The sequence below is a fragment of the Danio aesculapii genome, chromosome 3 (genome assembly GCF_903798145.1).
Source record: "Danio aesculapii chromosome 3, fDanAes4.1, whole genome shotgun sequence".
Taxonomy (NCBI): domain Eukaryota; kingdom Metazoa; phylum Chordata; class Actinopteri; order Cypriniformes; family Danionidae; genus Danio; species Danio aesculapii.
The window spans coordinates 52,696,963-52,840,587 of record NC_079437.1 but is presented as its reverse complement, the minus strand read 5'-3'; the positions used below and the strand labels follow the sequence as shown (position 1 = coordinate 52,840,587).

The window sequence follows — 143,625 nt, the reverse complement described above, 5'->3', positions numbered from 1 at the left end:
AGTCTTCAACTTATTCAATTGGCAACTGTTTTAATTTCTGGAAAATTAAAATGAGAATTGACTCAACGTTTACTCCCCCTTGTGTGGTTCTAAACCAAGTTCTTTTTGTAGAAGTGAACAGGAGATATCCTGAAGAAAGCTGACAACTGATAGCCAATGCCCACACAGCAAAATTTCTCTGGCCCACCCAATCAGGTTTTGCTTGGCCCACATGCCGCAGTGAATTACGGTACATGATTGGACCAAGTCTTCCAGACAAGGGCCAAACATGGACCATATCTGGGTTAAGTCTTAGCCAAGTTAATAACTCATAACTGGGTGTGAATTGGGCCAGATAGCTTAGTGTTTAACAATTGCAATGAAATTGATAAACCCACGAAGCATTGCGCTTTAAGCACACTATGGGTGCTTTTTCTCAAAACAACCTGATTGGTAATTGTTTTTTTTTTTTTTTTTCTTTACTCAAAAATAATTTTGTTTTTTAAATGTGGGTCAAGACAGGGCAAACTTACATAGCCCACATATAAATTTTTAACATCTGGCCCAAATCTTGTGTGCCACCTTAAAAACAGTGCCACCTCTGCATAACTTGGGTTATATTTGGCCCACATGTTATATGCCAGTGCCGGATGAATGGCTCCTGTGCCAGCTTTATACAAAATCCGGGCCAGACTTCTTTGCTACCTGGGTGGCATCCATGGTAGGAAAAACATAGCATCACAGCAAGAAGGTTGCTGGTTTGAGCCTCGGCTGGGTCAGTTGACATTTCTGTATGGAGTTTGCATGTTCTCCCCATGTTCACGTGGGTTTCCTCCTGGAGCTCCGGTTTCCCCCACAAGTCCAAAGACGTGCTGTAGGTGAATTGAGTAAGCTAAAATTGTGCATAGTGTATGTGTGTATGTCCTGGTCCTCCAGATTGGGGGTTAAGTGTTGGGCTAACAACTTACCTCATAAAAGACTAGATGTTATAAAACATCAATTTGGTGCGGCTAAATATCATCTTCGTTATAAATGGCCATTGGAGTAAGTAAGTGGAATTCCAAAATAAGAATAAGAACTGTTGAAGATAAGTTTCACTTAACAGCTTTACTAAAGTAAACTGCCATTAGTTTAAGATTAATAACTCAAGTCAGTCACCCTTATTGTGATACATGTGAGGGAACGGTCTGGGGCAGGTGTTAATATGTATTGGACTGGATTTACTAATTTTCTCAAATATGCTCGCTTAATTTACATTTCAACAGGAGGGGGATTAGTGATTTGGGGGCCCTAAGCAATTCCAGTATGGAACCCTGGCACTGAAATGTAAAACACTCTCTACAGATATTTTTTGTCTCTAGATTCAGGTATTTTTGTAAATAAACTACATGTTAAAAATATATTAAGTGGAACCTTCCTAATGTAAAATTAAATACAGTAAATTCACAAATAAAAAACAAGCTCACAAGCTATGTACCGTTAATAAGTGATTAGATTTTAATATTTGCATGTGCAGTAGGTAGGAACGTTCCATTATTTATGGGGGCCTCTGGTTTAGAAAAGAAGTAATAATGTTAAAATCTTAATGGTTATAATTAATATAGGCCTCATGGCATTGGTCGGGGTTCCCTATTTCCCTGTGGCCCTAAGCGGTTGCTTACCTCGCTTATTGGTTAAGTCTGCCCCCGCATTTGAACACAAAATAAGCCACCATTGTGTTTTAAGTTGTTTTTGTCTGTTATTTTAATAAATTTACAATTTGAGATGGCATAGTTTAATTCCTGCCAGGTTTGTGCATTTTAAAAACATGTCCCATATTGTTTAAGAACTGGGGCTGCGTCTAAAATCTCATACTTCCCTACTATTTAGTACATTAAAAATAGTATGCAAGTAGTGCAGTATGTTCGAATTCATAGCATCCGAAAAACAGTATTCGAGAAGTACCTGCTACTTCAGGCAATATTCCGAATTGCACATTTGATGGACGCTATGCTATCCCATGATACCCTGTGAGAATTTATAAATGGGAGTGAAGCAACGACTATAGAATACACAAGACATGTCACTTTTATAGTTTTGAATGGGGAAAAGTGTAACAGTAAATATGGCGAATTAAGCCCCGCCTTCTAGTACAAGAACCAATCAGCGATTGCTATAGACCAGAGGTGGGCAAACTCGGTCCTGGACGGCCGGTGTCCTGCAGAGTTTAGCTCCAACTCAAACCAAACACACCTGCTTTAGATTTCTAGTGATCTTGAAGACACTGATTAGCATGTTCAGGTGTGTTTGATTAGTGTTGGAGCTAAACTCTGCAGGACACCGGCCCTCCAGAACCAAGTTTGCCCACCACTGCTATAGACTGACATTACTCCAGGGGAGGGGCTGGCAGGGGCGTAGCAACCGGGGGGACAGGGGGATACGTCCCCCTCACTTTTAGAGACAGACCATTTAGAAAAGGGTGATTAATAATTATATGAATGTATGATCTCATACATCTCATACCCCCCCCCCACACACATGACAAAATCATGACAATCATGATCATGACAAAATGGCGGATGTAGTACGTCCGAGTTCCATTCATACTACTGTCATTCATACTGTATAGAATGTAAGAATAGAATTCAAAATCAATGTAGTACCTACTCGAGTAGGTCATTCCGGATGCAGCCTGGGTCAATATTACAAAAGCTGGTGTGGCTGTTTTTGCATTCAACAGCATGGAAGTCTACATTATGAAAGCAATCCAATCAAATACGTTTTCAACAACATCTAGAAGCAGTCAAAATTGGACAGCCTGTATAATAACTAGTCCCACGTGCAATCTGCGTGCAGAAATACATGGATTTCTGCAGATTTTAGCCCATCGTAGTTATTTACTTATGCAAATGTGTATACATTTTTATTTACCCAGTTTTTATATTAATTTCAGTAATATTATTGATAAATATGAAAATGTTGATTTATGTACAATACAGTTTGTAAAGTAGTATTTTCTATAGGTATATTATATGAGAGACTTGCTTTGTTTACCAACTAAGTGGTTCTAATTGGATTTGCATTGTACACATTCAATAAATGTTAAAGATGTATTATTTGTTGATTTTATAAGCACATTTTATACCAAGCACAATAAAGATATAGTAAAATCATTCTGAATGTAAAACAACAGCAGAGTTCAGACCACAACTACAACGATAAAGATGTAAGAAAACGTTGGGATCACTTTCACAATGATTTTTTTTCCAGCTAATAAACAATAAAACATCGTCAACCATTCAGAATCTATCATAATGCAAGGGGACGCCAGAAGATGCTGAGACTTTTATGGCTCGTTTCCACTGACTGGTATGGTATGGTATGGTTCGGTTTGGTACGGGTCACCTTTATCAAGCTTGCGTTTCCACTAACAAGGGTACCCTTTTGGTGGGCGTGGTGTATGACAGAAAGTTTCAGTCGACGTCATTCTAGCTCGAGGAAATGTCTACAATAAAGCTGTATGGGTCGTTCACATATCACATGAAAAGCACTTCTCACAAAAAAGATGCTTCATACACATAAATACTTGTGTAGAAATGTTTATTACTAACTTTTCAATAAACATGAGTTGATTATAACTGCAAATCAATGATAGTGCGAAACAGCCTACTGTAACGTCTGTAATTATATTAAATAACTAAATAAAGTAACATATATAAACACATACAGCCCCTTACAGTCTCTGATATGTTATTTGTTAACAGACATTTCATCGATATTTAGGTTCAAAAACAACACAATATATAGCCTACAGTCAGTGAAAACCTCTCATCTGTGTCTATAATCTTCAGCAGCACATGTAGCCTCTGTTAGAGAACAATTCCATCATTCTGAGTTCATATTAGTCCAAAAGGTGATAATAACAATAATAGTTAAACAAGGCAGTTTGTTCACGTTTGCTGAAAAAAGAATGTGCTCCTTTTTTCCCGGCTTCTTCTTTATTTTCTTCACGCTTCACTCTCGCGTTTGTCAGTATCTGACAGGACCGGGTTTCAAAAGCATGTCAATAATCAAGCGCACGTTATTATCATCAGCTCAAGAAGTTTGTTATTTCAGATATAATGATAGACGCGTGCGAGCGCAAGGAAGAAAGTGAAACCGCTCGCACTTCAGACTGCCTCGTAAAAAAACTACGCGGCACAGGGTAAATCTGCTCTACTCTATGGCTTTGTGGCTGTTTATCAAGATGACGACAAGGTTTGTTTGAGCCCAGGACGACCATGGCTCATTATTATATGTATAAATAATTCCGCTGTAATCTCTCGGCTGTGCGTGTATTTTAAATATGGCGGTTTTTTTGTTTTCATTCTGGCTTGTTGCGTAAGCGAATGATGTATCTCTGTAAACCAATAGCGTTCAGCTGCGCTTCTAGTTCCGCCTTTTGGTGCCCTTTCTCGTGTTTGGTACCCTTTCGAAAGGGTGCCGAAAAAGTGGTACGGTATGGTACGGTTAGGTACGCTTTTTGACAGTGGAAACGGCTATAAAAGCGTACCAAACCAAACCGTATCGTACCACTCAGTGGAAACGTGCCTTTACTTCAGGTCTGACCTCAGAAATTGCATCACCTGATTGCGTAAGACCATTAGAAAATCAAAACATGACCTCTCTGGACAGAAATGTAAAATATAGACCAATCGCTTGCTTTTTTAATGTCTAATCATTTGGTTTAATCCCGCCCCTTATCGCAGCGCCATACGAAACAATTTCGCAAGCATATTGCAAGCATAAGAGTGGCTTGTTTAAGAATACTGGGAGTCAAATTGATGATAACAGAGAAGCCTTTCCAAAAGTGGAAACAAATGCTTAGACTTTGATCGTGTTGAAGCACACTAATGATGCTAAGCCCGTTTTTAAAAGATTACTGAAAGATAATGTATGACTATTTAGAAAACAATTGGTTATTCCATGGGTAATGCTAAAAATACTTAGACGATATACAAACCAGGCTAGCAAACCATAAAGTTTGCTAGCCTGGTATAAAAAAAAAGTTTAAAAATAAAAGTACCTCAGGTTTTTGTGTTGGCTCCCTTAAAAATATTGAGGAAGATGGTTGCTTGATAAATAAAGCTGGATAAATAAAGATGACACAATTACATGGGCTAATAGCACACTGAGGACGTCTGGTTACAAGAGGGTAATACCGATTGCAAAGCATAGACTAAAAATAAGCAGATATTTGTCATTCGTCACTGTTAATGCAAATATATTTATCATATTTATCGTGCTTGGTGTGAATAGGGCTGTAAAAGAGAGAACAACAAGCTTCTTTCGTTTGCAATTTAAACAGAAATACACACATCCAAACTGCCTAAGTGTTTGTAGAGTAAATTGTAGAGTTCACTGTTGACCATTTCAAATAACCTTTACCAGGCATTTCTCGTAGCTGACCTAAGAGACTTCAGTGTTGACGCTAGCAGAATAAGAACTCACCTGGGTTTTGTTATATATATATATATATATATATATATATATATATATATATATATATATATATATATATATATATATATATATACTGACTGGGGCTCCTACAGTCAACAGAGTCAGCAATGTGTGTGTGTGCAGTGGGAGTACAGCAAGGGGCCCCGTTCAGCACCGTGTGGAGTCTCTCCGAAGTGCCTGTGGCCTGTGGTCCCCAAACCACGCCGCAAAACCTCTGTGAAAGGAGAACATTCTAGACATTCTGAGAATTGTTTCAGGCTTCTGAACACCCCCAGTGCAACATATCCGCCTGTCACAAAACAACAACAACATTGTGCCGTATGGAACAATGGATCCAGAGTGAGTAGCCGTGCGTTGGGCAAGAAAGCAAAAAGAAAACAAGAACAGCTCCATGTTGTTTGGTGTATTATTCCAGAACTTAGTTTTTTTATACAATTACTTTTTCTTTTTGTTGTATGAAGCACTATTTGGAAGTTCACCGTGGTTATTATACAGGTATGACAAATTAAAGCCATAAAAATCATATTTGGTGATATAAATGAAAAATATATTTAAAAACAATTGATAAACAAATAATCTAAAACAACTTAAATAGACTATTTAGACATAGAACGCAAATAAAAACAAAGCTAAATACTACAACTTTAAACTTCACATGAAAAAAAAAATTATCAAAACAAATACGAACTATTAAACAGTTTTTTATTATTATTAAAAAATCTAAAGTCAAACACTATATAAAAATGTAAAAATAATTAGTAAAGAAATGAATAAAAACTAATACAAATTCCTAATAATAATCGCACAAAACTGGAACTTAAATAATTAAAACTAAATAAAGTTAAAACACAGCATAATCATAAAGTCAAGTTAAATTTAAAATTAAAAATAAATAAACATGAATTCACAGCTTTTTTGTTATGAGGAGATTTGAATTTGTTTTATTGTTGTCCTAAAATTTGAAAAACCTTAAATAAAGAACATCTCAAATTATGAAAAGTATTCATACCATTTAAGCATTGTTTAGATAGTTTAATGCACATAAAAAGCTAGGTATGAAATTAGCATTAGCAAAAAAAAAAAAAATGAAAATGAAAACATCTTTAAACCAACACAGCCCCATTTAAAGCAATAATTCACCCAAAAATCATAGGGCTCTATTTTAACAATCTAGGTGCGATCTATAGGTTGTTTTCACATGACATTATTGATGACGCGCAGAATTCAGATTCATATCAGAACAAATCTACATATCATCTGTCAGAACATCAAAATATTTCTGTTTATGTTGTTTATAACTGTTTAAATCGGCCAAAATAAAAAAGCCAAACAGCTTTTATACAACTTCAAAAGTTTTTGCTCATAAAGGGAGGAAAGTTCAATAAACTGGCTAAAAAAACGTAAGAAAAGGCGGCGTGTAATAAACATTCGTAATACATCCATATGAACAAACTTTTTTGAACGCGATAATTAAACAGCACCAGTAAATATAATATACAAGCCTAGCAATGTGTATAAATATGTTGATGTGTAATATAAAATTCAGATACAAACACTGAACACAAAATCCAGGAGAATATAAATAACGTATCCTGCCATGAAATCGCTGCAATGAAATCTCCATCTTGTTTTGCAATAATCCATGTCTTTACTGGGGTTTCTGCAGAATAAACAACCGTAACATGAACACTGAGATGCACAGCAGCGGTGAATGTTTGTTGATGGTATGTTCATTGAGCGAACAAAAAATATGCAACCCGTGCAACAAAACTAGACTGTTATTATTGTGGTACATTTTTCCCATTACAAAAATAAATAAATAATAATGTAGAGTATGTGACACGCTTTTGAATGCTTTAATCTTATTTTGTGATGTACCTGCATGGAAAAAACTATAGTAATTTATAATAAACATGTTTTTGAATTATAAATCGCTAAAATACGGACTTTCCCATTCAGTTTTTTACTTCCTGCCCTACATCTGAATTTCACGCATCACCAGAACCATGTGATTGAAAACAACCCATTTTCTTATTGAGTTATGGGTGAGTCTCATCTCCCATTCCCTATAAGAGTCCGTTGCATCGCACCATGGTGCATTTGCTATTTACATGGCGGACTTTGGAAAAACTGAATGCTTCACTAGCGAGAAAACAGTTAAACAGACCATCTGCAGCACAAGGATAAGGAACGAGCCTCCACCATTCAGCCTCTTTACTTTTTCTTTACTTTTACTCCTTTACTTTCGTGGCTAAGGAATTGATGTTGTACACACTCCGCTGAAGACATTCATTATCCTACATATTTAATTTAGTTTGTTAAGCGCAAGGATTTGTTTCAAAACTATTTCTAAATTCAGTTCTTATTTCCAGCAAACTAATAATAATTAGTTTAATTATATAACTAATAATATATCAACTAATAATATATCCAAACACACGTCCTATTCTTATTCCCCATATGGTGATGCAGAAGTCAAAAGTTTAAAACCCGACAGGTGGACAAATAAAAACTAGTTTTAATTAAAACAAATAAAAATATGCATATAATAAATAATACTGCTAATAATAATATTAAACTAATGCAAATTGTCATGAATAAACTGAAAAAGCCCACCGACATGAAGAAGGGATGGAGGTATGGTTTTTATATTTATGTAGAAAATCTATATATTTTTAAACATATTTATCCTTTAATTTTTTATTATTTGTGTATTGCTGTCCATCCTGTGTGTATTAAGCAATGTGTAAGTGTTTGGGCCTGCATAGGCCCATAATAACTTACATGCTCTGCACTGGACTTTAGAAAAGCTTTCAGTTGGTCAATGGCACAGTCTATTTCAGTTTCTCAAAATAGCAAAATGCCTACAATGCGCCTTAACTCACCTCCTTTATGGAACTGAACACCCATGAGTCCACAAGGTGGCGCAAATAGATTTGCTATTTAAACAATGTGACGCAAAACCAACACAATCTCATGGCAATTCGTAACTTTTTGATTTAGTGGCTAATTCGTATGAATTCGCACAATCTAATTCGTACAATATAGTACGATTTGCTCATCCCCCAATGATGGTTGGGTTTAGGGGTGGGGTTAGGTGCCACGTCTCCTTTTTAAAATCGTACAATTTCATACAACTGAACTCGTACGAATTCATACGAATTAGCCACTAAACTGACAAAACGAATACTTACGTTTTCTCATGAAATCAGGCTGCGCAAAACTTAAGATTAGAGTTGCACTGGTCTGAAAATTGCAACAAATCACACCAAACACATTTTGTGTCTTACTGCATCAGGTGTATGATAGGGCCCATCATGTGCTTACTATTTACTCACCTTCAAGTGTTTCCAAAAAAACTTGATTAAGCTGAACAGAAAAGGTGTTTTGAAGAAAACTGAAACCTGTAACTATTGCTTTCCTAGCAGTAAAAACAAATATGATTACAGGTTTACAACATTTTTCAAATTAACTTATTTTGTGTTCAACAGAAGCAAGAAACTCAAGGAGTGAAAAAAATTACGACAGAATTTTCATCTTTAAGTCAACTAACTAACTAAAGCAGTATTAGCAAAATATATCATTGGATATAACCACTGCCGGTTCTTTTCTATATCTGAAAAATCCTAAAGCTTGTTTTCTACAGGTCTGGAGGGCTAAAGGTCAGATATAAAGGAACACCAACTTTCACCAGAAAGAGGCTGCACGGTGAACAGCTTTACAGACGTACATCCTGTGTTTGTAGCCGTTTCGTTTTCAATAGATCCGTCAGTCAAACTGTTCCTGACGGGCCACATTTGTAATTACTTTTAGAGGGGATGAAATTTGAGCTTAACCGAATGGAGGCACCACTGCATTAAGGACAGCCCTTTAATCTACTTTAAAGAGACCCATCATAATCATCCCTCTGCTTTCAGCTCACACACAAACGCTTAGAAACTCTTGTTGTTTTCTAAACAGTTTTCTAAATACTGTAAACGCAACTTAAACAAAACGCAGATCGGTTGAGTCTGCCAAAATCGAGAACTGTCAAAACACAAAGAGCTCAGCTGTTCCCTTTTTTTTTTTACATCTGCATAGCATAAACTACACATGGACTGAATAAAATAATGGATGCCATAGATGCCTTTCCCTATTAATAATTCATGAAGGGTAAATCAAAACCTTGCCGTTCACCTCACAAGCAAGAGCCAAAATCCATATGCCTTTCTCTTTCTGCATCGGTGGACTCGCTGCTTTGATTTTTTGCCTCTTTTTTTAATCACACTTCATCGATACTTCGGGTCGACATCCAGTGGTTAGAGGTTTCCTAATATTCGCATCTCTTGTATCTCAGAGACTCGCACTCTCTAGTTTCATATGAAAATATCTGACCCCATCTTGTGTCTCGGCTATTGATTGTGGTGAAAATAATCTCACTTTAATATTGTTGCAGCATATACCTTGGGTCAAGTAGTTCACTTTTTTCCTACAGTAAGCTTTGAAAATGAAAGTTTACTCATTGTTTACTTACCCTCAAGTGGTTCCAAATCTTTATAAATTTCTTTCTTTCTTTCTACACCAGAGTTGGGTGTAAAGTGTTCCACAGTAACGTGTTACTGTATTCTAATTACATTTTTGCGGAACGCAGTAATGTAACAATTACATTTTAAATTTGTGTAATTTGATTACAGTTACTAAAATCAATGTAATTATGCTACTTACATTACAAATATAGTTTTTAGAAGAAAGAAATGCTTTTAAATCACATTTTCTGCCACAATGTCAGTTAATAATGTGCTTTTAAATAGCTGTGGAATGCCAGCTGAAATGGTTGCTGATTGAGTGGTGGCTTCCTCAAGTGGAAATACAGACATTACTTGATTTCATTGAGCATATAAACAAAAATATTTCTGTGAAATGCAGTCTATGTCCAGTCTCTAATTAACTTTTGACTGCTTTTAACTCTGCCAGCAACTTGTTTGAGCACTTGACCAGAAGGCATTCTATGACAATACTCGTCACCAAGCAGGACACCGGCGCTCAAAAACACAGCGGCTCAAGGCTAAATTAGATTTTGGTGCAGAATTGGGAGTGCAGGTATCTTCTGAATGTGAAGAGAAGCGTAGCTGCTTATGGGGCTGTTCATATATCGCGTCTTTTGTGTGTGCAAGTTCGTTACTTCCAATGAAGGCACTCGGCTTGCATACGCTTGCATTTTCCAGGCATACACAGTTGAAAACCGTGTGTCAAGTGACAAGAATTGAATGCAGTATACACATTTAGGTAGACTAATTACTTCAGACAAACACAGAACACCCAAACACTGCAGTGCTTTTTCATACTATGTATGTCAATGGTTACAGTATCCAGTTTTCAGATTTCAGTCTTCTTTTGTGTTTAAAAAACTAAATAAAAAAACAAACAGGTTTGAAACAAGTGAATGATGAGAGAATTTTAAGTTTTAGGCAAACTATCTATTTAAGTCTTTTGAATATATCAAGCTGCTGTGATCAACCCATTGTACTGTTTTTCAGTGAATATTAAATTACTGAAAGAGCTGCAGATTTTTTGTATTTTTATAGGTATTTTTATATGTTAGAAAAGTAACTTTAAAGTCAAAGTCAATGTCAATTTTATTTATATAGCACTATTAAACACAACCAAAGGTTGACCAATGTGCTGAACAATACAAATCACAAAGAAAAGGGTATAAAATTATAGCTAAAACAAGCAATTCTCACTGATAAAATGCCAAATCTAAAAGTTAAGTAAGTTTTCAACCTACATTTAAAAACAGACAGAGATGATATAGACCTAATACAGAGGGGCAGAGCATTCCACAAGGTAGGACAAGCTACTGCGAACGCCCGGTCACCCCTGCATTTCAGCCTCGACTTTGGGATGCATAACAGTCTCTGGTTAGATGACCGAAGAGACCGACCAGGCTGATGTTCAGTCAACAGGTCTGACAGGTGTGAAGGAGCCAGGCCATTAAGTGATTTAAAAACCAGGAGAAGAATTTTAAGTGACATGATTATGCACAGGCGACCAGTGCAAACAGCTTAAGGCTGCTGGGATGTGGTCATATTTTTTGGTACCGGTTAAAAGTCTTGCAGCAGCATTTTAACTATCCCTGTAGAGTTGTCTGACTGATCCCAAAATATAGTGAATTGCAGTAGTCCAATCTGGAAGTAATGAAAGCATGAATTATTTTTTCACAGTTTTTTCTAGAAAAAAATTGGTTTGACAGTTTTTAAAAGTTGAAGCTGAAAAAAGCAGGATTTGACCACTGCGTTAATCTGTTTATTTAAAGTATTTAGTAATCTGATTACTTTTTACATTAAGTAATTAGTAATGTAATCAAATTACAATTTTCCAGTAGTCAGTAATTTGTAATCTATTACTTTTTTAAAGTAACTTACCCAAGACACAAAGAAAATTGTTTGAAGAAAACTGAAACAGTTACAGGTTTCCAGCTTTTTTCAAAATATCTTCTTTTGTATTCAACACATTTGGATTAACTTACGGGTGAGTAAATGATGACATTAGCCATTTTTGGTTGAACAATGTCTACGTCTGTGTGAACCGAATGTTCTTAAGACTTTTATTTCAGTATGTTGATGATATATTTCCAAGTGAAACTGAATTTGAGTAAAGGAAGGTAATTTCTTTTTGCACATCAATACTTTGCTGTAGACTAAAGCTAAGAGGGGTTAAGAATATTATGGCTGAAGTTGTCAAACTGACATCATCAGACAACCACCACTTCAAATGCAGAAGCAAATGGTTAGATTTTGATTAAGGATTACCAAAGCAACTTGTTTTTTTGTTTTTTTCTTCACTAGATTAATATGCTCGGATTAATTGGTCACTTTAAGAATAATGTAAGCTAGCAAAATAAAAATGGTATATTTTGATTTCACACAGATTTTAAGTTAATATTAGAGACTTAAATATACAAAGATAGCTCATGTTACTAACGGAAAAAGTGTAATGAAAAATATTGAACAATATAGTTCCGCCTACTAATTTAAAGAGCCAATCACGAACCAAATACTTTGTAACGGTCAAAACTATCGATTTTAGTTTTATGCCAAAAATTATTGGAAGATTAATTCAAGGTCATGTAGCATGAAGGTTTTTAGTAACTTTTCTACTCTAAATATAGCAAAACTCAATTTGTGATGAGTAAAATGCATTGCCAAGTACTTAATAGACAACACTGAAGGAAATTTTCTCAGTATTTAGATTTTTTGAAACCCTCAGATTCCAGATTTTCATATAGTTGTACCTTTGATAAATATAGTCCTATCCTAACAAACCACACATCAATGGAAACTTATTTAGTAAGCCGTTAAGTGATTTATACTTCTCAATTTTGAAATAATAAAGATCAGTCTTGTGATCCAGGATTACGTATGTCAAATGTTCAATTTACTTTGGCTTTACAAGTCAGATATAGGACCTGGAGCAATATTTTTTTTCAAAAAAAGAAGGAGGGGAACAAAGTTTGTCTGTAGGCAGTATCAGTTTGAAATGTGGAACAATGACATCAACAATGGCCGACAGCCAATGAAAGAGCAAGATACGATTCAAGGGAACTTTCAGACGGAGGAGTTATCGCTCAAACAATTCTGTCCTCTATAATCTTCTGTTTGTCTTTTCTTTTGATGGGAAATCAATGCACACACAATCTGGACTGCAAGGAATGGCAGTCTCACAAATGATGATCTTGCGTCATTTCCAGTATCAATTCTTGTGAAAGGCACTATAAATGTAACAAAGCTCTTTGGGAGTCTTACAAGTGAAATACTGTGTAATGTGTCCCAGTCAACAATCCATCATGAAACATCATGATACCGAAAAAAAAAAAAAAACTTGTCACGCAGTTATGAGTATCATAACTGTATATGATTTCCCAGTACTGGGTGATGGCTGGAAGGGCATCCGCTGTATAAAACATATGACGAAATAGTTGGCGATTCATTTCGCTGTGGTAATGCCTGAATAATAAGAGACTAAGGAAAATTAAGGTGAAATTAAATTGAGTTCATACAGTGAGTTATTTTTTGAGTGTAGGCAACATTATCAAGATATTTTAGAATAGACAAAAAAGGCAAAAAGGCAACTTCCATTTCATAAAATGCTTACCAGACAGGTTGAAGCATTTGATTCACCTCCTTCACTAAATTCTTAAGGATTTACTCCGCTCTCGGAAATCCACACCTGCAAAATAGTTCAACTTCCAGTCAGTATTTTCAGTCCAAAAAGAAAAAAAGGAAAAGGAACTGAAAGTGACCCCAGAATAATTCTGTCATGGATTGGTCAGGCTCTCACGACCCCCACTCACGAAGATCACCATCACCTGACTTCTAATGAGCACACAGCTGCATCACATTCACGAGCACCAGATAAAAGCACAGCACTCCAGTCGCTCATTGTCCGGGCTCGTCTCGACGAAAGCGGACAACTGAGCGACCACTCAGCGTAGTCATCCTCAGCTAAACAAACGATTTACTTACCTGTTCTCTTTGTATTCCTCCTAGTCTTCCTGGTCCTCCCGAATCGTCCTGTCTTCCAGTCCTTCCAAGTCTGTGTCATCCTCTGTCAGCTGTATCTGGTGTGTGCTGTCCATCCTCGTGTATTCCTGTTACCCAGCCACGGAGGAAAAGACCCCAACATCATTCCTGATCCTCCTGGCTATCCTTCATGTGCTCCTTGTTGTCATTCAATAAACACCCTAACGTTTCCTTACCTCTGTCTCCTGTCCGCTTCATAACAGAAGCCCGGACCCATAACGACGACAACATGAGCACCCTCGATCACTTTCAAGAGCTGGTGGACCAGTTGAAGCGGATTCTACAGCCACCAGCTCCACTTTCCAACGCACCACCAGCACCGAGCACTTCCGCCTCCACAGTTTCTTCTTCGGCCCTTCCTTCCAGTCCCATGGCCCGACCAGCGCCCTACTCAGGCGGAGCGGGGGAGTGCAATGGTTTTCTGTTACAATGTTCCCTCATATTCGAAATGCAACCTTCTCTATATCCCACAGATAAGTCAAAGATCGCCTACATCGTATCACTACTCTCTGGACCTGCACTTAAATGGGCTGAGACGATCTGGAACCAAGCCGGGCCGGTCATGAATTCCATCACTACCTTCACGGAGTATTTCAAAGAGGTGTTTGGACGTTCTGATGGGGAAGTAGCCGCTGGAGAGCAGCTGTATCATCTAAAGCAAGGTACTCTATCTACACAGGAATATGCTCTCCGGTTTCGCACTCTAGCAGCTGCAAGTGGATGGAATGAGAGATCGTTGTTGACCACGTACCGGCTCGGCTTGGAACCCACTCTCCGAATCCAGCTGGCCACATTAGATGATACAATGGGTCTGGAGAGATTCATCCAACATTCTCTCCGATGTTCCGATCGTCTCCGTTCCTATCAACAGGACACCATCACCCCCTCGTCTGCACTCCTCCAATCGCCTGAGTCAACAGCCTCTCCAGAACCAGAACCCATGATAATAGAGTCTGGAAGACTGACATCAGCGGAACGACAGAGGAGGCTGACCCGGGGTCTGTGTCTATACTGCGGTGTCAGTGGACACACCCGTATGGAGTGTCCCCTTCGTCCCATTCGGACTTCAGTGAGTGTATTCAGTACGAATATTGAACAATGTAAACCACTTACTACCACCGTACAAATAACTACTGCCTCTATTTCTCTCCTTGTCACAGCCCTCATCGACTCCGGGTCAGCAGGGAACTTCATCTCCCAATCCCTCTGTCGTCAACTCCACCTCCGTACTGAGGCGTCCTCGCATATATACCAGATACAACCGATAACCCAGTGCACTCGATCTTCGACCCGTATCCATCGACAATGCGAAGACATCCTTCTTCAAGTGGGGCTGTTACATCAAGAGAGGATTCAATTTCTGGTTCTGGAGGGTGCAAATATGGACATCATTCTAGGGCGCCCGTGGCTGGTGAAGCACGATCCCATCATCTCTTGGGGCACAGGAGAGATAAAGAAATGGGGATCTGGATGTACACCTACCTGTTTTCCAAATCTCCCTCTTCAAGGTCGGAACCCCATTTCTTTGTTTGCAACATCGGTCGAGAGCCCTCCTGAGAAGCAGTCTATCCACATTCCTAAGGAGTACAGCTCCTTTCATGATGTCTTCTGCCCCAAGAGAGCTTCCCAGCTACCGCCGCATCGGCCATGGGACTGCGCGATCGACCTAGTTCCAGATGCCCAGTTGCCAAGAGGTAGGATCTACCCGCTCTCGCTTCCAGAGAATCAGGCAATGGAAGATTACATAAGGGAGGCTCTGAGTCAGGGGTACATACGTCACTCAAAATCACCAGCCGCCTCAAGCTTCTTCTTTGTGGCCAAGAAGGACGGAGGGCTGCGTCCATGCATCGACTACAGGGTCCTAAATAACGGTACAGTAAAATACCGATATCCCCTTCCTCTGGTACCAGCCGCTTTGGAACAGCTCCGAGAAGCTAAAGTCTTCACTAAATTGGACCTCCGCAGCGCGTATAATCTGATAAGAATACGTGAGGGGGACCAATGGAAGACAGCATTCGTGACCCCTACTGGCCACTATGAATATGAGGTCATGCCTTACGGTCTGGTCAACGCCCCCTCCGTATTCCAAAACTTCATTCATGAAGTCCTCCGGGAGTTTCTTCACCACTTTGTAATAGTGTACATAGATGACATCCTCATTTACTCCCGGAGTGAGGCCGAACATCGCCAACACGTTGCGGAGGTCCTACACACATTGAGAGAACATCACCTCTACCTCAAAGCGGAGAAATGCTCATTCCACCAGAAGTCGATTCATTTCTTGGGATACATCATTGATCAAACCGGTATACGTATGGATGGGAAGAAAATTGAGGCTGTTCTATCCTGGTCAGAACCCACTTCCATTAAGGAGCTCCAGAGGTTTCTTGGGTTTGCTAACTTTTATAGACGGTTTATCAAGGACTACAGCAGGATTACATCACCTCTCACTAATCTCCTCAAGGGTAAACCCAAAGGACTGGAGTGGACCAAAGAAGCAGCCGCAGCCTTCCGCCTTCTTAAGAAGGAGTTCACAAGGGCCCCACTCCTGACTCATCCTGACCCAAATCTTCCTTTCGTGGTGGAAGTGGACGCATCCACCACCGGCGTCGGGGCAGTATTATCTCAACATCATGATACACCGCCCCGACTGCATCCCTGTGCCTATTTCTCTCGGAAGTTGAGCCCGGCGGAGCAGAATTACAGCATAGGAGACAGGGAGCTGCTAGCAATCAAGCTAGCCTTGGAGGAGTGGCGTCACTGGTTGGAGGGAGCCAAACATCCGTTCCAGGTGATCACAGATCACAAAAACCTCCAATATATCAAAGAGGCCAAGAGACTATGTCCACGTCAAGCCAGATGGTCACTTTTCTTCTCACGTTTTGATTTCTCCATTTCCTATCGTCCAGGACCCAAGAATCTAAGAGCAGACGCTCTCTCTCGTTTACACGAGCATCACGATCATGAAAAACTCCCAACGAAGATTCTTCCCGAACACATCTCCATTTGTCCGATCACCTGGAACGCTCCTCCAGTCGTTGCCACTCCGGAAGCCCCTGCTCCGCCGGGATGCCCTCCTCATCGGCAGTTCATACCACCTGAACACCGGGTAGATCTGATCCACTCCTTACATACCTCGCTAGGCACTGGACATCCAGGGATCAACAATACTCTCTCGCTAGTATCCCAACGATTCTGGTGGCCAAACATGGCAAGGGATGTGAGGCAATATGTTCAGGGCTGTAAGGACTGTGCCCAATCCAAGAGCCCACGTCATCTACCCGCTGGAAAGCTCCATCCCTTGCCGATTCCGAACCGTCCCTGGTCACACCTAGGAGTGGACTTTATCACTGATCTCCCTTCGTCAGAAGGTAATACCTGTATTCTAGTCATAGTAGATAGATTCTCAAAGTTTGTCAAACTAATCCCTCTGAAAGGTCTTCCCACAGCCTTTGAAACAGCCGACAATATCTTTAATCAAGTCTTCAGGTCATTTGGTATTCCAGAAGATATTGTGTCGGACAGAGGTCCACAGTTCATCTCACGTCTATGGAAAGCCTTCTTCAAGCTCCTAGGTGTGGCCGTCAGCCTCTCTTCTGGATATCATCCCCAAACCAACGGGCAGACAGAGAGGAAGATTCAGGAGGTGGGACGGTTCCTGAGGACCTTCTGCAGTGGTCACCAGAGCTCCTGGAGCCAGTATTTGGGCTGGGCAGAATATGCCCAAAATTCACTGCGGCAACCCTCCACCGGACTCACGCCATTCCAGTGCGTCCTGGGCTTCCAACCACCGCTCTTTCCCTGGGATGGCGAACCATCTGATGTCCCCGCAGTGGATCACTGGTTCCGGGAGAGCGAGAGAGTCTGGGACGAGGCTCATCAACATCTGCAGAGGGCAGTCCGTCGAAGCAAGGTAACCGCCGATAGAAGAAGGTCTGAAGAACCCAGATACACACCCGGACAAAAGGTGTGGCTATCCACCCGGGACATACGCATGCGACTGCCCTCTCGCAAGTTAAGTCCCCGATTTGTTGGTCCCTTCACCATCGTGGAACAGGTTAACCCCGTCACCTACAAACTACAATTACCCTCTCACTACCGTATTCACCCTACATTCCACGTATCACTCCTGAAACCCTATCACGATCCTGTTCTTCCCTCCACAGAGCCTGACCACGAAGAGGAACCCCCTCCTCCACTGCTCCTAGAAGAAGGAGCCGTCTACGCAGTGAAGGAGATCTTGCGTTCCCGACGTCGTGGTGGCCAGTTGGAGTACCTGGTGGACTGGGAAGGGTACGGCCCCGAAGAAAGGACATGGGTTCCCAGAGCTGATATTCTCGATCCTAGTCTCATGGTGGAGTTTCATGAGAGCCACCCTGAGTTCCCAGCGCCTAGAGGCAGAGGGAGACCACCACGGCGTCGGAGGTGTCGGCCCTCAGGAGCGGGCCCTGGGGAGGGGGGTACTGTCATGGATTGGTCAGGCTCTCACGACCCCCACTCACGAAGATCACCATCACCTGACTTCTAATGAGCACACAGCTGCATCACATTCACGAGCACCAGATAAAAGCACAGCACTCCAGTCGCTCATTGTCCGGGCTCGTCTCGACGAAAGCGGACAACTGAGCGACCACTCAGCGTAGTCATCCTCAGCTAAACAAACGATTTACTTACCTGTTCTCTTTGTATTCCTCCTAGTCTTCCTGGTCCTCCCGAATCGTCCTGTCTTCCAGTCCTTCCAAGTCTGTGTCATCCTCTGTCAGCTGTATCTGGTGTGTGCTGTCCATCCTCGTGTATTCCTGTTACCCAGCCACGGAGGAAAAGACCCCAACATCATTCCTGATCCTCCTGGCTATCCTTCATGTGCTCCTTGTTGTCATTCAATAAACACCCTAACGTTTCCTTACCTCTGTCTCCTGTCCGCTTCATAACAAATTCTGGCTGAAACATCCTATATTTATTCTCTTAATGGCACCTCTCATTACACCAGTGGCTTAAAAATTACTTCACAGCTTCCTTAATCTGAAAGACTCCGAACAAAAAAAGGCCTGCCAGAGGTTTGCACAACAGGTTTTAAATCCCACGTATTGGGTAACACGTCCCGAATATTCTTCTGACTCCGGACGTGAGCTCAGTTTACCCTTAAGAAGCCTGGGTCTCCAATGCGCTCTGGTCTTGTTTCAAAGTAAACTTGGGTTGGACTTAAAAAGTAATTGTTTCACAGATCCCAGTTTAAATCGGCCACACTAGACCACCAAGGTTGAACATTTGGTTTTTCTCTTAATTTTTTTTTTTTTTTTTGCTGTTTAACTTGGAGTCTGCCCAGATCTGTGGCGGGACTGCAATTCCTTGAAGAGGTTCAGACTCTACACCAGGCGATGCAACTGATTTCATTGATCCACGATAACAAACATCAGGGTAGAACAAGTGTTTACATATAAAAATACAGTCACACTTAGACTAGCAATCTCATTAACTGGACCATTGCTGTAACATTTTTGATTTAACAGAAAGCATATTGTCAGAGGATTATAGGTATATAATATAAATGTTATCATAGTAACACACAATACTCAACATTTAAGTACACCTCATTTTTAAAATGAATGTTTTCTCAGTGAATATAGTATTTAGTAATATTTTATATAGTAATATTTTGGTGCATTTGAACAAAACAAATTTATTAAACAAATCCATTTATTAAAATAATATTTAAGTCACTGAACATCTTTTGAAATAGAAAGATTGTACATTTAAATTCATGCAAAATATAGAGAAAAAAAATTACAAACTACATTTCAACTAAATGTTTTTTGTTTCTCTTTAATTTTGCAATGTTTTATTTTTTTTTTTTATATTTTTCATGTAAACATACATTTGGGTGTACTAATTTTGGACCGTTAACATAAGTTATTTTGTAAAACTAGCTCCATATTTGGCTTTTGTACAGACTAATCTAAAGTATATGCACAAATATACCATTGTAAAGCTTCCATTAAACTACCTGACAAAAGTCTTTTCGCCTATCCAAGTTTAAGGAACAAGAAATAATAACTTGACTTCTAGTTGATCATTTGGTATCAGAAGTGTCTAGACGTCAGGCCAACCCAACGTCAATGTCCAACGTCCAACCTAAAATCAACCTAAAATAAACCAAATATCAACATCTAATCATGTTACACCTTGACGTTATGTTGACGTTACCACTATGACATCTTTCAGACATTTGATTTTGGTCACTTTCCAACACAACCGAAAAGCAACCAAATATCAATGTAATTTGATGTCGGGATTGGACGTCAAATCAGCATTGTCCTTAGACACTGCAGCTAGACATTGAATTTTGGTCACCTGACGTAATGACCTAAATCTAACTTAATATTAACGTCTTACGATGTTGTGTGTTTGCTGAGAACGGCTGAGAAAAGAAAGATCTAGATGTGTCCTTTTTTATCTGTTCTTTTACACTGCCAAACATGTTGGAGGCCTAAAAAGTGCATGCTTTTGCAAAAGGCCAAATTTGATCCATTTTGACAACCAAAACAACAGTGGTTGACTGCAAATTACACTGTAAAAGTATCCACAAATGAGCGGTTTTTCATATTTTGTGATTCATGTTTTTATTTTCGCAATTTATTTATGCTTTTGGATTGCATTATGGGACCTTCATTTTTCTTCCAACAACTTTTAACCTATAAAAAAGTTATAAAAAGTGACTTTTATTGACATTTTAAATAGTTTAAAGTGATATATTGTCTTGGTTGGTTTTGTATATTGTGCTACAAAAAGCTTGTAATACACTGTCAGTACATTTTTTGTTATTTTACACACTTATTTCTCTGTATATTGATTCTTATATATTGTATTATTTCAAACTGTATTATTTCAAACTAAAATGTCAATAAAAGACACTTTGTTAAACTGTAGAGTTGAATTTTCAACATCGAAAGTAAACGAAGCAGAGATCAGCATCCTATAATGAAATTCGCAACCATTAAATAAACGAAAATCACACACAAAATACAGAAACTGTTAATTAATTGATATTTTTTTTACAGTGTACAAAGTGACATTGACTTCTACTGGCCTGGCCTGCATACAATCGCACTTGTAGTCATTTAGTGTTGTCTCAACACAAAACATTCAGTACAATAGATTTGACCTGGTTTAAAACTGTCAAATGCCTAAAAAGTTTGACCTCTTTTCCATCGGCATGGGGTTATAAAAATGGGTCAGGAGCTTTGTATTTACATGTCTGGTTTACCCAACCCACCTCTTTTCTAACCCCAATGAGCACGTTGAAATTGGATGGGGAAATTCAGTCATAGAGCACAGATTTACCACTCTTTAGATAATGTTATCATTTTTACCCCCACCAGAAATATCTATGATTGGCACATTGAATGCTTTAAGCGATTACACTCCCCCTTCCTTTTTTTTGCACCACCAGAATCATCTGACATGAACTGCTGGATGCTTTGATAAATCGGAGGCGAAGTGAAAAGGCAGTCTACCCTCACTAGAGAGGCCCAGACTACAGCAGATGGCTGAAACCCAATCCTCCACGATGCTAGCCAGACCGGCTCGGTATTTTTCCTCTTCGCAAATGTACCATAGATTTGGAAATACAACAACAATGAAATCCTGGTGTCAGCAAAACATCTGAGAACTGGAGCATTGGAAGCACACAGGAGAGAGGGGCCAGGTTGGCCTTGTTCGCCATGCTGTGGTTGTGTGGGTTGGAAAAAAGCATGTCTATTCAAGTGAGAATGTCCCTCGTGTCTTTTTACTCACTGAGACAAGTGTGTCTCCACCAGACCACAGGCATGAGCATGGGCATTGCTAAGCCTATTTTAAAAGCCTAAAACTTTTGCGATTAGCTCATAAACTGTACACTAAATTATTGCCTCATTATTGTCCCCTTTAAATTTGATATGAAAACGGCTTACTTGCAGTTCTTTGATATAAATAGCCTTGTATCACCTGTATCCCAATGTCATGGAGGAGCAGGCGGGTTTTCTCGGCGTTCACCTCATCATGCACACCTGTTTCCTCCAGCAAAAAATGTAACTCTTAACAAACATTTTGCTATTTTTATTTCAAAATGAACTACCAATATAAAACACTTTACAGTTTGTGTGGCATTAACTATACCATACAGTCTTGCACAGAAAGGATTAAACACAGTGACAGAACCACTTAGAGAATGTACTTGTTTTAACTGTCTCTGAGTCACTGACAGAGATAGAAACATCAAGTGTTGTTCAGTATTAAAAAAGAAACGTCTTATTTATTATTATCATTCAGATCGTGAAATATGTGAATTATCCTGGAAGTTTAAAAATATATATTTATATGTATGTCATTTAGTTAGAAAAGTGGTTTATTAATTTAATACATGGAAAAAAATGGCCTTGAATATAGAAAGTGGTTTTTACTACAGTAAACAGGTGGGTTGAGCTTATTTGGCTAATTTAGAACTCAAATGGCTATGCCTCTATGTAATACAGTGGAATATAGTATACAACCCATATTAAACAAACATTTTAAGTGTATTGCTATTAAATCACTACTTACAAATGTGATATTAGACTTATATATAAATAAATATATATATATATATATATATATATATATATATATATATATATATATATATATATATATATATATATATATATATATATTTATTTTATTTTATTTTTTACCTTATAAGGAGCTGAGCCCTCTAAAATGATATCCTAAAATCGCCCCTGGGCATGAGCCTTTACAAGACATCACCCTAAGGCAGGGGTGTCCAAAGTCGGTCCTGGAGGGCCGGTGTCCTGCTGACTTTTGCTCCAACTTGCTTCAACACACCTGCCTGGAAGTTTCTAGTATACCTAGTAAGAGCTTAATTAGCTGGTTCAGGTGTGTTTGATTAGGGTTGGAGCTAAACTCTCCAGGACACCGGCCCTCCAGGACCGAGTGTGGACACCCCTGCCCTAAGGGTTTATTTCTATTATGTGTCCTTTCCAAAATGCTAATAAAAGACAGAAAATACATCAGTCAGTAAATTACGACCTGAATATTTACATGTTTCGTAATAATTTTCCACTCATTCGAGCATTAAAATAGCCATATCGACTGGCGTACACATTGCATGGCTGGCGTTTGTCCTGAGTTTACATGTAATGCATTAACACTATCAGATTAGATGAAGTACTTTCTACTTTGAGGATCAATGTACACACGGTACAGTCTGAGGCCACATTCGAAATCTAATTTATTAACCAATTTGAGGATTTGTAAACAATTAAACAAAGAAAGGGAACGTGAAGCAAACAGGAGAGAATGCTTTTACATTCTGTACTATGTGTAGCGCGCTAATCTAATAAGTACACTCAAGCAAAAACTTTCATTCAGACATTGTGAACAAGTAACATTGAACTGATTTTTGAAGTTTTCTGGGGTAAAGATAGACATTGTGTTATCTTCTAAAACAGGAGTGTCCAAACTCAGTCCTGGAGGAACGGTGTCCAGCATATTTTAGCTTTAACTTGCCTCAGCACACCTGCAAGGATGTTTCTAGAAAGCCTAGTAAGAGCTTGATTAGGTAGCCCAAGTGTGTCTGATTGGGGTTGGAACTAAACTTTGCAGGACACCGGCCCTCCAGGATGGATTTGGACACCGCTGTGCTAAAACATACTTCAATAGTCTGTTTACACCTTTGAACAAACCTTTTTTTTTTGCAAAATACATAGTAACACACTGATCATGTGATGCTTAGAGACATGTTGATATGATTTAATTTTTCTTTTTGTCATGTCCACATGTTGACGTGTTGAGTTTGGTCTTGGTGGAATAAATCTGCTACACTGCTGCTGCTGCTGCTTTTATTATGGACCCTTTTCACAAGACTGTCATGACTCATTTAACGATCATCATAATCTTAAATCCTTTAAAGTTTTTAATATTTAGATTTTTTTAAAACGTATGAACATTTAAATGTAATTATGAATGTATTTTATCATCTTTGCATCAAATTACAATAAACAAATTACCGCTTAAGCAAGGTGCTTCTAATGCAGCGTCTATGGGGCTGAGAGTAAATTTTACGTTATTCTCTCCTCTGGCTGCCGTCATCAGTCTCACACTATTTAATTAATTTATTTATTTTCTGAGTCTTGATAACACCATCGTGGAGTTTTTATTTTATTTTACAACCCTATTTCAGCAATTAAGGTTGTAAAAAAATAATTTGTTGTACTCTCCCATTCATTGCACTCTCAGGGTGCTTTCACACCTGTGGATTGATCCTTATGTTTCCGAAACAGGGATTAAAATTGTTACAATGTTGCTCTTTGTTATTGGTGCGGTTCACTTTTACACGGCAGAGTTTCTAAACAGACCAAAAGAGCTAAAACATGTCACGTGCGAATAAACTCTCCTCACATTGGTCAGAGTTTCACTGTTTATTTTGCATATAGTCCCACTCAGCTGTCATATGTCCTTATTTTAATTTATGACGATGAGCAATAAGACATTATAAGCGAAAAGCTGCAATTTAATTTTGAGTGGTGACATACACAGACATCGTCACAAAATATATATCAGAGGTAAGACTTATACACTTATGGAAGGTTGGCTTATGCATTATAAGCTTTACATTATAGAGAGAAATAACAGATAAACCAAGACTGCTGTTCGGTCAATTTTCCTAATAGATAAATAGCTCTCGTTAATAGTTAACAGGCTTTCACTTTCCTATTTGACATGAAACGCACATTTCCCGGTAGGAATGACATCCCGCCCTACTCAAAATTCTCTCTTCATATAGCCGTATATATGCCTATTACATATCCATAATATACTGTGATATAGACTGGTTTCCATCGAGCCAAGACCACCTCATTCAGGTGATCTCAGACCTATTGTTTTGGCACAAATCTGAGTGCAATAGCTGGATTCACATATGCCAAATGAACCGTGCTAACTGGGGAAACGCACCAGGTTCCCAAACAAAAGTCTAGGTGTGAAAGCACCCTAAGTTTACCCAACCATGTCCGCTACTGGGAAACCTGGACATGTGAAAAGGGTCCATTGGTGCACATCAAGTGAAGAGACTTGATACTACCAGTATATTCACAGACATGCTGCCTGAGAATATAACACACTACTGCAAACATAACATGCATGAAACCACAATAGCAGATCTATACATAGGTGGAGCTGGGGTGGACGAGGGTCTGCTAGCGACAGCAATGGATCACCTGCACCATGAACATAATAATGTGATTGGAAGCAGATTGGATTGGATTCATGGTAGAACTTTGTGTTTATTCAGCTTTATTCTCAAACTGTCCATTACACATTTATTTAATTAAAAACATAATATGAATTATTATTATTATTATTTAATTAAAAAATATATTTTCATAAGTGGTTTTAAAATTTGAAGTCCAAATGAATGATATAAATTATAATTTAGATTTTATGCACAACTTATGATTCTCTGCCGGAAATTCTCATAACGTTTTTGTGTAGTTGCAATTGTTTAGTTAGTTTGTTTAATAAATAAAGTAATATGTATTTTCACTAGTGGTCTCAGAATTTTAGTCTTCACTACACTGTAACAAAAAGTTGACTCAACTTAATATTCAAAACATTTTTGAGTTTACTCAACTTAAATCAAGTCAATAGCAGTGCGTGGGTTAAAATTTGGGTTAAAAGTCAATTCAAAAATGTCCTGAAGCTGGTTGCCTTAAAATTTTGAGTCAACTTTGTTTTTACAGTGTACAGAATGCGTATTTAAGTGGATATATTAAAAAAAAAAAGTTTTTTTTTCATAACTTCATTTTCTGACTGCTTAATTTACTTTAATATACATAAATATTTGATTTGCTGTAAATCATATTACAGTGATATTTTGTTTGTTGGGTAAATGGAAAACAAGTATTTCCACTTATGGTCTCCGCCTGAGTTTTTAATTGCATTTATTTGATTTATAATTATTTTACTGACAGTAAAGCATTCAAATTGAAATGCTATTGGTATTGATACTGCATGTGCACACATAGGCTACTGGTCTGCTTCCTTTAATCAAGTAAAAGGAGTACAATTCTCAAGCTAGACACCAATGAAGTCTAAGCTTAGACTAAAAAGATATAGGCATATCATCTCAAATCTCAGCTTTTACATGAACAGTGGAGGAAGAGGTCACCAAAAAGGTGTTTACTTGTCACCCATGTCCCCGGGGTGGAGAAGGCAGCAGGGTGTCAGGCGCAGTGTTTTGCTGCTTGTTATTGAGAAGACAGCTGGAGTACAATGGCAGATTCACCCCTCGACTCCCACAGGTGCCCCAGTCTGTCACAACAATCCCTGCACTCATTCACTGAGGGCCAATGACCTCTAACGTTACTGTCTTTGAGAAACATTCATCTCCCTTGTCTTGACCACTCAAAATAGCATCTGACACAAAACTATTCAACAAAGCATTTGGACATTTGATGGCACCACATAACATGTTTCAGCATTCCCCATGAGAACTGCTTTTTTTTATTCCTTTCGCCAATATATATATTTTTTAAGAGAAACGTAGCCTATCTATAATTTACACTTTGACTCCACCCTGTGTTCAAAACGAATACTGCAACAGGGCGACCGTTCATCTAAAAATGTTTGTTCATTTTGATCAAACACACATTTGGTGAACATTATATTGTATTCTTGACTTAAAGGGAGAGTTCAGCAAAAAACTAACTTATTTTGATTTCCTTAATGTGGTCCTTTGGTGATAGCCTCAAAATAAAACCACTTCAGGAAGCAACCCTGTAGAAAAATCCAGCTTAAACCAGCCTAGGCTGGTTGGCTGGTTTTAGCTGGTTGACCAGCCTGGTTTTAGAGGGGTTTTGGCCACTTTCAGGCTGGAAAATGACCAGCTAAATCCAGCTAAAACCAGCTTGACCAGCCTGGTTTAAGCTGGACATAGCTGGTTTTGGCTGGGCTTCCAGCCTGGCAAGTTGGTCAAGCTGGTTTTAGCTGGTCATTTTCCAGCCTGACCAGCTAAGACCAGGCTGGAAATGGCTGGATACCAGCCTGAAAGTGGCCAAAACCCCTCTAAAACCAGGCTGGTCAATCAGCTAAAACCAGCCAACCAGCCTAGGCTGGTTTAAGCTGTTTTTTTTCAGTAGGGAAAAAAGAACAAATAATTTACACACCAAACAAAATGAATGGTAGCTTTAGATACAGACACAATACATGACGCGTTATTACAAAAAGGTACGATATGGTGTCCCGTGATCAGAAAACTATAGTCTGAGTCACGTATTTACAGTAAGCCTGTGTTGCTTGATTTCATTAGTGGGAAATGGGTAATTTCTGATAAAAATAGCTAGTTTATAGCCAAATATAATTTATTACGTGACCGGAAGCTCGTGCTCCATAAGGCATTAATACAACAATTGTTGTATCGTTAATAATTTCAGTTTGTTACACAGTCGTTTTACAATAATGAAGAGCCGAGTATTATTTTGTTGTACTTGTGTAGGTTTTTTAGTCTTTCAGTGCCTATTGTTAGATTGCCATTTTGTGACTTAAAGCGAGTTCAGCGAAAAAACTAACTTATTTTTATATATTACCCCAGGTCCTTGGTGATATCTCAAAGAGAAAGTTTTCATTTCAGGACAATTTACACACCAATCAAAATGAATGGTAGTTTTAGATGCACGTAGATAGACACAACCTTACTTGATGCGATATTAACAAACACGTGCGATATCCCGTGATCAGAGAAATATAGTCTGAGTCACGTATTTACATTGAGCCTGTGTTGCTTATTAATGATTTCATCAGAGGGAAATAGGTCATTTCTGATATGTAGACACAAAATCAGCATGATTGCTGCAACATATGTGTAAAAATAGCTAGTTTATAGCCAAATATAATTTATTACGTGACCGGAAGCTTGTGCTCCATGATGTTGTGAAGGCATTCAGGTAATAATGTTGTATCATTAATAATTTCAGTTTGTTGCACAATCGTTTTGCAATCATGAAGAGCCGAGTATTAATTTTGTTGTACTTGTGTAGGTTTTTTAGTCTTTCAAAGTGCAACTGCTTATTGAAGACTTACAATAAAATTCCTTCTAAATGTTTCCTCAACAAAAAAAAAGTTACCTTTGTGTTGGGTTTACAGACATTATCAGAAAATTCACTGAAAAATGGAAATCCCCTGGTGAAATACTTAATCTTATATGGAAATGCATGTTCTGGACCCAGTCAGTGTCATACATTTGTAAGCATGTTGACACAGGCTTTAATCTTTATGTTAGCCATGTTTCCTGTGCTGTCAATTTATTGTATCCTGGGACTGGATCCCATCATACTCTCACGCTGCAATCAGATTTTTTTCCCATCATGTCAGTGAATGCTGCATGTATGCATTAGGATTATTATCCACTGATTACACAAATTAATTTAAATTTTAATTAATGATTTATTGGCCTGATCTGTTTATTACTGGATTTGCAATTATTTGCATATGCAAATATTTGTTTAGAATTTAGAATGATAATTTTCCAGTGAATCTTATGCCAGGTCTTTGGCTGGATTTAACTTCACTTTTCACAAACTTCCATACCCAGACAGTAATATGACATAATTTTAACCTAAAATCAACGTTTCTCATGCATCGAATCAACGTTGATCACCGATATCGATTCAACGTTGTTTTGTTCATCAGGGTAATGCTGAAATGATGTCAGGCACTTCAAATCACACAATTGTTTACTTAATGTTGAATCAATCTTGCTTTTCAGTCAATCAAAACAACTTTATAGAATCCATACATTTAAACATATAATCAACCTAAGTAGTTTGTCTGTCTAACATTGAAACAATGTTGATTTTAAGTCAATTGGAACAATGTAGAATCAACACATATTCAACATCAAATCCATCTAAATTGTTTAATGTTGAAATAAAGTACTTCTCCTCGTGGGAACCCCCGCCACCATTTTAAAGTGTGTTGCACTTCGTCATGTGAGCGAGGTAATCTAATATGGACATTAGCTCGACCAGGATTGGCCAGGTCAGTCATCAGATATGAACATCATTGAGCATGTCTGAGGTAAGATGAAGGAGGAGGTATTGAAGATGAATCCAAAGAATGATGATGAACACTGGGAGTCCTGCAAGAACGCTTTCTTTGCCTCCAGATGACTTTATTAATAAGTTATTTGAGTCATTGCAGAGATGTATGGATGCAGTCCTCTCATGGGAGTCATACACAATATTCATTCTTTCTCCACTGCACCATGGCTTCATATTCTATACTGACATTATTTCTGTTAAGGGACAAGACTTTTGTCTAAAGTCAGACCTTACTGTCCTAATTAAATAATTAAAAATCAAGGTTGATCATAATTTATTTGTTAAATAAGAATAATCTAGAGGCCTTTGCCTTTCATATCACTTCTGATACCAAATAATCAACTAGAAGTCAAGTTATTATTTGGTGTTCCTAAAACTTGGATAGGCGACAAGACTTTTGTCAGGTGATGTGGGCACCGGAGTGGACATATGAAGCCAACTCGTATCTTAATATTGAGGTCAATATTGAGGGTATGTCTATGTACACTTCCATTATAAATTCAGATGTTCCCCTAGTAGTGGACACTTGTGTAACATATTCAATGACATACACTTAAGTCAAGATGTTCAAGTTCACCCATCACTCTGTTCCATAGTAGGAGAAACAAATACTATGGAAGTCAATGATTTATAGCTTTTTTTCTTTTTTTATCTTTAACAGAGGAAGAAAAGTCATACAGGTTTCAAAAATGAATCATGACAAATTGTACCAATGAAAAACGTCACCTGTAAATCTTGAAGAATAAGAATGCTATGCTATGTAACACTTCAATTACCGCCCCAACATCTCCACCTGCTCCCAAGAAACATTTTCCCAAAGGTATTTGCCTTAAATGGAGAGCCTGTTGTTTTTCCCTATATATTAAACCCTCTATCAATGCAATTTTCGCAGGGACTCATATCACAATCTAGAGGGAACTGATTAATTACTATGCCAGGAACATCTGATGAGCTACAGACAGCATGAACCTGCTTTTCTCACTTTACATGCCTGACCGTGTCCCTCTGCAGGGAGGTAATTACATTTGCTGGGTGGCAACATGTGGCGGAAGCTTGGCTCTCTACAACCTGAACATATTAGTGTTAAACGCAGCCTCAGTCTTCAGGTCTCCCCTCACTCGTTTACGTCTTAATGGCATGGCACGGTGTTCTAGGGACTGCAGTCTCTGTGAAAACACTCTCCTACTGTGAGCTGTGAAAATTCATAAAGTGAGTTGATACACTCATCTTTGTAGAGACCGAGGACTAAATGAATGAATCATGTCATTTGGTTCACTTGTTCTGAGTCAGTGAACAATGGTTCTTACTCAAATGAGAGTTACTAGCACAATGAACTCTGATAATTGAAAGAACCCCAATTACCGAACATCAGCAGGGACTGTGTCATTGACTGTGGCTTCCTAATGACTGGCGGTGTAGAAAAGCTCTGCGCAATTATCAAATTACAGATCTATCTTTAATTGTATGATCCACCACTGCAACACAGCAAATCTAAAGTTGAGATCTAATATTTACAATGTTTATTTTGCTAGAGCACATTGTTATTCTTTAGGTGAACAATTTCATTCATTCATTCATTTTCTTTTCGACTTAGTCCCTTTATTAATCCGGGGTCGCCACAGCAGAATGAACTGCCAACTTATCCAGCACATGTTTTATGCAGCGGATGCCCTTCCAGCTGGAACCCATCTCTGGGAAACATCCATACACTCACTCACACTCATACACTACAGACAATTTAGTCTTCCCAATTCACCTGTACCGCATGTCTTTGGGCTGTGGGGGAAACCGGAGCACCCAGAGGAAACCCACGAGAATGTAGGGAGAACATGCAAACTCCACACAGAAACGCCAACTGACCCAGCCGAGGCTCGAACCAGCAACCTTCTTGCTGTGAGACGACATCACTACCTACTGCACCTCTGGGTCGCCCTCAGGTGAACAATTTATCTGTGCAAATTTATCTACTGATTTATTTATTACAATTCTTTTAGTTTTGGTAAATCTTCAATCAGACTAACCATTTGCTTCCACATTGGGACTGGCGGACCTGATGATGTCAGTTTGACGGCTTCAGCCACAATAATCTAAACCAAGCCCTACTTATCATTAGTTTGCTATGAGGGAATGATGTGCAAAACGACCTCAGGGTATCCGCAGTCTTAGAAAGTCTTAAAATGTCTTAAATCTCAAAGCTAAATTTTAGGTTTGAAATGTTGTAGATCTTTTTAGGCCTGTAATGTGTTGTAGGTCTTAAATCTTTTTTTAACAGGTCTTAATTTTCCTTTGTTTGCATATAGCTACTCCATCTGGCCATTAACACCCATACAATCACCAATCCAATCCACCTCAATCCAATCTGTTTTATTTTAAAAAATGGCTTTTAATTACTTTCCTTACACACTCAAAAAAAAATTGTTGAATGAACATGATTTAATCGTGGCACCCTTTATGCATCTAATCCAATCAAGTAAACGTGAACTGCTTTGAACATGTTGTATGAACACAAAGCACATTTGTAGATAAAACATGGTTTCAATATGTCAGTCTAACTTCTTTGCAACTAATTGACTCAAAATGTTTGTATTGTGTTATTCTAATTAAAATGATTCTAATTTACTCAATGTAACACTAAAGCTTTACTTTAACAAAATTATGTCTTGTTAAATCAGCTAGTAAATTTCTTGTTCAATATTGTTGTTTAAATTACATTTTTTAAATGACAATACTATGAAGCAAGATTTAAACACAAAACGGACAGAAAAAGGACAGAAAACATGTTATATATATATATATATATATATATATATATATATATATATATATATATATATATATATATATATATATATATTTCTTTTATTATAGCCTTTAGCAGGCACCAATCACATTTAAACAAATTTCTTCTTTAATATTCTGATACAAAATGTTATATAATATCATAATAAAATTGTAATATGTAATATAAAATGTATAAGAAACATTTAGCCAACAAAATAACCTTGGCTCTTAAGAAAACTGATCCCCAAGCAATACCTGTAGGACGTTAACATCATTTTTTTACCAATTGAGTTTAAACAGCTTTCTTCACTTTGGTACTCCTATTCAAAATGTAAAAGTATAAAATGTATAGGAAACATATAGCCAACAACATAACATGCATAACATTCAAGCTCTTGGGAAAACCAATTCCCAAACTATGCTTTTGGACACTAATCTTATTGGGAATATGTCAGCTTCAACCTGTCGCTGTGCCGAAAACACGCGGTGATACTTCTTCTTGTTGTTTTCGTATGGTGACATCCAAACGCACTACCGCCACCTACTGATATGCGCGAAGTGACTCTCCAGAGTGAGAGTTGTCGATTTGAAGCGTCTCAGTCTCATTGAATCAACATGTTCTGACCAAATTCATTTGATTATTTCTTGATTCAGTTTCAAACAATATGAATTAATCATTTAACATACGTAAACTTGATTTGTTCTTTTCAATCTGACAAATTTTTATTTTGTAAATCCAATACATGCCTAGTTGATTTTTTTGAGTGCAGTAACATTTGCTTATAAATAAAAAAAGTTCTCCATTTATTTGCTGCTGAGGATACTGACCTGAATTTATTTTTTTATTAATTAAAAAGTCTTAAATTTAACTCGGTGAAACCTGGACCTTCACTCGCTAACTTCCTTCCATCTTCTTGACCTGACTGTATGTCATTGAAAAGAATTAATATTGCGTATGACTCCTATGAGCTTGGAGGACTGCATCTATACAACTCTGCAATGACTCAAATAACTCATTAACAAAGTCATCAGGAATGGCAAATAAAGCGTTCTTGCAGGACTCCCAGAGTTCTTCCACTGTTAAAAAATATCCTGCATAAAATGAACATAATAAATTATAACAAATAATAGTCAATAGATATATGTAAAAATTGTGTTGTAAATCATTCATTCATTCATTTTCATCCTCTTTTCTGGGATCAGGTTGCAGGGGCAGCATTTCCATCACTGAGTCAGTCATCAGTCATCTGCACATCAATAACTGTGTGGTTTAGCTCAGCTACTAAATACGACCTCCAAAGACTACGTCGAATAGTTCGGACTGCTGAGCGAATCACTGGTACAACCCTTCCTACTCCCCAAGAACTGTACTTATCCAGAGCGAGCAGAAGGGCTGCCAAAATCACTCTCACACCCAGCACACTGCCTCTTTGAACTTTTACCTTCTGGTCGACGCTACAGAGCACTGCGCACCAGAACAGCCCGACACAGAAACAGTTTCTTCCCTCAGGCAATCCATCTCATGAACACTTGATGATAATAATTGTGAAACCAACATCACTACTTGCTATACACTTTTATACACATATACCCTTTTTTAACAACACTCTTTACATGCCAATTTGCACATAACAGCTGCACATATAACGTTGTATATAGTAATAAACACGTACATACACTTGTCAATTTGTATATTCCATTCACTACTTACTTCTATTTTTTTTAAATATATTTATTATCTGTTTTTTGTCCTGTCTCTGTTATCCTGTTGCACTGTAGAAGCTCTGTCACGAAAACAAATTCCTTGTATGTATGAACATACCTGACAATAAAGCTCTTTCTGATTCTGATTCTCAGGAGAGAACCCCGGAACCTCCGGGGGGATTCTGAGGTGTTGCCAAGCCAGTTCCATGTCCTGGGTCTTCCCAGAGGCCTCCTCTTGATGTGACATGGCTGTACCTCCCTAAGTAGGCATCCAGGAGGCATTCAAAACAGATGCCCGAGCTACCTCAGCTGACTCGATGTGAAGGAGTAGCTGCTTTACTCCGAGCTCCTCATCCTATCTATAGGGGTGCGCCCTGCCACCCTACAAAGGAAACCCATTTCGGCTGCTTGTAACCGAGATCTTGTCCTTTGGGTCATGACCCAAAGCTCATGACCATAGGTGAGAGTAGGAACGTAGATTGACTTGTAAATCGAGAGCTTTGCCTTTCGGCTCAGCTCCTTCTTTCTTACAATGGACTGGTACATTGACCGCATTACTGCTTCTGCTGCACCAATCTGCCTGTCAATCTCACATTTCATCCTTCCCTCACTCGTGAACAAAACCCCAAGATACTTGAACTCCTCCACCTGGGGTAAGGACTTTCCTCCAAACTGGCTCTTGGAACATGTGTTGTAATTGTAGAGGAAATATTAATAGAATATTATAGTATTTGGGGGGCGTCACGGTGGCGCAGTGAGTAGCACAATCACCTCACAGCAAGAAGTTCGCTGGTTTGAGCCATGTTCTCCCCATGTTCGCGTGACATGCGCTATAGGTGACTTGGGTAGGCTAAATTGTCCGTAGTGTATGAGTGTAAATGAATGAGTGTGTATGGTGTTTCCCAGTGAGAATGAGGTTGAGGTTGCAGATGGAAGGGCATCTGCTGTGTAAAATATAAGCTGGATATGTTGGGGGTTCATTCCACTGTGGCAACCCCAGATTAATAAAGGGACTAAGCCAAAAAGAAAATGAACGAATTATAGTATTGGTTATAGTAAAAAATTCTAATACAATTAAATTGAAAATTAATCAGTCCATTTAGGATAAAAAAACGAGTCACTACCTGGATTTAACTAAGCAAACAGATTAGATGGTCCCATTGGATAATTACAACATTATTGCAAGTAGCTGATTATATATGACAAGTAGCTTCTCATTTCTTAACCTTGTCAGAAGACGAAATTGTGTAATCATGAATAAGATCTGTCATGTATCTTTCGTAAAAGTCAGATTAGGCACTTAATAACTCTTGATCAGTTCATCATCTAATGAACTCCAATGGAATTAAACAACAGTAGAACTCACTGCTACAGTATGTTTAATATTGAAAATAAGAGCATTTCCACATGCACAATATGTAAGAAACTCAAGGGATTCGAACTAAACAGTGGTGTAGCCTTGAATAAGTAAACCATGTATCAGTGAAGCTAACCAGAACAAAGACTGGACTCTAGAAAAATGGAAGAAGATCATGTGGTCTCATGAGTATAGATTTATGTTGTTCCTGACTGATGAACACATCAGGTGTGCATTCTTCATACATGATTACTCAGTTAGCTGGATTTGGTTATTGACGATTTGATTGATCGTTTTGTTCTTCAAAACTCATCTGAGAGTTGTTGTCATGGCAACAGTTCTGGTAGCTGAAACCTGCTCGGGAGCAGACTCGTTTCATATAAAGAGGATTAGATCGGGTCATTTCAGGCAAAGGTAATACTGAAAGTAGGCTGTGTAATAAATGCTGATATCTTCTTACAGTAGTTGTAGTAATATACACTTGGAAAAAGAGTAAATATTTTTTAAAAATTGCTAAATACTCCTGACACATAAAAATTTAAAGTCTGCAGCCAACAACAAATGTGGAAAGTTATTGTGTATCATATTTAACAAACCATTTAGTTTGAATTTTATATAATTTTGGTCACAAAGAGAATTGAATATTAATCAGAAGATGCCATTACGCTGCTGTGCGGTCAACTAGTTGTATTGCTGATCATGATTTCGAGAATTGATAGCTCTGTCCTTCACAACACACGCAGAGATCTCAGATCAGTTCATCCAGTCATTTTAATCTGATTCCCGAACTTGTTTGAAGAACCAGATAAGCCAGAGATCAGTTATCAAGATTAAAAGATCCAGGATCTGCCAAATCATCTTCGATCATTTAAGCGAGGTACGAAAAATGGCCCCAGGGTAAGATGAGACGTTGGTGATGTGAAACAACAAAACAACAAACATCAAAACAAGTGCCCACCATACAAGTCTGTGGGGGCAGTGCTGTGATGGATGCTGTAGTTGCTCAGCTTTAGATTAAGCAATAATACGTGCCCAAAAAATGAGGTCAGCTGAATATACTCAGTGACCAGATTATTTCTATATACTATTTTAAGTATTTTTCTTATATTCCAAAATGACAATACCAGGATTCAGCAGGCTCAAATGGTTAAAGAGTAGTTCAGGTTATACAAACGTTTTACACATGGACTGGACACAGTAGAGTCCAGACTTTAACCCTACTAAGAATCTTTAGGATGTGCTGGAGAAGACTTTTTGTGCAGTCTGAATCTCCAACCATCAATCCAAGATCTTGCAGAAAAGTGAATGCAACTCTGGATGGGAATATATATTGTGAAATTGTAGAAGAATATAGAAATGTTGCTATGGACAATGCATGTTGTAAGACAAAGCTAAAGGCTGTTCAATTAATGTAACATTCGAGCGTGACTTTGTTGGACAGACAGTTTATATAAATGTTAAAATAAAAAAAAAAGTAAATAGAATTAAAATATGTCCAATTTCTTAGTATGTTAATATGATCTGAGTGTGTGTGTGTATGTGTGTTTATAGGTTTATTGTTTTGTTTTTCAGACAGTTAAAATAATTAATTTTCAATCAGACACTTAATCAAATCCCATATGTGCAGACTATTAATTTTTATGTGCCAGTTAACTGAACATTACCATTAGTAAATTACTTTTTGTCCTCATGGTTGGCTCAGGTAATGGTCTGCCTCTCTGGTTTTCCAAGGAAACTCTGCAGGTGGCATGCAGCACTTAAGAGTTGGGATATAGTCATCTATGTTCATTAAGATAATGCAAGATGAACAAATCTATTCCTGCTTGATTGTGCTGCAAAGGACATGTAGAGATGTCCTCTGTAAACACAAGTAATATATTGTATGCCTCACTTGCTGCTTAGACTAGGGATGGATTATAGACCAGGCTCAAGGGACGATTTCTCCAGAGGGATTCTCTAAAACTCAAAGAAACAAAAGCTATGGATGTGAAACCGAACCTGATGTAGAAGTAAAATAGAGTGACAGTCTGAACAATTGCTTGGTGCAGAGAAGGAGAAAAACTTGACAGACAGTAAGATAGCTGTGCATTTGATAAGACACATTATAGAAAGGTATGATTTTCAAAAGACAAGTGGCTATATCTACTATAAAATGGCTTTATTGTAGAGGAAGAATATGGTATAGTTATATAGTATAGTCTCTTTATAGGTCTTTTATATACATATTACTGGCCATTAAATAGTTTACATCATACTCTGAAGAGTTTAGAATTATAAGTTGTATAACTGATATCATAACAATAGAAACAACCATGCCTTCTAATAATTTTTCAGCAAGTATACTGAAAACAGAACAGGGCCATAAGCAGTATTATATATTTATTAGTGTAAATACTTTATAGTGTGATATTTCTACTCTATTCTATTTCTACTAAAAAAAACTAGTATGGTAATATGGTAATATTTTGACAGGAACTAAAAGCCATCTTAATGACTGTCCCTAAATATCAGTAAAGTTTGAAATCAATCTATGAGTATATCACGATTAATAATGTCAAATACTTTATACAATTATAATCAATATAGTGAGATGCAGCCTTTTGCCAAAAAGATGAAACTCTGAATTCATTATTTTTTCTGTAAGAAAGAGCCAACTAGACTTTTTAATGACCTATAGATAAAGACAAATCACAGTTTTTCTCAGTGGCTTTGGTGCATTTCTCACAACACTATTTACATTTGCACAACAGTTAATGCATTTCTTAAACAATTAGTTATTTGTGCACATCATAGTAGCAGTTTCTCATTCCTTCCAACAAATTGCAAATGCTTTTGGACATGCATCAATTGCTTTCACACTACTCTCTGCTGTTTATAACATTATCATCTGCTTATGTTATGTCAGTCAAAATTAACTAAACTTGTGAATGCTGAATAGTCGTTCCATATCAAACGAATAGTCCTCATTTCATTACTTGAGTCATTACATACAAAAATGTTAAACTAGTTGTCAAAATCTGTCAAGCAAATTTTATAAAACATTTTTATAATTTTATAAAACATCTTTTTTTTCTGAAAATGCCTACTAAATTGAACAATTTCATGACTGATTTACAGAATATGTATGTTGTAGGTTCAGTTCACTGCACTATTGTTTACAGTTGTGCACAGCTCTACCCAAAGGAAGTTTATGTTTGTTGTAAATAAGTGTGTATTTATTATTTTGCACAATTCTGTGAATAAATTAGAATTGCAAAGAGCAAATACTGTAAAAAATGTGAAATATACATATTCAGTGTCTTGTACTCAGATACCTCACTAAATACAGTAATGTCTAACTTTACTGTAGCTTTCAAATGGCTGTGCAAATAGTATACAGTGCTGTCTTGGGAGTTTTCAGGAAGTGTCACTAAAATCTGACTTTTTGTATTGGAAAAAAATAACAGAGTAAACTGTCATAATGAAAACAGGACAAAGCCATTTGACTATCTTGTTCATGAACAATGGTGTCAGGACTTTTCATCTTGATGACACTTTCATTGACATCAATACTTGCTTTTGAAGAATGAGCTGTCCGTTTTGAGCAAGTGACACACTTTTGCAGGTTATCAACGAGGTTTTGCAGTTTGTACTAAATGTTTTGGGAAATGCATTAACTGTTGTGCAAATGTATATAGCGTTGTGAGAAATGCACCAAAGCCACTGAGAAAAACAGTATAAAAAACAATGGTAATGATTGGACCGGATCTAAAAAACATCTTAATGTCTATATATATATATATATATATATATATATATATATATATATATATATATATATATATATATATATATATATAGAGATAGATAGATAGATAGATAGATAGATAGATAGATAGATAGATAGATAGATAGATAGATAGATAGATAGTATTAGTAGACTAAATAGTACTTACTTAGCTTAGATCGGTACTTAGACTGACTTAGCTTAGATAATTAATACTAGTTGGTTCAGAAGGCTGTTATCATCCATCCACATGGTTAATCAGCTATAGATCACAGCTGCGGTCGGATATTAGCGAGAATTATTTATATTATTTATTAAGTTTCCTATTGATTATATTTTATTAACGTCTACCCCTACCCCAACCGTCAAAGTAATGTAAAAACAGATCTGGATCTTTATTAGTATAGCTGATTAACCATGTGGATGGATTATAACAGCCTTCTGAGCTTACTTGTAGGCACAGAAGGCCCCTACTGGTCCATTTCTATCAGCTGATAACCACTGATAACGCCTATTCAATCGAGTGATAATATTCGAAGTGGGTGGATGGATAGTGGATGGATGGATAATTTATCTATATATAAAAATGTAATGAGTTAAACCATATTAGATGTTCTGTATCTGTCTACATAATTCTATATTTCTATATTGTTGATTCTTTGAAATGTTTGAAATGTTATTTCTTTGTCAACGACGGGGATGCATCACAAACAAGCTGACACAATCTTGAAACAATGACTTCTGGAAGTTGTACAAAAACCTCTTTGAAGATGTAGCTGACGGCACATAAAAGAGTCCTCAGGCTTTGTGTAAACCCATCTTGACACAGAGGGACTGATAAGGCGAACAGAATTTATCCCTGTTCAGAAAATCGAAGCACAAGCATAATAGTTTGTGACTCAGTAATCTTATGCCCGACAAAAGCTTTGCTGACCCTCATTCTCCCTAGAATGGCTTGTATCTCTCCAGCATTGTATTGCTAAATGATTAACAACTCACATATGATCCTACTAAAGCTATAACACACCAAGCTGATGGTCGGCTGTTGGGCAGTGTTGAGTTGTTGGTCATCATCTGTCCAGTTAGTTGGTTTTGGTTTGTTCTGCAACATCACCCCTTGTCAGTTTACCCAATTCACTATGTACAATCTGCATCAACCATCTGTGAAAAAATAAAGAACAATGTTTGGTAAAAGAACAATGTAGTGACGAGTGTTTCCCAAAAACCTGTAGTTTCTCTGTCGCAGATCCATCGCTTGAACCATGTTAGTTATAGCGTAAAACGCCCATAAGGATGCTCTAAACGGGTTGGAGTAACACCTTCTTTAGAGAGGAACCCCATAATTTTTTGTGCAAGTTATATTGTTTTACACACACACGCATTTAAAATAAAATACAATATTAGTTTGGTAAAACATGCACTCTTGTTCTATATTAATTGAAATATATGTAAACGGCACGTATAGGGCCTATGTTTGCTTTAATAATATTATTGAGAAGTTGAACATTACATATTCTATTCTAAAACATGAAATCACTTACAAAGGCTAACACGTATTCTAATATTATATATTATATATACTCGCTGGTTCGAGCCTCAGCTGTGGCAGTTGGCGTTTCTGTGTGGAGTTTGCATGTTCTCCCTGCGTTCGCGTGGGTTTCCTCCGGGTGCTCCGGTTTCCCCCACAGTCCAAAGACATGTGGTACAGGTGAATTGAGTAGGCTCAATTGTCCGTAGTGTATGTGTGTGTGAATAAGTGTGTGTGTGTTTCCCAGTGATGGGTTGCGGCTGGAAGGGCATCCGCTGCATAAAACAAATGCTGGATAAGTTGGTGGTTCATTCCGCTGTGGCGACCCCAGATTAATAAAGGGGCTAAGCCGAAAAGAAAATGAATGAATGAATGAATGGTTAGACCAGTGTTTCCCAACCCTGTTCCTGAAGGCACACCAACAGTTCATGTTTTGGATGTCTCCCTCATCTGATCCATTAACTTCAGGTTTTGGAGTCTCTTCCAATGTTCTGTTGAGTTGTTTCAGGTGTGTTTAATTAGGGAGAGAATGAAAATGTGTACGGTTGGTGTGCCTTCAGGAACAGGGTTGGGAAACTCTGGGTTAGACAATTATATTTTCACTGATATCCCAAATTTCACCTTGTTTAGCCAAAATGTCTGGGCGTCTATTATATGTCTTTTAAACCCACACACAAAACAATGCTTGCTTGGTTCTTTTATTCGGGAAATAAAACAATATTTATCTTAAAAGACACCTATTTTACCCCTTTTTCAAGATTTAGGATAAGTCTTTTGTGTGTCCAGAATGTGTCTGTAAAATTTCAGGTCAAAACACCCATCAAATTATTTTTTATACCTTTCTGGATATTGGGATTTTATGCTCTGGACACAATGTAGCTGTTTTCTCCCTGCCCACCATTCCTACGTGCCTTTCAGTGTGTGCTTCAATCTCCAACTGCATCAGATAAACATCACAGTGACAGCCATGAAGGAAGCAGACCTCAAGTAACATTTGTAAGAAATACTACAGTAAGAAGTTTCCCAATGATTGTTTGATGTATTTGTTGTGGAGTTAATTCAAGCCTTTCGATGAGTCACACACAATGTTGTTAAGTTAATGCACACACAGCGTGCGTGCACACACATACACACACAGTTTAAATTTCCACTGTTTTTGAATGGCAAATGTGGCAGGATACACATTAATATCCACTGCTGTATGGATATCCGTTTCGTTCATGTACAAAATAAACCTGATTTAAGGTCCACAAACTGGGATTGTAGTGTCTTCTTTTATAATTGTACTATACGGCTGTGGTGATAAAGACTGTAAAATTGCTGTAATATATTACAAACATGCACTGTTTTAAAAACTTTAAACTTGTAAAACTGATTCTTGATCACATGATGACTGATGATCACAGAGAGCTGAACAGATCTTTTAATCCCAGTGGCTTTGTGCACGTCTTGTCTTGTGAATATGATTATACGTGTTACTAAAGAGACATGTTAATACACGGCTGTCAATCAATTTGGTGGGTTGGGAAACCGCACTCCTTCGTAGGAGATTTGAATCCTATTTTACCATCAGGAGATAAAAAAAGAGACTTATTGTCTTTATATCACCTCAATATGACTGTGGGCACAATATACCTACACACAGTTCTGTTCAAACAGCTTACAATAGTTTATTTTTATTATACGTAGGTGCCCTTTAAACTTTGATTTTGAAACTTTTCAGACCCTTTACATTCATAAACAGCTATAACAAACTACTCGAAAGATAAAAGTCAAACAGCATAATAGTTTTGGCATTAAACTATATATCATACAGCTATTTCATCTACTAATCTATTAGCACAACCTTTATTTAAACAAAAAAATTGTATATATACCATGACCAAGGGTATTAAATATCTTCACAGTACTTCTTGATGAAATCACACAACAGACGTCTCATCACAGACCCTGTTAATTCTTCATTATTCTTTGAGCTAAAATTAGACTAATGAGCACTGGTGTCATGGTTATCACAACAGTTTAAAAACAGATGAAATGAGCCACACCAAGAACCATATGTCTTGTGCTAGCTAAGCATCTGTCATTAATGGGTCTCCTGATATTGATGCTGTCCACATGTGTGACAGTAGATGAACGTGTGTATCATGTCTGACCTCAACATGTTTCCCTACTGTCCACCGCACTAACCCTCAGCCTGTGCGTGTTTTTGTATATTAAATACGGTGGTATGAAATGCTCACCCATGTTCTTATTAGTCACTTAAATTGTTAGGATGCTTTTGTTTCCTCCTTGTTTTTATGTCTCCAATCATATTTTAAGCTTTGGCAGTGTTGTATTTTGGTCACACTTTACATTCATTTATTCATTCATTTCCTCCGACTTAGTCTCTTTTCCTCTCCACAGAGCAATGAACCGCCAACTAATTTGGTTTACACAGCGGAAGCCCTTCCAGCTGCAACCCAGTATTGGGAAACTCATTCACATACACACTCATACATTACAGACAATTGAGTTTATTCAATTAATTTATAGTGCATGTCTTTGGACTGTGGGGGAAACCGGAGCACCCGGAGGAAACTCACGCGAACATGTCACACTTTACAATAATATTTCATTAGGTAATGTATTTACTTACATGAACTATTAATAACCAAAACTTGTACAGTATTTATTAATCATAGTTCAACACTGACTACCGCTTTATTAACCCCCAAATGCATGCTTGTTAACATTATTTAATGCACTGTGGGCTAACAAGATCTAACAAGGAACAACTTTTTTTCCATTAATATTAACAAAGATGAACAAATTATACTGTAATAAATGTATCGTTCATTGTTTGTTCGTCAGTAAATACATTAGCAAACAATAACTAATACAACCTGACTGAAAAGTGTTACCGTAATTTTAACAGTCAAGCTAATAAAGCAATTTTGAATTGAATTGAACTGGACTGAGAGAGAGAAATTTAGAAATTTAATACACCTCTATTTTTAAAGGGGTGGTCCAGAGTGTATTTTTAAGGCTTGGTTGTGTTTATAAGCTGCAAAGCAATGTGTGCTCATGCTCCATTTGTAAAAAAAATCACCTTATTTTTCCATATATCTTACTTTGATTATATACAGCTACTCAGCTAACATGAATATGACTGTCATATTTCCTAGTTCCTCTAAAAAGGCCCGCCCTCAAGAGGCTCTGATTGGTCAGCTAACATAATGTGCTGTGATTCGCAAATCAGTTCCACGTCACCAGGAAAAGTGACATGACTCTACTAGCATGCGCTTTACCTCTGTTGTGTAAATACTGTCAGTCAGAGTAGCTGTTAGCCGTATCAGTTTGAGCCTGAATCAGACAGAAAATGACACAACTGAACTTCATGCCTGCTCTCTAAAATAAAATCTGGCAAGTGTCTTTCACATATATTCGGAATAAGCATGTGGAAGTAATATGAAACCTTTAAATATCTTTTGCGAGTTTGTTATTTGAGGTGAAGAATGCTAAAAGTGTCCGCATACATAGAGAGACAGTGTAGCGCTGCTGAGGATTGTGGCCGTTTACAGGGGTTTGACTAATAAATATAAATTTGTAGCTAAATTGTTAACAATGCCAAACATAATTTCCCATTGTTTACATCATTGTTTACGTCCTTGCTACAACATACCATTAACGCTAGAAACTGCATGTAATAGATACATTTTAACAAATAAAAACCCTTACAGGTTGTGGCTCACAATCCACAGCTTTGTCTATTATTGTTGGAGCTGCTCCTTCTTTGAGTTTTTAGCTGAATCCAGCACTGAACTGGGAGAGATTCTGGAAGTTCTCCTTTATCAAATGCTAGCTATATATTTTTTAAAATTCTCTGAGACATACTTAAAGTTAAATTGTAAGCACTTCTCTCTTTGTGCTGTGTGCTTTGGAAGCCCAAATACAGAAGGAGAACAAGCTCTGTGGAAATTGGAAACTTTAACATTACAGTGCCTCTGGCCGTGCCTCTTCGCTGTGCAGGGTGTGTGCACAAGGTGAATGCACTAACCAGAAGCGTTTGTGATCACACTAACCCAGGTGTATTTTTTTGTCGTCCCCAAACTTCATTTGTTGAAGGCTTTGCTAAGCTAACTCTGTAAAAGTCAATGTCTCCCCATTTCATTGGACTTTGAGCGTATTACATTCAGAGATGTTGTTTATGTTCATGCAGCTACATTACACATCAACTAAAGTTTAAAATATATCGTAGTGGACCACCCCTTTAAAACAAAATCTTAAACTACAACATGTTTCATTGATTAAAACAAATTTCCAAATTAACTCAACACAGCATATTTTTTACACTCCAAATGCCTTCAACCTTGTCCAACTCTTTCATTGATAAATACAAATTAAAAGCATGCCTTATTCTTGCTCTTATAAGCCCTGTAAAAATCAATTCTCCCTTTTCCCTTTATCCCATGTTTAAAACCAAACACAAACACAGTCAGACAGAGAGAGAGGGAGAGAAAGGAGGAGGAGGAGGAGGAGGAGGAGAAGGTGGTAAAGGGGTGGCTAATGAACAAGTGTCCGCAAAGAAAGGAAGCTGTGGTCATATTCTTCTCTGGATCTTCTCCCTGATAACAGCGGGTTGTCTTTCCAACAGTAGGTGCAGACGGTGAATCTTGTCCTGGTTGAAGGATTACAAATCTGCAGTAACTCTTCGCTGACTGCATCACAAGCCCTCATAAATAAAGTGAGTTACTTTTCACTACGATTCATGGTTTTAATAATTTATAGTACTTCTGAGAAAGAGTCAGTTTGTGGGAAAACCTGGTTTATAACTGGCATAATTTCTGGTAAGCATCATATAGTGTTTTGAATGATGATGGCATTGCACTCAGCTTAGGACTTGCATTATGTTAATTTGTTCAGTGTATGTACAGTGTTCTTGTAAATGCAATAGCTTTTTTTTTTACAATTAATATATATATATATATATATATATATATATATATATATATATATATATATATATATATATATACAGTTGAAGTTAGAATTATTAGCCCCTTTGAATTTTTTTTTCTTTTTTAAATATTTTCCAAACGATGATTAACAGAGCAAGGAAATTTTCACAGTATGTCTGATAATATTTTTTCTTCTGGAGAAAGTCTTATTTGTTTTATTTCAGCTAGAATAAAAGCAGTTTTTAATTTTTTCAACACCATTTTAAGGTCAAAATTATTAGCCCCTTTATATATATATATATATATATCTATATATATATATATATATATATATATATATATATATATATATATATATATATAGGTTAACCTAATTAACCTAGTTAAACCTTTAAATGTAACTTTAAGCTGTATAGAAGTGTCTTGAAAAATATCTAGTGAAATATTATTTACTGTCATCATGGCAAAGATAAATAAATCAGTTATTAGAAATTAATTATTAAAAAATGATTGAAAAAATCTGCTCTCCGTTAATGTCATTTATAACAATCATTTTGGAAAATTAACAAAAAATAAATAAATTTAAAATTAAGTGTTAAATAAATTGTATAAATAAAACAAAAATAAATTGTACAAAAACTAATGTGTTTGGTTATATATATTCTTATTAGCTAAAACAAAAATCATAGAATAATTTTTGTGATTTATTTTTATTATAAAGTTAAAATTTATTACAAATATTAGATGATGAACAAAAAAAGACATGGTTTTGTAAAAAAAAAAAGACTAAATTAGAAAACAAGACTAAATTAAATATAAAATAGCTAAATATTATCAAATATGCACTGCAAAAAATGTATAATAACGGCTGTTAAATTACAGAAATTTACCATAAAATAACAGACATTAAATTACAGAAATTTACCAGAAATTTTAACATTTCTGAAATTTAACGTCCGTTAATCTACAGTAAATTTCTGCAGTTTAACGGCCGTTATTATACTTTTTTTTTCCTTTTTCCGGCACCCCAGCTGCCAGAAAAAAAATGTTAAATTACGGATTTACAGTGTAGTAACTGTAAAAAAAAAAAATACATAATAAATACATACAAAAATATATTGTATGATAACTTAGTAATATAATATAAGAATGAAAGTCATTAAAGTAATTAAATTAAATGACTTTTGTTAACATCTTGTTCCATCATGTACATTTTGATTGTTTATTATCATTATTTTACGCGTTATTTTATTAATCATTTTATTATTCATTGATTATCATTATTTATTTATTTAATTCATTCATTTTATTATTGTTGAATTTATAAGGCAATTTATACTGCTGAATTCAAGGTGAGTAAAACAATAAAAATGTTATTACTGTAGAAATAAAGAAAAAAAAATAGAATAGTTCTAGACAACTGAAATAACAAACAAAAAATGCATCGAGAATCAAAATGTAACAAGAAAATACCCACACATATTATATACAGTTGAAGTCAGAATTATTAGCCCCCTTTGAATTTTGTTTTCTTTTTTTAATATTTCCTAAATGATGCTGAACAGAGCAAGGAAATTTTCACAGTATGTCTGAAAATATTTTTTTTTCTGGAGAAAGTCTTATTTGTTATATTTCGGCTAGAATAAATAAGTTTATTCTATAGTTTAAGCTATATATTTTTTTTATATCTTTAAGTTTAAGTTTAAGCTATATTTTTTCCCGATAGCCTACAGAACAAACCATCGTTATACAATAACTTGCCTAATTACTCCAACCTGCCTAGTTAACCTAAGTAACCTAGTTAAGCCTTTAAATGTCACGTTAAGCTGTATAGAAGTGTCTTGAAACATTTCTAGTAAAATATTATTTACTGTCATCATTGGCAAAGATAAAATAAATCAGTTATTTAAAACTATTATGTTTAGAAATGTGTTGAAAAAATCCGGCTACGTTAAACAGAAATTGGGAAAAAAATAAACAGGGGGCTAATAATTCAAGGGGGCTAATAATTCTAACTTCAACTGTATGTACAAAATCCACAGTCACTGAATCTACAATAATAATTAGTTAATTAAACAACAACAACAAGAACAAAAGACAGAGCAAGAAAATTTGGTCAAATTTAGCATCGTTGTTCTTTTTTTCTTTACCTTTTACTGAAATGTCCACAAGGTCTCTCAGAACATAATGAGAAAATGCTAATTTGTTCTTGCACCTGAAAGAACAGCACAAAAGCATGATGAACCAGAATAAACCACCCTTGAAAATCACGCAAATATCAGAAGTTTCCTATTCAACAGCTTCATTTTACAGATGCACTTGAGAGATTTCAAATAGTTGAGAACACTTGATGAGGACGCGCAGTCATTGAGACTTCATAATGTGCATCTCTCTCTCTCTCTCTCTCTCTCTCTCTCTCTCTCCCCCCAAATGAGCCTTTCAATTATCCGAGCGCATGTGTGCTTGTCTTTTGTTGATGTGACTGCTCCATCACTAATATACTGATGAATTGCTCATGTCATCTTGCATCTGTGACAAAATGCCCAGATTCACTTCAGGGAAGAATCACATTGTCCTGTGGGGTCTTTTTGAAGAAGATGTCATTTTTGACTTTATCTGTTATGCAGCGGTGAAGTCTGAATGGGCTCGGAATAAATTACAGAATCCGACTCTCGATGTTCCGTCTGTTATAGGACTTCTGAAATGAAAGCAAACATGTTATTAGATTACAGTAGCTCAGTTTAGTACAGCTCTTTAATGTCCACTCAAAACAAATACAACATATTACTTATAAGATTATTAATGACAAATACTTTCCGTTTTTATTAACTCAATCAAAAGTAAAACTGTATTTGATTTCATGTCAAACCCCTCTACAGTGTTCAAATATCCAACCCTTTATGTGTTCGACTGAAAATAAGGGGTCTAATTTTGGATCGCTGGCTGTACTTCTTAGAGTTTTCTGTGGCATGCTGACCATTTTATTCCAGGCTCGTTCTATTAAAGGTTAAAGTATTTTGAGTCCAGGCTGGTCAAATAGACCTCATTAAAACCGCCGACTTTCTTTCTCGTTACAAAATTGGTGTTGTCCTCGAATTGATTAAAATTATGCACATTTATATTTGGCTCTGGAGAATTCAATCGGAGAAAGTCATAGTTACTCTATGTAGAAACTGACGAGTCAGTCAGATATGCACTGATTGCCTAGTCAAGGTAATAATTTCCACCCAATTTTATTACTCATTAATATACTTCTCTTAATCTGAAAGAATACAAATTCTATATCTAAACAGCTGTTTTAAATATATGTTAAATGCTTCACAGTATATACAGTGCATCCGGAAAGTACTCATAGCGCTTCACTTTTTCCACATTTTTTTATGTTGCAGCCTTTTTCCAAAATGGATTAAATTCATAAATTTCCTCAAAATTCTACACACAATACCCCATAATGACCATGTGAAACAAGATTTATTGAAATTGTTGCAAATGTATTAAAAATAAAAAACTGGAAAATTCACAAGTACATAAGTATTCACAGCCTTTGCTCAATACTTTGTTGATGCACTTTTGGCAGCAATTACAGCCTCAAGTCTTTCAATAGGATTTAGGTCGGGGCTGTGGCTGGGCCACTCAAGGACATTCACCGAGTTTTTTTGTGAAGCCACTCCATTGATATTTTGGCAGTGTGCTTTGGGTCATTGTCCTGCGGGAAGATAAACCATCACCCCAGTCTGAAGTCAAGAGCATTCTAAAGCAGGTTTTCATTCTGGATGTCTCTGTACATTGCTGCATTTATCTCAATAATGATCAGTGGAAACAGAACCTGAGCTCAATTTAGAGCTTCACGGTAAAGCCTGTGAATACTTATGTACATGTGATGTTTCAGGTTTTTAATTTTAATAAATTAGCATTAATTTCAAAAAAATCTTTTTTCATGTTGTCATTATGGAGTGTTGTTTGTAGAATTTTGAGGAAATAAATGAATTTAATCCATTTTGGAATAAGGCTATGACAAAAATAAGTTTGGAAAAAGTGAAGCGCTATGAATACTTTCCCTGTGCACTGTTTATTAAATAGCATGGGATATTAGATTTATGTTTGAAACATCATTATTCATTACACATCATTATTCATGATATACTCTATACTATGGCGTATGAATCTAAAATTGGTAAAAAAAATAATGAGATTCTTAGTTTTTTTTTCCTTTTGACACCCATTAACACTCTGTCAGGGAGGAATGATCACATTTCACTCCCTTTGATAGTCTATCTCTCTAAATCAAAACAGATTCAATCATAATGTTAGGTAGAGTAGTGTGAGAATCTATTTGTCTATCTCCATGAAGCAGTTGTTCGGCCCGTGTGTTTGCTGTTTAATAATTGTGAGTTTAGCACATGGGTCTGACAGCTCAGGGTGCTTCAATGCATCTGTTTAAGACGTCGCTTTGCATTTTAATCAGCTACACACTCAATCCTTAAGGTTAATCAATTTTTAAAAACTGTTATGAGTGCTGCCATCAATTACAAAAGCAAAAATGTAATATTATATAACATAATGTGCATTAATTGAATTGTTGAACCAAACTCAATCTGTCATCATTTGCTCAGCCTCATGTTTGCATTTCTACTTAGCAAATAGTAGACACCTTTATCCAAAGTCTCTCTCTTTCTCTCACTTTCTTTTACTTACACACACACACACACATATATATATTTGTACAGCTATCTTTATAGGGTCTCGTAGAGGTAAAGATTTTTATACTGTACAAGAAGTTTATACTACCCTTTATACTACCCCTAAACCCAACACTCACAGGAAATAATCTGCATTTTCACATTTTTAAAATCTACAGGGTGACACGGTGGTTCAGTGGTTAGCACTGTCACCTCACAGCAAGAAGGTCGCTGGTTCGAGCCTCGACTGGGTCAGTTGGCGTTTCTGTGTAGAGTTTGCATGTTCTCCCTGTTTTTGTGTGGGTTTCCCTCAGGTGCTCCAGTTTTCCTCACAGTCCAAAGACATGTGGTATAGGTGAATTTGGTAAGCTAAATTGGCCGAGAGTCTGTGGGTGTTTCCCAGTAATGGGTTGCAGCTGGAAAGGCATCCGCTGTGTAAAACATACGATAGATAAGTTGGCGGTTAATTCCGCTGTCGCTACCCCTGATTAATAAAGGGACTAAGCCGAAGGAAATTAAAATTAAATTAAATAAAACACCACATTTTTGATGATTTATAAGCTTCCTAACAGGGAGTGTTTCTAACAAAGTGTTGCTATACTTTTATTACAAATACAAGGTACACTTACAAATCGTGACCACCTATCCGGAGCAGTGGGGTGCCAGGGGAGCAGATGAGGGTTTAGTGCCTTGCTCAAAGGAATCACCTCAGTCATGGTATCGATGGTGGAAGAGACTATTCACTCCCTCCATCTTTGCTCGTGCCGGAACTCAAACATGTGACCTTTGGATAGCAAGTAGAACTTGCTAACCATTATGTCACAGCTGCCTCTATTGTTCCAAAATTGTATGACTTTAGTCACTTTCACACTTACAGTTTTTTTATAACCAGTAAATTGTCATAAAGAGATCATGTTTTAAAATACAGAAATATTTTAGCAAATCTTCCCACATAGCAGAATTTCTCTGGCCCAGATCTGGCCCACACAATCAGCTTTTGCTTGGCCCACATGCCACAGTGAATTACGGCACATGATTGGACCAAGTCTGGTTTCCATAAAAGGGACAAACATGGGCCATATCTGGGCCAAGTCTCAGCAAAATTAATAACCCATAACTGTACGGTGGCCGAGAGAGCTTAACACTCTGCAATTTAAGAAAGTACACGCAATTACAAAAAACGCCAGCAAATAAAGAAACGATCAATTTGACAGCACACGTGTTGCAAATTGGTAACAACAAAAACAACTAAAGAAACACGCTGCAAATCTGTCACAACACTTGCAAATATACACGTAACACAACGGAAATGTTTCTAGGGGACCCAAAAACATGACGGACCCTGCTGAGATATGGATGACTGTTGCTCAGTGAAGTGATTGGTGGTCTTTGAAAGGTGAGTTGTTTTCCGTTTATATTAATGTCCTGATTACACGACATAATAAACCCATAATAACACATATCTATGATAATAACACATCCATATCTCAACAAGGTCCCTCATGTTTTAGGGGCCCCTAGACACATTTCCGTTGTGTTACGTGCAAATTTGCAAGTGTTGTGACCAATTTGCAGTGTGATTCTTCAGTTGTTTGTGTTTTGACCAATTTGCTGCGCATTTCTTCAGTTGTTTGTGTTTTGACCAGTTTGCAACACGTGTGCTGTCAAATTGATAAAGATTGTTTCTTTATTTGCTGGTGTATTTTGTAATTGCATGTACTTTCTTAAATTGCAGTGCGTTAAGCTCTCTCGGCCACTATAACTGGGTCTCAACTGGGCCAGACATATTGGTTTGTCACGACTGCAATGAATTTGATAAACCCATGAAGCATTTCGCTTTAGGTGCGTTATGTGCATGCTTTTTTTTTAAGTGACTTGATTGGTAGATATTTAAATGTATTTAAAAGTGGGTCAAGGTAGGCCAAACCTACGTAAAATAATTTTTAACATCTGATCCAAATACTACATTTAATATCTGGCCCAAGTCTTAAAGACGGTGACACCTCTGCCAAACACAGGCCTTGTTTGGCCCACATGATGTATGCCAGTGCCAGCTTTATGCCAAATTTGGGCCAGATTTCTTTGCTACTTGGGTTGTGTATGTACCTTGTATACATGAAATTTCCTGTAACATAACAGGGCATCTGCCTTTAGATGCTAAGGGCAATTTTTTCTCATGTAGTCAGTATTTTTTAAAACTATATATATATATTTTTGAAAGTTAGACCAAGAAAGTAATCTCCAGTGCTGTTTTGGACACCACTTTAGAGTTTCACTCTCTGCAGTGGCATTGCTAGGTATTCTGTGTTCTATGAACAGGTTTGTTCTTCACCATTGAAAAAAATGCATTCTGTTTTGGTCCACTTGCTAAAGATTGTGTTCAGGTGACTAAAAATATCAAACATTATTCAAAATGCTAAATAAGTGAAGTCATACTGGTTTGGAAGGACATGAAGGTGAATAAATGATGGCAGAACAAGGTTTTCATTTTTGCGTGAAGTGCCCTTTTAAATCAGACTTGACCAAACCTCGTCCTAAATGTCCACTGTCCTGTGGACTGTAGCTCCTACCCAGAAATGTTCAATCCTATTTCTCAGTAGCCACTGTTGTGCAAATTCCAACTTTGAGTCCTACAAACTCCAACACAATTTCTTGTAAGTTTCTAGTGTGTCCGAAGACAGTAGATGTGTTCGGCTTTAAGCAGCACTGCACAGAGCAATCAGTGAATGACATCAAAATAGAGCAAGAGTGATTTAAAAACATACATAGCCATCTGCTCTTTAATTGCTCATGTGGTACTATGACGTCATTGGACTGTGGAGCATCGCTTTGGGTTGACAGACTTTTTGGTTAACTGGCTTAGTTGTGTGTAATTAGGATCAGAGATGTATTCTGCATTACATGAGCTATGTTTCCATCCAAAATTGAGAATTAGTTATTTTATTATTATATAATCAATTACTTGCATCACAAAAGATGAAATGCAATAAACGAGTTGTGGCTTTTAGATGTGCGAGAGGATGCACAAGTCGTTCATTCACATGACTTGAACCTGAAATTTATTCAGTATTTTATTCTTGTCTGCTAAAAACTTTCTCCTATTTTTTGTGCGTATAACTATTTTATGTGCATTTTCAAATAGTATGTGCATCTTGGTGTTTCTATTAAACATTTTTATGTGATTTTCTGAATTGTGCATAATTCATAGGTGGACAGAAACATAGCTATTGGCTCTCCATGTACTGGTTAGGGTATCCCATCCTATCCCAACTACCATTGAATTAGGGTCAACAAATTTAGTGGTAACTTCTAGGCAAGTGTATAAGAGTTAAAATCTGCAGAATGATTACACAACCCTACACCCTTGAACCAATTTACAGTAATACAGTGCTATATTAATGTTGTGTTATTTCAGATATTATTTCCATTCTCTTTCTCTTATAACAGGTGTTGCAGCTGTGCTGTTATTGGTAAGACTAAAAAAATCATGCTCATGGACTGGAGAAAACAAGACTGTGCCGGACTAAACACGTGTGAAAAACAAAGCGTGCAAAAGAAAAAAAAGAAGCAAGATCCCTAAGGACTGACTCTTGGTGTTAGTGCCATGGATCACACAAGCCCAGGCAGCCTCCATAGCTGAGAGACTGCCCTGAAAATGGAGGTCTTCAACTCAGGCTCCATCTCTAGAGGCAAATCTTTATGGATGGCATCATCTATTAAACATTAAGCATACACCCGGTTGCCGTCACAATGCGGATGCATTCTAAATGAAGGACCCTCATTACAAAGTGAACTGGGCAGTGACACAGATGAAGTATGTAGCACCTTTTACAGCATCTAAAACAAAGACCTGGTCAGTATGGAGGATCAGACTACCAATGTGATTCAGATTTATGTGAATGGCACCGAGCAGCTCAATGCTTCGTTTGACTTCAACATAACTGATGTGAAAGAAAGCACAGACACCTATGAGTTTTACATCATCGGCCTGTTTCTCTCATGCCTGTACACCATTTTCCTGTTCCCCATCGGTTTCATTGGGAACATCCTCATTTTGGTGGTCAACCTCAACCACAGGGAGAGGATGACCATCCCAGATCTGTACTTTGTCAACCTGGCTGTGGCAGACCTTATTCTGGTGGCAGACTCTCTCATTGAGGTCTTCAATCTCAACGAGAAGTACTACGACTATGCCGTACTGTGTACCTTCATGTCGCTTTTTTCTCCAAGTAAACATGTATAGCAGCATCTTCTTTCTGACATGGATGAGTTTTGACCGCTACATCGCTCTCACCAGCTCCATGAGCAGCAGTCCATTGCGAACCATGCAGCATGCCAAACTCAGCTGCAGCCTCATCTGGATGGCCTCCATCCTGGCAACTCTGCTTCCTTTCACAATCGTGCAGACACAACATACCGGTGAGGTGCACTTCTGCTTCGCCAATGTCTTTGAGATTCAGTGGCTCGAGGTGACGATTGGATTTCTGGTGCCGTTCTCCATTATTGGCCTGTGCTACTCCCTGATCGTCCGCACTCTTATGCGTGCCCAGAAGCACAAGGGATTGTGGCCCCGTCGTCAAAAGGCCCTGCGCATGATTGTGGTGGTTGTGTTGGTGTTCTTCATCTGCTGGCTGCCTGAAAATGTCTTCATTAGCATCCAGCTGCTCCAAGGCACAGCCGATCCATCAAAGCGCACTGACACAACACTGTGGCATGACTACCCTTTGACCGGCCACATTGTCAACCTAGCTGCATTCTCCAACAGCTGCCTGAACCCGATAATTTACAGCTTTCTTGGGGAGACCTTCAGGGATAAGCTGCGACTCTTCATTAAGAGGAAGGCAAGTTGGTCTGTGGTCTACCGCTTCTGTAATCACACTCTGGACCTGCAGATCCCTGTCAGGAGTGAGTCTGAATTGTAGCACAGTGCAAATAGATGGTAAAGAGGGACATGGTGCATAGGGAAGTGGTTAGAGTGATTTCACCAAGTAGGACATGTTCCTGGATCAACATTTTTGTTGATCCTAGAACGACATTCCAGCCAATTGGATTTAAGAGATAAATTTGCAGTTTATCTTACGTTTAGGCTTTCAGTAAGGGTTATGTGATTGTACGTAATTGTTATCCAACTAATAATCTCCTTTGATTTTGGGTTAGGGTTAGGTTTGGGGGTAGGGATTAGGTTTGGATTATATTTTTTAATTAGGAATTATGTTCCTTGAACATTGATGTTAATCTAGGATTGCATCCTACTTGGCAAAAATCACATCAACTACAGGGCAGTCTGCTTGGAGGAGCCCACAGAAGAACTTTATTTAAACATGAGGAGCCAGAGCAGAAGGCTGTCCATAGGGCCCAGTATCCCTCGCACCACTAATGAGTGCACACTTGGCAACCTGCAGTTCCTGAAGTTGGCATCTGCTTTGGCTCACTTTCCAGAACTTGATCAAGTAGTGACACGGGTTGACGTAATGAACACTGCTTAATGTTTAAGGTCACCTAAGTGAACCAAGGATTATTCAGGCTGAATCTCCTGCTGATGAAGTGGATTACAAGATGCGAGTGCTTGCCCTATAGCTGGCTTTTACAGTTAACTGAAATAGAGATGTCATTTCAAAACGAAGACTTTCGTAAGAACGAGCCCATTCTAAAGGGAACAAATAAAGTCATCAAAGTACACATAACCCCTTTCTCAGTCATTTTAATATATATTCTCCTGCTTATAAATTCATGTTATTGAAACTGATGCATTCAATGACTTGGTCTGTTCTGTTTTGAGACTGAATAAATGCATATTTTGTAGTATTCTCTGTAGATTGTGAATATCTTCCCTGAGATGATAAAACGTGAGAATCTTTCAACAGTTTTTAGAGTGTTAGATCTACTTCTAGCCAATTTAGGGATTCCGTAAACAGCTGTAAACACTAAAGATGTCGGAGAAAGTGAAGTTCATGTGTAGTCTCCCTAGGTTTACACAAAAACATCATTTGGGAAACATTAAAGTAAATTCACTTTGGCGCAAACATATTTGCTGGATTACTGCTCATTTGGACAAGTGTTAGTGACACTAAACCCAGGTGTTGGCTCCTGTTTCCCTGAAGTTGGAGTCACAGGGCAGGTGGTGTGCAGAGAGCATTGCGCGATATAAACACATTATTCAAGACTTCAGAAGTGCGGTGTCCAGAGCTGCTGTTTACTCAATCTGCTGCATTCTCCCATTCCTGTCACTTTATCATGAGTGCACTCTATCAAAGATGTTTGCTGTAGATTACTTACAACCCTGGGAAGTAATTTCTCAAATGTCTAATTAGTTTAGAATCAACTCGTCCATTGTCAAGATGGTGTGGATGTTAATATGGATGAAGAGTAAGACTGTGATTTGGTTTCACTGTTTGTCGGAAATGTGTCAGAATGATTTGAGTAGGCTATCAGTTAAAAATACATTATTTGTGTACACAAAAACGGCAAATGATTATGAAATAATATTGAGCGTCTTGATAACAGGAAGCTGAAATTCTCCCCCAGACAGAGCCCTCTCATACCCAGGGCTAAAACAATATTTGACTGAAATTATTCATAAACACAGTGGCAGTCTGAGGGCTCTTTCCCAAGTTAAACACAACAAACATCAACAAATACAAGGAAAATGAGAATTGGAAAAATAATCCCAAGGTTGGTCCCATGTTGTTTCATCAATACAAAGGTCTGGGTTAATATGAGGTAACGCATTTGGGTATGAAAGATTACATTTCATGGATGGTTGAATGTCTACTTTTTCTCAATAAAGTAAATGAGAAACGAGAACACATTTTGTAATGAGAACACAAGGTTTTCAATGTCAGTTTGAAGACAGCTGTCTGGCATGCTAAAATGGAGGCGGAAAGGTGTGGGGATAGTGATGAATAATTAATTTTTACCCTTCATAGATGAAAAACAAGACCGCAGTACAATAAAGCATTGGTTTGGTTTTACTCAAAAGGTGAATCGCCTAACAACTTTATCTAGGGTAAATGCCAAAGGAAATTGACTGGCCTGCACAAACATTTTAGTGTATGCCATATTATGAATTAAGACTACTTTTTCATAATATGACAGGCACTGAATTAGCTCTGTATATATATCTGGACATCTTTTGTAATTTTAGTCAATAAAAGGTCATATTGTTTAATTCTGTTGACAGTGATAAAGTAAAGTCTCCTCTCAGGAGACCGTAATCACCTGTAAGACAGCTGTTGCCCTACAATAAAGAACCTTTTGTGCAATGGAAAGGTTCTATGGATGTGGAAGTTTATTCATGGAACTGAGCCAATACATAACATTCATTCATTTCATTTTAAGTGTGTAAAGAGAACTATTACAACTATTACTATCACTAAAACTTGAAATCAAAGGAAAATGGAAATATAAAAGTTGATTAGAATTATTAATAAATACTATAATTGTTTATGAACATTACTACAATACAACTGCTGTGGAGCCACAGAATATCAGACAATTTTTGATAAGAAGTCCATTTGTTGAGGTGGTTTTGGCTGTGCTTTTTAAGCTTTTTCCAAATAACAAAGTTATTTATTCACATTGGTCGATACTAAGCACATTTCAAGATTGTGTGTTTGGTGCTGGTACAGAGTGATTGGTTTATTGGTTAGGCTAATATGAACCAGCAAAACAGAACATGCCGTCCATTCAGTCTTCAAAAAAAAAAAAAAAAAGATACAGCCTGGCAAAACCAAGAACTGTTTTTCCAGCTGTGACAGTCCAGCTTGGGAAAAATATGTAGGCTAAGTGCTCTTTGAATGACTATTAATAAAGTTTGTATGTGCATTATAAGGGAAATTATAAGAATTTTAAGACAACTGACACATGGAGAAAGGACACTACAGGTAAATAAGATAACAATAACAAATATTTAAGAATTGCAAACATTTTTATGTCTTGTAGAAATAATCTGAACACTTGATGAAGACATGGCTTCAAATTCAAAATACTTGTTTATACTTCTTTTACATATTACACATTACCTTTTAATGGAGTCTGTTCACCAATTTTCAATCATTAAAAAACAATGCTGCATAATGACAGTGTGAAAGGATTTTGTTTGAAATCTCTGAAAATTTCTTAACACCTTTGGCACCAATTACAACCTGATGCTGCAAGTCTGACAGTGCTATTTTTGGCCTGTTTCTATCATTCCTCTTTGCAGTACCTCTCAAACATCAGGTTGGAAGAGGAGTTTCACTTCATAGCCATTTTCAGATCTCTTCAGAGAGGTTCACTTAGGTTTAGGTCTGAGCTTTGGCTGGGCCACTTGAGTACATTCACAGAGGCTGTCCCGTAGACACCATTATATTGGCTCTTGCTTAGGTTCTTTGTCCTGTTGAAAGATGAACTGTTGCCCCCGACTAGTCCAGGAGCAGGTGGTGCTTGCTTTCCTCCAGACAAGCAGACTGTACTTTGTTTCTCATGATCTGAGAGTCTTGCCTTTTTACAAACTCCTGTCTTGCTGTCATGTGCCCCTTTTTACCAGCATTTAACAGGGATTAGTTTAGAGCCAGTACTATCGACTAGCACTGTTAACCACGGAACCTTTGGACAGGTGTGTGCAGGGCTGGAGTACTCTATGGGCATTATGCTTGCCCATAGAATCACCTAAAAGCAACAAACAGAAGCTCTATTTAAAAAAAAAAAAAGAAGCTCTAACAGAGTGACGGAGCCAGTTTGTTTGTCTCCGATAGAAACTGAAGAATCTATGTTGAGAACAGCCTTAGGATGTGAGCATCAGAAAGATGCAGGCAAGTGAGATAATGAATGACAAAACGGAGCTGAGCATCGGACCCCCACTGTAGATCCCTTGGGAAAGAACCAGTGAGACATGATAATTTTGTATCTGTATAAATACAAATAAATAGACATGGGGTGACTCCGAGAAAGATAAAGTCCAAGAGGTGAGGGAAGAGGTTGAGACAGAGCCTGTGAGAAGAGTGTGTGTCTTCAGCTGGGACTGAAACGGGGCTCAGGGTTGAGGAGTCTGACGTCATTGCGTATGTCTGTCCTGTTGGTCTCTGAGATCTCTCTTTTGATGCGGTTTAATGAATCTATTTATCGGAACTCATGCTGTCTTGTGGTTTTCTGTGTTTACATGCTTACTGTCTGCATCCACACACATAAACAAACATTGCAAACCACAAATATACTTTGTAATAGATTTGAGCAAATAAAAAGAGTTCTTCTTAATTGAATCAGTCCATTTAAATGATACTTCACTATTGGGAAGATAAGCCCAGATAAAAGGTTATGAAACAAGACTTACAGCATTCGACACCAAAGGTTGGTTGCCTTTGGTCCAAAGTAATTAAGATAGTGAGAATTAATGCATGTGCTTAGGGAGTATGGGTTTGAATAAAAAATCTGATCCACAATTACATTTACATATTAAAATCTTTCCTGTGAAAAAAAGAGAAAGAACCACAGTGAGTTAGGTAACATCGAGATGGACAGAGGATGGCGTTGCACAGGAGTGTTTCAGCCTCTTCTGGTTTAAAATGCCTCATACCTGAAGTACTCCGGTTTATAGACTAAATCACAAGATTATTATTATTTTTTTTAATCAGACAAGTGCAACGTCTCCATTGACCACGAGATGGCGCTAAAAAACTAGCACGAGAGTACTATTTGCCTTAATTTTCATTTATTTACGTTTATATTAGAGACTTCGATTAATTTCCAGCTTAAAAAGTGCTTGTTAAGTTATAATAATAGATTATTACTATAACAAAACAAAGTCTTCAATATTAAGCAGCATACTATTTTTGGTATAGGTGAACAGAAAGCAAATAACACCAGATTCATCTCGCGTTAGAAAGTGTCGCCCTTATTAAGAAGTTATACTTTACTTTTATTACAGTAAAAACATGGTTAATTTTCATGAGGGAATTATAGGGTTTACCCAAAAATCAATCATTTTCGCAGTATACTTTCCCTCACGCAGTTCCAGACTTTTTTTTTCCTAAAAAAAAAACTTTAACTATTCCATAGGAAAAGAAAACACTATATGGAAGTTATTTTTTACGTTTCTATTTTCTCGAAATATCATCTTTTATAGCTTCGTCTGCTTATGTTTGTGCATATAACTGATCATGGAACGTATAATGCACATAGTTAAGTCACAATTATTAGTCACCCTTTGATTTTTTTTTTTTTAATATTTCCCAAAGTATGTTTAACAGAGCAAGAAAATTTTCAGAGTTTGTCTGACAATATTTTTTCTTCTGAGAAAGCGTAATTTGGTTTATTTTGGCTAGAATAAAAGCAGTTTTTAATTTTTCTTAATATCCTTTTTTAAGATCAAAATTATTAGCCCTTTTAAGCTATTTTTTTATAGTCTACAAAACAAACCATCCTTTTACAACACCTTGCATAATTAACCTAATTAACCCAGTTAAGCCTTTAAATGTCACTTTAAGCTGTATAGAAATGTCTTGAAAAATATCTAGTAAAAATATTATTTACTGTCGACATGGCAATGATAAAATAAATCAGTTATTAAAACTACTATGTTTAGAAATGTGTGGAGAAAATCTTCTCATTAAACAGAAATTGGGGAAAAAAATAAACGGGGGATAATAATTCTGACTTCCACTGTACATAAAAGCAAGAGGTTGAGTGTTATTTTCTTCTATTAATTTTTGTTGCATGAAACAAATCAATAGGCTATGCAGTTCAATATTAACAAATTAGTTCAATGTATTATAGTGATTACCAAAATACTGGTTATAGTGTAGTTTTAAACTTACTTCACTTGACATTTTTCACACCATTTCTGACTAATAAACTAATAAAAGTCTCACACAAAATGGTTTACATCCCCATATGGATACTTCAAATGATATGGTTAAGCATTTTAGTTTTATTATTTTGCAACTTTCTTAGCAAATGCATAACACAATATATTGTGGTGCTGATTCCCCCAATTTCCAGGGACCCCACACTAAGCTTTCATTAATTTTGTTTAAATTAGTTTTTATATCAATGTAAAATTGATTTTGATAACGCTTACACAGCACTAACAATGTGAGCAAGTTTTTGGCCAAGGACAGAAAAAGTAAAGACAACTAACCATATTCAATATGGGGCTGCACATTATATTGTTTCAACATTGAGACCACTATGTGTGTATCCGCAACAGTTACAATCGAAGGATAATCAATGTTGGGATTATAGTTTAATATAGATTTTAAACCGAGTAAACTATCATCTGCATGCATTTTTAAAGAGCTAGTTCACCCAAAAATTACAATTTTCAATACACCCTCCGCTTGTTTCAAACACTTTAGTTTTTTTTAATGAACAAAAAGAATAGAATTTAATAACTCCTATATTATTAAACGAGTGAAGTGTGAGTAAACAGCAAGTACATTTCTTGGAGTAAAGTGTCCCTTTAAGGCTTGTGACTACGAACATTTCAATATATCCAGCAACAATAAATTTTTGTAACTTTAAGAAAAAAAAAAAAATATACAATTAAGACTATGCATTGTTTATTAGTGATGCCTAAAAACGATAATTCAATTTTCTCTTTACTATATTTTAAATGCTTGTAATATATTAATATTCAAGATTCATTACTCTACAACCCCCCCCCAATCTCGTGTGTGTATGTGTTATATATATATATATATATATACACACACACATACACATATACATATACACACATACACACACACATACATACACACACGTGTGTGTGTGTGTCTGTAGAAAATGCCATGTCAATATTCCATAACAGCATGAAGCCAGAGTTTAAAAACTGCTTCACTTTCCATTTGACTTGGTTTGTGCTAGCTCAAGAGCATTAAGCTGCTTGGCTTTAAAATATTTACCTCCAAGTACTTAGACAGAAAATGCCTTAAACGTTTGAAAATTGATTAGTCAAATTAAAATGGCTAAAATGCATCTAGGAAAACAAAAACAAAGTTGCTAAACTCAAACAAATCCGCAAACTGAACAATATGCAGTGGGTAGAACAGAATGATTGGATTGCCCTCTAGTGGTGAACACTTGTCCTCTCGTGGTGGCATGCCACAACCCCAATTTACCGGATTACAGACCTTTATCTTACAATTTATGGTAAACAAGAATACCAAATATTTGTGTGAACTTCAAAATTTAACAACCAAAACCCACATCTAAGTATTAAAATGACAAGAAACAACAAGCACTGATTTGAGGTAGAGTAAATTTTATTTACAACCCAATGATCGATGGAGAAAGTGATAAATACTAAGCATGCAACTAAAGCTGCCTTACAATGCGCACTACAAATGTTAATCTAAACACACTCACTTTAAAAACCTGAGTCTGTAAGGAATGCTTTACAAAATGACTCCAATGTACAAATCCATTGCTTTTACTTTGAGTGTTTGTTTAAAATTTGAAAAAAAAAAATTATAATAAAAAAAAGGTAAAAATTAAGCCCTCTCTCCTCTGATTCGCCTCGCAAGCTGGATATCCTTGGGCATGATTGTGACTCTCTTGGCATGAATGGCGCACAAGTTGGTGTCCTCAAACAGACCAACAAGGTAGGCCTCGCTTGCTTCCTGTTAAAATAAAATAAATAAAGATTGCATTTAACCTCTTAAACCCATTCCTATATATAATTTTTTTAGATTTCCTTGATAATATAATCTCACCTGAAGAGCACCAATGGCAGCACTCTGGAACCTCAGGTCAGTTTTGAAATCCTGTGCGATTTCTCTGACCAGACGCTGAAATGGCAACTTGCGGATGAGCAACTCTGTTGACTTCTGATAACGACGAATCTCTCTCAGAGCAACAGTTCCAGGCCTGAAATGTTTAAATTAAAATGTTTAAAACAGAAGATAAACATCTTCGTGTCTGTTATCACTTAGTGTCTCCTTTACTCACCTGTATCTGTGAGGCTTCTTCACTCCTCCGGTAGAGGGCGCGCTTTTCCTGGCGGCTTTAGTTGCCAGCTGTTTTCTTGGCGCCTTTCCTCCAGTGGATTTACGCGCGGTCTGCTTGGTACGGGCCATTGTTTTTCAATTTCTATGATAAAAAACACAAAGCGTTATAAACACTTTTGGGGTTTTAAAATAAATTAAAACAGCAGTGGACTTAAAATGGCGGCATCATCCGGGTATTACAGCCTGCTTGCACCACTTCCGCTCAGATGCAGCTACATAAAATCATACAAATCTTGTTTTCTGCTAATGAGCAAAGTCAAATGAAACACAGTATGAAGTTAAAATTATTATACCTGAAGTTAAGCTTCGTGCATGAGTGCTAAAATTAAACGAACGCTACAGAAACATATTTTAGCCAAAAGACGACCGGTTTTATTCTGTCACCCTCCATCTGCAGCAGAGGAACGGTTTCCCTCTCAAACCTCAACACAAATCATCAGCACAACACTAAGCACGCTTTCAAAGGGAATGGCTAAGAAACTTAGAAACGGCGGGAAAATGCGCAGAGGCACAAGGGAGAGTTATTTGAATGCAGCATCCAAACAGCCGGCAACTCGACCCCGTCAAGAACAAGCTGAACAAACCATTGTCCAAAATGGCGGGCAAAAACGTACATTGATAAACCAGCACATAATTACCAGACACCACATGCGATGCAAATCCTACGAGGAAAACAATCCTACACGTGATAAAGAAAATGTCCATATATTATTTGAAGTATTTCTGAGATATTTACAACAATAATCTGTGCTAATATCAAATTAGCCAGAAATGTATCTGTCAATAAACACGAGAACCCCAAAATCCGACCAGCTCTGTAAATAACACGAAGATTTGTTTAAAGTTAACTTTCCTGTAAGTACTAATATTACTGTCCATTACCACATTTTCTACCAAATAAAATAAAGCCTACTTACACAAACGTCGTTGTACCACGATCTTCAACTCGGCGGATCTTGTATTTGAAATATGAGGGTTGGGCTTCTATTTATATATTTCTGAGGCTTGTCCCTTAGATACGCCCACGTGTGACGTTCCTCTATTCTCATTGGTGTAACGCAACACAGCTCCCCCTCTGATGTTTCGCTTCATCTGCATTGTTTACCTTTCGAAAAAAAAATACAATCCAGCTTTATTGTATAAAATACAGTTTTGAATATTTCATATGCCCTGAAAAGTAATAGTGTAATAAGTTATACCACTGTCTTATTTTTATATTTAGAAATTCACAATTCTTGGCAAATGTTTTATACACATTACGATTTATTTACATTGCATTAAAACTCTAAACATAAAGAAATTAAAAGAAATACAACCATCAACAGCCGCTACATGAACCTACACGACACTCCTAAATTAAATAAAAATATGCGAAATTAAAGTACGTACATTCATTAAAGACACACAACTACACAACAAGCTAAATATTGCCTTGTTTTTATTGTGTTTTTCAATACTTTGTTCGAACGTCGTGTAACTGTAAGTTAATAAGCGTTTGGTTATTATGTGAGGATGAGGAATCGTGTTATGGCAGTGCTGCTATGCAGCATGGCCATTGTCTCTTATTTGTTTGTCCCGCCAGTTGCTCATATTGGCCTTGCAGCGGCGCGCGAGAGCATGAGTAGACGAGAGGGTCCCCGCGCACGCGCTATTATTGTTTTGACTGAAAATGCCGTCGGTTTCGAAAACGGCGGCGAGCGCTTCTCCTCAAACCGAGAAACCAACCCACTATACGTAAGTAAACATTAAACGGACAAAAATACATTTCTGCGCAACGCGATGTCTATTTGACAGTCGCCTGTCGGGTTTATTATCGTAAGGCGTGCTGTTTCCTCTCCCTCTGTGCGTTTTAAAATGGTGCTTTTCCTTTTGTAAATTCTTCCGAATGCACGCGGCTCTCAAATCTCAATGTTGATCAAATCAACAATCTCATGTCCACTAAACACAGACTTGTTTTCCGTTTTAACGCTTTGCGCGCGCTATGTGCATTGTAAAACTTAGAAAGTGCTCTTTGCTTATTTGCCCAATGTCTGCTTGTGTGAGAGCTCGAAGACATGTACACTGCACAGCAGTAAAGCGAGCAAGTTGAGACGCTCGCTAGATGTAGCTAGCAGGCTGGTTTGTTAGCTGCATCCGCCTCCTTCCTCGGCCCGTGTTTCTTACTCTACGTTCTTTTCCCGCCGTACGCACCATTGGTTTGAATGGAACGTACGTCGAAGATTTGACGTAACTCCGAACGCTAATCGCGGAGTACTTGGCGTAAGCTTTTAATGTTATACTGGAGAGCCTCGGTAAATAGCTCACATTGGAATTTTAACACTACGAAACACACTTTGTTCCTCTCTAGATGTTCATAAACACATAAAACTACCACTGCATGTTTCTAGTTTCTGAAAGCGTCGTGGAATGTTTATCTGGGGCTGGTTTTTGTTGTGGAATGGCAGCGTGTAAGAAACTACGCAGTGAATACAGCCGCAAACTTTGAACGTAGTTTGACATTCCTGCGTCCCATTCTGTCTATTCTGATTTGTTTACATCGGTCCATAGTGGTGTTTGGCGCGGATGTGATTCGTTATAAAGCGTTTGACTGTGCCTTTTCTGTCTGAATTCTAGATATTTGAAGGAGTTCAGGACCGAGCAGTGCCCACTGTTTTTGCAGCACAAATGCACACAGCACAGACCCTTTACGTGTTTCCACTGGCATTTTCTTAACCAGCGACGACGGAGACCCATACGGAGAAGAGACGGGACTTTTAATTACAGCCCAGATGTGTATTGCACGAAGTATGATGAAACAACAGGAATATGTCCCGATGGAGACGAGTAAGTAGCTTCTAAATTATTTTTATACACAAAAGTCACCTTTACGCGCCAACGCACGCCGTGGTCGTGTTTATGTTTTGGTTGGAAATGTGTTCGAGTTGCTCGAGAGGAAGCCTGTGTTTTTATCATTGTGAGATCTGTAAGATCAGAAACACATTTGACATGAGACATTGAGTCTTTTCAGGAACCACGAGCATGTTGTAATGTTTTGACTCGTCTTTCTGTGCAGCACACACCCTCTTTGTGAAATGTGCAGCAGATGATTGCCTTGTAAACTCACTATGATGTTTACTTTACGTTAATGTTTAACTCCCCGTGTGCATCTGAGATTGACTAATGGATATCACTTTCTCTTGTTGAGCAAGTTGTCTTTCGCCCTTTGTGTGTGTCTGTGTGTGTGTTTATCTCGAGTTTCACTTCCACTTTTAACTGCTGTATCGTCTCTCGGTTCCTAGTCTAATCTGTGTAACAGAAATGTGTAACTTCAGTTTGGAAATGAAGGTCAGGCTGATGATGGTGGTGTTTGTTGCCTTCCTTGTGTTTTGCTCTTTAGGAGCTCAAAGACACGCCCCCCGTATTCTGTCTTGTGATTGGCTATCCTGTGCACGTACTCTATTTTTGATTGGCTCATTGCTGTTACACTGTTTACAATTCCCTCGCTTCATCAAAACTCGTGTGTTTACCAAGCACGCCATAAGTTGTTGTTCAAAGGATATTCACAGTCTCACTCTTGAATATGAAAACATTCATGGAGCCTCTGAATTGTTCCAGTTTACTCCTGATATGAGTTTTGTTCTCAGTTAAGCTGTTAAAAACATTGGACTCAAGTTATGTTGTTTGCTATATATAAAAAATGCTAACACCTTAGTTTAAGTATTAACTAGTGGCTTATTACCTGCCCATTATTAACATATTGGCTGTTTATTTGTGCTTTTATATAAAAGACATATTCAACATGATCTTATTCTACTTTTCTAATCCAATCCAATATCTAAAATAGGGCTGGACGATATTGGAAAAGTCTAACATTGTGATATTTTGTTAATCTGTGATTATATATTGCGATATGATGTATGGGACATTCTATCAAAAACGTACATTATCTGTCTGTGAACATAAATACAGTGAATAAAAAGTATTCCATCACAAAAATTTCTAAAATGGACTGATGGTTGATTTCTGTTGGTTCTGTAAAGGAATATGTCATTATTTTGGTTCTCAGATTTTTGTTCTTTATTAAAAACACTTTACAAATGTACAAGTCCTGTCATTTTCCTTGTCCTCAGCCCAAGTGAACCTACAGCTTTAATAGTTTTGTTATGCTAAAAACTGTTATTTAGAAAGAAATACTTCAGAAATAGACATTTTAAGTTGTTATCATTCACATCAATTGATTAAAAGCATGAAATGATAAATAAATTCTACAAATAAATACTTCATATATATAATACAAATAAATTTGTCCCCATGTTTCTGTCAGTCCTGTCACATTTGCATTAAATTTAATATAAAATGTGTGCAATACATCTTTAAGGCTATGACTCGAAAGTGACTTTCGACAGTGAAGCTGACAGGGATCAAGGATGCGTTCTATCATTGAATTGTATGCTTTTATGCTTGCTTTGTATACATTTTTTGAGCATGACAAGTCAGGCCGTCACATTTTTAATAAGTGAAATTGTATGCTTCTGGTAGAATGTCCCGTATACAATTTCACCAGATGACTTGAATATCCCTATTTGGAAAGAATTTACAATTTTAGACAGATTGGGATGATTCTGTACGGGAGTGCATCTGCATAAAATCTAAATAGCAATCTACAAGCGTTGATTAAAACAATAAAGAAAACATTACAGTTAAAACAAACAAACATCTCTTATCATTTTCTATGTCTAACAGTATTCAGAGTCAGTAACTGAATAATAAAAATACAAATAATTAAGTTGAGTTGTTCATTTTTAAAATTACTCACGGTGCAATTTCTTGTGCCTGAATGATTTTAATACAGTCACAGGCCTCAAAAGCACATGCAAATGTCTAATTATCATACAGACTCAACAATGCAGATCCTGCGATGTGACTATTAGGCATGAGACAATAACTTTAAAAGTTTTGGAGACCACTGTTTTAAATTTTCTGCTTTTCCGTTCCTACTGTATATGTAAGATTTTTTATTTAAATTTTTTTGTATTTTTGGACAACAGTATCTCCAGCAGAAAAGATATCTCTAAAGATGTTGTTTTAAATTGTAAAGAAATCGGTGTTAATGAAACTAACGATGACAGCAGAAGTCAATGATTTATTGGAATTATTCAACCTGACATGTTTACTGCACCAAAATATTATAAATGTTTCTCAAAATAAAATACATTGTATTTAAAGCGGGAAAAAGTGGTTGTTTTTATACCCAGACATTTAAAAAGAATATATTTTAGAGCAGTAAATACAATTATGTAAAACTGTGATATTTTTATCCAAGCTTATCATACTGTCAGAATCTTATACCAGCCCATGCCTAGTGACTATTGCGAATGATAACATTGCGATATCGATGCTAAAACAGAACTACTACATTAATAACTATTAAATAAACACCAAAATAGGAGTTTAAGGAGGCAAAAGTCATAGTTAAAGGTTTGTTAATAGCAAGAATTGTACCTTAATATAAAGTAAGACCTGAATAATATAGCCTGTTTTGATGGTATATGATGATATGTGCTATTTGATTTGTGATTTGAGTTCTTTGCTCTTTAAAAATAGGTTTACACTTTGCTATAGTGGTGTAACAGAAGAGTTCAAAGGCTCTATAAATGGATCATATAATTATTGTTGTGTCCACGTGACTGCTAGTCAGGTGTCATAAGCAGGTTTTTGCCAAGTTTTTTCTTTCGTTTTTCCCTCAAGTCATAAATAATGGCAAGATTTTGGGAATGTTGCTTGAGTGTCTTGTCAGGTATCTAAGCAATTCCAGCATTATGGGCGGGACATTTGCAGTAAAAATTCAAAACATAAATTCACAGAAAAAGTATGAGCAATTTCATGCAAATGTCAACCTTACCATGAAAAGAAATGAATTTTTTTATTAAAATAGCGAAACCGTTTCTACATTTTTTTATGTAAGCAAGTATTTTATAGTACTTTAAAAATGCTCAAAAATGTCTCTGTCTGTGTTTTCAAACAATTATATTTGATTTACCAAAGTCACACAAGTGGCAATTTCACATCTGTCACATCCATAACGCAAAAGTGTCACATCCATAACGAAGCTTTTTCCTCATAAATGCAAAAGTTCCAAATGAAATAAAATCAATGATTTTTGTTCCATAGTGGGCCGACTCCTATCCTCTTGATTAGCGTTGTTTCTTTTGGGTTGTGTAGTTTAATTCGCATAATTTCTCCAAAGCATGTTGTATAACTTTTTTTGTCACATCCATAACACATGTTTATTTTCCTCATTTAAAATATAAAATATGCTTACAGATTGATATTTTTCTAATTCTATAACTCTGTGGTTAGTCGTTTTGGAGAATAGAAACTGTTGCTTCAATATAATGTAAACGTATACTTTCTATGTTAATTTATGTTTTGAGTTTGCTGGAATTGCTCATATGTTAAAGTATATTGCAACATCTGAATATCTATTTTTCCGAAACAAAAACATTTTTATGTAGTTTAATTGAGGGAAATAAACATGGGTTATGGATGTGACCTAAAACGCATGCAAGTTTACATTATACAACATACTTCATAGAAATTCTGTGAATTAAACTGCACAAACCAATAGAAACAAAGCTAATCAAAAGGGTAAGACTTGGCCCGCTCTTGAACAACTAAACAAGTGATTGATTTTATATTATTTTACATTTTTGTGACAGATGTGAAATTGTCACTTGTGTGACTTTGGCAGATCAAATATAATAATTTAAAATAGGACTGGGTGAAATGGCAAAAATGCAATCTCAATAATTCATTCATTCATTTTCCTTGACTTTCCTTGAGAGTTTCCTTTGACTGAAGCCACAAAAATTAGAGGGTCCATTAAATGGGACAACATTTTCAGCCGATAGATTTTCGGTGGCCGAAAATTCAGTACATCTTTAATATTAACACACTTTTAGATTCCCATTGCACATTTCTGCTATGTGATAGACTCTTAGATCAATATAGAGTAAAAAAGGCCAGAGCTTATCATTGTTATTGACATAAATTTAATTGTAATTCGATATAATACCATTTATCGGCCCAGTCCTCATTTGGAAACATTGACATAGACAATGGAGTATTTTTAAAATACTGTAAAATACTTGATTATACAAAACATGTTGAAGTGGTTTCGCTATTTTGGTGAAAACCTATTTTTTGTAAGGCAAGGTTGACATTTGCATGGTATTACTTATTTAAATGATAAATAAAATACGAGACACCACCTTTTAACATTGTGTTTATATATATAGCAATTATTGGTTGTGGCGATTATGTACTTGGGTAATGCATGAGATATGGGGATATATAATTTATTTTAATGCTTTGTTGATGCTAATGTTTCTTCATATAATGCTATTATTATTTATTTATTTTATTTTTTAGACCTGTCCCTATAGAATACTCACCTATATTAGCATAATTACTTTTTTAGAGCAAAAAGTATATTTAGTTGGATATTGGTGTTGGTGCTGCATCTTTCCTTCTTTCTATCTTTCTTTCTTTCTTTCTTTCTTTTTCAAGTTTTTCAACAAACTGGATTTTTAAATGCATATATATATATATATATATATATATATATATATATATATATATATATAAGACCTGTTCTTTACCAGTACCGTCACTTGAATTTAAGGTTGACTATTATTTATTTCCTCTCTCTTTCATCACTCTTTGTGCTTTGACTATTTCCAACGAAGTGTTAATGTAAATGTTACAGGAATTACAAACATGATTAATCCCGTGTGTGTCCGCTGCATCAATGTATGTCACATGGCTGCAGAATAGGCATAGATCACACATTAATTCACCCAGTAGCTGCCGTCCTGTGGTGACATCATTGCAGTTGCCATAGTTACTGTTGCTACCTGAACGAGATGCAGTTGCTATATTTGAGAAGATTATTGGGTATGTAGCATTTTCAGTATGAATCTGCTCTCAGGGAGCTGTGTGGATTGGCACGACCCCATTTTCTGTGTGCATTTAATCCTGTCTTACAAATTTTACATCAATATATGTTTCTCTTAATCTGATCAGTTGCCATGTATCAGAAATATGCAGTATTTCTATTGTAGTTATGTGAAAATGGATTTAGTTATTATATAGCCATTAATGCTGGGCTGACAACACCAAACATACACCTACTATTTCATTATGTTATGGACACATTATTCTCACTTTCATTATGTATAAGCAAGCACTCTCTGATAGCATATCTTGCGAAACATTTGGGAAGTATTTCACAAGTGTTTTACTGTTAGGAACGCCCAGCATTTATAGTGACATTGGTAGTTTTTGCTCTTGATTAGTTTCGTAATCTCTTTTAAGAAAATGTATATTTAACATGTTTAGGTGATCAAAACAAGCAAGAAGAATATATATATATATATATATATATATATATATATATATATATATATATATATATATATATATATATATATATATATATATATATATATATATATATGTATGTATGTGTATATATGTATGTATGTGTATATATGTATGTATGTGTATATATATATGTATGTGTATATATATGTATGTGTATATATATATATATATGTATATATATATATATATATATATATATATATATATATATATATATATATATATATATATATATATAATTAAAAACTCTAGTAAGATATTTGCTGATGGATTTTAAATATAATAATGATGTAGTTACTTGTTGTTGCAGCATTTATTTTAGATTTAGATTTAGATTTTCATGTGTAAAAATGAATCTTACTAACCAGTCAGTACTTTGTATCTAAACAGCAACAGATGTTAGAAAGCATAATTTGTTTACTCTGATTAAACTTTTGCCTGTGGAACTAGAAATATGAGTTGTTATTAGCACTGTTGCTGTTATATTTGTCTTTTTTTCTTTGCTCTGTCTGCTAAGCCAAGGGTTATATTTTTGAGGACTTTGCATAGCAAATAAAGCATCTTGTTGTCTGTTTACATCCCACTGTATTGCTTATCAATTTAGTGATTTATCAGAAATAATTGTCAGGCAGCAGGTGAATGCATTTCCATATTTTTGAGTATAACGCAATTGGTTATTTGTAACCACAAAATCTAAAAGTTTTATCTCTGTCCAATTTTTTTTCTGTATTATTTTCTGTGGCTTCAGGATATGCAGTGTAGTCAGTGGCACATGCCTATGTTTCGATGTTTTGACAGCCTTCCAAGTTTTGTAGGTAGATGTTTTTTGCTTTGCGTTACTTTTGGTTTGTCATTATTACCTAAAATCGTGGCGAAATGCACTGACCTGTGTTTGTTTGCTTGTGACAAATTTAAAAATGCATTTCTTAAACTCAATGTTACCGTTTTTCTTTTGACAGTTGTCCTTATTTACATCGGACCACCGGTGACACGGAGCGAAAGTATCATTTACGCTACTACAAAACTGGCACCTGCATCCACGAAACAGACGCTCGTGGACATTGTGTGAAGAACGGCCTCCACTGCGCTTTCGCTCATGGACCACATGACCTACGGCCACCAGTTTATGACATCAGGTACCATTTTTTTGTTTGGATTTTCCCGAATAAAGCAGCATATTTGAGTGTCAGTTTAGAAAAAAAGATCATAGAAAATACAGTGAAAGTTTCCTTGGTCTTAATGGTCTGTTAAAGATCACTTGGGAAACATTTGAAAAAGAATTAAAAATATTTGCGGGAGGGCTAATAATTTTGACTTTGACTGTGAATGCTAAGTGAACCTGAACTTAAAAAATACAGTTTAGCAATGAAATATAGCTTACTCTAAAGACTAGTAGTATTGCTATTATACTTTGATTTAAAAGTTTGCTTTATTTAGTAGTTTGTTTGTTGTATTATACTTTGATTTAAATGTGTCTTGACACCCGCTCCTCTCATAAATGGGAGGAAGTCCAGCAGTATTTATGAATTCAAACAGCCATTCAGACTTTTGCAATACCTATGATGTGTATCAAACCAAAATTAAGGCATACACACTTTGCAGATTGTGATTATAGTTGACCAGGAGCCATAGTTTAAAACACGTGTGATTTGTGGAGCCAATGTTCTACCATAAACTTACCTAAATTGTATAATTTGCATGTGTTTTAAGGCCAATGGTTGTGTGAGCATTTCAAAACAGTTTAACTCATTCAAGCACCATAAATGATCATTTTTGTATCTTATAGAGAGACTAAAGGTGTATATATAAAAAACAAAGACTATAGTGTTATTTTACATTTGGCTATTCAGTTTGTGTACTTCCCAAAAACCATAAATAACTGTTTATTAGGGACCGAGCACCGAACGGTGCAAGGCCCTATTGGAATTGCTCCGTTTATTATTATTATTATTATTATTATTATTATTATTATTATTATTATTATTATTATTATTATTATTATTATTCTTCTCCCGAATGAATCGCGATTTTGAGGGTCTAAACATGCCCGAAAACTCACGAAAATTTGCACACGCCCCAGAAGTGGCGAAAATTTACGTTTGTTATAGGCTTCGGAAGTGGGCGTGGCAAAATGACTCGACAGCGCCACCTAGAAAATTGATACGGACAAGCCCCCGAGCCACGAATCACGCACATACACGAAAATTGGCACACACCTCAAACATGCCAAGACCTACAAAAAAGTCTCAAGGAGCGATATCTCAAACCCAACAGGAAGTCGGATATTTATGACTTCCTGCGGCGAAAAAGTGGCGATTTTGCCATTTCCAGGCGTTGTACTTTAACGAACTCCTCCTAGGGATTTCATCCGATCGACACCAAAATTGGGTTATGTTATCTAAAGGCCTTGGCGATGTTAAATTGCGAAGCTTTAGAGTTTTCGGCGATGGGCGTGTCCGTGGCGGCCTCGTAAATTTTGACGACTCGCCACGAAACATCAAGTTGTTATAACTCAGGCATGCATTATCCGATCAGCCTCAAAATTCACACGTTTGATAACCGTCCTGACCTGAACACGTTTACATGCCAATATCTCGATACAGTTATAGCGCCACCTGCTGGCTACAGGAAATGACATGATTTACAGTGAAACGAACTCCTCCCACAAATTTCATGATATCAGCACCAAATTTGAGTGGTGTCATCTGAAAGCAGTATCGATGATATATTGTGAAGGTCTAGAGTTTTCGTCGATGGGCGTGTCCGTGGCGGACTCGCAATCTTTGATGATTCGCCACGAAACATCAAGTTCTTATAACTCAGGCATACATGATCCGATCTGCCTCAAAACTCACACATTTGATAAGTGTCCTGACCTGAACATGTTTACATGACAATAACTCGATAAAGTTATAGCGCCACCTGCTGGCAAACTTAAAATTGCCTATAACTCAGCCAAACAATATCCGATCTGCCTAAAACTTCACATGGTGGATTAAAATCCTCTCCTGAACACATCTACATGCCAATATTGAGTCACAGTCATAGCGCCACCTGGTGGCAACAGTAAAATTGCCTATAACTCAGCCAAACAATGTCCGATCTGCCTGAAAATTCACATGGTTGATTAAAATCCTCTCCTGAAGACATCTACATGAAAATATTGAGTCACAGTCATAGCGCCACCTGCTGACGGGAGCAAGTTTGGCATAAATCCTTGATTTTCACAGGTTTTTTATATATATTGGCTTAAATTATTATTGTTCGCGGTTCTCTGTCGTCCTACGGCCGCCGGGCGGCGGTGAGCCCGGGTGCGAGGTCCCTATCATCGCTGCTTGCAGCTTTAATTTCTTTTGTATCTTTGCTTTACTGTTTTTATTAATGATTGCGATTGGTTTATTACATTTGATGCTGATGCAAAATCATTCCCGTCAATTTAAACTAATGAATTCTTTCCAAATAAAGCTATTACTTTCATCTGGTGAAATTGTACACAATATTCCAATATTTATTGATGAAAAATAAAATATTGGAATGCCAGTTTTTTCAATATTGTGCAGCCCAACACCAATACCAAAAGTACAGAAAAAGCCAGGCAGTTCTGGATTATTTCTCTGATATTTAATAGTCTGTTTATCAATGTGCCACAGTTTTAGTGCTATGTAAAAGCAGCTGCTGTGAGCATGTGACTAAAAGTGCAAATCTTATGGGTTGGTCATTGTATTTTGCAATACAATTGAAAAGTGAGCTGATGCATTGACTTAGTGCAAATCTTGCATCTTTAACAGCCATTCAAATTAAAATACAACTCTAAATATTCATCTAGGTGTGAACAGGCCTTGTTGTAAACAAGTAATCCTTACACTCAGGGACAGTAGTCTGAAAAAAAGGATGTTGCACTAAGTGACACTTAAATTCCTGTTTTTTTTCATAGGCGGGGGATTTCTACAGGATTCCCAAGCCCCAAATAATGTAAAAGCTGTGAATGCCAGAACATCAGCAGTTCACGCTAGACGTTGTTTTGTTAGGACGACTGCTTTCATTTGCAAAAGTGTTTTGAGGCTGCATAGGTTTTCACTTGATTAGCACCATCGGTATTTGCATATGCATTCAATTCATAAGAGTGCAGACAGTGTGAATGAGAGGATAATTAACTTAATTTGAAAAGATGTATCTTATTTATTGTGATACTAATGACGTTTAATTGCAATTGCACTTGCATTGCAGAGCAGTTTGCACAATATAGCCATAAACGGTTTGTACTGAAAATGTGGCTTACCAGTGATTAAATAACAAGAAATGTGCCATCTCAGCAGTTGCCTAGCAACGTGTATGTGGAAATAGCTGTTGTATCAAGACCAGTCTTGGGTGTTTTTTTCTTTGCATCCACTGTTCACAGCCATTGGTGCTCCTGAAATGGTGATCTGACTTCCGTTTTCGTGTTTGTAGAGAGATCCAGGCACAGGAAGCACTGCAGAATGGCCAGTTGGGATCTGGGGAGGGAATTCCTGACCTGCAGCCGGGTGTGCTGGCCAGCCAGGCTATGATTGAGAAGACCCTGAATGAGGACCCACGTTGGCAAGGTGAAACTAAATCTGGACACACTAATGCAAAATAAAAATCACAATGGTTATATAATGTTACTGTGTGTTCAGTCACTCATCTTCAGCTTTTGTCCCTGTTTTCTTGTAGACACCAATTTTGTTTTGGCCAACTATAAGACCGATCAGTGTACCAAGCCTCCACGTCTATGCAGGCAGGGCTACGCTTGTCCCCACTATCACAACAGCAGAGATAGGAGAAGAAATCCCAGAAAGTTCAAATACAGGTGAGAAGGAATGAAAATAGATTTTAAATGAAACAAAAGTCAAAATATGGACCCTTTTCACAAGCCTGTTATTCTGCGTTTAACAATCATCAGCATCTTAAATCCTTGAAAGTTTTTTTTTAAACGTAAGAACATTTATATGTATTTATTTATGGATCATCTTTGCGTCAAATTACAAAAAACGAATTACTGCTTGTGCGAGGCGTTTCTAATACAGCATCTAAGGGACAGAACAGTACATTTTACGTTATTCTCACTTCTGGCTGCTGCCATCACACTTTTTTTTCCCTTTTTCTAAAAGTCTTGTAGCGCTGGACGGTAAATCATTCTGCGCGAAACAGACCACTCCAAGGTAGCACTCGAGCTCCACTTGCAGAAGTGTGTGCATGCGCAAATGAATGATTCACTCCATGAGTCAAACAAAAGATTTGTTCAAAATGAACGAATTGTTCAAGCACAACCCATCACTGACGCAACATGGAGTTGTATCAAAATCTGACACCCGGATAAATCTGACTCCCCTCGCGTGCATGCACATCACACAGCGCTTGCAGTAGCTGTCACAGCGGTTTATCACAAACCTTTTATCGATAATTTCTTCCACAATTGACAGCAAGAACAAATGTAGACGCCTTGTCAAATTGACAAGCGGCACCTGAATGTGTTCAAAAGAATTAAAAATGGGGCGAATTTATACCGCATTTCGAAAGTGAAGCCACCTCATATTCACTGATTATAAGTTCAGTATTTATTACACGATGGTCTCTTCTTTACATTTACGTTATAACACATTTAGTTCTGAGTTCTGGTCTGTTATAAAGACTGTTAACATTTATATGCTTAACCAGTATTTCATCACAGTACTCTGAAACTAATTACTTCTCATTTCTATAGTCTATTTTTTTCATCTCCTTTAATATTTAGTAAAACAAGTTTAGTCAAAACAAAACAAACGAAAAAAGTGTAGGATTTTTTACATGGAGTGAAAGACTTATCTTTAGATATCTTGAATATGTGCACTGTTTAATAATTGTGCACAATATGTACATGTAAATGTGTAACTAAAACATATACAGCTGATTGAATTGTTGTTTATAAATCACACAACTGTGGTATACAGGATTACTTATAACAGCACTGGAATTGTGACATAAAATACTGTGACAGGAGACAATTTAATCATATCTTAATGTTTAAGTGGCTGCCATAACATTATTTATCAATATGAGGACCTTTTTGGATTCTTAGAGGCTTTGGAAATTAAAAATGTAATACATGAAATACATTAGGACCATTGTTTACATCCCTCAAAATAATTTATATATTCTTTTAATGTTATTATGTTAGAAATAACATCAAATTAAAAAGTTATTTAAAGTTATTATGTTCAAATAATTATTTAAAATATTACTTTTTTCACAGTGTAAATTTTTTTCTATATTCATTAAACTACATAATTCTACAAAGATGGGCTCTGTGGCATCTAAAATATTGAAATCCACTGCCTTATTTACAAAATAACATTAATATTTTGGGTTTACTCCATACTAGAGAACATAGCAACTGTAGCATCATTTTTCAGTGTGACCAAAAACTATATAAGATAAGCAATTAGTAAAATATGCTTAACTGGAATATTTTGAGGCTGAAGAAACTGAAAAATCTGTCATCAGTCAGCATGACACTCATAGCAGCATAAAAGGCTCTTTTACCTAAATTTATTTGTCAAAATTTTCAGTTCAGTTTTTAGTTTTTGGCTAAATGAGGATGAAATGCTTACAAATGTTTTCGATTGATTAGTTTTTTAAAACCTAGAACTTATTCGATGTTGAATGTGATGGCAGATCGACACCCTGCCCGAGTGTGAAGCATGGAGATGAATGGGGCGAACCCTCCAAATGTGAGAGCGGAGACAGCTGCCAGTACTGCCACTCTCGCACCGAACAGCAGTTCCACCCAGAGGTCAGACTCACACACACACCTCTACATCACTATACTTGATGACTGAGTTCTTCTTTTTAAGCTCAGTAACTTCTTTCTCTCTTTTAAGATTTACAAGTCTACTAAATGCAACGACATGAGGCAAACTGGATACTGTCCAAGGGGCCCGTTCTGTGCTTTTGCACACGTGGAAAGTAAGCATGTTCACAATGATGATCGGTTTCAATGTTTTGGTGTGTTGTCAAGGTTCGACGCTAAGGATTTTTTCTACTAGTCCGATTGGGCCAATGATTCATGTTTTTACTTGCGCTGACAATTTTCACTGGTTCCACCAGAAAATAAAAAGAAAATAATAGCTATTTTTAGCCACATATTTTTAATAATCTGTCAATAATAATGTCTGTGAATGTAGAATTTAAATGTTTAAAAAATGTTAACAAATGTTTAATAAGCAAAATTCTAAGTGTTATGCAAACAAAAAGAGCAGTATGGAAAATGTGCAGGTATTTTATTGCAGTTCAAAATTATTTAACAAAAGGTGGCTGACGGCAAATTGTGCAAAACATCTCTTTATTTTTTTCATTGTGTTATACCCACGTAAATGTCTGCTTCGAAGACAATAGAAACAAACGTTTTCTTTTATCCTCAATTTGATGTTGCCGCCACTTCACTGTACTGGTTGTTAGCAGGTTACAAAAAAATTGCATGCTCAAAACATCAAATCAGATGAGAGGAACTGAAAAGCAATATGGTGTTTACAACATCACAGAGAAGGTAGCATTTAAAGACTTATCTTATCTTTTAAACACAATCTTAAAATGCACGCAACTGACAAATGGTCGCAGGCAAATTAAACTTTAGTGACTAGGCAGCACTGTACTGATCAGGCCAGTAATAATCCTGTCTACTGTCCCCAGCGTCTCTCACACTGGCCCCAGGTCATAGGGGCAGTCCTTATTGTTGAGCTCTGGTTGTAGTACATTACCTGAAGCACTTTAGTTCCGTTTTATTCATGTGTGGCTATGAGATTGATCCAAATAAATCAGACGCTGTGAAGAATTAATTACAGAGAGGGCGCTCTATTTTTTTTTTTTTACACTGTTTTCTATGCTTTCTGACTGAATGACTTGGGTCACAGTAAAAGCTGCGGCTTGCCACTAATGTAATTAACATTTCTGTTTGCAAAAATATGAGAAATGTCAAACAAACTTGGGTGCGCATTAAAGTTAAAGCCACCTAAGGAATACAATGCACGAACCTTCTTCATACACTTGTAAAAAGCACTTTAAAAGTGTGCACCTCCATAAATACGTACTATGCACACACTTTTTTTTCATTTAAATGAACGGACAAAATGAATAAAAAGTTTCCTGATTTCTCTCTCTCCAACATTAAAACCTGTTTTATTGTTTGGAAATGAAATGAAGCAATTAAAACTACGGCTGCATGATATTGGAAAAATCTGATATTGCAATATTTTGTTTTTCTGTGATAATAATTGCAATACGAATACTATTTCATTGTTTGGATAGCTGTATTTGACAGTTTTCTGGGGAGTTTAACAGTATTTATGTATAGAAACTAAATAATCACAATAGATAAAAATACTTTTCTTACTTAGTTTTGTCTTGTTTCCAGTTCAAATATTAAAAAATTCTTAGAGCAAGTTATAATATTGTTTTGTTTCCATCGTCAGAATAAATAAGTCACAATTAAGATAAATAATCTGGTTTTCACTTTGAAATGTAGATATTTGGACTAGAAACAAGACAAAATTCTACACTGTAAAATCCAAAAAGTTAAGGTAACTCAAACCATTTGAGGAAACCGATTGCAACAAACAATTTAAGTTCAAAAATGAATCCTAATGAGCACTGTGAACTTAATCCATGTGAGTAAATAAAACAATTTGAGTACAGTAAAACCCAATAACTGAAGAGAACTCGGAACAACTGAGGACTGTAAAACCCAATAGGTTAAGGCAACTCAAATCATTTGAGGAAATCAATTGTTACAAACCATTTGAGTTAAAAAAAACTAATCTATATGAGTACTGTGAACTTACTCTATTTAAGTTGAAGTAATGAGGTATTTAATTAACTTATTATCTTCAACACTGAGTTCAAAAATCCTTTTAAATGAGTAAAATTTACTTTCAGTAAATTTGGAGTTAACTACACTCATTTCATTTGATAAAGTTAAATGCTGGGTTTTACAGTGTTAGTAAGATTTGTTTCCATATAAAATCATATAAATTTCATACAAATACAGTGATAATACACAGTTCTGTGGCTTCTGCTTAACTATAATTCAGACTCAACATTGCATATCTTTGCCATGTGACTATTGCTGATGTGCACATTGTGAAAATTACCATATTTTCAGCACTATATATTTTTAGCATCTAAAAGTATAATTTTTTTCATCTGTAACATTCTTTTATACTGTATATGGTGTTTATGTTTGGGAATTAAAGTGATTGTTCAACCAAAAATGGAAATTCTGTCCTCATTTACTCATCCTCCACTTCTTCCAAACCTGTTTGACTTTTTTTTTCTTTCTGTTGAACACAAAGAAGATATTTTGATGAATTTTGGAAACCAGCGGCCATTGGCGTCCTTAATGGGAAAAACAAATACTACGGAAATCAGCGGTTACCGGTTTCCAACATTGTTTTCAATATCTTATTTTGTGTTCAATGGGAAAAATAAAACTTAAACTGGTTTGGAACAAGTCATGGATGAGTAAATGATGGCAGAACTTTCATTTTTGGGTGAATTATTCCATTAAACTCAAGAGTACTAGTAGATTTGGATTCGGTTTTGTTTAATGGAATTTTGACATTGTGCAACTTGTAGTGTGAATGATTAAGTTCTGAAGACTATTTGTGGGTGTTTTTGTTTGTCTGAAGGAATTCCCTCTACAGAAGAGACCATGAGCACGCTGCTCTCAGCAATGCAGTCTAGTTCTCAGTCTAAGCTGGGCTCTCAGTATCCAGAGTGTCCAGTCAGTGAGTGGAGCAACAACACCAATTCCATCACCAGCAGCGCTAGCAACAACGGCCAGAGCGGAAACGTACGTCTGCGTTCCTCTTCTCACACCTCTCCTACATCTGCCCTGCATCTGTGCAAGACAAATGTCTGTAATTTAGGAAGCAGTTGATTGTTTCGTTTTTAGAGCTACTGCTTTTATTTTCATTTCAGCAGTGTTTCCTTTTGTTGACTTTGGTTTGCTTTGCATTCATTTTTGCTTATTGCAGTCTGTGTTGGAAAGGGAGAGTATCCCAAATTCAAATCAGAGCTTTGTACTACAAAAATTGCGCTTATTATTCTGAGCTTAACCCTTTCGCAATTGGATTTACTTAATGAAGCAACCAAAAAAATCACCTATTTGGCCGCGTCCTTAAGCTCACTTGTGCTTTTCTCCTTCAGGTATCATGCTCTAATAGTCCGACTGTAACACCAAGCTCAGGGAGCAACAGTTCTTTGTCCCCAATTGGACCCATCGGCAGGCCAAAATGCTTTACTAATGGTAGCTTATGTTCAGAGTCCACAACGTCCAGTGTTTCCTCTCCGACGTCTAACTATCCCAAAGCTCCGGGTTTTGAACGGGAGGATCAGGTACAAGTGACCGCTTTCTCTAGCCCTTTCTGAAGGGATTTCCTGCAGGACTGCAGGCATGACACACACTGCAAGCTTTCACTTTCATTTTTTTTTGCCTTTAAAACATTTCATTTCCCCACTTTTTCTGTTGTTTCTGTTATTTTGTTATATAATTTTTATTTGTCAGAGTGAAAGCAGTTGTTTTAGTTTTCAGTACTGATTTGTTGAAGTCTTTACGTCAGTCTTTACGGTTTCCACCTGGTATTAAGATGCATTTTCAGTCAGTCAATTACAAATGGGTTCCACCATTACTGGGCTAAAGAGAGTTATGAATTAATTGCATTTTGCAGCCTTTTTTCCTGCTAGTGTGACTGAAGTCCGGCTTACACTGCAGTTTCAGCTAAAAATCAGATCTGATCTGAGACCTATTTTGGATTTCTAAAGTCCTTGGCTAAAATTGGTGGTCTTTTATCAGTTTGACATGTTTATCGTTAGTTGCTTATTGGCCTTTCTGATCAAATTTTCCCTCAGAAGAAGGTCTGGCCGTGAGAATAGATTTCAAAGTCTTTCCTGCAGTGTGACTTCAACCCAAGAACCAATGAGAGCACTGAATCTGATAAATGTCAAAATTGTTTTTGTCTGGTTTTACTATTGAGGCATGCTGCCAGCAAAATTACAGCTGTTTATGTTTGCGGTGAGGTATTATTTTTAGAACACGGTTACGATGCATGACGTCAATCTCCAGGTGGTTTTCTTGCGTGTTTTGTGTTTGGCGCATTTTGATTGTCATGTAGGCTACCATTATGACAGCTGAGATCATACAGTATGACATGGGAGTCGTGTTCAATCCTTTAGGATGATTAAAAAACACACAGGGCCCTATAATACACCCTGTACAATAAGGCGCAAGATGTGTTTGGCGCGATGTGTTGCTATTTTAAGACCAGTGCAATCCTAATTTTTATGTTTTGTGCCACGCTGTTTAATAGATAGGTGTTCAGGTCTATATAGGAGGTTTGTTAAGGTGCATTGTTTTCATGTTGGTATTTTAAAGAACTGAAATAGCCTGCGCCGTTGACCAACTATAAGCTGGTCTAAAGTCCAGCGCAGAGCGTGTTAGTTATGCGTCTGCAGATTCACAGGATGTACATCAAAACACAAATATCTTTACATATAAAAAAAAGGATTAAAATTCTACAAAATTATTATTTTCTACATAAATATAAAAACTACTACCTCCATGACTACTTCATGTTGGGGCTTTTTTCAGTTTATTCATGAAAATGTGCATATTTATTATAAGTTTATTATTAGTAGTATTATTATTTATTATATTTATTTGAATAAAAACCAGTTTAGATTTGTCCACCTGTCGAGTTTTGGAGACATATACAGACGTATACATACTTGCACCATATGTGGCATAAGAATAGGACGTGTGTTTGGATATAACTTTGTTATAAACACTTTGTTATTATTGTTCATTTATTAGTTTGCTGGAAATTACACCTGAATTTAGAATAATGAGAAAGTAAAGAGGCCGAATGGAGGAGGCTCGTTCTTTATCCTCGCGCTGCATATGGTCTGTTTAACTGTTTTCTTGCTAGTGAAGCGTTCAGTTTTTCCACTTACAAAGTCCATCATGTAAATAGCAAATGCATCATGGGGTGATGCAACTGACTCTTAAAGGTAATGGGAGATGAGACTCTGACTGGTTTAATGCACGTTATGCTCAAAACACACCCGTAACTCATTGAGAGAATAAGCATGACCTTGTTAGACCATGCGTTGCAGCGCAAACCGTATTTTTCCAACCTTTAAAATTGCAAAAGTGAATTCGGACAAGCCCTTAATGCTTTTGCGCAATGTGCTTTAGACTTTGCGCTTAGATCGTTAAAATAGAGCCCATAGTGTGAATGGGGCTTGAGGTTACATTTACAAGTTTTTCCCCTCGCATTTACATTTGTTTAAAAGTTTCATGTTTTCTGAAAAGCAGCAGGAAATATAAACACTTAAATGATGACGTAAAATTAGTAAAAAGATAAACATTTTTAGCTGAAATATCTCTTTAAGGGCCAGGACACCAAGCCTACGGTTGGCCATTGGGCTTATTTGTTCTGTTCATCAGGCTAGTATGTTTGGTTCCTTCCACGTGTCAGCTCTCGTTGGGTTATTTTCTCGATGTGTGTTTTTTTTTTTTTTTGGCTGTTTGAACATTCAACTACATGAACGTTCGTTCTATAAAAGCAATCTACAGGAAGTGGTCAACTGTATATTTAGCACAATCTACTACTCAACATGGGCTATATGCACACAGACTTTTAATTTCAGCCGGCAAGCCAGCCTCAGTGCTTCCGGTGAACTGACTTTTCATTATAAAATTGCCACGTTTAAGGTCTGATTTCTTTAAAAATCTGTCATCTTCACTGTCTGATAGATATACGATATAAAGTGGGTCTCAGACCAGACAAGAAGCATTAAATTCCATTTCCCCCCACTATGTCTTTAAAATATCACAGTTTATTTTACGCCAGTATTTTCAACGGAGTTACTGCGCTTACCTGCTGATCCTGACAGTGCTAGTGGTTATATAGTCTTTCATCTTGTTTTACGCTTGAACAACTAAATGAGTGCTTAAGTCTATTTAACTGATTATAATTAAATTACATTACAACATCGATACTGTAAAAGGAACCTTATGAAATTGAAAATAGTCACATTAAGTTTTCACCGGAAGTTTATCATTGGCTGGAAAACACTAGCTGTGCATATGCCTCATTGACAAGGACATCTTAATACCAGGTGCAATCTGGGCGCGCTAACTCTGCGAAGATATCACAACATTAATTAGATCATTGTCCCCAATCTTTTCCATTTGTTGTTTATGTTTTAAGCTGTAAAATATAACTTGTGGTACCTAGAGGCCACATGACCTCATCATAATATCAAAAGGAAACTCACTGTAACGTTAACTTTTATAAACAACAGAAGGGCGTTTTACTTTTTTGTTTTTCTTTCCTGAGCAGGTAGCAATTTCCTACATAATATCACCTTTGGTTGCCTTAACAACATCGGGTCACATGATAGGATGTATTATATGATTTCAGGCAAAGAACCAGAAGAGCCAGTCTGGGGAGAATAATCAGAAGTTAATGGACCAAGACAAACAGGTAAAGCAGCCTTGTTCTCACATTCACGCATTTTACGATCTTACTATTATGGGTTGCGTAGGAAATGAAGTGATTACAGCAGCAGATTGAGTTATTGTCTGTGTTACCAAGAAAAATGCAGTAAAAATAGATTATAAAAAATAGATTATAGGAAAAATAGATTAATATAAAAAATAGATTATAGGACAGATATACAAGACAGATGTAAATCAGAATGTTTGCACACTTTCGTTTTGTGCACGTTTTGCATTTTTTACATTAATTGGTATTATGTAAGGAATACTAGTTGCATCAGATGTTACTAGTTGTTTCAGATGATACAAAAAGTGACATTCTACTAAAATTACTATAAATAAAAAAAAGATTTTTCATACATTTACATATCATTATTAAAAATATATATAATCTACTAGTTAAATTAAAAATGAAATACTTAAATATGATATATAGAGAAAATTCATAACGAATATTGTAAAGCAAACTACAATGTTTAAATAAAAAAATGAAAGATAGCATTTTAAGATTAAAAAAATAATATTTATTATTAAGATTACATTACAAACACAAGATTATTATTAAGATTGAATTATTATTAGAATAAACGGAAAAAGTAAGTCCAAGGCACACAATAAAATATTTAAATAGTAGACTATATATATATATATATATATATATATATATATATATATATATATATATATATATAGTGTGTATATATATATATATATATATATATATATATATATATATATATATATATATATATATATATATATATATATATATATATATATAGTGTGTATATATATATATATATATATATATATATATATATATATATACTATATATATATATATATATATATATATACTATATATATATACTATATACTATATATATATACTATATATATATATATATATATATATACTATATATATATATACACTATATTCCACATTTTTGAGTGCCTTGGCCTTACTTTTGCTGTTTCCTTACTTTTGCTGAATCCCTTGCCCAAAGAGCACCGTCACATTAAGCTACCCCTGAGCACTTTTTGTTTGATTTTGGATTGAATTATTATTATTTAATTTGATATTCATTTTAATTAATATTTAAAGTTGAAATAATAGTAATAGTAATAATATCAGTTTACTAATTAGTAAAAAAGTGCTATAATTAATTAATATATATATATATATATATATATATATATATATATATATATATATATAAGTAATATGATATTAATAATAATAATAGTAATTATAATAATAATGGCGACACGGTGGCTCAGTGGTTAGCACTGTTGCCACACAGCAAAAAGGTCACTGGGTCAGTTGGCATTTCTGTGTGAAGTTTGCATGTTCTCTTCGTGTTCGCGTGGGTTTCCTCTGGGTGCTCCGGTTTCCACCACAGTCAAAAGACAAGCACTATAGGGGAATTGAATAAACCAAATTGGCCGTTGTGTATGAGTGTGTGGATGTTTTCCAGTACTGGGTTGCAGCTGGAAGGGCATCCACTGTGTAAAACATTTGCTTGATAAGTTGGCAGTTCATTCCGCTGAGGCGACCCCTGAGGAATGAAGGGACTAAGTCGAAGGAAAATGAATTATGATAATATGGTATTATATGGTACAGTATGTTTCCCAGTTATGGGTTGCAGCTGGAAAGGGAGCCGCTGCATAAAACTTATGCTGGATAAGTTGGTGGTTCATTCCGCTGTGGCGACCCCAGACTAAGCCGAAAAGAAAATGAATGAATGAATGAATAGTATAACATAATAATAGTACTATAATAAGCCCTATGATAATAGTTTACTAATAAGTAGTAAATACTAATAATAAGTTAGGGGGCATGAAGGAAAACTGTCCTGTGTATATAATCAAGAAAAAGCTGTGTATATTAGCGAATTAGTAAATAAATCACTCTATAAATAAATATTGCCATATCATTAACACAACTTCAAATATAAAAACAAATTCAATTAAATGAATGCAAACTGAACATTTCATTTTTGAAAATATTTTATTTGATTATTTTTGACATCGACTCATGTCCTGACGGATTATCTCTTTGCACAGGCTCATGGCAGTGTGTTCTCCGTGGTGAACCCACTAGCGTCCAGCATAACATCAAGCATAACGTCCAGCTTGGCCTCCAGCATCGGATCTGACAGTTCATCGCCCACCACTTTATCAACCATGAATGCAAAAGCCACGCCTTTCTATCCGGGCAGCAATACTGTGGAGTCAGTAATAGGTAAGCTCAAGCTTTCGCCTCACAGTCGCTCAGCCAAACACCACATCCAAGGGTAAAAGTACACGAGACACAGCCCAGATAAAGCAATACGCATAAAAGCTGTATTTTTGGCAATGCATTAGCCTTTAGTCAGTGAGTCCTGTTCAACTCACCAGCAGCAGCAATGACTCAGCAGGACACCGCTAATAAACGGTAAGTGCTTTCGCCTTCTCGGCTGTCTCTGCGTTGAGCTAATTCGAGTTGGATATATGACCATTACCCAAGGCTTTGATGTATGGTTATTATAGATTGAGAGTGGATTTTAAGTGGATGTTGCAGGATGAATAACTGAATTATAATAAATAATAGTTTGGTTATTATATCCACTTGTTAAGGGGATAGTTCACCCATACATTTCAATTTACTCAGTATTTAACTCATCCTCCACTTCTTCGAAATATGTTTGAGGTCCTGTTAAACACAAAAGAAGATATTTTGAAAAATGTTGGAAACGGAAATAGTATAAAAGGAAATGTTATGGATGCAAGTAGTTACTGGTTTTCAACTTCTTTAGTGTTCAACAGAGGTTAAAACACTCAAATGGGTTTGGGACAAATGAAGGGAGGGTAAATGATGATAGACTTTATATATTTGGGTGAACTATCTTTTCGAGTCTGAAGTCATGTGTCACTTTCCAGGCTGAAACACTTTATTGGATGCCAAAAGTCAGCAACAAATGGTACTAATGTACACATGCATTGTGCTGTAATACTGTTGAAGGATAATGTTTAAATTGATGCCTAATCTCAGATGTTCAGACAGTGATTCTTCTTCCCAGACACAAGATATTGGTGTATGGGATGCAGAAAGTTCAGAGACTATAGACAACTACATGGTTTTGTAAAAGATTTGGTTTAATTTGCGATATGACTAAACTGTAGCTATAAACAGCTTTTGAGATGCTTTTAGAGGATTGGACCGGAGGAGTAACAGTCTTCCATATATTCCCTTAAAGTGGTTTGCACCCAAAAATGAAAATGCTTTCTCTCAATTTACTCACTGTTACACTTGGCTCAAAGATGTAACATTGAGGGAGTCGACACGGCGAAATATAGTTAAAAACGAATATTTATTTTCACACAATTGAAAATAACAATCAAAACATCAGTATCAGAATGTTCAATCGGTGTGAAAAGCAAGTGAATGGATGTGGTAAGTGTTGTCAGTGGTAATCTATGGGTGCAAAACAAAACGTAAAGCCTAAATTGGAGCGCAGCACAGAGAATGAACAGCGGCCCTGACAAACTCTCACACAGGCGCTGACCAGCATCAGGTGTGCTGAAGGCATGCCCCCAACCTAGAACAGACCAGACTAGGTATGCATTGATACCATTTTCTTGGAACCGATCTGATCTCAATACCAAAATCCCGATACTGTGCCAGTTTTTTTATCATTCATTCATTCATTTTCTTTTTGGCTTAGTCCCTTTTATAAATCCGGGGTCGCCACACCGGAATGAACCACTAACTTATCCAGCACGTTTTTACGCAGTGGATACCCATCCAGCCGCAACCCATCTCTGGAAAACATCCATACACATACATTCACACTCATCCACTATGGACAATTTAGCCTACCCAATTCACCTGTACTGCTTGTATTTGGACTGTGAGGGAAACCGGAGCACCTGGAGTAAACCCACGCGAACATAGGGAGAACATGCAAACTCTATAAAGAAACACCAACTGACCCAGCCGAGGCTCGAACCAGCAACCTTTTTGCTGTGAGGCGACAGCAGTACCTACTGCGCCACTGCGTCACCCCCAGATTTTTTATTTTTATAACTATTTTTTAAAATACTGTATCTATAGTTCTGGTGCTAAACTCAAATAACATATCTTCTTTAGTAAAAATAACAGACCTATAGGCCTACTATACATGACAGACCACACAATCTAACTAAAAACATGCTTGCTGTAAACTAGGCTACATTTGAGCATTTGTTATGACATTGACATGATCTGTTGTGGTCCAGCTTATGTTTCCTTTTTAATATTAAGATTTTTCTTTGAAATCTGCAATAGGCAACCACTATTGGCTCTAATCGTTGGTAAAATAACCAGCCTTTTAGCAAAGCCTGATATTTGCCTGCAGGTTTGACACAGACTAAACTAAACTGTCTGAGGCCAGTTTTACTTAATATTCCCTCGCTAAATCTTGCCGTGAGTGAGATGGAGAAAATTCAAAACTATGTCCGCTTATATGCTTCAGCGGCAAAACACAACCAGATCTGTTAAATAAATAAAATATTGATATAAATAAAATTACAGTGAAAAATTCGCAGTTTCACAGAAGCCTATATTAGGCTAGATCATTTTATGTTAATGACAATCCATAGCCTATTGCAGCCGTCAGTTTCACTTTCATTAATTTAATCAATTACTTTGACCATAATGAGCCAGGCTTAACTACCTATTTGCAGCGCTTAAAGTATTCACCTCGGAAGAATAAACTTATTCAGAAGGATGAGAGAACAGAAACCCATTATAAGAATGATCTTACAGAGCGGTGCGTGTTGCGTCTGTGCAGCCGGTGCGTGAATGAAGCGATTGATGCACTGAGACACAGCGCGCAGCCCTCCGGTCTCTGGGGACACGTTTAAAACAGCAGCACAAAGGGAAGAAATCAGTGCGTTGAGGATGTGTCCAATGTATTATTGCGACTTTTCTAATTTAAAACTGCAGGTAGGCCTTCTTTTTGTGTGAAGAGCAGGTAATAACCCTCTCTATTCCAGTGTTGCGAAGGAAATCTGCTGATCTAACAGACACAGCACAACATGATTTCCAAACAGCAATGAACTCCTTGTTGCAGGTCAAAATAAAGCCATTTAATGCAAAACTAAATCCATTTCTCCACTGATTATTTAAACTAAAAGGGAACAAATAGTTTTGGAGAAAGTTTTCGTGTTGTCATGAACGCGACACGCAGTTTGAATTGTGAATGAATGGAGAATGATTGACATGCACAGTGGCGGGAAGTGCTGAACTGAACATGATTTTAACCACGTGAATATTCATCTGTACTTCACATTAAACTATAGAATGGCTTCAGAACATTTAAGATATAGTAGGCCTATATGACAACGCTCTAGTGCCTTATAATAGGCTACCTTCATGGCTAAGTTTGCTTATAAACACAGAATAAAGCACACACGCAAGATCGGATTTGGATCTGTACCAGCTGACCATCGAAGCGGTATCCGATCTAAGTATCGAGATCGGTGCATCCCTAAACCAGACACACCAAAACACAAACCAAAACAATGTAGTCCTAACACACCCCCCTTAAAAAATCCGACATCAAATAAATTTATAACATACATATGCCTCAAGTGACTCAAAACTCAAAGCCTCACACAGTAATGCTGTGTGTTAATTACAGTAATACTAATAAATACTGATAACGGGAAATTCAAAAGTACGCTGTTCACACAGGCAATGATGTTCTGTAATGTTTCTGCAAAAAGCACCATTCACACATCTATTCAATTCCAAGCTACCAGTAAATTATGTGACATTGTTACCCAGAAATGAATGACCACTAAACAGCTGCACTTGTATTGAAGGGCACCTATTTTACCCCTTTTCAAGATTTAAGATAAGTCTTTTTTGTCTTCAGAGTGTGTTAGTAAAGTTTCAGCTCAAAACACCCATCAGGTTATTTATTATACCTTTGTGTATATTGGTAGTTTGAGCCATTTTGACTTTATAGCTGTTTTTGTTGCCTGTGTCTTGAATGGAATTGAGCTGGTTATCCCCTCCCAACCTTCCCACTTGCGTGTCAGAGCTAAAGAGATTGCTATTATTACTATTGCTATGATGGGTGTAGCTTCTCCTGCTGCATCTCATGCATAAGCAGCACAGTGACAGACAAGAATGAACCAGATCTCCCTTACTACAGTAAGAACTTTACCAACAGTTATTTGATGTACAGTTCCAGCCTCTGGTGCCTAGACTGCAGCTCTGCACAAGACGTTAGTCATAGGAGAAATGGTCATGCCCAACTGAGCCTGGTTCTCTCTTGGTTTTTTCCCTTCACTTTCGCCAAATGGTGAAGTTTGTTCTTTGCCGCTGTCGCCAATGGTTTGCATGTTTCGAGACTTGTAGAGTTGCGCATCGATAGATTTGCTCTTCAGTGTTTGGACTTTCAGCAGTGAAAATTAAACCACACTGAACTGAACTAAACTGAACTGAAAACTGGACTGACACGGTTTCAATTTACTATAATCTTCTATGTGACGCTGCTTTGACACAATCTACATTGTAAAAGTGCTATAGAAATAAAGATGAATTGAATGTTTTTGACTCCGGATGTGGAGTTAATTCAAGCCTTTCTGCAACAATGAGTCACACACAATGTCGTTATAAAGTTCGCTCACACACACGCGTTAAGCTTTGCGCTGTTTTTGCATGGCAGATGTGACAGGATACATGTTATGTATCTGTTATGGTTATGTACAAAATATTAAAGGTGGAGTAGGTGATTGTCTTCAGAAATATTATTTGTTGTGCTGGTCGAAAGTCTCTTCACATTCCAATAGTACTGATTAAAGTAAATGATCTAAATGTATTTTGATGTTCTGGATAAGGTATAAGACTAAAAAATTTCATCCAATTCCGGGCCGACATCTCCCTTAATTCCGATTAGTAACTCAAACTGTCTGTCAACAAATGCAGATTTGAGCTACTGCACACCTGTTTGTACGCAGCTCCGCCGGTTGTGCATACACGTGCTGTGCGTTCATGAGAGAGAGAGAGAGAGAGAGAGAGAGAGAGCGGTAAAAACATGCTGAATCAAAACTTTTTAAAATCCTGAATCAATATTGGAGTTACCTTTGCTCGCTGGAGGATGGACAACACCATGGCTAAAGTATTTCTCTTAGACAGGTAGTGTCCTGCTTTAAAACTACATTCACGCAGAGCTGATGTAGATCGAGTTGTTATGAATGGGTTATATGCGCAGAAGTGTTGTTTAGCCACTGAAATCTTCCGACCAAAGATTTAAGTGACTATTTTCAGTTTCATAAGGGACATTTTACAGCATCGATAATGTCGGTTTATTTAGTTTAACAACAAAACATTAGTAAATAGCGCTATTCCTCCCAGCCTGCTTTACTGAGGTGAAGTTGGTTTTATATTCTCATTGGTTCATTTCTAAACAATGACGACCTATGACACTATATTCCCTATATTGTTTACTGCTACTCTGAATATTCGGTCAGAAGTAGCATACAAGTATGGCTTAGTAATAAGTGTAAGTTCTGCACGCCGCAACACATAAGCGAGGGTTCTGCTGTCATCTTTAAGGTGCGCGCGCTCGTGTTTTCAGGAGGCGTGGCTTTGGACGGCAGGGGAGGGACTGTCTTTCAGAGATTTAAGCCAACAGGCTAGCAGTGTGGCAGATCACCTACTGCACCTTTAAGTCCATGAACCGAGATTGAAGCGTCTTTTGTAATTGTACTGACATGTGGCTGTTTTGAAGAATTACTTAGCGATTTTTACTGTCTTTATTACAAACATGCACTGTTTTAGAAACATTTTAAACTTGTAAAACTCATACTTGAGGTGCTGCTGATTATTTGCGTTACTATTGAGTCATGTTAATACGTAGCTGTCAATCAATTCAGTGGGCAAGGAAACTGCACTTCTATGTCACGTTGCGGTGGGCCTCAAATGGAAGGGATTTGGATCCTATTTTTGATGTCAGAAAATTAAAAAAAAGAGACACTTATCACTACACTTGTTTCTTACACTTTATATCACCCTAATATGACTGTGGACACACTATACACTACACAGTTCTGTCCAAACAGCTTCCAAAAGGTGATTTTCATCATAGGTGCCCTTTAATACACTTTTTGGTATTTTTGGTCTTTTTGTTTGTTCCATTTTTGTTTAAACCTTTAGCATTCGTGCTGCTGTTTTTTTTTTTTTTTGTTTAAGAGACAAACAAAAGTAATGAACAAAAGGATAAAATGAAGGCAGAGGCGCTACGTGCAGCTGAAAAATGTTCACACATATAGCTACATAGAGGTCTGTGTTACTGGCATGCATACATGGAAAACAGTTTTGAAGAGGATGGAAACATGTCAAGGGTTTCGTTTGATTATGTGCTGCAGCTTGTGAGACCCTCTTTGAAACTACTTCTTGAGACTACTGGTGTTGTACCAAAATCTTATCTGACTCCCCAGTTTCCAAATCGCACTCCCCATTCACATACATGCATGTCACAGGTAAACTCACAGAAGTTTATTAGTAGCTATGTATTGATCAGTTTTTTCCGCAGTTAATAAAATGGCAGCAAAATGTTTGGACAAAGGACTTAAAGGCTTTTAATTCCATGAATGCATTTTCGGCGTATGATTGGCCTGGAGTAGATGTCTCACTTTAGTTTACCGTGCTGATGTTAGAACGTGTTATTCCGGTAAAAGAGATCATATGTGAACAGGCCCTTTTTATAAACACTGGAAAAACTCGATTTTAGTCCTGTTCACACGATCCTTTAAGGCAATTTAACCAGTCATTTTCTGGAATAGTCTATATATGTGAGAGATTTATGATTACTGGTTTCCAACATTCTTCAAAACATCTTCTTTTGTGTTCAACGATGACAGAATGTTAATTTGGGGTAAACTATCCCTTTAAGAAGCTTGTGCTTTGTATCCAATTTGCAGCGATTTTTAAAAACACACTTGTTCTCTGTGCTCTCAGGATCTGCACTTGACCTAAATTTTAGTGACATCAATGTTGCCTCTCTCGACAAAGAGCTAGAGGACCAAGACAACAATGGCCTTGGTTTAACAAGTAAGTGTTCTTTGTCAACGTTTGTAGTTTGGTCTTAGATTTAGGCTAATGTTGACTGGGCTCTGTTTGCTCTGCAGGTCAGAGGTTATTAGGAGGCTCTGCTCCAGTTAATATTCCTGGCTCTCTGGCTCGGTCTTCCTCTCTGCACTCGTCATCGTCTCTGTCTGCATCTCCGCTCAGCTCCCTGTCTCAATCCCTGTCCCAGTCTCTCCTCACTGGAATGGCCTCCCAACAGAGCCAGACACAGCCACCACCTGTTAAAACCGAGCATGGCCTTCTGGGAACACCCACATCTACACAGAACTCCTTAGGTAAGGATTATCTTGAAGATTACTTGTGTACGGCTCCAATAGAATTGTGGTTACGTGCGTTGACGCATACAGTCAAGCCTGAAATTATTCATACTCCAGGAGGTAATTTTGCTCCTGGCAACCTGAGTTCGATTGCTGGCTTGAGATGCTTTGACAATCCTTCCCCTCTGTCTCTGATCCCCAGTCATTCATGTCTACACTCTCCACTGCCCTGCTCATTAAAGGTGAAGAAAACTCTACAAATAGTTAAAGATTAGCTCAGTAGTTAATTAATATTAATGATGCTTTTACAAAATGGATTAAAGTGCTTATTTTTGCTGACTAGTTTGTTGTCTGTGAAATTTTGTAATGCTCTTGAAAGAAGTCCATCATATGTTCAGGAAGACAGTGTTTATTTTATCAAAATGAGAGTGAAAACTGAACATTATTACTATATAACATTACTGTTTTCTATTTTAAAATAACAGTTATTCTCTTGATGTCTTTTATCGTCGTTATTTCAGTCTTCAGCGTAACTTAATCCTACAATAAATATAACGTGGTATATTTTAAAGAAATGATAGAAAGCTCAAATGAAAATTGATTTGAAATGAAAATATATAAACATTCATTCATTTTGGCTTAGTCCCTGATTTATCACCACAGTGGATTGAACCTCCCAACTACGCTGGCATATGCTTTACGCAGCAGATGCCATCCCAGCTGCAAATCAGCACTGGAAGACAGCCATATGCTTTCACATTCACACACAATACGGTCAAGGTAGTTGATCCAGTTACACATATAGGGAGAACATTCAAACTCCACACAGAAATGCCAGGACTTGAACCAGGGACCTACTTGCTGTGAGGCGACATTGCTAACTATATATATATATATATATATATATATATATATATATATATATATATATATATATATATATATATATATAATAGTATAGTATAGTATAGTATAGTATAGTATAGTGTTTTTGCAAAAAAAAAAAGTTATTAATAATAGTAAAATTATACTGACTCTAAAGGTTTGAACGGTTGTGTTAAGGTGTGATTCTATTTTTATAATCTGCCACTTTGACAATTTAATGCATTCTTGGAGCTCAAGTAAATTGTTAAAAATAAGATATATAATAATAATAATAAAACGAAATTGTTTTATATTTAAAAATAAGACTATTGTCAGTGGCAATATCCTTGTGGGCAGTGCACCGACATGTTGCACAACTGCATTTCGGGTGTTCAAATCTGGCTCATGGTCCTTTCCCGATCCCGTTCCTCTTTCTCCAATTTTGATTCCTGTACAACTATTGTCCAATTACAATAAAGGAAAAAAACATATACATAATAGACAACAGGGAAAATAAGTATTGACCATGTCATCATTTTTCTCAGAAAAAATATATCTAAAATACTTTAGAAATTTTTCCCAGATGTTGGTGTATGCAAAGAAATCTAATTAGTTTACCAATTAAGTTATGCTTAATAACATAAAAGGACACAGGGAAAAGTATTAAACACACGAAGAAAGGGAGGTGTATAAAGGCATGGAAAGCCCAGACAGCAGCTGAAATCTGTCAGTTCTTCAACAATGCTCTGCCCTTCCTCATTGTAAATTATTATTAGCTGCTTCAGTCCAACATCTACATTATCAGGATGATGAAGATGAAACCAGGGTGGACATTTCAGCAAGACAATGATCCAAAACACAGCCCAAGAAACTCTCAAATGCTTTCAAAACAAGTAATCGAACTGAGGAATGGCCCAGCCAATCACCTGACTTGAATCCAACAGAGAATCCAAATTAAACATCAGATTTGGTAGACAATGCCCACAGAACTATTAAGATTTTAACACTGCTGAAGTCTGTGGTAAAACTCACACCTGAGCAATGCACTTGACTTCATTCTCCATTTGAGAGGAAATTTTTCAGATTTGTTTTGTTTTATTTTTATGTTTGTTGTTTTTACAAAAATCTGGTTCAATTCCACGTCAACAGCTCCTTTAGAAATATTATTTCCAGGAAAAACCATGATGTGTAACACATAACTAAATACAATTACATTCAATTAATAAACAGTTGTTTTTGAAAAAATTTACAGAATTTATTGTGTTAAAATATGTATTTTTAATTATTATTAATATTGTAATAAGGGCTTGTTTTTTCCCCCTTTTTGAATAATATTTGATAAGATATTTTTTTTCATTATATCACAAATGGTAAAAAAAAACTGAAAAAATTTGTGGAACAACCATGTAGATATATCCAGTATGAATGCTCAGAACTACAAAAGCTCAAACTGTCAGCAGGCTTGGTGACACCTGCATCTCTTATTGCCCAGCAGACTAGAAATGTGTAAGTTGTGTAGCAGCCCGTTGAACAGATTTTCACTTTTCATGCATACAGTAGGCATCAGGTGGTCCGTGGGTGTGCCATCTGAGGCTTAGACTTTTATATTCCCCTTGAAACTTTCAAGTACGTCACAGTCTTTTGCATATGTGAGTTGATGCATTGCTCCTTTGTCTCAGGTCTTAATGGCGGAGCAGGGGGTATATGGGACTTTATGAGTGGCAGCTTCTCTCCCAGCCCGTCTCCAGTGTTCAGCAGCCTTACTTCCAACACGGTCGGCTCCAGCAGCGCAGACATCGGCCGACTCCTCCGAGAACTGGATGAAGCCAAGCGTAAGATCAAGCAGTGGGAGGAGGCCTGGCACCAAGTCAAACAGGTCAGATGTGCTCGCTTTTTACAGGCCTCATAAGATGAGTGACGCTTAAAAACAAAGGCTTTTATTTGGGAGCCATTTGCAGCCCTCTGAGAGATTCAAGTCAACTTTTGTTATTGAAAATAGCGGCTGACACCTCAACGCCTCAGGGTATATGCAGTGCTGAAGTGATTATGTATATTTTTTAGGCCACCTAGAGCCTCCCTAGCCTCTCAACTGAAAACCAATGAGATACTTGAATTGTTTTTTGGATTAATAAGATCTGTGAGCCACAAAGGTTTATAATTCTAATGATAATTCTCTAATTCTTACATGTTTTGTTCATCGAGATAATCTTTACAAATGAAGACAATATTTATGAGTTTTAGAGCATGAATTACAGTTGGCAGAACTACCATCAGTATCTACCTTATTGTTCGCATACAAGCGGGCGCAGCCATTTGAGTCTTTTTGGCTCAAGACTTCTGGTCTCAGTCACTTCCATTCATTTTTAGATGTTAAAAACAGCTGGTTATGCTGCTTGATGTTGCAAACTGATATTTTCTTATCATATGATTCTTCTTTGGCTGTAAAGTCATGCACACACTTGTTTGTAGAGCAAGTAGTTTGACCGTTTTCTGCCGTTTATTATTCCTAGTCATTCCTCCCATAGGTAACTGAATTGCAAGTTTTAAAACAATCGCAAAAACAAGCAAACTTCCTCATTGAAAAATAAAGTAAATACTCTATATTCTTAATATAGTCTAAAAACATTCATTTAAATTCAGTTATAAACACAATAAGGTTCTGAAAGTGCCATAAATGCTCTGATATAAGTCAGTTGTTTTCATTACATTTTGAATTTCATTACATCAAGAATTTTCTTGATTTGTTTTTTTTTTTAACAAGCCCTATTACCAACCAAAGCAAACTTTGTCAAAGTTAACTTTGGAAAGCTATTTCAAACTTCTAAAATCTTCACGTTGGCCTGATTTAATTTGAAAAGACATCAAGCCAGTTCATTGTTCATTATTCCTCTTTGGGATAGGCCTGTGTGTTTTGGGAGGATTCAAATCAGGTGCTTTTAAATCTGATTTAAACTCAACATGTCTGCACAAGCATCTTCATAAACGTGTTAGAGAGTTTACAGAGCATCAGATCCACTGTGTTAAATTTATTCTAAACTCAGAAAGAAATCTGTTTCTTTGAGCCCCCTGACTTGGAAGACACCATCATTTTTTGGAGTCATTTTGATTTGACTGAACGAGAGTGTGTTCAATTTCAATTGGTTAGCAATCCTGTCACACAAAGAGGACAGTAAAGGTCTTTGCACACTGTAGTCCGAAAATCTTGTATGCGGTTTTTTTTTCATATTCATATGCAAAAAATCGTCACGTAAACAAACCTTGCACACTGAGTCAGATGTGCATTAATTAATCCATTACGAAAAAACGCAAAACAGTTCGAAGTCAGTTCAAACAGTGATACTTTGTTCTCCTCTCTTCTCTAAATTAGAAAAGAAAGAGGAATAGGCTGCATATTTTGTTCATCCAATACTGCCTAGAGGAAGGAGAGTTCAGCTCATTATCAAAGCGCTGTGCTACGATTATCCCGAAATGCAAAGTTTATTTCAGGAAATCAGTGGAATTTTGGTAGATTGCTTGTGATACTTCACACATTCACATACGTAAACAAATCATGACCAGAGACTGGCAGTACCTATAGACATTATAATAGATGGCGGCCATGTTGACGTGTCAAAGCAATTGACAGAAAGCGGACCATGCTTTCTATTATAATGTCTATGAGCCGTACGTCAAATGTATGAACACACATATCAAACAGCAGCAGGGCAGATGTGCGCCAGTCTCTGATTCCAGCATATAGGGGTTCTCAACTGTCCGCCACTGTCTTTATTTTATGCACTGTATTTGTCATAAAGTGATCTCTTGCTCAAATGACGGCATTCCATAATTAGCTTCTGTGTAAGCGAAAAACATCGAACCTGGTTCAATTTTTTTTTTTGACGAACGAACGTTTCGGAGGCAGTGTGTCAAAATGATTGTCATTTACGATTGACAATACGATTGAAAATTATGGACGAACTTTAAGATTCTCAAGTCACTTGATCTTGTGTGTATATTTGTGTTATAACTATAGGTGGGCATAGATAAATTTTTTTAATCTAGATTAATCTCACTGTAATCCGGGAATTGATCTAGATTAAAATTGCTCAGGTGAATTCAGCCAAAGACATTAAGAATATGTGTGCTACCCAAATAATGACTAAGTGACTAAGTCTTTGAGAACGGGTTTCTCAAGTCAGGTGGCATATTAGACTAGGGGCTCATCTCCTGTTTCCAAAATGCATCACAAAATGCTCAAGAAAATGTTCTACTATGATAATTGGTGATGAAAATAAATAATGTTCAATAAGATGTACTTGTGTTTACTAACTGTTTTGAACTGTAGGCCTTGCACCGTCAGCTTTGCACCTTGGCAGAAAGCCCAAAAGGTTTAGAATGATTTATTCTGGTGGTTATCAGATAGAAGGACTCACTTTAACACATCTCTTTAACACAGGCCTGTGAAGCGTGGCAGAAAGACGCTCACGAAGCGAAAGAACAAGCGAAATCGGCAGAAGCGGAGCGTCAGCTAGCAGAGCAGAAGCGGGAGGACACGGAGCGCAAACTGAAGGAACTGCAGGGAGACTTTGACGCTTTGTGTCGTTCGCCCAACACGCCTCTCCTGCGCAGCTACGGCGAGCTGGACCAGCTCCCCCTGCCAAAGCTCCGCTCCATCCAGAGCCAGCTACGCTCTGACCTAGACCTCATAGAAGGGGTAAGAAGGACCAGGTCCCAACACACATACGTCACCATGTCACATTTACACACACTCTAAGTAGAGCGTCGTACTCTTCTAAGCGGCAACATGAGTCAGTCATGCATGACGCACTGCATTGAATCTGTCCAAGTGTGACTGATGTTAACTCTTCTTTTTCTCAACACAGGTAATATATCAGCTTCAGTCAAAGAAATGTATAGTTTGCCAAAAGCATGATCGTTCCATTGTCCTGCAGCCTTGCCAACATTATGTACTTTGTCAGAAATGTGCGTCTGGTAAAAAGGAATGTCCTTACTGTAAGACGAAAATATCCAAGTGGTGATGTACAGCCATCCAAGGTACTCTTTAATGATTTAGCCCTTTGAAGAACTACTAAATACATATTATAATTATTATGCTTAAAGTTTCTAAATAGCATTTTTTTTGTGTTTCAGTATTTCATATAGTGATTGGATTGATCGATAGTTTTATTAGAATCTAATAAGTGGTGTTTGACTGATACAAAAATCAACTTCTTTAATGCAATACCTGTTTTTGTACAAGCTAGATTGTCCATTTTCAAAAAGCATTGAACAATTTCCCCTTTGTTATCGCTTTTGGCATTTATAGTCAGTTTGGCCCTGATTTGACTGTTAGCAACAAAATCATCGGCCATTATGACTATTATTATTATTACTACTAGCTGTGTGAAGAGGATTCATTTCTTGTTAAAAGCACTTTGTTGACTTGGAAAATTGTCTGAGGGTATTTTGTTTTCTTTGTAGAAATTTTGCTTTAAGCTGCTTTGTAGTTTGTTTTTCATTTCCTTTAGATTTATATATATTTTTGTTCCCAAATATGCTAAAGTATGAAGCTTTTGTGTGTACTGTGAAACATAATAGAATATTTCATTTTTTTCTTACTGTTAAATCATGGTAATAGTGTATATATCTTGTTAGTTTTCATATAAAAAATAGTACTAAATAGTAGTTATTACTTTCATTGTTACTTCAATTTTTCAATCAAATAAGTGCAAACTTTGAATGCATTTTAGGCATAACCAGCAGCTGTAATATCAGTAAGGCACATACTGTATGCTAAGGCATTTAGTAAATCAATTTCTCTGTCTTATAGTGACTATTTAGATTATGTAGTTGTTAGATGAGCACACGTGTTCTGTGGTCCTCGGCGACACAGAAATCGTTTCGTTTGTTTTTTGGACTTTAGCCTTGCAGATATGTTAGAACATATATCTGATTCCTGGCCACTCCCTCTTAAGTGCCTTGCCTTTAAAAAAAACACACACATTTGAAGCATCTGTGAAGAGTTTAGGATTGTAGTAAAACAAACATAGCTTGTGCAAAGTATGTATTTTTCTGTAGTACCATATTATTGGCCCAGTTCAGTACTAAAGACTTCACCCTTGTTGGTGCCTGAGCTCTAAGGTTCAGTCAAAGAATCGTCGTTCCCTCTTCATTAATGACGGTGCTTTTTGGGTGCAGCTTAGAAACGTTGAATCATCCTTAATTTGAAACTTGTAGGATGTTCAAATCAGGAAAGCGTGTGTTTCTTTGATGGCAAAAACTAAACTGGCTTAGTACATTTCTGTTTTATTGAAATGTGTAGAATTGTAGTGCTCTGTAGTGTTTACAGAAAGAAATCATTGGTGTTTTTTCGTATCCAGATTCGACAGTGTAATGTGCTTAGGTAATCTAATTGAAATGACCTGCTACTGTGTTATCTGAAACTTTTTTGTTTGTTTGTTTGTTTGTTTTCGGGGGGTTTCTTTTCATACTTACAGCATTAAGTTTGTGTGGTGAATTGTCAGGTACACAAAGGTGCAAGTTTTTTTTTTCTCTCTCTTTTTAAAAAACCGGGATTAACAGTTAACTTTAAAAGGGATGGTTATTGAGGATCTAATTGTCGAAGCCTACTTTCAACTTGACGAGGCGGAGACAGTGTGTGTGTGTATATATATTTGATTTCTCTCCGCTTTCTTGTGTTCGTATCCGAATCCACAAGGTCTGTATGTAGCTCTGATTTGTCACTGCATGTCAGTGTGTAACTTTTGTTAACCAGCTGAAGCTCTAGATCACACTGCCAAATGTATTTGTGTTGAGCAGACGTATCCAGTTGTTGGTCGAAGTATTCAAAAAATAATCATATTTCAAATGCATTGACTACGTGCTCATCTTTTTCTAGTCCGATCAGCAAAAGGCTTGTTCTTTTTTTTCGGTTAACTTTGATAGGTTGAAGCGGATCAAAGCAGCTTTGGGTATTGCGATGTTTCCAACACTCAAGTGTTCAAGAGCTTTTGCAAACATGTCACTTTGTTGAGGAATTAGTTCCATTGTTTGGTTTTTGGACCATGACGTTGGGGTTTGTGGTTGATGCAAACGCAAGAGTGCGGTCGAATCAAATGAACGTGGACTTTACTCAAATGAACCAAAGTGGTATTGTAGTTTATACTTGTTTCAAAGTTCAACTGAAGTGGTGTTCAATTACTATGTCAGTTTATTTTTTCCTTAAATGTTTAATTTGACAGGACAACTATGCCAACTGCTTTTTGCTGACAATATTAATGGACTAAATGCCCATTTTTGTAGTTTCTACCAAAGACCTTTACTATTCTTTGTTCTCTCTTCAATTTTATAACTGCGTTTTCATTGTAACATTCTGAGGAAATAGTCAGAAAATGACCAAATCTAGTATCTTATTTACATAATACGTGCATTCAAAACAAACAAGCTCCTAACGAACCACGATTCTTGATCAGCTTCATATGAAGATTGTGTTTCTTAGTGAAAAAAACAAAACGATGACATAGTATTGAATCGGCTGTAATCTACAGTGAAGGAATGTCACAGTAATGAATGAATATTTGTGTTAATATTCTTAAGTGGCCATATGAATTAGTGCTTATTTGAAGTATGTATTTTTTTTCTTCTTTTTATACTAATAGTACTGAATCGTAAACAATTTGAAACATTAGTTGTTGTGCACTACTTGGGATTTAAAAGTGTATACTCAGCCTGTAAGGTGCTCTCTTTAGTTTCCATTTGACTGGTGTTTGTTTTTTCTGCATATGAATTTAGAAATCTTCTAACTTATTATTGTTTTTTTTAACCTTGAAGTCTATTATTGTGTTGTCAATTGTCGTCTACCATTTTGATTGTTATGTAAAATGGGTCCCTTGTTCACACTAGTTGAAATGGCTGAGACAGACAGTGGGTTACAATTACCAGAACAGTTCAAATATAGCCTTAAACATCACTTTTTCGCCTAGTGACGATTGCCTGTCATAGTGGTACGTAAAAATTGTTCAAAAGTGTATTTTAAAGAAAAAAATAATGTAGCCTGCACTTAAATGTCTGATTTACAATCAGTCATCCTGCTTGATAACATTAAGGATCAAGTCTCTTTGGAACAAATTTGTGCCTTTCATGAAGCCAGATTGAAAGTATTCTTTGATTAAGCAAATGGGTAATTCAAGCTAACGAAATGAGCCGAATTTTAGTGCCTTGGGACGTTTTAATCTGTATTTCTCAATGCACGAGAGTCCGTCATGGATACTATTTAAATAATATTGAATTACTCTGCCATGCCTTTGAACATTTCACTTGGACTAATAAGCGATCCTGAAAAATGTATTACTGTTGAGAAGTCAGCATGACGATGCATGTAAACGGTGTCAGAGTAACAGTTGTTTTGCGATCGTATTCTCCACAAAGCGTAGCAGCTCATTTATGAAGTATGAACATTTTTAAAAATGAAGCTAGTCATTTCAAGTTTGTGCTTCCAGCGGATTTTCTGATATCGGTTTGCTTATCAGTGAACTTCAGTAGTGTAACGGCAGATCTTTTAGGACAGCACGGTTTTACAGACACGAAAGCCCTCTGTCTGCATCAGCCATTTTGATACTGTAATCTTTAACAGAATCGACCATTTAATGTTGACGTAAGACCAGGCATCTGCAATTAAAGAAGCACCAAGGACTCTTGTTCAGCAATGTGTAATGTATTGGAAGTTTACCATAATGCTCTGCAGTGGAAATAATCGTTTCTTTCTTTTGCATTCTTGTGGATTTTTCTTACGTTCATTTGTTTGTTTTTTCTAATTCTGTTCTCTATCAGTAGTGTGATTTATTGAACCTAAGGATTTATGCAATCTTGTATATACATATTACATATGAAACTGGTTAAATTTAGCAAACTAGCCAGGGGGGGTCTATTACAACAGTACATTTTTTGTAAGAGGCTAAAATGCTAACAAATTATATATATTAAAATTAAAAAGTTTTGTTTTTTTTGTGGAACCGCTGTTCCCTATAATTAATGTTACGGTTAATCGAACATGAAATCCCTTAATATTGAATGTACCATTCAAATTAGATTTCAAATGGGTCACTGGAATAACATAGAGAACCGTTAATCTATAATGATGTAGCACTAGTTTTGTGAATTGCGATACATTACAAATAAATTTATAAGTTAAACGCAATTGCAGTTTTCGAGTTTGTGTATTTATCCGTGTAACAATTTGATGGAAATACGAGATGTATTTTTCTCAGGGTTTTACAGGAGAACTGTAGAATAGAGAGAGAGATGTCCAATTTTCAAAGGAAACTGCAACTCACAGATTTATTAGCTCAATAGTCAAAACGAGGAAAACATTTATATTACGAGGAAAGAAACATATCCCTTATTTTGGTACAGTATGCATCGATATATAGAACAGCTTATATTCTAATTAGTGTTGAAATACTATACAATTTTTGCTGTCAGTATAATACTTTGTGTATGTGTTGTCAACACGAGACCTTAAAAAACATTTACTGGGAGTTCTGTGTTTAAGTTATGGAGGCTTCTTTATGGAATAGTTGTATGTTTTTTGATGGTCAGAGAGGATTTTTCTTCACTAGAATTACTTAAGATGGTATTATTTATAATGCATAATCTTTCTCTTGTAGTGTATCATTTAAAACAATTGTTAACACTTGTCTACACACTACAGCAGTTATGCAATGGTTTACAGAATTCATGGAATTATTTTTGTCATCTTGGGAATTAAATAATTTTTGATCTTTAACCTGCCTTGAGTGTTTTGTCTTCTTATTTCCACCATGAAGGTTGATTACTAATATATTAAGTACACTGAACCATTCTTTATTTGGCTCTTAGTGTATTTGAATTTAATTTGGTTAATTCATGACATTTAATAACTCTAAAATGTATTTGTGTCATTTCATTGTGTAAATACAGTTGAATGATGTGAACTACAGAAAAGGAAATGTTCACCACTGGATACCTATTGTCAATATCTCCTGGTTATTATGCTACGTGGTGATGGCTGTCAAGACCAAGATCGTCAAACAGGTAACACAGCAATTTCACAGCCTGCAGACACAGAAAAGTTGAAGGAAATCAAGGCGAACTCTTAAAAAAAAAATAAAAGTATTGGCATTAGACATATCCATATATACTGTGAACCTTTAGAGTGCTTTTAAAGAATATTCGCATTGTATTTGCAGTGGTGTTTAAAACAGTGCCAAAAGCTTGGTGAAAAGTTATGACGTGTTTGGCAGTCATCAGCATCTTAAACCCTCCAAAGAATGTATGTACATTTATAAAGCTATGTTTTGCATTATATTATCTTTGCATCCAATTACAAAAAAAAAACAATTACCGCTTATGCTGGGTGTTTCTAATGCAGTGTCCATTATCAGTCTCGCACAATTTTTTTCTCTTTTTCTAAAAGTCTTTATAACACTAGTTGAGTTTTTCTTTTATTATTTGCAAATAGGACTGGAAAAAGATTATTAGTGGTATTTCTCATTCACTATACGCTACAAGTTTACCCAATTTCCTTTCTGTGTTAAACATCATTTGGGAAATATTTAAAAAAAAAAATTAATTCAGAGTGGGGTTAATAATTCTGACGTCAACCTGTTAAAAGTAACTTTTTTGGCAGCTTAGGCATATTGACAATTCCATATACCATGATAATAAAAAACTTCAACAATTGATCACAAGATAAAAATTTGACACCCTCTTAATTAGCATTTACTGCTTTGACAAAAAAAAACACATTTTTAATGTACTGATAAAGGTTAAACAAATCTTTGTTAAAACATGAAAATCCTTAAACCAATAAGCTATGTTCACAGTATTGAAAATTTAGATTTGAAGCAAAGGAGTGAATTAAACAAACTAAATGACGAAGATACGTTATTGTGTACTTAAAGGCTTCAATAAGGGAAAAACTACATTTGAAGCAATGAGAATGACACAATCAAAAGCTTTAAAACCAGAGAAACATGAACTGTCTATTAAAAACATTTGAGTGACTTGATTGCTGTAATTCTTATTTGTAAAATTTTCTGCACAACATCACAGGTAACTTCCTTTTTCTACACAAATTCTGGTATAAAACTGCTTTTTTAAATAAATTGAACCGATGTAAATGATCCAATGAAATTAATTTTTTTTTAGATGTTAGTATCAGCTCCAGAACAGTGACAAAATTCACGTTTAGAAGATATAAAACTGATATCAACATGTAAGGCTTGTAGTTTGTCACTTCCGCCTAAATGAATCTACTGTTTTATTCACGTCACCTCATACTTCAGTTTTTCATCACATCATAACCAATCAAACATAGTATCTGACATGCCCCGCCCCCTTCAATATGCTTCTCATTTACTTTTCATTTGATTCCTGAGCTCAACCACACACACTGAAAGAGCGGTGATAAAAGAAACAGCTATTGGCTGTTTTTTTTTTTAAAGGTGGAGCTACATTATGTCCCACCCTCTCGTTATGTTTCTCTTGAGATTGTCAAACATTGAATAAAACTGCATATTTGAAAGCATTTCACACAATACCTTTAAAAGTTGATCACTTTTAATTTCTTTTAAAAATAGTTTTGCAATCTGCAACCCAATTGTACCCAAACTCTACTGGAATGACTGGATTTTGCCCAATATATTTCACAAAGCAATGTTAAATATGACCCTACCCTAAATTTCAACATCCATTAAAACTTTACATTCCAAAAAAAAATAATAATAAAGTATTTATTTTTTTTTTCTAAATTCTCTCAAGAAAAACATTGGCTCTTTTTAGGTCTGTTCACTTTGTTTCTTTGTGGCACTGTTGTGAAAACCCTCTTTTGGAACTTTTATTCTTCAAAGTGTAAGATATAATTTACTACATACCTCTTTTTTAAAGCGTGGGTAAAGAAATTCCCTCGTTACTCTCCAGAAGTCAGGTCTCTCCCTACAAATTCTACAGCAAGAGGAAGAAACTAAATGCATAACATTGTATAAAACTGCTGAAATATGTCATTTCAACACTGCTTGTACCTCTCAAGAATGATGTCAAAACAAGTAACGGCATTGTCTGCTTGCAAAACAATGGCAAGGCAGGGACCCTCACATAAAAGTTCTTCACCAGCAGAGGCCCTCAGTAACTCGCAAACGTGGCGTCTTTGTTTTTCTCCTAGCATGCAAAGCCTTCCTTCCAGCAGATGGCAGCCTGTCCTAAGCAGCCTCTGCAGCAGTTCTGAGAACAGTGGAGGCTGACTCTGCTGGAGGAGGCTGGATGGTATCAGCAGGCAGGTGGTCTGATAAAGAGCAGTGCAGACCAAAGGCCCTGCTGGCACTGAAACACAATAAACAACAACAGTTCCCATCCTCATTACAAAGGTCGATCGCAGCTAGTAAAACATCAACAAGTTTGGGTTTATGTTTGTCAATGACTCCGTTTTCTGATGTTTTGATAGAGAGGTGAGGAAAACACATTGCCTTGACCAAATTCTGATGAAAATTTGACAGCAGTTCGGAGGGAGTGCGAATGATCACAGTCCGAACTAGCTTCGGGATCCGAATACAAACTTGATATCTGGAATAAGATGAAAAGGTTTTGATTTAAACAACACTGTTGTGAAATATTGTTAAAGATAAAACAAAAGTTACAAGACCTGCTCGTATCTCATAAGGGAAGTTTCAGCGCAACACACGCCTCTTGGAAACACCAACTTTATGTCTTCTACAGCCTTTCGATAAGATTGAGATCCTGTTTGAGACAATTCAAATAATGGGAGTTATTTAATCAGGGTTTCTTCTGTCCATTCCATATCCGTTTTCACACACACAAAAAAAAGGAAAACCAAGAAAATGGCAGTTTTGGCTCAATCTTTGATTTCCTCTCATTGGCCAACCAAATCTGAGCTCGCGACATCGCCCATAAAGCAATAGTCTCAATATATAATTAAAATAGGAAAAAATAAAATTAAAACAAATGGTGCCCTTTGTAATAGCCCCAGGGCCCAATGTGTTCTTTATCTGGTCCTGCTAACAACTATAAAAAAACTAAACAATAAAAAACTAAGTAAACAATATTAATTATTAATAGTCTATTATTATTTATCATTATTATTATTTAGGCCTACACTAGCTCTGAAACAATCATACAAACCAGGTGCTGCTTGGAAATGGAAATCTTTGCTCAGCATCAGGTGCACAGCAGCAAGAAGTTTGGCGGCGAACTATAGGCATATTATTCATTCATTCATCTTCTTTTTAGCTTAGTCCCTTTATATTATTATTATTTTTATTATAATAATAATTATTATTATTATATAGGCCTTGAGTGCTGTCGCCTCACAGCAAGAAGCTCGCTGGTTCGAGCCTTGGCTGGGTCAGTTGGCGTTTCTGTGTGGAGTTTGCATGTTCTCCCTGCGGTCGCGTGGGTTTCCTCCGGGTGCTCCGGTTTCCCCCACAGTCCAAAGACATGCGGTACAGGTGAATTGGGTAGGCTAAATTGTCCGTAGTGTATGTGTGTGGGAATAAGTCTGTATGTGTTTCCCAGTGATGGGTTGCAGCTGGAAGGGCATCCGCTGCATAAAACAAATGCTGGATAAGTTGGTGGTTTATTCCGCTGTGGCGACCGCAGATTAATAAAGGGACTAAGCCGAAAAGAAAATGAATGAATGAATGGATATAGGCATTGCTCGGAAGCAATCATGCAAACCAGGTACTGCTCGGAAATGGCTATCTTTGCTCAGCATCAGGTGCACAGCAGCAAGACGTTTGACAGCGAACTATGACCTTATTTTATTGACAAATGTGTAAATGCTGCCAATTTACGTTTTTATTTAATGTATGCATACGCAATGAATTGATCAGTTAGCCTGATAACTGATCAAATGATAAAATATGTAAACTTACATTTACATTTACATTTAGTCATTTAGCAGACGCTTTTATCCAAAGCGACTTACAAATGAGGACAAGGAAGCAATTCACACAACTATAAGAGCAGCAGTGAACAAGTGCTATAGACAAGTTTCAGGTGTGTAAAGTCTAAGAAGCTAAGCATTAGTTAAAAGTTTTTTTTGTTTTTTTTGAGAGAGAGAGAGAGAGAGAGAGAGGGCACAGTTAGTGGTATAGCCAGAGGGCAGTTGCAGATTAGGAAGGAAAGTGGAAACTTAGTTTATATATATATATATATATATATATATATATATATATAACTAAATAATAATAATAATTAAAAGCCGTGGTGCTGATTCGCAGAGGACTTGTATTTTGAGGGCAACGTCACAAGCTTAGATTTGGTTGGCCAATCAGTGGAAAGAGTGCGTTTCAGCACCGCCTACATGTGTACAATGAATTGTAAAGTAATTTATCCATTCTCCTACCCTATACCAAAAAACGAAAATCAAGCCAAAATCTTATTTTTTTCTCGTTTTTTGTGAGCAAAAGAAAAAACGAAAAACAGCCGTTTACTTAGTTTTCCTCTTTTGTTTGAAAATGGATATGGAATGGATGGAAGATACCCTGATTTTATTATATTGCCATACAATTTAAAGCATTGTAAGCAAAGTCTCACCATAGATGCCATTATGGAGTCTGTCAGAGCCAAACTGGGCCCTCCATAGTGTCTGGTCTACAGTACGGGCTTCAATGGGATCCTCAGGACCCATAAGTTCCCACAGCCTCATTACGGCATTCTCTCTCAGTAAACCCAAAGCTAGTGAGGGCCCAGATCTCAAATACTCCAACTCCTCAGTGGGATCCTGGACATTGATGAACATGTGACAAATGGCTTCCAACGCAAATCCAATTTTAACTAAATCAATATTACATGGATATGTTCCCATGTAAAAAAAAAAGTTCACATAATTGTGGTGAATATGCTTTTGTTGTGGGATTATATGCAAGATTGTCATTGAGTATTGAGATAATATTTCTTGTAGCGATATTTCAGACAGACAATATAGTCAAACTTCAATAGACTAACTCAAAGATTGCAGTAGTTGTAGATGTGGAACTGAATGAATAGTTCTATAGTGTACTTCTTTGGCACAGGGGTCTAGAATAAATGAGATTATTTGCTTTAGGCAACTTAGAAGAGAAGAATATTTTAACCTGTTTCTCTGGTGAATGTATCAGTGCGTTTGCCATTCTTGAGTCCAGCAGAAGTACACGCAAGCCCACTAGAGTATATCCGTTCTGTTTGATTAGGGTTAGAATTTTACCAAAGCAGTGTCTCCAGGCTCCAGGCTTGAACAGAGCCAGAGTCAAAAGTGGCTCTGGGCCTGAAGAGTACAGAGGGAAGAAGCTGCAAGTAAAAACCTTGAAAGACAGCTCCAACAAGGACATGTACTGGGAGGACATCACTTACCCAGTGTCATGTAACTGTAAAGCAAATGACCTGAGGGGTTGTCAGAGATTCACAATCAGTTCTCAGAGTACATGGGACAAGTGAATATATATTTTGGCTTGGTCATGTGCATACCTGAAGTGTCAATGTGATAAGGAGGCAGGAATTTCAGAAATGGACGACTGCTGTGATCTGATGAAGGAATTGTTATATACATCACTTCTGTTGCAAAATGAAAGACCAAACTGTTATCTACACTAAACCTCACCAGGGACCAATTCTGACTCCGAGAAGAAGAGGCAGGTCTGTCTGAAAGCTGTCTCAGGAGTGGGGGACATCAAAACATGAAGGGTTCCTGGATAATTGTGCTGTAATTGTTGGCGTAGACTGTTGAATGCCCTCACTCTTCTTAGAGCCAAGATCAGGGCAGGAGTGGATGTCAGACTTTGCACACTGCTTTGCCATTCTCTTTCCCCAATCTCAAAAGGACTCAACTCTTGTGCCTGTCGCCGGGACAGCTGGGACACCCACTTCAGTGCCAGCAACTCAAATCCCTCGTGTCCTGTTTGTGCAAGATAAGGTAGACACAGACAGTAGACAGACACTGAAACTAACTAACAGTGATTTACTTACTATTTGAATAGCTTTAATAACTGGTTCAGATTAGCTTAAATAGTACTATAGCTTAACTGTTTAAGTAGAGATTGTTTACCTGCTGGATCTCTCCTGAGAACTTTATGAAGAAACTTTATTTCATTCTCCATAATGTTTTGACCAGTCAGTGTGAGAATCACCACCTGCTCTGCATCTGGACAAGAGGGATACGCATGCTTGGACAGGACCATGTGGCTGGACTCTGGAATGGTCCACATGTGCCCACCTGTAGGACATCTTTTTAATGTCAAAAATACTCTTGGCTGCTAAGTAGACAGCTTATTAATATGAAAGGTATTGTGCATACCCAGAATGTTATGATGGTTTTTAGAGTAAGGTATGGTGTAAAAGCAGACTTCTGGCCCAACAGCTTCTGTGAATCTTGCCTGGATTGATCCAATAAGGCCTTCTACAACAAGCTCGTTCATCAGACCTTCATAAAAAGAAAGAATTTGACTTTTAGAGAACCTCTGTACAGCTAAAGAGTGACTGATACAATTGGTAGTATGGTACGCTTTTATGGCCATTTTCACTGTCAAAAGGTACCTAAAATGGCCCGTTTCCACTGACTGGTACGGTAAGGGTCAGTATAGGTCACCTTTATCAGTCTTGCATCTCCACTACCTAAAGGGTACCAAGGGTACCACGTCATGTTCTCGCTTGAGGAGATGTCAAGGAATCATTCGCTCCTTCCTTTTTTTCGTGCTTCACTCCCGCGTTTGTGTTTATGTAAGGATTGGATTTCAGAAGCACTTCAATCATCATGTGCATGTTATCATTATCAGCTCAAGAAGTTATTTTATTTTAATATTAAAATAAAGTCATTATTTTAATATGCACTCGAGCAGAGAAAATAAAACTGCTTGCACTTTTAGATGGCCTCATAAAACAAAAACAGGACACAGCATATTTTGTTCTTCTTGGCTTTGTGGCTGTACATCAAGACAATGAAAATGTTTGTCTGAGCGTGGGTCAACCATGGCTTGTTATATGCATATAGTCTTACGAAGTAATGTCTCGGCTGTGTATTTAAAAATGGTGTTTTCTTTGTTTTCATTCTTCTGCTTGTGTATGCGCGAGTGACGCTTCTCTGTAAACCAATAGCTTTCAGCTGCGCATCTAGCTCCGCATTTTTGTACCCTTTTGTCATGCTAGGTACCCTTTGCAAAGGGTGTCCAAAAAGTGGTGCGGTACGGTTAATTTTTAGGTACCTTTTGATAGTGGAAACGGCCATAAAAGCGTACCATACCATACCACTCAGTAGAAAAGGGCCAAAAGTGAACCGTACGTACCACTTTTTGGGTATCCTTTCGAAAAGGTACCTAGCCCAACAAAAGGGTACCAAAAGTCGGAGCTGAACGCTATTGGTTTACAGACAAATGTCACTAGCGCATGTACAAGCCAGGAGTATGAAAACAAAGGAAGAGCCATTTTTAAATACACAGCCGAGACATTACACCACAATAATATATACATATAATAACAAGCTATGGTCGACCCAAGCTTAAAAAAAAAACCTTGGCGTTGTCTTGATGTACAGCCACAAAGCCAAAAAGATAAACCTGTTGTCCTGTAGTTGTTTTACGTGGTCGTCTAAAGCGCGAACGGTTTCACTGTCATTGGAGCTCGCAATCGCTTGCCACGCTTCTATATTTGAAATTACGAACTTCTTCAGCTGATGATGATAATGTGTACATGATAATTGAAGTGCTTCTGACATCCGATTCTTTCAGAAACATTCAAATGTGAGAGTTAAGCGGGAAAAACAGAGAAGCCAGAAAAAACAAAGTAGCAAATGATTCTTTCAGCCACCTAAAACATGAACAAACTGCCATGCTTAACTATTATCATCTCCTTTTGGACTATTATGAATTGAAATGGCGCGTACTGTACCACTCAGTGGAAGCGGGCCAAATGTGTCCTATCTGAACACTCTACCTATCGGGAGTCTGGAAGAGTATCTAACTGTGCTTTCTCTCCTCATGAGCAGCACCAGGCAATGAGAGGACAGCTCAACCTGTTCTCCATCCAGAGACACTGTGGGAGCATGACAAAACGTTGCAACCTAATGGAGACAGACAGCATTTCCAGACAAATACAATCAGCATCAGTGTCATGGAAGTGTCCCACTATCAGCTTCAATATATCTCTGCACTTGTACATGCTCACTGTTGGGTTTATTTACCTGCCTAGTGGTGAGACCCAAAGATTGAGCTTGTTTCCTGGAGAGCTGCACCCTTTGAAGTCCCAACAGACTGAAGCCTGTTTTTGCACATGCCGATAGTATATAGCTGTAACAGCATGGTCCAACCACAGGAGACACAAGAAGAAATAAATCCCCTGTTAAGGGACACAAGGAAGGGGTTTACTTTATTTACAGCATTATAGTGATGTAGTTTTTATTTTCTAGTCACCTTTCACTGTGGCGCATAAACTTGCTGGAGAAGAGGTCTGAATATGAGAAACTCTGTCTTCTGTTTCACCAGAGTTCTGAATCCTATAGTAGTGATAACAAGAGTCGGCTAGTTCAAAGGAACAGTTCATCAAAAATAAAATATAGCCAAAGAAGATTTTGAGTAAACTTTCATCCATTTTTCTTTCACATACGTAGGTCAATGAGACCCAAAACTGTCAAGTACCAAAAGCTTTACAGATGGTGTGAAATCCATGACTCAAACTTCTAAAGAAAGACGATCACTTCATTTAATGAAGTGTACAGTTAAGCTTTTATTCCTTCTCAAATTAAATTAATATCAACAAATCGAAACGGTGAAATGTCAATCTTGACCAAATCTTTTACATTATTTGTTGTAACCCTTCAAACTATATTTTGATTCAATGAGAAGCAAATTCTTCACGTTTGATTTCATCATCCAAAGTGATCTTCTTTTTTAAAAAGACTCAAGATATTGTTTCAATTATTTGTTTTCATTTAACTCTTAAAGAGCCCCTATTATTTTGAAAATGACCTTCCATGCAGTGTGTAACACAGCTCTAAGTGAAGTGAAATATCCAGCTGAGGCTTAAATCTGAAAGTGCAGCGTGTTTAAAACTATTGATTCATCTATAAAAGAGTCGACTCATAGTGGTTTGAAGGAATCGCCGCAGTAACTAGTCTTCAGCCGTGTCGGTGTGACATTGATTTGGAACTCAAGCCCCGCCCATTTGTTGCGCACACAAACCCAAGAAAATTGAAACCCCATACCCCTCTGTGCTCTGAAGTGTCAGGGAAAGTTAGTGTTATTTTCCCTACCCAGTCGGTCAGTGGTTGGAAGTTTACTTTTGCAAAAATACCTCAGCATTATAGCCCCAGCCTTGTGCTGTGTTCCCATCATTTTTCTGACGAGTGCTTCAGCAATCTACACGCTTGCTAAGGGGGATTTGTCGGACGTTTGTTAAAGGAAAGATCAGAAAAGACTATTGATGTATAGGACTTTGTAAGTGCTTGACAGGAACTTTACAGTGCACAGTTCATCGATAAGTTTCTTCCTCCATTTTAAAAGTGTAAGTAAATGCGAGCTTACGATCTACAGATTACGGTCTGACATTGCTATGGCCACTATCAGCTGTTTCTACACATGTGTGGTAGTCAAGTTTCCAAAAAATTCAGCTTTTGCCACTGTGTGGATTAATACTGAATGTGTGTCACTGTTTTTACTTATGATTAAGAATAGAGCAATATGCTGGTGTTAAACTGCATTGCTTTAATGCACTCCTGCATTGGCTCACACATACACTCTGCACTCTGACTACTTGTTGATAAGCCATGCTGGGCATTTCTCTCTGTCTCACGCTGAATCGACCAATCACCGCAGATTAGCATCGCGTTAAGGAGGGGTTTGGGAACAAATGAACCGCTGAACGAATTATATGAGAGTCCTTGGGCTAATTAGGTAAAAGAAACGCATATTATAAGACAGTGAAAGTGTTTTTTGACATTGCATGCATATTAGCCTGTTGTTGGAGACCCCCAAAACCAAAATTAAATTTTTTATGCATAATAGGGGCTCTTTACAGTTTATAACTTTATTTATTCATTTTTTTTTAATTTTGGCTTCCACTGACCTATGTACAAATACAGCTGTAATATCTTGGAACATCACAAGGACAGAATTTAGAAACTATTTCTTCAAAAGTATTACAGTGCTTACATTGACACTGCGTTTTCTGCTATTCTACCACCAAAAAATAAGCAGAGCCCCAGATGCACACGATTGGCAAGACGGGGTGAGTACAGCAGGGGCTGGTCCTGACTGTCAAGGTAAAGGGCGTTGATGGATGCTGGATCTGTCCGCCTTGCCAGCTGGAAATCTGATGGCCCTGTGATCTCCTGCCACACTGAGTTAGCGTAAGGGCCCCGGAAAGCCATGATGAGCACTGGCTGATGAGTATGTTCCTTTCCATGCATAAATGACTTGTTCACTAGAAGAAAGGATATTTTTAACCCATGCAAATTGTATAAATGCTCTATAGTTATAGTGGAAGATGATACCTGTAAAGTTTGTTAATAACTCTTGGAGCGGATAGAGGAAACGAATACCACACACATCTAGACCTGATTTGGAGACTAGATCAAGTGTGTGGTGCATTGCCAGTGGGTTACAAAACAAGGCTCTGCCTATCAGAACAAGTGCTGTCTGAAAGAAATAATAATAATAAAGAAATCATAAAATGAGAAGACATTTAATGAAAGTTATAGGCTGCAATTACACTGCAGATCTTGATGGTTAATTCCGATTTTGTGACTGTATCCAATTTTTTTGATGACTGGCTTACATCATCTTTTAAAAGTGACTCCTATCCGATTGTCTGCATTTACACAGCACACGGTAAAGATGCAATGACTAGGAAAAAAAGAGCGGGAGCTGACTGACAGCTGATAATATAAGAGCGCCCTTTTCTCCGTTCCTGTATTTAATCTGTTAACAAGTTTATTTATTTTTTTTATTTTTTTCTACAATTTTTTTAACTTCTTTTTTACTATTAAAGTTATTCTACTATAGTTTATGACAGAAAAGCTCTCATTTTGCCATCTTCTTTTAATCTAGGCTTTTTTTAAACCAGTAGGCATTTTAATGTCATGTCCATGGCATGATTTGTGCATGTGATGTATGCAAAAGTTTTATATTAGTTTATATTGTTTACGTGGGGGATATTGCGCTCTCTTGCTCTCGATCTCTCTCAATAACATGTTTAAATAGTTGTGCTACATGACAATATAAAAGCTTTTTTTAGTTCTCATGTATGAAATTTAAGGTTTGGGAATCTGCTGAAGTCTGTTCTGGAATGAAAGTGCCAGAGTTGACGTCATTCATCACAGTTTTTAATGACACCTGACTCACATTGACAAGTGAAAATCCGATCTACCTGCTTACACTGCAGACACGAGGGCACATTTTGTATAAATTTCCACATATTAAAGTAAATCAGAATCTGTGTGAAAATGTCCATATTCGATCTGTTCCACATGGGAGAAAAAAAATCGGAATTGAGTCACTTGAACCATGCAGTTTAAATGCAGCCATATTGACATTTGGCTTTTACCTCAGTATGACAGTTTTGAAAACTTGTGGTCTCTGCCCTTTTACATTTTTGGTTCCCTGTTTCCAGAGTTTGCCAGTAGAATCCTGGTATCACACTAAAGACCTTGTCAACAGCCTTTAAAAATAGAATAGATAACAAAAGATTCAGAGTACTGTTCTTAATGCACTTACTGTACTTTGTACCTAATTACAACAATTGGGTAATAATAGGTATTAAAACCAAACATAAAACATTTAAACCTAATCTTAACTCTTAACCTAATCTTTACCTAATATTGCTCAGTACTTTCTTATGTCTCAATGACAGTAAACATTCTAAATAAAAAATACCTCTGGATTCGGGTTGACAGAGATGAAGCAGTCCAGGTAGGATGAAGGCAAGTGAACAAGTGCAGGATAAGGCTGTTCCTCCACTAAATTATTAAGCTGAGCTACCCAGGACGCAACAGTCTTCAACGTTGTCTGGGCAAAGAACTTGCAAACTCTTCTGTAAAATTTGTTCTCGTCCACTTCAACCCCCCTCATCTATAAGAAAAAATACAGGATTCCAATATAACATTGAACTTTAATCCATTAAGGCTTTATTTGGTCCTAAGTTATACTGTGTTCTTAATTACTATGTACCTACATTTACATTAGTCATTAAGTACAATGCATTTATGTACATGCATGTTTTTTCCATTGCGCCTTTATTTTTTAAAAATTCTGTGTGTAATTACATCAGTAATTATTTTCTGTAATTACACTGTTGAGCAATTCCTTACACCTTATCTACAATGTAAAGCCCACAAAGTTAAGGTAACTCAAACCATTTGAGCAAACCAATTGCAACAAACCATTTAAGTTCAAAAACGAATCCTAATGAGTACTGTGAACCTAATCCATTTGAGTGAAAGAAGCAATTCGAGCCTAGTAAAACCCAATAAATGATGAGAAGTCAAACCAACTGAGTACTGTAAAACCCAATAAGTTAAGGCAACTCAACCCGTTTGAGAAAACCGATTGCTACAAACCATTTGCATAAAAAAACTAATCTATATCTATACTGTGTACTTACTTTATTTAAGTTGAAGCAATGAGGTATTTAATTTACTCATTACCTTTAACACTGAGCTCAAAACTCTTTTCAAATGAGTAGAATTAACTTTGGTCACACCTTATTTTGATGGTCTGTTTGTTGAATTTAAGTTACATTGCATCTACATGCCTACTAATTCTCATTAGTTTATAAGTAGACTGTTGGGGTTATGGTTAGTGTAAGTTGACATGTACTTGCAAAGTTTCTTATAGTCAGTTAAATATCTGTTTAGCAGCTGTATTAACAGATAATAAGCAGACAGTATACTAATAGTCAAATGGACCATAAAAATAAAGTATTACCTTAACTGTCAGTAAATTTTGAGTTAACTACACTCATTTCATTTGATAAAGTTGATTGTTGAGTTTACAGCGTTCTAGATATATAAATATAAGTGTAATGTACTTATTGTGTTCATATTACATTGCACAATATGGTGCTATTGAGGTGGGATACCGGTAAGATTGGGGACAGGTTTGGTGGTGTGGGTAGATTTAAGGGTGGGATAAAGTGTAAGGAATGGCTCAACAGTGTAAAATTGAATGTGCAGAAAAATATACACTAATCACAAAAAAATGTACACAGATTCAGAGTGGGCCAACCATTATTTTTAAATACACTGAATCTACATTTGTGTGTGTGTGTGTGTGTTTAGCTTTTCATTTTCTGCAGATTACATTTTTACCAGTTGCTGAAACCATAATTAAAAGATCCATATATTTAATAAATAAAGTTATGTTTTGGACTCACCTTGAATTTCCTACTGCCAGTCAGACCATCCCCAAGAGACACAGCACAGATGTACAAAACCAAGCTGTCTTCCATATACAATTGCTGCAGTCCAGCCACCCAGAAAGGGGCATCAAACGTATTACCTTTTCCCATACACGTCTTAGGATCGGTCTATCACAGAACAGATAACAAAAAGATGAAATGTAGAGTATTTGGTAAAACACTTGCAAAGACTACAGTATTTCTGTAAAAGAGAAAACAACAGACACACCAAAGACATGAACCATGCTATCAGTGCATTGTAAACGTGCGATTTGATTAGGATTGAATTGGCGGTCTGTGTTTTCCGGTGCGTTCTTCCCACCACCACACCAGGACTGGACAAGGACACAGTCAACAGCAAACAGTCCTTCATGTGGAGATCTGCAGGTAAGGCGTTTACAGAAGGAAGGTAGGATGCTTCCTAAGGGGAGTGAGTACAGCAGTGTTTACTCTAAAAATGAAAACTGTCTCCATTGCATATGTTATACATCAACCGCTAGTAACTCACAGGGTCATACAGAATATGAGTCCTCTCAGCCGCATCACCCCTGTTATTTGCCGAACGTTGAGGTCTGAATGTTTGCAAACACTCGAGATCTTTCTCATATCTGATTTTATGATTGTGGTGCTCTCTTTGGAAATGGAGATAAATGTAAATGTTATGTTGTGTTCATTTCTTAGGATGAGAAAAATGTACGATTATTATGTACCTTTGTTTGTTTCCAGCAGCCTGAATGTGAGGAGACTGAGAATTCTGTTTATGGTCATATTTTGAAGGCGAACAGCAGACATTGACCTGCTGAATACCAGGTTCACTGCGGCGAGATTCAGAATCCTGAAGCTGGTTTTCTTTTATAGTTTTCCCTGAAGAGTTTTCCTGCCTAGCCTCAGCAAAACCTTGTGGATTTCTCAAGCTCACAGACACCTCTGACATACATTGTTTTGACTGTCTTGAGTTGTGGAGTGGTAAACGCTTTCCTGCGAATTCTCTAGAAATGTAGAATAAACTTGAGTTATAGCTGAATGTATGGTTGGTTTTAAAAAGGAGTACATTTTACTATACATTTATGCTATTCATTACCTGCAATACAATGGGCTATATGAACAGCTAGTGTTTTTCAGCCAACGATAAACATCCGGTGAAAGGTTAATCTAATTATTTTCAATTTCATAATGTTCCTTTAACAGCATCAATGTTGTAATTTAATTCAAATATAATCAGTTAAATAGACTAAAGCATTAATTTAGTTGTTCAGGTGTAAAACAAGATGAAAGACAGTGGTAACACTAGTGCAGAAACTCCATTGAAAATACTGGGGTAAAATAAATTTTCATAAAAACATGGTAGGGTAAAAATGGAATTTAATTATTCTTGTCTGGTCTGAGACCCACTTTTTATTGGATATATACAGTTGAAGTCAGAGTTATTAGCCCCCCCTTTGAATTTTTTTTTTCTTTTTTAAATATTTTCCAAATGATGTTTAACGGAGCAAGGAAATTTTCACAGTATGTCTGATAATATTTTTTTCTTCTGGAGAAAGTCTTTTTTTTTGTTCTCAGCTAAAATAAAAGCCTGTCATTCAATGATGGCAGAATCATTATTGTATAACAAACAGTGTAATGAACTTCAGAAATCATTCTAATATTCTGAATTGCTAGTAAGGAAAAAGGTCTTGGCATAGTCAATTTTGTCAATAAAGAACTAATGATATTTAATTTAAAAAAATTCAAATATTTCCCAATTGGTTTAGCAAGCAAATTATTTTTATTTTGGTTAGAATAAAAGCAGTTTTTAATTATTTTAAAAAATTATATTAATAATTGTAAGGTCAAAATTATTAGCTCCTTTAAGCTATTTATTTATTTATTTTTTGATAGACTTCAGAACAAACCATTGTTATACAATAACGCATTTAACATGCAGCACATAAATCTGCAAACATGAGAGTAGGCACTACTGTTTAAGTTTTTTTAATGATTTAGAAAAATGTCTTACAGCAAGGCTGCATTTAGTTACAGTATATACTGTATAAAAATACAGTATTATGGTTAAATTAACAATACTTTATATCTGAATATTCTTCAAAATTTGTATAACAAATAGTTTAATGAACTTCAGAAATCATTCTAATATTCTGAATTGCTAGTAAAAAAAATTCTTAGCATTGTCAATTCTGTCAATAAAGAAATAATGATAATTAATTAGGATTTTTTAAAATATTCCTCAAATTTTTGTTTAACAGAGCAAGGGCATTTTCACAGTATGTCTGATAAACTTTTTTCTTGTGGAGAAAGTCTTCTTTGTTTTATTTCGGCTAGAATAAAAGCAGTTAAAAAAATGTAAAAGCCATTTTAAGGTCAAAATTATTAGCCCCATTAAGCTATATTTTTTTCGATAGTTTACAGAACAAACCATCATTATACAATAACTTGCCTAATTACCCTAACCTGCCTAATTAACCTAGTTAAGCCTTTAAATGTCACTTTAAGCTGTATAAAAGTGTCTTGAAAAATACCTAGTAAAATATTATTTACTGTCATCATGGCAAAGATGAAATAAATCAGTTATTAGAAATGAGTTCTTAAGATTAGAAACTCATCACAGATTTTCAAAGAATTCAGATCTTAAACTTGGCGATTTTGTAATGGAAACACAGGCTGGCTGGCTGAAAATTAAAAGTCTGTGCATATACCTCATTAATCCACCAGTATGTTCTTTCAAATTATTATTTTTTTGTATTGTATTGTATTATAATAAGATCTTCAAAACATATACAAATTTTGGAAGTTTTATGTTACGGTAGAAGTATTCCAAGCACAAAATTTAGTTACCTTTTCTGTCCATTTGGTATTGCAATTGTGTTAGTGGTCATCTTAGTGGAGATAATTTTCTTGTCCAGGTTTGCAGGACATATAACGCTGTCACTCTGGCTAATGCCTGATAGTTTTGTTTGAAATTCATTTGTGCGCAAATCAATATATATGGTGGGAGAATCGTCATTGAGTTGTAATTGTGCTGAGCTCCTTTTAAAGTCCACCATCTCTCTCCCAGTTGCTCTAGGAAAGTCACAAACACATTTAACATGCAGCACAGAAATTTGCAAACATGAGAATATGCAGTACTGTTTAAGTTTTTGATGATTTAGAAAGAGGTTTCACAGCAAGACTGCATTTAGTTGATCAAAAATACAGTATTATTGTTAAAATAACAATACTTTCGTATCCGAATATACTTTAAAATGTCATTTATGTCTGTCATATAATGATGGAAGCATCGTTGTATAACAAACAGTTTAATGAACTTCAGAAATCATTCTAAGATTCTGAATGTCTTAGCATTGTCAATTCTGTCAATAAAGAAATAACAATGATATTTGATTAGTTTTTTGAAAGCTGTAGCATTTATTATATTTTTGATCAATTCAGTGCATGCCTGCTCAATAAAAGTGCTAATGAAAAACACTGACCCCATATTTTTGTGTAATTTACCGCCATAATAATAAATTAGACAATTTAACTGTACCTGAGAGATAATTCTTGTATATTATCAGTTTTGACTGGTTTTATTTCCATTTCATTTACTTTCCTCTCACAAAAAGCAACCAGCTGCTCCATTAAATCATTTTCATGCACTTCGCTTTCATTGTCTATGAAAAAGGAAAAGATCCTTTTGTGTTCATCTGAAATGTAGTGTAACTGTAAATGAATAAAACAGTGGCTGCAATCCAACCTTTTAGTGTATCAGCTTGAATTGGCTTGACAAGAGGTTTATGTTGCGTTAGAGTCTGAAGGACGTGGTTGAGATCCCAGGTATCAAGAGGCTGTTGAGATAATAATTTGTTACATATGCCTTTATTTAGTATCCCTGGGCTAAAAATTTGATTAAACACATCCTAACTTACTGTCAGTGATAAAACAGAACAGAGCTGGTTTTCAATCCATTCAGTCTTGTTTGCTGAAGGATTGCTTTCTGTTTTATGTTTCACTCTTTCATTAATTGGTCCTTCTGTGTTGTGACCAATAGGAAGCAGATGATAATAGTCACCTTTTTGTTCATCAGCAGTCCAGGATGGCAAGAACTGCAACAGATTTGAGTAAATATTTTGTCAAAGACAATGAGATCTAAGAAATTATTACGTTCTCTCACACACACACACACAAACACACACCTTGACTTCTGGCTTTTCTAAATTGGTCCCTTTCAGAGAGTGACTCACTGGTGGATGATGATGAAGAATAGATACGTCTTCTTCGTTGTCAGACTGCAGAGTAAAAAGTGAAGTTCAGTGCATTTCTGTTACTAATAGCAAAACTTGAATATGATTGTGATTTAATTGTAAAATTAATTGTGAAAAAGAGGCTACAATTCACATGGACCTCAACTTTCAAAGTTCAACCTGCCACAGGAGCTGCTCATACAGTTCTACTTAGCTGTCATCCAATCCATCCTCTGCACTTCAATCACCGTTTGGTTCGGCTCAGCTGCCAAAACCGACCTCCGTAGATTACAGCGAATAGTCCGGACTGCTGAACGAATCACTGGCACTACCCTTCCTACACTTCAAGAACTGTACTCTTCCAGAGTGAGTAAAAGGGCTCGCAAAATCACTCTGGACGCCTCACACCCAGCACACTACCTGTTTGAACTGTTACCGTCTGGTCGGCGCTTCAGAGCACCAAGCACAAAAACAGCCAGACACAGGAAAAGTTTCATTCCTCAGGATATCTACCTTATAAACAGTTAAATATTCCCCTACTGTGCAATAAATATGTGCAATACTTTCTCATACGCACTTGTAGACAGCACCTTATATCAATATACAATGCAATACCTTCTCCATTTGCATCTGTACACTGCACCTTATAACCTGTATATTTCTAACAAATCTGTACACACAATTTAACATCCAGATTTTTTGACTAACTGCATCCCTGTTTAATGCTTGTCTTTTTTTTCATATTTATTTATTTATTTTGTGTTGTCACTTGTCACTTTATGTACACTGCTTCTGTAGCCAAAACAAATTCTTTGTGTGTGTGAAGCACATTTGGCAATAAAACTGATTCTGATTCTTTCCTTTGGCCACGGTTATATATAATAAATAAATAAAACACTTGTTACTCTGGTCAATTGCCATTTACTGAAAAGCAAAAGCCATAAATGATAATATTTTCATTTAAAAATATTATCAAACTAAGACTAATCCAATTTCATTAACTATGTTTGCTTTTATTAAATTTATTCGTCGTTAGTTTTGTTAAGGTTTATCAGAATCAATCATCCCGTTTGATACGACGATAAAAGACACTAGTGAAATATTATCTTCAGAGAGCAACTTACTGATGACACGTCAGAGTCAAGAGTTGGTAAATTGGATAAATTCCTCTGCATTTCTGAAGGTGAGTGCCTTTCCTCTTAAAATACTGTAGTAAACAGATGGCCGGTGTTCACTCTGAAAGTCTGAATGCGGTCTGGCGACTCCAGCAAAACAGAAACTGTAGTTGACATGGCGACCACACGCACCGTATAGACGCCGCTTTGTTGACACTGGTTGGCTTCTCTGTCAGTTTGGCGCGAAATTTGCTAGTTAACAGAAAAGTTTTTGTAATGATATAAACGTGTAAAAATAAATAGGCAATATTATTTAATGTTAATATGAGGGAAACAATAATATTAACGTGTAAAAAGGCTATGTAACATATATATATATATATATATATATATATATATATATATATATATATATATATATATATATATATATATATATATATATATATATATATGCTAATATGAAGAAAACATGTTAACCTTTGCGAAGTTAACCAAGATCATAGTAAACTACTATATATAGTAATAATAATAATATATAATGATTACTAATGATTACCATTTCTTTTGTATAAGCTACCTTGGTTTAATTTAGCAAAGCCATTTGGCTAATTCATGGTTTTGGTTTAACCTATAGAGCTAAATAAACATTTTGTGTGTATTTTCCAATATACAATATAAGGACACCACTTATGAAAATGAATCATGTATTAATAGCAAAAATCTAGTAATGGATGTCTTAATTATATGTATATACATTGTTTGTAAAACAATGTAGAATGGCAAGACCATGTGATTGTCATAGTTTAATTTTGACTTTATTTATTTTGTAGTATGGCTAAATTATTGGTTTGTTCATGGCATTATTTCAATAGATTTTTTTATTTATTTACGCCTTTAGACATTCTGTCAACTAAGTAAATTTTCATCTACATAATAACTGACAGTAGAGTATTATTGTCTCTAGACCAGTGGTTCCCAAAGTGGGGATTGGGACCCCCTGGGGTGTCACGGACAATGACAGGGGGTCGCTTGGTGATTTCCAAAAGTCAAATAAATTTTATTAAACTATTAGAATGACCATTTTTTAAACCATAACCCACAGAAGATAAAAAAATAGTTCAATAGTATAACAGTTAAAATAGTACAATAGTTAAAATAGTACAACAACATGCAAATATAAAAGCTATCAGCCTTTAAATTATTATTATTTTTCATATGTGTTTACATTGTTAAGAAAACAGCAAGTGTCAGCTGCAGCAGATTTTATAGCACCAGGTTAAACCTTTATGGCAATCAATTACATTAAAAATAATTACAGGCCACAACTAAATATTGAGAATGATCTCTAATTGGTGGTCTCCAAGATCAAACACAGAATTAGACTTGTGCTGAAGACATTGTGTCCACCAGTTTCATTAGTTGAGGTTAATATTAAAAAAAATTTGCACTTGTTTGTGTTGTCAGTATGCTTGTGTTTATATAGGCCTATTGTTGTATGAGCAATGTTTGTATATTTATAAACACCTCTGAGGAATTTGGGGTCCGCGAGTCACTGATATTGTTATTTCAGGGGTCGGAGGCTGAAAAGTTTGTGAACCCCTGCTCTAGACTACCTGCCTAATACTAACAGTGTATTTTGATACTCCATCAACTAACATTTTACTAATAAGTAACTTTGTGTGTCAATAACCTTAACCCTGATCTCTAACGGCTAGTACTCTAATGAGAATTAGCAGACATATAGTTACATTAGCTACTTAAAGTCAACAAACTATTTAAAGGGGACAAACAAACAAAACAAATATAAACTTCATCAGAATTGCAACATTCCACAGGAAATACAATTTAAAATAAAATGTAAATGTTATATTGATTAAAATTTAGTTTCAATCCATTGTTGTTTTTACTTGCTTTATTAGTGGTCAGAAGTGTTGCTCAGCAGTCTTTGGACCTGGAGCATGGATCAGTATTATGTACATATCTCCATATTTGGGTTTGGTTTATCAGAATGAACATTTGCTCAATGTCCTTTTTGTGTTTATGCAAAGACCATAAACAAACAATTTGTTTGATTTTGAAGGATGAGACAGACATTCTCAAAAAAGTATTTTACGGATAATACTTTAAGTACATTTCTCAGATGTTTGATGTTTTACATTTTGTGACTTAGTGTAACCACTTAATTATTTTTAGTTACATAAAAAAGTCATTTTACAAATATATATTTTACATGTCACATTTTACAGCCTAACATTTGTTCAGTAGCATTTATTCTAATTTGCCTCAGCATATCAAAACAATCTATCAAACAGCACTGTTATTTTTATGTGACTTGGAACAACAACTTATCATGCATGTTTTTTTAAAGAACATATTTACAATAGTAATCAGTGGTGTAGTTAGTAGGCTTATTGTTTGTAGATTTAACAGTTCCTAAAATGTTCACCTGCAATATTCCGCAGATCATGTCCAGAAGCACTAGGTGGGCTAGTGCATGTGACATTATTGTATACCGTGATAAGCGTATGAGGCTCCTCACCTTCCCCAAGCATTTCAACCTGCAGTGGAACCACCTGTGGCTTCTGTAGAATGAAATCCCGAAATGGTTTTGCACTACAGTCACATTTCCAGTTATTACCAGAAAGCCAGAGCTGATCCAAGGTCTCAGGTATAGAACGTGGGAGGTTGACCAGTATATTGTCTTTCAGGTTTAAGTAACGCAAACGTGGCAGCATGTATATGGTTGCATTAAGTATGAGCTCCAACTTGTTTCCAGAGAGATCCAGCCAGGACAGGTGTTGCAGGGGTAATAAGGCCTCAGCAGGAAGATTGTGCAGTAAATTGCCAGACAACAGCAAGTAATCAAGGTTCTTCAAGCCATAAAAGGTGTTAGAAGTGATGGATGTTAACTGGTTGAACCTCAGATCAAGCTGTTGCAGCCTTTGTAGCTCCACAAAACTCTGACGCTCCACCAAAGAGATGTTGTTGTGTTGTAGGAAAAGGCGACGAAGACCTGTTAGACCACTGAAACTCTGGGCTGAGACTTTTGTTAGACAGCTTCTATCAAGGTGAATACTGTGGAGCTTTGACAGGCCCTTGAAAACCTGATCTGGCAGACTGTGGAAACAGCTGCCAGTAAGTTTTATCACTGCAAGATGATTAAGGCCCATAAACGTGCCCATGCGTGCCTCTTGTAGCCGGTTGTTCTCCAAGTTAAGCACCTCTAGATGACCCAGCCCTTCAAAAACTCTCACCCCCAAGGCTCGAATTTGGTTGTGGCAAAGGCAGAGCTCCTCTAGATACTGCAAGTCACGGAAGGTCCCAGGTCTTAGGCTGTTAATTGAGTTGTTTGACAGGCGAAGAACGTGTAGGCTTTGTAGGCCGATGAAAGTTTCATCATGAAGTACAGTTAGGCGATTTCTACTGAGGTCCAACCACCTTAATGATTTCATACCCACAAATGCTCTAGGTGCCACAGTCACAATCTGGTTTTGCCCCAGATAAAGCTTCTGCAGCTTGGGTAGTTTCAGAAACACATTTGCCTTGATGACTTTAAGATAGTTCCCAGTTAGGTCCAGTTCTTTGAGCTCATTCAGACCTTGAAATAGCTGTGGTTGGAGGTACGCCAGACGATTCCCGGCAAGAATTAACTCTCGTAATCCATGTAGGTCCTGAAAGCCTGTCTCCGGCAGAACAGAAAGCAAATTCCACCCCAAGTTCAACAACCACATGTGGCTCATTCCAGCAAACAACCTGTCATCTATTCGAAACATTTGGTTATTGTTGAGACTAAGTGTCGCAAGGTTTGATGTGCCCTGAAAGACCAAGCCAGATAACGAACGGATATTATTCCTCTCAAGGTGCAAGTGGGCAAGGGAATTCAGACCTCTGAAGGCATGGGCATCAAGGGAGACCAGCAGGCTGCTTTGTAGGTTCAGGAACTCCAGATTGGTCAGCTTTTCAAAAGCAGCCGCTGGCAAGTTGCTGAACAGATTTCCATCCAGCCACAGGGAGCGTGTAGACAAAGGTATATCATAGGGAACTTGGGTGAAGTTCCGTGTGCTGCAGTAGACATTGAGCTCCAGGCTGTAGTCATCTTGAAGACAGGTACATCCCTTTGCGCAGGGCTCACTTTTTTGGCCAGTGGGTTCCTCAGAGGGCTTTGGATCCCCTGAGAGCCTCGGTTGGTCTGAAGGTTCTGATTCAGGGTTCGCCAGCACTACTGATGTGCCCAGTGTGTGCAACAATAGCAGTACAAAGGGGCTCATCCCAACTAAGAGACAATAATCAAAATGTTAACATTAATTTAACAAAGAACTTTCAGTTGTGACACATTCATAATGTCAAAATACTATATCACATTTTGCATTTGAGCCTGAACATCACTGTAAAAGAAAAACATTGGAAAAAAAACCCAGACTTGATTGATTTCGAATGAGAAATTTTGCATTGGTTGTACCGTTTGATTGTGGCAGCAGTCCAGCAGGCGTTCACTAGATAAGTGGCATGTGTGTGACAGATCTGAACCACCTCTCCCTCTATATATCACCTAGAAAAAGGACAAACAGTGCTCTGCACACAGAATTAACCTCTTCATTTCTGCTGTTTTCATTTTCAGTTTCTTGTGCAGTTTCAGCACATTAATATAACAAATAAATCACAGCAAAAACTTATTTACGGTTACTATTATTTTTCCCATTGATAAATATTTATTGAAAGCCATGATATAAATATGCATTAACGTTTTTTTTGTAGCAAGAGTGTGTTAATGGAGATGTTAAACCTTTTTGATTATAATAATACAATCTGACAAAAATTAAAATGCAATTTGATTGTCAATGTATTTTCAGAGAATTTTCTAGCAAATACTCCCACTCATTTTAGACGAAACTCCTTTGACTTTCTGTGTATAGTGTTCCAAAGTTCATGAAAATGTGCCGAGCCATCAGTGACATTTAGCAGATGGTGCTTACTCCAGTTGTGGTTATCTGTTGGAAGACATCCAACTCCAAACTTACTGAGAGTTTAAAAAGCTACTGAAAAGAAAGTTATATATTTCTGTTTTCTGATTTGAGACTGAAACTTATGTGACCACAAAACCAGTCATAAGTTTCAATGTTTTGAATCTGAAATTTATCTGAAACATGATCTTTACCTAAATCAATTTTGATGCAAACTGTTTTATTTATTGCCAAAATATACTCATGCAACATAAAACTGGTTTTGTGTTCTGGGGTCACAAATGTTTCAAGCATAAGATTTGATTAAAAAGAAAGACACTCTTTATTTAATGTTAATACTGAAGAACTAGCCATATTATAGGTCGATTATTCAATGGTATTCAAAGAATGTAGGAAGTGGCGACTACTGTAATGGCAAACAAAGATAGGACCCTGCTCTGGCAAACATTGCAGTCCTCTTTCCTCATACTCTTTCCTCAAATCAATACATTTCATTCACATTTTTAAACTGATGATCCATTCTATTTTCGATGCCCTTAAAATGCTTTTGCTGCTTGAAGGAAAAATGGATTTGCAAAAGTCAAGACACTTTAGACTTAAAACAGTTAACCCAGGGTCACTCTAAACTACAGTAAATGGAATTGGGAAATGGAATGGGTTTATTGTTCATAATTTAATGAGGTTACCCATTAATATTCATGAGCTGAGGCTTCACACTATACAACAATTCTACAATTCTAAACCCTAGGTTGATTTCCTTATTTGTGCTGTCTGAGTCATCGATTGGACAAACACACCACACGTTTGCATAAAGGCTCTATATTGCTCTTTCTCACATTATATATAAATTAATGCAGCCATGATGTAATACATGGTCTGTTTCGTAGCTGCTTCCAGTGAGATATCTTTTTATGGGCTTTAATAATTTATGGGGATAATATAAACTGTTCATATTCACCAATCAACTATTCTGATGTAGTAGTTATTTATATTTATGTTTCAAAATGTGAAAAGAACCACAGGAAAGGAAAACACATATTCCTGCAGGCACAGGACATCAACATGACATCATACTGACCTCGTACCCCAACATCATGGGGCAATGGATTTTGTTTGGAAATGAAAATCGGGTTGACCTCAATGTCCAACGTCCAACCTAAAATCAACCAAATATCAATGTCTAATCATGTTACACCTTAACGTTACCACTATAACATCTATCAGGTTTTGGATTTTGGTCACTTTCCAACACAACCTAAAATCAACCAAATATCAACATAATTAGACGCTGTTATTGGACGTCAAAATAACATTGTCCTTAAAAGCTGGCTAGACATTGAATTTTGGTCAACTGATGTCATAACCTAAATCTAACCTAATATTAACATCTTATGATGTTGTGTGCTTGCTGGGATCATTTAGTTTTTACTACGGATATGGATTCAATGTTTTCCAGGTTTATTATGTGAAATAATTAATTTCAGTTCCTCAAACCAAAAGTGCAAACCATAACTTAATACACAGCAACTTAATACACTCTTCTGGAAAAGGGTGGATGTATCATGAAGTATATCTGTGACTGACCAAAGCATGTAAATATGAGGCTTTTAAATGGCTGTCAGCAGTTAGCGTCACATCTAGCCACAACATTCCCTTTCAAAAAATACTGCAGTTTTAAAATAAAAAAAATACACTGTTCCAGTAAGGCAGTTTTTTAAAGGAATATTGCAGTTTAAGCTAACTTCTGAAAAGTGCAGTTTTTTGGACACGAATAAAAACTGCATTATTTAAGTATACTGCAGTGTTACTTCAGTACAACTGAAGTACTACAATACAACCAACTGCAGTGGCATCTACTGAAATACAACTGGAGTACTACTACAGTACAACTGCAGTACAACTACTGCAATTCAACTGAAGTACAATACAACCAAATGCAGTACAACTACTGTAAAAGTACTGATGTGATACTACTACCACAATGGAGTACAACTACTGCAATGATACTAAAGTAATACAACTACTATAATGCAGTACTGCTATTGCAATACAACTGAAGCACTTCTACAATACAACTGCAGGACAACTACTACTTTTCCTGCTGGGTGGACAATGGTTTCCAAATGAGGTTTCAGTACTTTAGTTGTATTGGTAAAGTACTATCACAATATATTGTATTGCACTTTTCAGAAGTATAACTAACTACAAAAATACATCTACTGCAATACGTAATAAAACTAAAGTGCACTTTTAATACTTCTGTATCTAAGTGCAATCAATTATATAACATCACTACCTTGCCCCTCTCTGTTTATTTAGTGTTACTTCAGCTGTACTGCAGATTTTACTACTGTTGAACTTTATTGCATTGTAGTTGAACTGTGTTTATACCTCATTATAATGCAATTTTGCACTTGCATTGAATTTTGCCACAGTTATCCTTGTATATAGGCTACTGCTGTTGTACTGTTCAGTTCACTGCAGTTGTTTTTATTATTTGTTTTTGCAAATAAACTCTTAAAATTCTAATTAGAAAATCACCTGAATCCCAAAAACCTCCCTGCAAAAGTAAATATTTTGGGAAGATGTTGAAGAACAAACCCCTTGTAACACAAGCGCAGTACAGTTCTTCCCACACCATTTTCATATTAGACTACAGCAGCACAAGTGCAGTAAAGATGGAGTTTACTTGTTTTTACTCCAGTTTACTGCCACTTATACTGCTGTTGAACTTTATTGTACTGTATTTGAACTATGTTTATACTTCATTGTTTGGCAATTTTGCAATTGTACTTAATTTTACTGCAGTTTTACTTTTATATACTGCTGTTGTACTGCAGTTTTTTTTTTTTTTTTTGTAAGGGTTGTAACTTATACTGTATACATTTACTGTAGTGCAGGGTTAACATCACAATTGTGGTTTCTACCTTGCTCCAAAGCAGGTTTTTATTACTCCAAGTAAAAAAAAAGTGGGGCTGCTTTTTTATCTTTATACAAGATAGTAGTACTAGTTGTCACAAGGGCACACAAAAGATCGATAGTTTTTTTTTTTTTTTTTTTTGAGAACTTTTTTTATATGTATAAAATGTTTTTAATAGAAAATATTTTTGAATAGAAAAAAAATACATTTTATTGCTAATAATGCAAATAAATACATTGTATAATTATGCATAATAATGCAAATAAATCCAAATGTGTTTATTCAATAGATAAATAAACAACCAAACATGCTGTGATATGTAGAATAAACAAAACACGAGTTAAGTACTGAGGATATATACTATTTAAAGTGAACTGAATTTAAATGAATTGTGTGAACTCTGCCTTTTTAAGCACGTGTTACATCTAACCCTCTGTTTGTTACAACTTGCTATGCAGGTGGGGTAAATAATAAAATTTTTACTCCTGGCACTTTTGGCAATACTGCATAGAAAACATAGGTCCAGCGATCATACAACCAGTGCTCATTTATAGGAGAGGCTTGTGTGTCTCCCCTATTAGGCCCGTAGCCAGCCTGGTGAAAGGGGTGGTTCTTTTTTCTCAAAAAGTGGACCTTTTTGCAGTTATACACCTCATTTACTATTTAATTATGAGATTTAAGCACATTTTAAGCACTATTTTTTAGCTGGATTAGCTTGTCGGCTGGTCATAACCACACTTTCTGATGTACCAAAAATATTTCCTAGATTTAGAATAAAGAAATAGGAAAAAATACAAATTTTTAAAATGCAAATTTATTACATCATGAATCATTAGAAAAAAGGAAGAAGAAAAAAATAGAATCCGTTTTAAATTAAAAGCAAGCCTATTGTCATTTATTAGGCAAATTAAAAATAATAAACTGGCCAGCACATTCAACTTTCCTCAGTCCGAATTTTTCCATTTGAATAATAATAATAAAAATAATAACAATAATGTAGAGCTTCACAATTTTTCTAGCCTCTCTTGTAAAAAAAAGTACATTTGAAAATTCATGGATAACAACAATTGTATTCAAATAAATTTTTATTTGATGGGTTTTTGATGAGTTAATTTCACTATTTATGATGGCATAGCAGTCAAATTAACTCATGTATGGTACAAATTTTGGACCTTTGTCAGTCTTTCAAACCACCCAAACCCCCCTGGCCATATGGGCCTGCCTATTAAAATGTTCTTGACTCCAAGAAAAGGGGGCTCTTTGACAAACCTAAATAGATTATATGGCACCACTTTAAACACGTATTTTTAAACCTTTAGGGAAATGAGCAAAAATGAGGAAAATAATCAATACTATAGATGAACATCAAATAAGAATCAAAGATATGTAAGACACATTACCTTAAAATCACCAGCAGAGGGAAGTACAGCCTTTTGCTTACAAGATTCCGTCAAGTTGGGATCTCTCTAAGAAACATGTCATATATTTTCTAACTTATTATATATATGATCATACAACCTGTCAATCTTTAATGCCACAGGAAAAGATAAGAACATTGCAGACCTTCTTTTTTCTGTCTTTTTTATTGTTCACGCTAAAATACCAATGACCATTTACTCCAGTGGGCCAACTGATAATTCTTCCTCGTCAAGTTCACCTTGCCTCAGGTTTTTTTTAAAACTGGTACTGTCTGTTGTAATGTTCTTTCTACATGTAAGATGAGCAGGATAAAGTAAGGATAAAGTAAAAAAAACCTCTTCAAAAACAGAAAGTGCTTGCATATATTCATGAAGACTATGCAAAAGAACAGCTCGAGTATGAAGGCAGTCAGCACTAGAGGGTAATCTGCCACACTACAGCTTTTAATGATTGCTTCTCCCCTGACAAACAGCTCTAATTGGATCGTTCTCCTACAGTCAATGATATACAAAGGTTTGGAGCTTTGTCATTTGGCTGTGGCTCACCGTGAGCACAAGAGGTGTCAGGATGAATGACAGTGCCAGCTGCTCAAACACACTCTGCCTGTTCAGCTCAGCTCGGCTTGCTTCACCAAAGGCAGCATGAACCAGTACAGGACGTTTTAGTGCTTCTTCAGCGCTCCGGAGCTGAGGAGGTGAGCAGGCCTAAAGGGTACAATGTCAGATTGAATTAGAGAGAGAGTGCGTGTGATGCTGACGTTCGGTTTTCTCTGTGGTCTTCCCTGCATCTCCGTCAGGGAATCCGCATATCTGCTGAGTCTCTCCCCTCTGAAGTTTATTTTCATTGCTTTATGAGATAAAATCAAGGGAAAGAAATGTTGCATAAATACTGAAATGCAAGGACGCCAGCTTTGAGTGAAGAGCACGCATTGAAATGAAATGTACAAGGCTGTAATGGGATTACACAATGGTAGGCTACAGGACTTTGCTAAGCTTTGATGGAAAAAGTGCAGAACATGATAGAAGGCAATTTAAAAGGCATTGACAAGCCTGATTGTAAAATGTGTTATAGATTTGTAGAAAGCAGGGATGGGAAGGTTACTTTTAACAAGTAATTCACTAAACATTATACATCGCATGAGTTAAAAAGTCATTTATAATATGTTTGTTAGAACACTTACATTTAGTAACTTAATCTAAATATTCTGAATACTTGAAAAATGGCATCCACACTGTATAAAACTTTTGTTAATGAACAGATTCCAAATTTTGTAGTGTTTTCCACCCAGTTATGAGTTGCAAATTTCACCTAAGCAGTTTAACAAAGTGACATTTAAGTAGTTTAAACAATATATTGTATAAGAAAAAAATCATTAAGAATTAATTCTGTAAAATAACAAAAAAGGTTTGTTTTATACTGTAATTTACAACACTGATCCTCATAGTAAATCACTTCAAACTATTAAAGATGTCAATATGTCTCTTTTTCAACTTTTCAACAAGTTGTTGGACGAAAGATTAAGTTTCCGTAATGCAAAAGCATAAATACATGAAAAAAAAAAACATGATTTACAAAATATGGAAATCTGTTAATGATGGATATTACATATACTTTTTATTGAGCATCAAACATATGAATGTTTAATTGAACAAAATCAGATTTCCAAAATATTTCTTTACAGAAAAATGCAGAAAATCAATCAATCAATAAACGAAAAAAATGTCCACTACCTGACAAAAGTTTTGTCGTCGATCCCAGCTGTAAGAGCGACAAATAATAACTTGACTTCTAGTTTATCATATGGAAAAGTGTCAGAAGGTAGATTTTATCAATGAATCATCTGTTGAACTGCATCCCAATCATCACAAATACTGCAGATCTATTGGAAACTCATGGAGGTCATACACAATTTAATTCTTTTTCCACTGCACCATGACTTTATATTCTATTCTGTACATTATTTCTGTTAAGTGACAAGACTTTTGTCTAAACAAAGTCAGACCTTACTGTCATAAATATATAATAAAAAAAATCAAGGCATGATTGTATTTTATTTTGGTGAAATAAGCCTTATCTAGAGGCCTTTCATATAAGCCAGGTCAGGGCCGGCCCTGTACATTTGGGGGCCCTAAGCAGAATAATTTTGGGGCCCTACCTTGCTCTAAATAGTGGAGTATTGCCATTGCAAACTGAACCACAATAATTATATTGCTTATTAAATACAATCAATGAAATGGAAAAGTAAAGCCTGATTTCTTCTACTTAATACATGTCTGATTTGGACATTTTAAAACAGCACTGTTTTTGACAACTAGCTGCTTCAAAAATGAAGAATTCGACAATCTTTAATAAAGGGATCATCGATTTGTGCCCTTCAGAACACATTCTATTAATTTAACAAACAGATTGAAGATTCTATAAAGATTCTAGGTGGATTTTTTATTTTATTTTATTTTGATATTAATTCCTAAAGCAAAAACCCTGCAATGAAACAACACTGAACAATAATTAGCCAAAAGTGAAAATACATTACTTAGTAATAAAATATACATTCTGAGCTCATTAAAAACTCAACAACAACAAAAAAAACAACAACAACAAAACAATTAACATTCAGTCAAAAATTGATCCATAAATAATAAACAAATTATTTATAAAAGCAAATAATATAAAGTAAATATGAAGAATATTAATATAAATTACATTTATGAAAAAGGGAAGCTACAAATAATGGGTAAATGTTAATGCCCAAACAAAATATAATTCCCTTCAGTCTCCTTCCCTGTTCCTTACATTACAAGATGCAGGGTCCAGAGCTTATATTACTATGATTAATTCAATTAGGACATAACTTTTATAAATATGTCTCAGGAAAAATGCTACCAGTGTGCAAAATATATCAGTGAAAGACACTTCAGTACTATTGCATTTCAGTAAAATGCGTTTAAAAAAAATAAAATAAACGGGTCTGTAAAACCAGGAAAAATCTAAATATTTTATATAAGTAGACCATGTTTATTAATCTGTAATTGCCTTTTTTCGATAAATGTGCTATTAGATTATGATTTCATTATATCATATAGATTTATGATATCATTTTCCCTCTCAGTTTTTCTAATGTTAGTTTCGTTTAATTTTCGCGGTCCAATTTCTAAAATAATTCAGGTATATAACGGGGCAGGCAATGAAGCAAAGGCCATGGTTGTGTTTGTGCACGGATTTGCATTTTTTAGAGAAAGGTCGGTCTTGCAGGTTACCTTGGAAGAACAAACTTGAACCGCGAGAACACAGAACGCATATGGGAAATGAGATGCTGCAAGCTTCCTGTTGATCACATGACCTTCAAACGAAAACAATTTCAACTTTAATAAAATTGTGATTTTTTTTTTCTTTTTAGTGAAAATGTATAAATTGCAAATAAAAATGATTTTAGTAAGGAAACGGCTTGCACCACCAGTGGGTTGTGGTGGCCCCCTAGTGGTAAGCAGCCGCTTAGTTCGCTCATAGGGAGGGCCGGCTATGAGGGTGGTATACTAAATACTTAAACAAATAAACAACAACCACCAATATTCAAACAAAATAAGAACAAAATGACACATCATCTTTTCAGAAATGTACACCGCCTGCTTACTTGATGAAATCTCTCTACATCTAAGGCATTTTCTCATCAACATCAGTGAATGTTTCCACACTTTGAATAAGAAATTGAAATGGATTTCAGAATGTGCAGGAGCATAATGTGTATTTATTTCAGAGTACATCACGCTGTTTGTGTTTGTTTATATTCATTACCCTTCCAAATATGGTCAAAATCAAGGCCAATCATATCATATCATGGCCAATTCATAGGGCTTAAAATAGACCTGTAAAACGTTTTTGTACAATGTTTGCAGTTTTCTAAGCCCCACAAGCCCACAACTCCTATTTAGATATGAGAGAACAATTAACTATAATGTTTTAGTGGATTCTATGGCACCTTTAAACATTTCACACAGATGAACAAACAGGAACAGCAGTTAATTTTTCTGCACGCAAGCAGAACTTTGTTGACAAGTACAACAGTTACACACATACCCAATAATACATTCAAATGATTGTCTTCAATATCACCATGAATAATATTTATAAATAAGCATTTGTATCTGTTCTGACCTGTTAACTCCTCTTAGACCTTCACAAGGCGACAGAGTAATTACTGCAGGCAGTGCTATTTACATGAATAGTAGGTTTCTCTGTGAGTCTAGTGTCCCTTTGGGAGTATAAAAGTGTATGTCGGCAGTGGGTAAGAACGGTAAGCTGTTTCCACATGATTTCCACATTATGTTCAGACCTTTAACAGCCTCATGAGCCAGACAAACCTCAATAATGGGATGAGAAAACCCATTATCACTGTTATCCGGCTGTATTACCTACTGAACAAACGACCTCTCCTGTAATCATCACAGATCCCTGACAGTTTAAGCTTTCTTTGTGTCTTGAATAGTTACTTCTCTGTATTTCCAACAACAACAACAACAATGAATGTTTCATAGTAAGTACACCAAACAAAAATTTCTCTTCTGTTTTCGCTTGACCAGCAGACCCGCTTTCTGGTTTTATATGTGTCAAATTTCAGGCAGCTTATTCTTTGTGCTGGAAAGATCTCCCAGTAATAATGGTCATAAAAACGGTGCCTATTTGAAACGTGTGGCGAAGCTGTTAATGAAAGCGGTGCAATTTATTCTGCAGTACGAATAGCGTACAATTTTGCCTTCACACCACAGCACACGCAGGCCTAATAGTCAGGGGGTTTAGCCTGAACAATGCACGGGTGATGATTTGTAATATCACATCTTATTTTTAGGCTCAAGCAATGAGAAGCGTCATTAGAAAATGAGCCGCATCGACTTTGCAGGCCTTCCTTTGGATCTCAGTTGTCGGGGTTTAGTGGTTTCCCATCCAGTGCTGACGGTTAATGTCTGTTTCAGGTTACACAGCATGTCAGGCCTGCATGTGAAGATTCTGAAACTTTAATCTGATTAATGTTTATCCATACAGCTTCAGGAAAGGGAGGGAAATAACCATTTATCTGTGAGTTGGATGGAAAAATGTAAATCTGTGAAAAATGGTCCTGGGGTGGTACATTTTATTATCCCAAGATGGTGCTTTTTTGTCTTAATGGTGCATATTAGTACCCATACAGTAGCTGTACCCTTTGAATTGGTACTGCCTCAATGACACTTTTTGTACTTGACAGCTTAGTGTCCACGTGAAATATGAGTGGCTGGGGTGAAATACACTTTGAATAAGCTTGCACTGATTAAAAACTTCATAAGCATGAACAGAGCAGATCAGATCAGGTCTGTAAGTCTAATGACTGAATACGCCTACTTCCTAGTCAGGAAGAACCAAAAAGCCCTGTGCTGCCCCCCTTTAGCACACTAATAATACCTGTGATAAATTTTAATCAAGCTGGCACAGGCTGTTGTTGTTGGGGTAAATCAAACCTCTGCATACATGGCTTCAAGGTTTGCAAGCATGGTAGAAAATGCTCCATGGGATGTTTGTCGAGCGCATAAACCTAGGGATATTGATACTGCATTCAAATGTAAATTCAAGTTAAGCAACTAAAAGTAAAAAAAAAACATAATATGATTTGCTTTATTTCATTTATGTGGATGTGTGAATTTCAGTGATTCAGGACATACCCTTAAGGACGTTGAGATGAATTCATTCATCTGTATATCTATTTATTCACATATACATCCATCTATTGATTATGCATGCACTGACACACACATCCGCTCATCTGTTCATACTTTCACCCGTCACCCATGTGTCTACACTCACTGATCCAACCAACCACCCAACCATTCATCCATCCATTTATCCTAATCTACCCAACTCTCCATGAACCCATTCATCCACCCATACAGCTACTTATCATATTGTTCAATCTAACTTTTAGCCCACAATTCCTTCCTTCCTTCCTTCCTTCCTTCCTTCCTTCCTCCCTTCTACCTTTCCATTTTTACCCCATTCATCCACCTCTCTACTCATTATTTGGTACAAACACTCATTGGTACATCCATTAATTTATCCATCAATTACACATCCACCCACCCACCCACATACCCACCCATCGATCCATCCATCCATCTATCTGAATTACCAAACTCTCCATGAACCCATTCATCAACCCATACAGTTTTGTTCAATCCAACTTTCAACCCAAAATTCCTTTCTTCCATCCATCCATCTATCCATCCATCCATTCATCCACCCATCCACATTTTCATCCTTCCATCCATCGACCTTTTCATTTTCAAACCATTCATCCACTTATCTACTCATTCTTTGGTGCAAACACCTACTGGTCATCTATTAATTTATCAATCACCCATCCATCAATCCATCCATCTATTTATCTGAATTTTCTCAACTCTCGATGAACCCATTCATCCACCCATACAACTACTTATCATTTGGTTTAATCTAACTTTCAACCCACAATTCCTTCTTTCCTTCCATCTATCCATCCATATATCTATCTTTGCATTTTCAACCTCTTCATACACCTATCTACTCATTCTTTGGTACGAACACCCATTGGTACATCTATTAATTTATCCATCAATTATCCATCCATCCATCCATTCATCCATTTATCTGGATTTACCCAAATCTCCCTGAACCCATTCATGCACCTATACAATTTTGTTCAATCCAACTTTCAACCCTCAATTCCTTTATTACTTAGATCCATCCATCCATCCATCCATCAATTCACCCCTCTATTTTCAACCCATTCCTCCAGCTATCTACTCATTCTTTGGTACGAATACTCATTGGTACCTCTATTAATTTATCCATCAATTACCTATCCACCCACCCATCCTTCCATCTATACACCCACTCATTGCTCATTCCACCCATTAATCCATCCATCCACCTTTAATCCATCCAGTAATCTATCATTTTGTGTACAGATATGGTTTATAAATCTTTTATTCAAAACTTTAAAAATACTTTAAAAGCTCAATTTTAAATTATTATTATTATTTCAAACCAGACTTTATTTATTATTTTTTTAGGCTAGGCACACCCAAATGTTATGTTCCTGTATACCAGATATCTGATCGATCTTTGAAGGCAGCACAGATCAGATGTATGTTGGCTATCTTTGATATTTTCCACGATCTTTTGTGTATAATCATCTTAAAGCACATAAAATGGCACATACAATCATGCTTGGTTATCAAAAAAAAAAAGCACTCTCTGTTTTGTCTTAAGTCATTAAAATGTTATGCTGTTGTCCAAAATGAGTTCCAGAAGGTTTGGACTTGATGGTGATATCAATAAGCAGGATAATTAGCAAGAAGATGCCCTTGAGCAAGCTACAATATGTCAGTTTGCTGCAGGATGGCCTCTCGTGGCCTAAGCAGCTCTGAATAAAATCTGTCCATTAAATGTCATATAATGGTATGCTCTCCTGCTGTAAAAATAATGATATTTCATGTGTCCAGACACTGTCTGTTCTCAAGCTCAATCATAATGTCAGCAATGACATGCACCATTTCTCTTGACTGCTAATAAGTCCACATTCCCTAATGTAGGATTTCTTATTACCAAATGCAAATATAAACAGCACACAGGCTTTAAGCTAGTTAAAGAAACACATTGAAGCTGAAAGTTTACAGAAACTAAATAACTGAAGAGCGTGGACAATTCAGCCATGCTATATCCTCAAGCAAATCTTTGCTTTCAACGAACTGCATCTAAATAGATGGTGAAGTAGACCAGCAATCCCCTCAGTAAAACTTTTTGATAAACTCTGAGACTTGGGGAAAGTCCAGAGGTCTTTTCAATTTAAATGTTTATGGAGCAGCAGCAGATGCGGCCCCTTTTGGTTTACGCAGTTTGCATTTATTCGGACAATTCTTGGGTTTTATATGTTTTTATGCATCAGAGAAGAGTTTTCTCATTTAAAAAAAAAAACTTTCATTTTCTTTGTGTACTTGGTCCTCAAGGTAATTGGTTCTCCAAATGAAAACACAACTCTGAGGAAAACAGTTCATTTCCTGCAGTAAAACTTTACTCGGGGAGTTCAGAAGCTCCCTGCTCTGTTCCACAGGAAGCTTTAGAAAGATGATATGTTGATGATCAGCTCAGTCCTTCTGACAGTCCTACAGCACAGCCCAAGTCCTATTAATACACCCCATCATCTTTTTTTCCTTCTGGAAGCTTCTCAGATGCTTCTGCTCAGATACTTGCAAAGATGCTGTCTGTAGAGATCTGCTCTTTATGGACCTTTCGTTTATATGAAAATAGGCTCATTTCTAAAATAACACTATCCGAATAATATAAAAAATGCTTCAGTACAGTCAGTTATTTCTCTCAAATGAGAAAAGTAGTTCATTGTTGCTATCATCTTGTTTTTGTTGGAACAATTCACCATTGATGTTGCTAATTATAGGACTTAACATGTGAGAGTTTTACTTGATGTGAATTTATTTTTGAATGTGTTTTACTGACTGAAGAAAAGTGCCGAACCTTAAACTCGAGTTCAAGCTGTTGTTTTGTAAATAAGAGTGTCTGTCAGTTGTTTCCTGAAGGTAAAAAAAGGTCACTATACTTTGACTCGTGTGTTTCAGATCATCACAGTGTCAGAGAAGAAAACAAACCTCTGATGTTGCCTTTGAAGGAAGACTTTTAAATCTACAAAAAGAATAAAGAGTTTTGGGTGAATAGTTCACTCAAAAATAATATTTCTGGCATTATTTACTTGTTTCATGTAAAAAAAAAAAAAAGGAAAGACAAATAAGTCTTTTAGTTCTCTGTGTAACACATGAATCATCACAGGTCACAGATCTGTGAATCTTTCATTATTTTGACTGTTTATTGTCAAGCTTAAATATGAAATGCACAAAAACAACATTTAAAGTCTGTGGAAGAAACACTGTAATACGAAACACTAAAAGTCAAACTGGTGACTGAAAATATAGCATATTTTTAATGTCAGATTTAAGATGTAAGGATCCTATGTGCTGCTCTTCTTAAAAATAGCTTGTTGCAGTAGTGCCAAATCCCTATTGCTACTTTCAAATGGACATATTTGTTAATATAAGCTAATTTGTCAGTATCCTTTCCGTCTTAAATCATTCATTCAGGACGGACCTGGATCAGGGGTTGCCACAGAACCAAAACCAGCAACTTATCCAGCAAATGTTTTACGCAGTGGATGTCCTTCTTACATACACACTTACATTCACTATGACCAATTTAGCTTATTCAATTCACGTCTAGCGCATGTCTTTGGACTATGGGGGAAATTAAAGCACCCGGAGCACAGCACCTTCTTGGTGTGAGGCGATTGTGCTACCCACTGCGCCAGCGTGCTGCCCACCGTGCTGACATTCTAAATACGATACAATACAGATTAAGATTGTCTGAAATCCTGGTAAATTAAATGAGTATTCCATTGTTAGCCAGATGGTCTCCTATTACTGGTAGAAATATACTTTTCTTAAAATGTGCAAAATTTTAAATTGCAATATAACACTATATTAATCTTTTACACTATAATGACTGTATATTATTTTTATTTAAATGTTTTTGCTTTAAATTAAAAACAAATAAATAAATATAAATGTTTCTATACAGAATATACATCAATTAAAAGTAAATCTGTTTGAAAACATTTATAGCACTCACTTTATTATAATTATACCATACATTATCATTACAAATTAGGATTAAAAGTTGTAAAGTTAATAACTTTAACAAAATGCAAATTGAAGTTTCATTTGTGGTGATAATGTAAACAATGTTCCATAAATTTGTGGAATAATTCTGCCATCTACTGGAAAAAGGCTTTTAAAATTTAAATAAGTACCTTTATTTAACTGCAATAGGTGTTTTATTAATAATTTATATTGTTGAGAGTTGGACAGCTAATGGGATAAACTGGAAACCGTTAAAATTTAACTTGCCAGTCTACATTAAATCATTTCTTGAACACATTTACTTCGACCTGATGTGAGCCTTCATGTTTTCATAATTCCCCATAACATCTGACCCTAATTATCACACTTTCTGCAATAATATTTGAAAAGTGTACCAAACCACACAGTTGTAATAAAACCATTTAGAAAATATTGAATTATACACAATTTCATGTAAAAAATGACAAGTTTAGTAAATCAAATAGAGTAAAATAAATTAGTTTTTGGTTTGAAATTATTTGACTTACCCCATGGCACTATTTTACTAATGTACAATCAGTTATATGTCTCTCAAATGAGAAAAGTGTTTCATTATTGCTATTATTGCCTTGTTCTTGTTGGAACAATTCAACCTTGATGTTGCTAATTATAGGACTTGACTTGTTGAAGTTGTACTTGAATTTATTTTTGAATGTGTTTTACTGACTGAAGAAAAGTGCCGAACGTTAAACTCGAGTTCAAGATGTTGTTTTGTAAATAAGACTGCCTGTCAGTTG

At 36.4% G+C, this 143,625-nt stretch overlaps 5 protein-coding genes across 6 annotated transcripts; 2 read left to right on the top strand and 3 right to left on the bottom strand.

Annotated features, from left to right (window-relative positions):
- Nucleotides 1-44,900: 44,900 nt before the first annotated feature.
- On the top strand, nt 44,901-55,618 carry gper1 (G protein-coupled estrogen receptor 1). The gene is given in 3 exon segments (XM_056452341.1): nt 44,901-45,014; nt 53,355-54,126; nt 54,128-55,618. Coding segments are annotated over 2 exon segments (1,062 nt in total). The 5' UTR covers nt 44,901-45,014; nt 53,355-53,766; the 3' UTR covers nt 54,830-55,618.
- A 6,513-nt stretch (nt 55,619-62,131) lies between these two features.
- h3f3a (H3 histone, family 3A) lies at nt 62,132-63,908 on the bottom strand. Its single transcript, XM_056452329.1, has 4 exons — nt 63,811-63,908; nt 62,835-62,975; nt 62,600-62,753; nt 62,132-62,506 (listed from the first exon to the last, which is right to left on the bottom strand). Exons 2-4 carry the CDS (start codon nt 62,960-62,962, stop codon nt 62,378-62,380), a joined length of 411 nt encoding a protein of 136 aa, XP_056308304.1. The 5' UTR covers nt 62,963-62,975; nt 63,811-63,908; the 3' UTR covers nt 62,132-62,377.
- A 617-nt stretch (nt 63,909-64,525) lies between these two features.
- On the top strand, nt 64,526-104,882 carry unkl (unk like zinc finger). Of its 2 annotated transcripts, XM_056454227.1 has the most exons (16): nt 64,526-64,627; nt 65,507-65,716; nt 72,277-72,453; nt 75,767-75,900; nt 76,010-76,145; nt 77,990-78,107; nt 78,196-78,280; nt 80,998-81,161; nt 81,518-81,706; nt 84,796-84,858; nt 86,942-87,119; nt 93,870-93,962; nt 94,040-94,273; nt 96,799-96,995; nt 99,555-99,812; nt 99,982-104,882. In XM_056454227.1, exons 1-16 carry the CDS (start codon nt 64,563-64,565, stop codon nt 100,135-100,137), a joined length of 2,457 nt encoding a protein of 818 aa, XP_056310202.1. In that variant the 5' UTR covers nt 64,526-64,562; the 3' UTR covers nt 100,138-104,882. The 2 variants fall into 2 exon arrangements, with proteins under 2 accessions (XP_056310202.1, XP_056310203.1); XM_056454228.1 differs by lacking the exon at nt 81,518-81,706.
- Nucleotides 104,883-105,035: 153 nt separating this feature from the next.
- On the bottom strand, nt 105,036-118,561 carry LOC130220592 (dynein axonemal assembly factor 8). Its single transcript, XM_056452819.1, has 17 exons — nt 118,487-118,561; nt 116,989-117,183; nt 115,328-115,511; nt 113,301-113,377; nt 113,054-113,180; nt 111,423-111,548; nt 111,174-111,341; nt 110,730-111,023; nt 110,597-110,653; nt 110,483-110,512; nt 110,227-110,396; nt 109,688-109,874; nt 107,775-107,869; nt 107,594-107,695; nt 107,158-107,510; nt 107,011-107,080; nt 105,036-105,190 (listed from the first exon to the last, which is right to left on the bottom strand). The coding sequence occupies exons 1-17, from the start codon at nt 118,559-118,561 to the stop codon at nt 105,125-105,127; spliced, it is 2,376 nt and encodes a 791-aa protein (XP_056308794.1). The 3' UTR covers nt 105,036-105,124.
- Nucleotides 118,562-125,938: 7,377 nt separating this feature from the next.
- On the bottom strand, nt 125,939-128,367 carry igfals (insulin-like growth factor binding protein, acid labile subunit). The gene is made up of 2 exons (XM_056452321.1): nt 128,305-128,367; nt 125,939-128,118 (listed from the first exon to the last, which is right to left on the bottom strand). The coding sequence occupies exon 2, from the start codon at nt 128,111-128,113 to the stop codon at nt 126,269-126,271; it is 1,845 nt and encodes a 614-aa protein (XP_056308296.1). The 5' UTR covers nt 128,114-128,118; nt 128,305-128,367; the 3' UTR covers nt 125,939-126,268.
- Between the last annotated feature and the right edge of the window lie 15,258 nt (nt 128,368-143,625).

What these genes read in the sequence shown, in the direction of transcription:
- h3f3a (XM_056452329.1), bottom strand. Translation starts at nt 62,962, where the DNA reads ATGGCCCGTACCAAGCAGACCGCGCGTAAATCCACTGGAGGAAAGGCG. An exon ending in AAGAAGCCTCACAGATACAG is followed by an intron (nt 62,754 to 62,834) that starts GTGAGTAAAGGA and finishes TAAACATTTCAG; the next exon opens with GCCTGGAACTGTTGCTCTGA. An exon ending in CTGCCATTGGTGCTCTTCAG is followed by an intron (nt 62,507 to 62,599) that starts GTGAGATTATAT and finishes TTATTTTAACAG; the next exon opens with GAAGCAAGCGAGGCCTACCT.
- unkl (XM_056454227.1), top strand. Translation starts at nt 64,563, where the DNA reads ATGCCGTCGGTTTCGAAAACGGCGGCGAGCGCTTCTCCTCAAACCGAG. An exon ending in TGCTTTTGCACACGTGGAAA is followed by an intron (nt 78,281 to 80,997) that starts GTAAGCATGTTC and finishes GTTTGTCTGAAG; the next exon opens with GAATTCCCTCTACAGAAGAG. An exon ending in ACCTAGACCTCATAGAAGGG is followed by an intron (nt 99,813 to 99,981) that starts GTAAGAAGGACC and finishes TTCTCAACACAG; the next exon opens with GTAATATATCAGCTTCAGTC.
- LOC130220592 (XM_056452819.1), bottom strand. Translation starts at nt 118,561, where the DNA reads ATGGAAGACAGCTTGGTTTTGTACATCTGTGCTGTGTCTCTTGGGGAT. An exon ending in CTCTTCCAGACTCCCGATAG is followed by an intron (nt 111,549 to 113,053) that starts GTAGAGTGTTCA and finishes CTTTTTATGAAG; the next exon opens with GTCTGATGAACGAGCTTGTT. An exon ending in TTATCACATTGACACTTCAG is followed by an intron (nt 110,513 to 110,596) that starts GTATGCACATGA and finishes ACAACCCCTCAG; the next exon opens with GTCATTTGCTTTACAGTTAC.
- igfals (XM_056452321.1), bottom strand. Translation starts at nt 128,113, where the DNA reads ATGAGCCCCTTTGTACTGCTATTGTTGCACACACTGGGCACATCAGTA.